This window comes from Pristiophorus japonicus, chromosome 1 (genome assembly GCF_044704955.1).
Source record: "Pristiophorus japonicus isolate sPriJap1 chromosome 1, sPriJap1.hap1, whole genome shotgun sequence".
NCBI lineage: Eukaryota > Metazoa > Chordata > Chondrichthyes > Pristiophoridae > Pristiophorus > Pristiophorus japonicus.
This window is the reverse complement of record NC_091977.1, coordinates 411,979,817-412,123,995: the sequence shown is the minus strand read 5'-3', so window position 1 is coordinate 412,123,995 and position 144,179 is coordinate 411,979,817. Positions and strand designations below refer to the sequence as shown.

The 144,179-nt window shown below is 45.6% G+C and overlaps 1 protein-coding gene across 1 annotated transcript; it reads right to left on the bottom strand.

The window, feature by feature from the left end:
- Positions 1 to 87,654: 87,654 nt before the first annotated feature.
- bpnt2 (3'(2'), 5'-bisphosphate nucleotidase 2) lies at positions 87,655 to 128,634 on the bottom strand. Its single transcript, XM_070892042.1, has 5 exons — positions 128,033 to 128,634; positions 114,051 to 114,213; positions 96,261 to 96,356; positions 95,431 to 95,592; positions 87,655 to 94,732 (listed from the first exon to the last, which is right to left on the bottom strand). Exons 1-5 carry the CDS (start codon positions 128,378 to 128,380, stop codon positions 94,458 to 94,460), a joined length of 1,044 nt encoding a protein of 347 aa, XP_070748143.1. The 5' UTR covers positions 128,381 to 128,634; the 3' UTR covers positions 87,655 to 94,457.
- Between the last annotated feature and the right edge of the window lie 15,545 nt (positions 128,635 to 144,179).

Below are 144,179 nucleotides of genomic sequence, written 5' to 3'. Positions count from 1 at the left end.
ACTGATGTACCATGACACCCAGGTCTCAGTGCACCTCCTCTTTTCCTAATCTGTCACCATTCAGATAATATTATGCCTTCCTGTTTTTGCCACCAAAGTGGATAACCTCACATTTATCCACATTATCTTGCATCTGCCATGCATTTGCTCACTTACCTAACCTGTCCAACTCATGCCTCTTAGCATCCTCTTCACAGCTCACATCGCCACACAGCTTAGTGTCATCTGCAAACTTGGAGATATTACATTCAATTCCTTCATCTAAATCATTAATGTATATTGTAAATAGCTGGGGTCCCAGCAGTGAATGCTGCGGCACCCTACTAGTCACTGCCTGCCATTCTGAAAAGGACCCATTTATTCTGACTCTCTGCTTCCTGTCTGTCAACCGGTTTTCTATCCACGACAATACATTACGCCCAATACCATGTGCTTTAATTTTGCACACCAATCTCTTGTGTGGGACCTTGTCAAAAGCCTTTTGAAAATCCAAATACACCACATCAACTGGTTCGCCCTTGTCCACTTTACTAGTTACATCCTCAAAAAATTCTAGAAGATTTGTCAAGCATGATTTCCCTTTCATAAATCCATGCTGACTTGGACCGATCCTGTTGCTGCTTTCCAAATGCTCTGCTATTTCATCTTCAATAATTGATTCCAACATTTTCCCCACTACTGATGTCAGGCTAACTGGTCTATAATTACCGTTTTCTCTCTCTCTTTTTAAAAAAAGTGGTGTTACATTAGCAACCCTCCAGTCCATAGGAACTGATCCAGAGTCGATAGACTGTTGGAAAAGTATCACCAATGCATCCACTATTTCTAGGGCCACTTCCTTAAGTACTCTGGGATGTAGACTATCAGGCCCCGGGGATTTATCGGCCTTCAATCCCGTCAATTTCCCTAACACAATTTCCCACCTAATAAGGATATCCTTCAGTTCCTCCTTCTCACTAGACCTTCGGACCCCTAGTACATCAGGAAGGTTATTTGTGTCTTTCTTTGTGAAGACAGAACCAAAGTACTTGTTCAATTGGTCTGCCATTTCTTTGTTCCCCATTATAAATTCACCTGAATCCGACTGCAAGGGACCAACATTTGTCTTCACTAATCTTTTTCTCTCCACATATCTTTCGAAGCTTTTGCAGTCAGTTTTTATGTTTCCGGCAAGCTTCCTCACGTACTCTATTTTCCCCTTCTTAATTAAACCCTTTGTCCTCCTCTGCTGTATTCTAAATTTCTCCCAGTCCTCCGGCTTACTACTTTTTCTGACTAATTTGTATGCCTCTTCCTTGGATTTAACACTATCCTTAATTTCCCTTGTTAGCCACGGTTGAGCCAACTTCCCCGTTTTATTTTTACTCCAGACAGGGATGTACAATTGCTGAAGTTCATCCATGTGATCTTTAAAGGTTTGCCATTGCCTATCCACCGTCAACTCTTTAAGTATCACTTACCAGTCTAATCTAGCCAATTCGCGCCTCATACCATCAAAGTTACCTTTCCTTAAGTTCAAGACCCTAGTTTCTGAATTAACTTTGTCACTCTCCATCTTAATAAAGAAATCTACCACATTATGGTCACTCTTCCCCAAGGGGCCTCGCACAACAAGATTGCTAATTAGTCCCCTCTCATTACACATCACCCAGTCTAGGATGGCCAGCTCTCTGGTTGGTTCCTCGACATATTGGTCTAGAAAACCATCCCTAATACACTCCAGGAAATCCTCCTCCACTGCATTGCTACCAGTTAGGTTAACCCAATCAATACGTAGATTAAAGTCGCCCATGATTACTGCTGTACCTTTATTGCACACATCCCTTATTTCTTGTTTGATGCTGTCCCCAACCTCATTACTACTATTTGGTGGCCTGTACACAACTCCCACTAGCAATTTTTGCCCTTTGGTACTCCGTAGCTCCACCCATACCGATTCCACATCATCCAGGCTAATGTGCTTCCTTATAATTGCATTAATTTCCTCTTTAACCAGCAACGCCATCCCGCCTCCTTTTCCTTTCTGTCTATCCTTCCTAAATGCTGAATACCCCTGGATGTTGAGTTCCCAGCCTTTGTCACCCTGGAGCCATGTCTCCGTGATGCTAATCACATCATACCTGTTAACTGCTATCTGCGCAGTTAGTTCATCCACCTTATTCCGAATATTCCTCGCATTGAGGCACAGAGCCTTCAGGCTTGTCTTTTTAACACCCTTTGTCCCTTTAGAATTCTGCTGTAAAGTGGCCCTTTTTGTTTTTTGCCTTGGGTTTCTCTGCCCTCCACTTTTACTATTCTCCTTTCTATCTTTTGTTTCTGTCTCCATGTTATTCCCCTCTGGCTCACTGTATAGGTTCCCATCCCCCTGCCATATTAGTTTAACTCCTCCCAAACAGCACTAGCAAACACTCCTCCTGGGACATTGGTTCCAGTCCTGCCCAGGTGCAGACCGTCCGGTTTGTACTGGTCCCACCTCCCCCAGAACCGGTTCCAATGTCCCAGGAATTTGAATCCCTCCCTACTGCACCACTGCTCAAGCCACATATTCATCTGAGCTATCCTGCAATTTCTACTCTGACTAGCACGTGGCACTGGTAGAAATCCTGAGATTACTACTTTTGAGGTCCTACTTTTTAATTTAACTCCTCACTCCCTAAATTCGTCTCGTAGGACCCTCCTTTTTCAGAATGTCCTGCACCCGCTCCGAGACATCCTTGACCCTTGCACCAGGGAGGCAACATATCATCCTGGAGTCTCAGTTGCGGCCGCAGAAACGCCTATCTATTCCCCTTACAATCGAATCCCCTATCACTATTGCTCTCCCACTCTTTTTTTTCTGCCCTCCTGTGCAGCAGAGCCAGCCACGGTGCCATGAACCTGGCTGCTGCTGTTCTCCCCTGATGAGTCATCCCCCTCAACAGTACCCAAAGCGGTGTATCTGTTTTGCAAGGGGATGACCGCAGGGGACCCCTGAACTACCTTCCTTGCAATGCTCTTCCTGTTGGTCTTCCATTCCCTATCTGGCTGTGGACCCTTTTACCTGCGGTAAGACCAACTCACTATATGTGCTATTCACATCATTCTCAGCATATTCAAGAGGGAGTTAGATATGGCCCTTATGGCTAAAGGGATCGAGGGGTATCGAGAGAAAGCAGGAAAGGGGTACTGAGGTGAATGATCAGCCATGACCTTATTGAATGGTGGTGCAGGCTCGAAGGGCCGAATACCCTACTCCTGCACCTATTTTCATATCTTTCTATGTAAAAACTTGAAGGCAGAGTATTATCTGAAGGGCGGCAGATTAGGAAAACGGGAGTTGCAACAAGACCTGGGTGTCACGGTACATCAGTCATTGAAAGTTGGCATGCAGGTACAGCAGGCGGTGAAGAAGGCAAATGGCATGTTGGCCCTCATAGCTAGGGGATTTGAGTATAAGAGCAGGGAGGTCTTACTGCAGTTGTACAGGGCCTTGGTGAGGCCTCACCTGGAATATTGTGTTCAGTCTCCTAATCTGAGGAAGGACGATCTTACTATTGAGAGAGTGCAGCAAAGGTTCACCAGACTGATTCCTGGGATGGCAGGACTGACATATGAGGAGAGACTGAATCGACTGGGCCTCTATTCACTAGAGTTTAAAAGAATGAGAGAGGATCTCATAGAAACATATAAAATTCTGACGGGACTGGACAGGTTAGATGCAGGAAGAATGTTCCCGATGTTGGGGAAGTCCAGAACCAGGGGTCACAGTCTGAGGATAAGGGGTAAGCCATTTAGGACCGAGATGAGGAGAAACTTCTTCACTCAGATTTGTTAACTTGTGGAATTCTCTACTGCAGAGAGTTGTTGATGCCAGATCGTTGGATATATTCAAGAGGGGGTTAGATATGGCCCTTACGGCTAAAGGGATCAAGGGGTATGGAGAGAAAGCAGGAAAGGAGTACTGAGGTGAATGATCAGCCATGATCTTATTGAATGGTGGTGCAGGCTCGAAGGGCTGAATGGCCTATTCCTGCACCTATTTTCTATGTTTCTATGCTATTACAAATACTCCTTGCATTGAGACACAGAGCCTTCAGGCTTGTCATTTTAACACTCTTTTTCGCTCTCTTTGTCCCTTTAGAATTATGCTGTAATGTGGCCCTTTTTGATTTTTGCCTAGGGCTTCTCTGCCCTCCACTTTTACTTTTCTCCTTTCTATCTTTTGCTTCTGCCCCAATTTTACTTCCATCTGTCTCCCTGCATAGATTCCCACCCCCCTACTATATTAGTTTAACCCCTTCCCAACAGCATGAGCAAACACTTCCCCTCGGACATCGGTTCCGGTCCTGCCCAGGTGCAGACCGTCTGTTTTGTACTGGTCCCACCTTCCCCAAAACTGGTTCCAATGTCCCAGGAATTTGAATCCCTTCCTCTTGCACCATTCCTCAAGCCACGTATTCATCTTTACTATCCTGATATTTCTACTCTGACTAGCACGCGGCACTGGTAGCAATCCTGAGATTACTACCTTTTGAGGTCCTATTTTTTAATTTAACTCCTATCTCCCTAAATTCAGCTTGTAGACCTCATCCTATTTTTTTACCTGTAAGTGTCCCTGATTTCCCACATAGCACTGGAGGAGCATGACATGGGTCTTGGGCTCTCCTGCCATGACTTAACCCTTAAATTAATTTAGTTTGGCAACAATGCCAAAGGTTTCTTACTGATAAGGAAAAGAAAAAGAAAAAGACAAACTACTCGCCAATCACTTACCCCCTTGGCTGTGATGTCACACTTCGATTTCTTTTTACTTCTTTTGTGCCTTCTCTCCCTGCTTCAGCTGCACCAGCTGGCTCCTGCTCGATGCTGCCGCTCCCTCCGACTGCTGGGCCTTTTATGGGCCTCCCCATGATTCACCGCTCCTCCTCGACATGCTGAGAAACATACAAATGTGTTTCAAATGTACTGGTGTCTGAGCAATATCTTGCCGTACACATATGATGCAATTCTTTAATGAGTCCTGACATCACGTCATTTAGCTATGACAAATAAGAGTCAGCAACACAGGACGGGTGCTATTGAATGACAGATAGTTGCAGAACTTGGAGGCCAGACATTATGGCTGGCATTTAAGTGTACATTTTTTTAGGTGCCACATCGCCGAACCCCACCCCTAACATTACATGTTATTCAGTCACATTATACCAGTCGATTTTTTATATATATATATATATATATTTCCATCTTCTGTAGTTGAGCTCATGTTGTTTTCAGGATCACATCCTGCAACCTAAGAGAAACTTACAGGATTTAATTATTGCCTATATACTGTGACATGAGCTCATAATATCTGTAGACTCACATTGTGTCACTCAATCTGTTCTGCCTGCAATCAATGGGGTCAAGACCCTTTTAGCACAAGTCCATGGAGCCTTTATTGTATTTCGCAGCTCATTTCCGCTTTCTATCCCACAACCGCCCTTCAACGCAGTACTTTTCACTTAAATCTGTAAACTCCTGAGCAATTTCACAGAAATCTGTAACCTCCTTCTGAGCAGTTTCAATTTCATCTGTAAAATCTTTCTATGGGTCTAATATTGCTGCAGCATATATATCTGACCCGGGATGTGTAGCACTGGACTGCTCTGCACCATTGTCCCTACCGTCCAATTTACAGCCTGGTAAGACCATCTTTTTCCCAACTGTCTTTCTGGTGGGCCTTAGCAGGATCTTAGAGTATCCTAACCAGCAAACTTGCGTTTTTGGAGACTTCGGCATGGGCAGGCATTATGACTTCCCCGATGAAACTCCCGCCGGGCGGTAGTTGGTCGGTAGATTGGCGGTCCCTGAGGATTTTCCTCAAAAATGTCTTTTTTGGGCGGTACCTCAGTGGCTGCAGGTTGTAGTGGGCGGTATATTGACCAAACTCAGGCCCTGAATTTCTAGCCCATGAGATTCTGAGGAAGGTTGATAGGGTAGATGCTGAGAGGTGGTTTCCCCTGACTGGAGAGTCTAGAACCAGGGGGAATCGTCTCAAGATAAGTTATTGGCCATTTAAGTCTGAGATAAGGAGGAATTTCTTCCCTCAGAGGGTTGTGAATCTTTGGAATTTTCTATCCCAGAGAGCTGTGGATGCTGAGTCGTTGAGTATATTTTGAGATCGTTAGATTTTTGGACTCTAGGAGAATCACGGGATATGGGGATCAAGAGGGAAAGTAGAGTTGAGATCGAAGGTGTGCCATGATCTTATTGAATGGTATGGCCTACTCCTGCTCCTAATTCTTATGTTCTTATGTAAGACACACTGTCCCTTGATTTCACACTCTCAGCCACCAGCTCAGATAATGACACTGCGTGTATCTTAGAGGATAACATTGAAGATGAGACACTGGGCACAAGTGCGCTGCTGCCAGGGCACAAAGCAACAATAGTGCAGGTGCCAGCTTGCAGAGGGCGAGGACAAGAGATCTCCTGCAGAGGACTCAGATGAAGACTTCAATGTGCCAGGCTACAGAAGAAGCCTGATAGGTGTACACAACAAAATGCTTGGTGAATTGGGAAGCCTGCCAGAAAGCCTGCGTTCAATGGCAAGGAGCATGGAGAAGTCCGGCACCAACTTGGCACAGGACTTTGCGCAGAACATGGAGCCCATCCTTTCCAGCATGGAACTGGTGGCCAACTCCATCAACGCGCTTGTGGAACCAATCATGATGCAGCTTCTGATGACTGATGTCTCAGGTTCCATTGCAGCATAAGCAGCATCCACATAAATTCTGAGTTCTGCAATTCTGAGTTCTCAGACTGAAGTCATGCAATCTCAGACTGCTGCAATGCAATCTCAGCTTGCTGCCATGTCTGCTCAGACTGCTGCCATCATGGCTGTGGATGTTTTTTTGACACGAGTGTCCTCGACTCCATCCCGCAACATGCTACCCGCCACCATCTCAGCAAAAACCCAGCCCTGCATGAGGTAGAAAAGGCCATCCATCAGCTCCAGAACAACAAGGCATCAGGAGCAGATGGAATCCCCACTGAGGCACTAAAGTATGGCGGAGAAGCACTACTGGCACGAATGCATGACCTCATCTCTCTTATCTGGAAGGAGGAGAGCATGCCGGGAGATCTGAGATGCCGTATTCATGACCATCTTTAAAAAAGGGACAAGTCCGACTGCGGCAACTACAGAGGAATCTCCCTGCTATCAGCCACTGGGAAAGTCCTTGCTAGAATCCTACTCAACCATCTTCTCCCTGTGGCTGAAGAGCTCCTCCCAGAGTCACAATGCGGATTCCGTCCACTAAGGGGTACAACGGACATGATCTTCACCGCGCAACAACTACAAGAGAAATGCAGGGAACAGCACCAACCCTTGTACATGGCCTTCTTTGATCTCACAAAGGCCTTTGACATTTTCAACCATGAGGGACTATGGAGTGTCCTCCTCCGTTTCGGCTACCCCCAAAAGTTTGTCACCATCCTCCACCTGCTCCATGATGACATGCAAGCCGTGATCCTGACCAACGGATCCACCACAGACCCAATCCACATCTGGACCGGGGTCAAACAGGGCTGTGTCATTGCGCCAACGCTCTTCTCAATCTTGCTCGCTGCAATGCTCCATCTCACTCTCAACAAGCATCCAGCTGGAGTGGAACTAAACTATAGAACCAATGGGAACCTGTTCAACCTTTGTCACCTCCAGGCTATATCCAAGGTCATCCCATCCTCTATCATCGAAATATAGTACGCGGACGACACTTGCGTCTGCGTACATTCAGAAGCAGAACTCCAAGCCATCGTCAACACCTTCACCGAGGCGTACGAAAGCATGGGCCTTACACTAAACATCCGCAAGACAAAGGTCCTCCACCAACCTGACCCCGCCACACATCACTGCCCCCCAGTCATCAAAATTCACAGCGCGGCCTTGGACAACGTGGACCATTTTCCATACCTCAGGAGCATACTATCAGCAAGAGCAGACATCATCGACGATGAGGTCCCAACACCACCTCCAATGCACCAGCGCAGCCTTCGGTCACCTGAGGAAGAGAGTGTTTGAAGACCTGGACCGCAAATGGACTGCTCTATCACATTTCTTGTGGCAGCCTGTCTCTCATTGTATGCATGCTGTACACGTGTGCGTCGGTTACAAACTGGCATCATGAGCCATGTTGTCAGTGGATCGGCCTTGTCACCCAATAGCCGTGCTTTGGTCTACCATGGTGGCTAAATTACAGCTGGCATAGTGGACTGCCACAGAATATATACATCATGACCAATGATCCTTGTAATCTGCCACTAGAGGTCCGTGAATGCCGCTCACCGGCTTTACAATGGTAATAACCGCGCATGCACGGAAAATGTAATGGGTTGGGCAGCCAGTTAAAGGGCCCGCGCACCCAAAATAAAATTACATTGATCAGGATGTCAGTCATTGACCTGCTTGATGTGCTGCCTATGTACACACCAGCTCCACATTGAGGGAGTGGAATCCCTTTCAGTTCAGGTACATGGCAGAGTTGACATGCGGCACACACAAAGCAATGTGCATGCATTCAATGCTACCCTGCATCATGGGGATCCCTGCAATCCTTGCAAACCCTCGTGCTCACTCTGCCTACTTCTTGCTGGCAAGAGGGAATGAAATAAAGTTATCTCCCTTTGAATAGAGAGCCTCAGTGACCACCCTTATGCAGCAGTGCACTACAAACTGCGAGATGTTGCTTATATCTCCAGCACCTGCCTGGAAGAATCCAGGTGCATAAAAGTTCATCGCCACCATGACCTTCACAGTCACTGGCAATATGGTTCTTGCCCTGCCCTGAGGTTGGAGTTGTGTTTGCAGCAGTTAGCAGATTTCAGTGATGACCTCCTTTGTGAAGCGGAGACATCTCAAACATTAGTCAGCACTGAGGTTCAGGTAGGTGAATTGCTCCTGAACATCCTGTGGAGATATGACCTCCTGCTGAGAGCCCTTCTACCCCTCCCTTCTCTCTTCTAGCAGCTTGTCCTGCTCTGCATGGCCTCTGCTCATTTCCTCAGTCATGCTTGATTCCAAAAGGAAGGCATCAAATACAGACAAGGGGAATACAGCTCTGGTCACTACTTGCAGTGATATCATAAATACATCCAAAAAGGTTCAACAAGTTGTTGGAGCATGGACTGCTTTGCCACAGAGAATAGTTGATACAAGGACCACTGCATCTCTTAAGGAAAATTGAATAAATATTTCAAGCAGATGAAGCTACAAGGCTATGGTGAGAGCACAGGGCAGCGGGATAAGTTTTGGATCTCTCTAGCAAAAAGCTGGCAAAGACACAATGGGCTTAATGGCGTCCTTCTGTGCTGTAAAGTTTTATGTTTTTATGCATCTATAAAATGTGCATCCAACATTGTTAGGAGGGAAACAAAAGGTAATTGGCAACTCAGTCACTTGAATGCATAAGTTCAAGTTACAGTTCACTTGTTGCAGCAGATAGCAGTATTCATTTATCTAATTAGCTAAATTAACCATGAATTCTGTGGATTCAAAATACAAAGGTAGGAATTACTATTGGGGCATTCTCATAGAAATGCTCACTGCAATGTTCCAAATTTCTCTTTGTGCTATTCAACATAATTGATAACTAAAGCTGGAAAAAACATACAAGAAGTAAATGAGTAATTTATTACTATTGTCCCCTGACTACAATGAAAATTTGGGGCTCTTTACACTCAAGGATGGCAGATAATTAAAATAAAATAATATAATATAGTATATATTCACATTTATACCACCTCCGAATTTCCCATTCTCGTGTTGTTGGCCTAATTCACACAGACCATGTGGTAAACCCATACTATCTATAATTTATCCTCTCACATGTATTTTCTACAGTATATTTTCTAACTCTGACGTTAAAAAATGCCCTGCGCCATGTCAGGTTGCTCTTACAGTGCGAATGAGAAGACCATACACAATGGGAAACCATAAATGTGACTTAGCAGTTAGATTTGTTTTACCAGTGCTAAATATACAGATATTTAACTGTACATGTGAAATTTAAAAATATGTAGAAGCTATATTAATTTTATAGAAAATAAAACAGCCAGTTCAGATGAATTAATAAGATGTATAAACCTTTGTGGCTTTGGAATGGTATGTCACTATTAATTGGGATGCTTAGCCTCAAAATCAATTCAGGATTATATATTTTGTTAGAACTCTCTCTGACTGGCCATTATTCATTGCAAAATCCCAGAAACCTAAAATGACACAAAGCTATTTAGAAAGCTAATCACTGACCATTTTTCATGCCATGCTTTTGACAGGATAATTTCTGTTATATATGACTTTTAGAGCCCGAAATTCACCATCCCCGAAGGGACGGCTACCACAGAGTTTGGGCAGTCGATCGAAAAAAATCAATCGGCCACTGCAGTCGGGTACTTTTCCCTCCCCGGGCCATATTCAGCTCGGGGAGAATTTGAGCAGTGTTCACTTCCGCCGGAAATGGCAGGGTGAAGCTGCTGTAAAGGTAAGCTTCCAGCAGAGAGGGAAGCCGCATGCAGGCCGCTGTAAAGCCACTAGGACTGCAAAATTCACCGTGGAAAAGTTAGGACTTTTCCCAGTAGTGCCCCCGCGAGGTTTTCGATGCGGTGCTCGAACGCGACACCGCTGGAACCCTTTGGTAGATAAATAGTTTTATTACTTATTAATGTTTTTTTCATTTTCCAGCATCCGCAGTATTTATCTTTTGATATAGTTTTATTAATTATTAGTATTTTTATTTCATTTTCCAGCATCCGCAGTATTTATCTTTCCATATAGTTTTATTAATTATTAGTATTTTTATTTAATTTCCAGCATCCATAGGATTTAGCTTTCCATATAGTTTTATTAATTGTTTTGGGTCCATTAAACCTGCTGAGTGCTGCTCAAAGGTTTGCACATACCACTGTACTTTTGTACAACTTTCCACTCTAACTCTTTAGTGGAGTTCTGTTGGCTACAGAGACCTGCTTGGCAGGGTTCACCGAGGATGGGAGGAGTGTTGGGAGGGCGACACCTGGTACACCTGGTCAGAAGCAGGCTGGCACGCAGGAGAAGGTGTCGACGTCAGCACCGTGCAGAGAGGTAGTGACCAAGGGAGACAGCAACCATGATTCATTCATTCTGCATCAGACTAGTGTGCCCGCTGTCTTCACCGGCCCGAATCAGGATTGCGGTTGGCTGCTTGGGGACAATGGATATCCCCTGCCCACTTGGCTGCGCAGTTCTCTGTGGAACCCCATGACAGCACCAGTGCATGCATACAATGACGCTCATTGTGCCACCAGGTGCATCATCGAGGAGGGCGAGGGCATAGGCATCCTTAAGCAAAGGTTCTGGTGCCTGGACCGCTCTGATGGCACCTTGCAGTACTCTCCTCAATGGGTCGCCATCATCGTCGTGGTCTGCTACATGCTGCACAACCTGGCCATCATGAGGGACAGCCTCTGGAGTTCGAGCCAGCAGTACCACAGGAGGAGGAGGAGGAGGAGGTGCAGGAGGAGGAGCACGATCCCCGTTGCCAAAGAGCTAGGAGGCATCGATCCAATGTCGCCCTGGAAGGGCCGGGTGCAAACTGGCCAGCACCCTCTGGCAGGGTGTGTCCTCAAATATATGTAGGTGCCTGACACCTCCCCTGCAATCTCCCTCCATGCATTATGTACTGTCTGTCTGCCAGGTCTCCCCACATCAGGAAACAGTATTCTTCTTCTGTCTTTCACACCGTCCATCAGTGTTTCCAGCTCCATATCAGTGAACCTGTTGGCTCTCCTTGCACCTCTTGCACCAGACATCCTTCCAACTTCCTTCCAACCTCCTTCCTCCCTCAGGGCCTTGCTGTAAACTGGCTCATTAGAAACCCTTACCTACATGCTGAATTTCTCAGTGGTGATAACGCTCAAATTAAGCCACACCGCTGAAAAATCCACTTTGGAAGGGTTCATTAGCGCTGGAACCCATTTGTTCACTTTTGGAGCTGAATATGGGGTGGCCTAGCCGCGAAAAAATTTTAGCACTAATGGCCACAAAAAGGTTGGGGGAACACCAGCTTTCCAGTGGTACTGAATTTCAGGCCCGTAGGGTTGAGCATTCATTTTACAATTTAAGAGAAAAATTGTGTGTTTTATTTCCTCAGGTTCCTAATCTTATTAAACAGAGTGAGGTTTTAAATGCTACAATTACTCTTTATCTCAAAACTGTTTGCTTGCTTGAAATACTGAATCTATGCCATCTTTGAACTCAAAGAGACTAAAATCACCCCTGTCATCCAGGGGAAAATCAGTTGGAAGCAGTAATGAATACTTTATTGGTTGTATGGTTTTTTTTCCAGCTTGAGCAATCACCTTCTCAAACCTGAAGGCAATTTTCTGGCAATGTGAAGCATGAATATATTCTTGTGACAGTTCAACTAAATGAAATTGTCAGTCTTTATTCACCTCTGACTTTAGTAAATGATGCCCTTTTCCACTTGACTGCCCACTGAGAAGTAGTATAAGAGGCACTTATTTTTAATGGTTCAACCATTCTGTGTCTTTTGCAGACTCTGTGTTGAGACCCAGATTTAGCCGATCAAAAAGCTTTGAAATCGAACAACTTGAATTGAATTTAAGATATATCATCACAATGTTTAGGAGCATACCGTCTCTATTGCACTCTTTTATTTTTGAAAATAGTATTTGATTTCTTCTGATCTTTGTGTTACAAATGAATATTTTTTATGCAGTCATACTTGTATACTTTTTCAGTTATTGATAAATTGTTACTGCAATTCACTTTGGCTTTGATTACTGTTAATTCCTATTAATTACTATTAGTCAACAACATCACAACAGAAATATATAATCAGCAATTAAACCAATAAGTTAAAGGCTGAAAGCACCAAAAAGTGAAATGAATCTTGCCTCAAATTTTGGTGTGCTAAACATGGCTGGTATAAAAGTCCATTTGAACACCCCTCTGCAAGATAAATGTTTAGATATAAACTGTCATATATCTTCTGCTATAAGTGAAGGTAATTTATGGAATTATTTTAATTCAAAATAGAGCAGGTATCCCCGGTATCCTGGCCAATATTTATCCCTCAATCAACATCACTAAAACAGATTCTCTGCTCATTATCACATTGTTGTTTGTGGGAGCTTGTTGTGCGCAGTTGGTGGCCGTGTTTCCTACATTACAACAGTATCTACACTTCAAAATACTTCATTGGCTGAGAAGCTCTTTGGCATGTCCTGAGATTGTGAAAGACATGATATAAAGTCTTTTTCTTTTTTTTTTACTTTGCTATAATAATAGAAATGTTTTAGAATTTGTAAGTGATCTATGATTTTTACATTAAAGAAAAATGGATATGGTAGCCTTAGTTATAATACTAGGCTAGAAGGGCATTAAAGTCACCAAGGTTTAAAAAATAATTTGTAAAAACAGGAAAGGTTTTAAAGAGACATATGTCTAATAATTTTCCACATTAATATGCTGGCTTTAGCTATGGTACATGAAGGATAAAATACAAAAAAAGCTTAATAATTACAGATAGTTCCTTCAATTAATTAATTTGGAGCATCTCTCTGATAAAGATTGATCAATGGAAGTACAGCTTGAATACATAATTTCCCATTGATTGCATGAATAAATCCACCTTATGGTGCTGTGCTAAGCAATACAGACCAGAAAAGTCCCGAATCATATTTACGATCTATAAGAAATAAGATTAGATCATGGTTGATCTGATCATGGACTCAGCTCCACTTCCCTGATCGCTCCCCATATCCCTTTATTTCCTTATCGCTTAAAAATCTGTCGATCTCCACCTTAAATATATTCAATGACCCAGCCTCCACAGCTCTCTGGCACAGAGAATTCCATAGATTTACAACCCTCTGAGAGAAGAAATTCCTCCTCAACTCAGTTTTAAATGGGTGGCCCCTAATTCTGAGACTATGCCCCCCTAGTTCTAGTATGAGTGGAAATATCCTCACTGTATCCACCTTGTCGAGCCACCTCATTATCTTGTATGTTTTGATAAGATCACCTCTCATTCTTCTGAACTCCAATGAGTATAGGCCCAACCTATTCAACCTATCTTCAACCTACAAAAGGCCCAACACGTCGGATAGGTGGGAGTGCGAGCAGCAGGATGTCCGTGGACGTCGGAGGCCTATTAAAGGCCCAACGCGTCGGAAAGGCGGGAGTGTGAGCAGCAGGGAGCCCGGGGACATTGGAGGCCGACAAAAGGCCCAATGCGTCGGAGAGGCGGGAGTGCGAGCAGCAGGGACTCCAGGGATGTTGGAGGCCTACAAAAGGCCCAACGCGTCGGAGAGGCGGGAGTGCTAGCAGCAGGGAGTCCGGGGATGTCGGAGGCGTGCCGGTGCAGCTGCAGCAGGGATGCAAAAAGAAGTAGAAAGAAATCGAAAGGTGACATCACAGACAAGGGGGTAACTGATTGGCTGGTGATTGGTAAGTAGTTTTTCTTTTTCTTTTCTATATCAGTAAGTAACAGTTAGCATTGTTGTTGCCAAATTAAGTTAATCTAAGGGTTAAGACATGGCAGGAGAGCTCGGATACGTGTTATGCTCTTGCTGTACTATGTGGGAAGTCAGGGACGCCTCCGGTGTCCCTGACGGCTACGTGTGTGGGAAGTGTGTCCGCCTCCAGTTCCTGACGGACCGCATTGCGGCACTGGAGCTGCGGGTGGATTCACTCTGGAGCATGCACGATGCTGAGAATGACGTGAATAGCACGTTTAACGAGTTCGCCTCACCGCAGGTAAAGGGTACACAGCCAGATAGTAAATGGGTGACCAACAGGAAGAGCAGTGGAAGGAAGGTAGTGCAGGGGTCCACTGCGGTCATCCCCCTGCAAAACAGATACACCGCTTTGAGCACTGTTGAGGGGATGACTCATCAGGGGAGGGCAGCAACAGCCAAGTTCTTGGCACCGTGGGTGGCTCTGCTGCACAGGAGGGCAGGAAAAAGAGTGCGAGAGCTATTGTAATAGGATATTCGATTGTAAGGGGAATAGATAGGCATTTCTGTGGCCGCAACCGAGACTCCAGGATGGTATGTTGCCTCCCTGGTGCAACGGTCAAGGATGTCTTGGAGCAGGTGCAGGAAATTCTGAAAAGGGAGGGTGAACAGCCAGTTGTCGTGGTACACATAGGTACCAAAGGTATAGGTAAAAAATGGGATGAGGTCCTACAAGACGAATTTAGGGAGCTAAATTAAAAATTAGGACCTTAAAAGTAGTAATCTCAGGATTGCTACCAGTGCCACGTGCTAGTCAGAGTAGGAATCGCAGGATAGCGCAGATGAATATGTGGCTTGAGGAGGGATTCAAATTCCTGGGACATTGGAACCGATTCTGGGGGAGATGGGACCAGTACAAACCGGACGGTCTGCACCTGGGCAGGACCAGAACCAATGTCCTGGGGGGGGGGGTGTTTGCTAGTGCTGTAGGAGAGGAGTTAAACTAACATGGCAGGGGGATAGGAACCTATGGGGGGAGACAGAGGGAAATAAAATGGAGGCAGAAGCAAAAGACAGAAAGGAGAAAAGTAAAAGTGGAGGGCAGAGAAACCCAAGGCAAAAAATATAAAGGGCCACATTACAGAAAAATTCTAAAGGGGCAAAGTGTGTTAAAATGACAAGCCTGAAGGCTCTGTGCCTCAATGCGAGGAGTATTCGGAATAAGGTGGACGAATTAATTGCGCAGATAGCAGTTAACGGATATGATGTAATTGGGAACACGGAGACATGGCTACAGGGTGACCAAGGTTGGGAACTCAACATCCAGGGGTATTCAGCATTTAGGAAGGATAGGCAGAAAGGAAAAGGAGGTGGGGTGGCATTACTGGTTAAAGAGGAAATTAATGCAATACTAAGGAGGGACATTAGCCTGGATGAGGTGGAATCGGTATGGGTGGTGCTGCAGAATACCAAAGGGCAGAAAACACTAGTGGGAGTTCTGTACAGACCACCAAACAGTAGCAGTGAGATTGGGGACAGCATCAAACAAGAAATAAGGGATGTGTGCAATAAAGGTACAGCAGTTATCATGGGCGACTTTAATCTACATATTGATTGGGCTAACCAAACTGGTAGCAATGCGGTGGAGGAGGATTTCCTGGAGTGTATTAGGGATGGTTTTCTAGACCAATATGTCGAGGAACCAACTAGAGAGCTGGCCATCCTAGACTGGGTGATGTGTAATGAGAAAGGACTAATTAGCAATCTTGCTGTGCGAGGCCCCTTGGGGAAGAGTGACCATAATATGGTAGAGTTCTTTATTAAGATGGAGAGTGACACAGCTAATTCGGAAACTAGGGTCCTGAACTTAAGGAAAGGTAACTTCGTTGGTATGAGGCGTGAATTGGCTAGAATAGACTGGCAAAGGATACTTAAAGGATTGACGATGGATAAGCAATGGCAAACATTTAAAGATCACATGGATGAACTTCAGCAATTGTACATCCCTGTCTGGAGTAAAAATAAAACGGGGAAGTTGGCTCAACCATGTCTAACAAGGGAAATTAAGGTTAGTTTTAAAACCAAGGAAGAGGCATATAAATTGGCTAGAAAAAGTAACAAACCTGAGGACTGGGAGAAATTTATAATTCAACAGAGGAGGACTGAGGGTTTAATTAAGAGGGGGGAAATAAAGTACGAGAGGAAGCTTGCAGGGAACATAAAAACTGACTGCAAAAGCTTCTAAAAATATGTGGAGAAAAAGACTAGTGAAGACAAATGTAGGTCCCTTCAGTCAGATTCAGGTGAAGTTATAATGGGGAACAAAGAAATGGCAGATCAATTGAACAAATACTTTGTTTCTGTCATCACGAAGGAAGACACAAATAACCTTCCAGAAATAGTTGGAGACCGAGGGTCTATTGAGAAGGAGGAACTGAAGGGAATCCTTATTAGGCAGGAAATTGTGTTAGGGAAATTGATGGGATTGAAGCCTGATAAATCCCTGGGGCCTGATAGTCTGCATCCCAGAGTACTTAAGGAAGTGGCCCTAGAAATAGTGGATGCATTGGTGGTCAATTTCCAACAGTCTATCGACTCAAGATCAGTTCCTATGGACTGGAGGGTAGCTAATGTAACACCGCTTTTAAAAAAAGGAGGGAGAGAGAAAACGGGTAATTATAGACCGGTTAGCCTGACATCAGTAGTGGGGAAATTGTTGGAATCAATCATTAAAGATAAAATAGCAGTGCATTTGGAAAGCAGTGACAGGATCGGTCCAAGTCAGCATGGATTTATGAAAGGGAAATCATGCTTGATGAATCTTTTTGAATTTTTTGAGGATGTAATTAATAGAGTGGACAAGGGAGAACCAGTGGATGAGGTGTATTTGGACTTTCAAAAGGCTTTTGACAAGGTCCCGCACAAGAAATTGGTGTGCAAAATCAAAGCACATGGTATTGGGGGTAATATACTGACGTGGATAGGGAACTGGTTGGCAGACAGGAAGCAGAGAGTCGGCTAAACAAGTCCTTTTCAGAATGGTAGGCAATGACTAGTGGAGTGCCGCAGGGCTCAGTGTTGGGACCCCAGCTCTTTCCAATGTACATTAACGATTTAGATGAAGGAATAGAGTGTAATATCTCCAAGTTTGCAGATGACACTAAACTGGGTGGCGGTGTGAGCTGTGAGGAGGATGCTAAGAGGCTGCAGGGTGACTTGGACAGGTTAGGTGAGTGGGCAAATGCATGGCAGCTGCAGTATAATGTGGATAAATGTGAGGTTATCCATTTTGGGGGCAAAAACACGAAGGCAGAATATTATCTGAATGGCGGCAGACTAGGAAAAGGGGAGGTGCAATGAGACCTGGGTGTCATGGTTCATCAGTCACTGAAAGTGGGCATGCAGTACAACAGGCGGTAAAGAAGGCAAATGGTATGTTGGCCTTCACAGCTAGGGGATTTGAATATAGAAGCAGGGAAGTCTTAATGCAGTTGTACAGGGCCTTGGTGAGGCCTCACCTGGAATATTGTGTTCAGTTTTGGTGGTCTCATCTCAGGAAGGACGTTCTTGCTATTGAGGGAGTGCAGCGAAGGTTCACCAGACTGATTCCAGGGATGGCTGGGCTGTCATATGAGGAGAGACTGGATCAACTGGGCCTTTATTCACTGGAGTTTAGAAGGATGAGAGGGGATCTCATAGAAACATATAAGATTCTGACGGGACTGGACAGGATAGATGCGGGAAGAATGTTCCCGATGTTGGGGAAGTCCAGAACCAGGGGACATAGTCTTAGGATAAGGGGTAAGCCATTTAGGACTGAGATGAGGAGAAACTTCTTCACTCAGAGTTGTTAACCTGTGGAATTCCCTGCCGCAGAGAGTTGTTGATGCCTGTTCACTGGATATATTCAAGAGGGAGTTAGACATGACCATTATGGTTAAGGGGATCAAGGGGTATGGAGAGAAAGCAGGAAAGGGGTACTGAAGGAATGATCAGCCATGATCTAATTGAATGGTGGTGCAGGCTCGAAGGGCCGAATGACCTACTCCTGCACCTATTTTCTATGTTTTCTCGCTCCCTCCTTTCTTAAAAAAATGGTGTTACATTAGCTACCCTCCAGTCCATAGGAACTGATCCAGAGTCAATAGAATGTTGGAAAATGATCACCCATTCATCCACTATTTCTAGGGCCAGTTTCTTAAGTACTCTGGGATGCAGCCTATCAGGCCCTGGGGATTTATCAGCCTTCAATCCCATCAATTTCCCTAACACAATTTCCTGACTAATAAGGATTTCCTGCAGTTCCTCCTTTTCGCTAGACCCTCGAACCCCTAGTATTTCCGGAAGGTTATTTGTGTCTTCCTTAGTGAAGACAGATCCAAAGTATTTGTTCAATTCGTCTGCCATTTCTTTGTTCCCCATTATAAATTCACCTGATTCTGACTGGAAAGGACCTACGTTGGTCTTCACTAATCTTTTTCTCTTCACATATCTATAGAAGCTTTTGCAGTCAGTTTTTATGTTCCCTGCAAGATTCCTCTCACACTCTATTTTCCCCCTCCGAATTAAACCCTTTGTCCTCCTCTGCTGAATTCTAAATTTCTCCCAGTCCTCAGGGTTTCTGCTTTTTCTGGTCAATTTATATGCCTTTTCCTTGGATTTAACACTATCCCTAGTTTCCCTTGTTAGCCGCGATTGAGCTACCTTCACCGTTTTATTTTTACTCCAGGCAGGGATGTACAATTATCGGTCCTTTCATCCAAGTCATTAATGTAAATTGTAAACAGTTGAGGCCCCAGCACCAATCCGTTGCCAACTGGAAAATGACCCATTTATCCCGACTCTCTGTTTTCTGTTAGTTAGTCAATCCTCTATCCATGCTAATATATTACTCCCAACCTCGTGAACTTTTATCATGAGCAGTAACCTTTTATGTGGCACCTTATCGAATGACTTCTGGAAATCCAAATACACCACATTCACTGGTTCCCCTTTATCCACCTACTCATTACATCCTCAAAGAATTACAGCAAATTTGTCAAACATGATTTTATTGTGTCTGTAAGCACTCTAGTAATGACTCCACGAGGTAAGGTGCTGTACTTAAACTGTTGCGACCTTAGTTCATTTATTGCAGCTCCTGAGTGAGGGTACAGTATGGTGAGCTCCCTTTTATACCTGGTTACCTGTCGTGTACAGGTGACCCCTCGGTCTCCACCAGTTGCACCCTCTGGTGGTACAAGCATAGTGTATAGAGTGTGAAGGTACATCCAGTAGTCTTATGTAACTGTACATTGAGTGTACAGGGGTATACTTATATTATAGATACACAACAAATTTCCCTTTCATAAAAGCATGCTGACTCTGCTTGTTTGAATTATGCTTTTCCAAATGTCCTGCTACTGCTTCTTTAATAATGGACTCCAGCATTTTCCCAACTACAGATGTTAGGCTAACTGGCCTGTAGTTTCCTGCTTTCTGACTGCCTTCTTTTTTAAACAGGGGTGTTACATTTGCTGTTTTCCAATCAGCTGGGATCTCCCCAGAATCCAGGGAATTTTGGTAGATTACAACCAATGCATCCATTATCTCTGCAGCCATTTTTTTTTAAGACCCTAGGATCCAGGGGACTTAACCACCTTTTGTCCCATTATTTTGCTGAGTACTACTTCTTTAATATAGTGATTGTTTTAAGTTCCTCCCTCTATGGCCCCTTGATTATCCACTATTGGGATGTTTTTAGTGTCTTCTACTGTGAAGACCAATACAAAATATTTGTTCAAAGTCTCTGCCATTTCCACGTTCCCCATTATTAATTGCCCCATCTCATCCTCTAAGGGACCTACATTTAATTTAGCCACTCTTTTTTCCTTTTATATACCTGTAGAAACTCTTACAATCAGTTTTTATATTTCGTGCTAGTTTACTTTCATAATCTATCTTCCCTTTCCTTATTTTTTTTTAGTCGTTCTTTGTTGGCTTTTTAAAATGTTCCCAATCTCTGGCCTCCCACTAGTTTTGACCACTTTGTATGCTGTTGTTTTCAATTTGATACCCTCCTTTATTTCCTTAGTTAGACACGGATGGTTATCCCTTCTCTTATCGTCCTTCCTTCTCATTGGAATATATTTTTGTTGAGAGTTATGAAATATCTCCTTAAATGTCCGCCACTGGTTATTAACTGTCCCACACTTTAATCTATTTTCCCAGTCAACTTTAGCCAACTCTGCCTTCATTACTTTGTAGTCTCCTTTATTTAAGCTTAGGACCCTGATTTGAGATCCAACTTTCTCACCCTCCAACTGAATTTGAAATTCAAATTCAACCATGTTATGATTACTCATTCCTAGAGGATCCTTTACTAGGAGATAATTTATTAATCCTGACTACCGCCACTAGTGATTTTTCTCCTTATTAATCCTTATCTCCACCCAAACTGATTCAACATCTTGCTCTTTTGAGCCAATATCATTTCTCATTATTGCACTGACCTTATCCTTTACTAACAGAGCTACCCCACCTCCTTTTCCTTTCTTTCTGTTCTTCCAAATTATCAACTACTCCTGAATATTTAGTTCCCAGTCTTGGTCACCTTGCAGCCACATCTCTGTAATGGCTATCAGATCATACCCATTTGTAACTATTTATGCTGTCAACTCATCTATGTTGTTACAAATGCTGCGTGCATTCAGATAAAGAGCTTTTAAATTTGAGTTTTTGCCATTTTTTCCTGCTTTGACCCCACTTTATGATACACTTTTATGTTTATACATTCTGTCCCTTCCTGTCACACTCTGGTTTTCATTACCCCCAATGCTCTATTGCCTTCTCCTTGTTCTTTGACTTTTTAAATTTTCACTCACCTGAACCCTCCCACCCATTATTTAGTTTAAAGACCCCTCTACAGCCCTAGTTATTCGATTCATCAGGACCCTAGCCCCAGCACGGACTAAGTGAAGCCCGTCCCAACGGAACAGCTCTCTCTTACCCTAGCACTGGTGCCAGTGCCCCATGAACCAAAATCCATTTCTCCCACACCAGTCTTTGAGCTATGTGTTTAACTCTGATCATATTTACCCTATCAAAATTAGCTCGTGGCTCAGGTAGTAATCCAACGATTATTACATTTGTGGTTCTGCTTTTTAATTTGGACCCTAGCTACTCAAAATCCCTAAGGAGAACCTCTTCGTTTGTCCTATCTATGTCGTTGATGCCCACGTGGACCATGACAACCGGATCTTCCCCCTCCCACTCCAAGTTCCTCTCCAGCCCAGAGGAGATGTCCTTAACCGTGGCACTGGGCAGGCAACACAGCCTTCGGAACTCACACGCGTGACTGCAGAGAACCTTATCTATCCCCCGAATGATACTGTCACCTACCACTAGAACATTTCTTTTCACTCCCCTCACTTGAATGACCCCCTGTACCACAGTGTTGTGGTCAGTTTGCTCATCCTCTCTGCAGTCCCTGCTCTCGTCCATACAGGGAGTAAGAGCTTCGAACCTGTTGGACAAGACCAAGAGCTGAGGCTCCTCCATCACTCCATACTGAGTCCCCATACCTTCCTCACTCGTAGTCACACCCTCCTGTCCCTGACCAAATCTGAATTAATTAATCTAATTGGTGTGACTAACTCCTGGAGCACAGTGTGCAGGTAATTTTCCCCCTCCATGATGTATCGCAGTATCAGCAGCTCGGATGGCAGCTCTCCAACGCGGAGCCGAAGTTCCTCGAGCTGCAGTTACTTGCGGCAGATGTGGTCTCCATGGACCTCAATGGGGTCAACCAGCTCCCACATACAACAGCAGTAACACATCTCCTGCCCTGCCATCCTAATGTATTTAATTAATTAAGTTTTCAAGTTTTGTTTTTCGTCTCAGCTCTTAATTCAAACCAATGCCGCAGAAAAGAGAGAAGAACTCACCGACCAATCACTTCCCTTCTTTCCTGTGACGTCTCACATTGATTTTGCTTCTTTCTACTTCTTGTCTTCAGCTGGGTTGGTGTTTGGGCTCTCCCTCTTGCGCTGTTTCTCTTGGTATGCCGCTCGGGTCGGGTCTCGCACTCTTTTGAGGACAGCTGCCGAGCTGCTCCTCTTGCGCTGTTTCTCTTCGTAAGTTAACTGACACAACGTGGGTAGCAGTCATGATGCAGAACTACAATTGACCTTGCATGTTCCAAGGATAAGGAAAGGAAAAATCCACTGGGTTTCAAATTCCAACTGTTGTCTAGCAACCTGTGACCCACGCTACCATATGTGAACATTGTTGTCTAAAAGAGAGACAGAAAGTAGTGCGTTGGTTTTCTTCCTCCTGACATATAAATGATGAATGCAATCCATATGCTTGGTACCTATTCAATTTTCTTTCTGCTACTTGTGGAAACATATGAGTTATTGATTTGATTGAACCTATTGATGGAAAATGTTGAATGCGGGGAATAAATCTGTTGACAAATTGCAGTGCAGTTTGGATGCTATCTTTTGTATATAGCACTGATTCCCTATTTTTGTAAACAGCAAATCACTGCTGCTGTCAATATTTGTACTGGACATCAGTAATGGTGCTGGTTTAAATATACCTCCTCATTCACACCATTAGGTCAGTAAGGTGGTGCCTTTGTTATTTACTCCAAAACTTGTGCTTTCACAAGCCTATACTGTGTCTGTGCATGTGCTGTAGCAGTTTTGGAGAAAACTGGAGATGTAAGTCAACACAGAACAGAGATCAAATGAGGAGATTTATCATCCTGAAATGCTACTCAACCTCTCCAATCCAGAAACGGGACAATTTAAACTGTGGAGTCTCATTCCTAAATTGTTGTTCGAGATTTTTTTTAATATATTTGTTTTTCTTACTTTTCCTTTGTGTCTTTTATCTCTCTTCCTTAATCAACTCGTTCTTTCCTTTTCATTTTTTCTTTTACTGTACCTGACTTGACTCTAATTCACCCTCATTCTCCATTGTTCTGTTTCTTCCTCAATCCTTAAATCTCATTGGTTAAGGAGATAAACTGTTGGTCCCATCCATCACTAAGGTCCCAGATGTCCCATTGCCCTGAGCTCGTACTTCCAACAGCTTACAGGGCAAAACAATTTCAAGCTGAAGGGAGAGAGAAAAGTCTTACGAATGGAGCAAACCACGAGATGCTCCGCACCAGAAAAATCTGGGCCTATGTGTTTGGGGCCAATTCTATGCCATTTTAATTTTATGGCATTAAATCATGCCACTTTTATAATATAATGGCCTGGATTTTGCTGAGAGCGGCGAAGGAATGGCTTTCGCTGTTCACTTTGCATACAGTTGCCCACAGACTTTTAGCAGGCTTGTCAGTGCAGACTTTGAGTAATCTGTTGTCGGCTTGAATTTGCCGCCCTCTACAGGGGATCAGTGGCATCTGTGAGCAGGTGAAGCAACACAAAGGCTTCTTAACCAATCGAATTGAAGAATCCTCACAGAGACACAGGGGAAGTAAAAAACAGGAAATATAACATTCAGCATGTTCAGGGAAGACCAGGATGAGCACACCCATGGCTTTGCCAGTATAGCGGGCTTCCCCAGGATTCAGGGGGCCATTGATTATATGCATGTGGCATTGAGGTCTGCGATCATCATCATCATCATCATCATCGTAGGCAGTTCCTCGGAATCGAGGAAGACTTGCTTCCACTCCTGAAGTGAGTTCTTTGGTGGCTGTATAGTCCAATATGAGAGCCACGGACCCTGTCACAGGTGGGACAGACATTCGTCGAGGGAAGGGATGGGTGGGACTGGTTTGCCGCACGCTCCTTCTGCTGCCAGCGTTTGACCTCTTCACGCTCTCGCTGTTGAGATTCGAAGAGCTCATCGCCCTCCCGGATGCACTTTCTCCACCTAGGGCAGTCTTCGGCCAGGGACTCCCAGATGTCAGTGGTGATGTCGCACTTTATCAGGGAGGCTTTGAGGGTGTCCTTGTAACATTTGCGCTGCCCATCTTTGGCTAATTTTCCATGAAGGAGCTCCACATAGAGCATTTGCTTAGGGAGTCTCGTGTCTGGCATGCGAACTCTGTGGCCTGCCCAGCGAAGCTGATCGAGTGTGGTCAATGTTTCAATACTGGGGATGTTAGCCTGGTCGAGGACACCGATGTTGGTGTGCCTGTCCTCCCAGGGGATTTGCAGGATCTTGCGGAAACATCGTTGGTGATATATCTCCAGCGACTTGAGGTGTCTTCTATACATCGTTCATATCTCTGATCCATATAAGAGGGCAGGTATTACTATAGCCCTGTAGACCATGAGCTTGGAGGTAGATTTGAGGGCCTGGTCTTCGAACACTCTTTCCCTCAGACGGCCGAAGGCTGCACTGGTGCACCGGAGGCGATGTTGAATCTCTGCATCAATGTCTGCTTTTGTTGATAAGAGGCTCCCGAAGTATGGGAAATGGTCCACGTTGTCCAAGGCTGCACTGTGAATCTTGATTACTGGGGGGCAGTGCTGTGCAGCGAGGACAGGCTGGTGGAGGACCTTTATCTTACGGATGTTAAGCGTAAGGCCCATGCTTTCATATGCCTCGGTGAATACATCGACGATATCCTCGAGTTCGGCCTCAGAATATACGCAGACGCGGGCGTCATCCGCGTACTGCGATCACAGGCAGATGATCCTCGCTGTCAATGCCCGCTATTCTGGCAGCTGCCACGATATCTTCATATTGCAGGAGAGCACAGTGTCACAACCGTTCCAATCACCGCATGAAGGCCATGGCTGGCTCCTGGGTGACAGGGATATGGTGTGGCCACCTAGCTGATAACACCCCTCTGCAATCCCACCACCCCTGCCGAGCTGCGCTACAACACCAGCCATACCACAACCTGGGCCATTATCAAGCAAACTATCGGGGTTCTGAAGCAGCGTTTGACTGCTCTGGAGGGGCATTCCAGTACTCACCTGAGAGTCTCCATGTTCACCGTTGTCTGCTGCATGCTGCACAACCTGGCCATTATGAGGGGCCAGCCATTACCACCAGGGATGGATGGTCCACCTCAGGAGGTCGACGACGACGATGATGAGGAAGACAAGGAGCTTCAGCCAAGACTGAGGCAGCCTGACAGTGCTGCGCTGGAAAAGCTAACTAAACACATCGCTACCCACCCTCCGTCTTTAATAATCACTACATAATCATGTGAACAATCAAAACTTGGTTTATTGCAAAGATAAATCATGTGTGCTGAAAACAAGCACAAGACAACAATTTCATCCCCAACACATCAACATACGCACAAAACCCCTTCAACCATCCTCGGACACATTCAAGTGCAACTATTGACATCAGTTCATTTTCTAACAAGGTAGCCATCTCTGGCGACTACCAAACAATTGTTTCATCGTTCATCCAAGTGCAACAATTTGCATTAGCTCACGTTGCAACAAGCTACCCTTCTCTGTTGACTATGAAGCAAATGTTTGGTGGGTCATACAACTGCAACTAGTTATAAAAGCTAATATTTTAACAAGGCCAGCATATGTGACCACCTTCGCACAGGTCCTTACTTTGACTTGAAGAGTGCTTTCCCAGCCATTCCCTTCTGCCCCCTCCCACACATACTGCTCCTCCTCAATGGGGTCTCAGGGCCTTCAGCAAGGCTGGTAGTTGGTTGCTGACTTGGAGCCATAGCCACACATGATGGCCTAACAGGACGACCCCGATCAGCTCGGGCCCTGGAAGACCCGGCTGCAGACTGCATAACCTCAGCATGGGCGACAGCGCTCGGTTGTGGACTGGTTGCAGAGAGTGGCAGCTGTGAAGGCGGAATTATGTTGCGCTGAGAAATGACATCACTTTCCAACTGGCCCAATAGGCTGCTACTCCCCGGGGCAGAGCATCATCATTTGCAGCAATCTGAGTGAGGTCAGATTGCTGTCCTGGTTCAGCAAGGTTAGGTTGCCGTTGAACTGATGGGGCCCCAGATAGGATGTCAGCAGTCAGTGCATCCGTTGAATCTATTTGTATCAAGAGTGACTGCGATTGCTGTACACCAGAGAGCTGATTCAGGACACCATACACTGATGACATTTGCGTATGCAGGCCTACAATAACATTGGCCTGGTGCTCAATGGCCACTGCAACATCAGCCATAGCCTGTGCTACCATGTCTAGGACCCCATGGTCACTGTTTGCATCCAGCATCCATTGGTATCTACCAAGGAAGAGCTCAATGGGCTGTTGAGAGGCATGAGCAACAATTGGGGTGGACTCCTCCATCCTCACAGCTAGTGCATCGAGACTCTGTGGCACCCTTGCTAGTGCACCCAGCAGATTGCTGTGCAATTGCAGGGATTGTCTTGCGACAACCTCCAGGTCGGGCTCATTGTCAGAGTGCTGCTGAGCATCACTCAGGCACGTACTCGCCCTCCGGGGAGTTGGTTTCGGCCTTCCCCTCCCCCATGACATTGTTGGAAGCAACTGGGTCCCAGAGCATCACCCACCTCCACTTCCCCAACCACCCCTTTGCCAACAGCAACAATGTCTGCTCATGCTCTCGGGAATCATCATCAGGCATGTCCACAGACTATTGTTATACCTGTGAAGACCCTGGAAGACAAAAGAAAAGGATATTAATTACAACAACAGCAACAACAACTTGTATTTCTATAAGCACCTTTAAAGTAGTAAAACGTCCCAAACGTTTCACAGGAGTGTTATGAAACAGAATTTGACACAGTGACACACGAGGAGATATTCGGGCAGGTGATCAAAAGCTTAATCAAAGAGGTAGGTTTTTAGGAGTGTCTGAAGGGAGGAGAGTTCCAGAGGCAGAGAGGTTTAGGCAGGGAGTTCCAGAGCTTTGGGCCTAGGCTACAGAAGGCATGTGTTGTGTATGCATGCCTGTTTACTGTGTGATATCCGAAACACCGTTATGCAACACTGAATGTACCCTTACAATGTACACACCTTCTCTGTACACTAGAGGGTGCTGCTGCTGGAGACCGAAGGGTTACCTGCACACTGCAAGTAACTCAGTATAAAAAGGAACTCGCAGCTTGTTGTAGGCACTCAGGAGCTACAAATAAAGGACTACAGGTCTACACAGTTTAAGTACCATACCCTGCTTCGTGGAGTCATTACTAAAAGTGCCTACATACACCACAACTGGCGACGGGAATACGAGGTCACGAACTACACGCTCAACATGTCTAACCTCAGCAACTTTCAGCAATTTACAGAGGGGGAAGATTGGGACGCTTTTGTGGAAAGATTGGAACACTTCTTTATAGCCAACGACCTGGATGGGAATACACCGGCTACACTACCGAACAAACGCAGGGCCATCCTGCTTAGCAGTTGTGGGCCCACCATCTACGGTCTCATCAGGAACTTACTAGCCCCGGAGAAGACAACCACCAAGAGCTATGAGCAACTTGTAACATTCATACGGAAACAACTAAAACCGAAAGAAAGCATCCTCACAGCCAGGCACTGGTTCTACACTTACCGGTGACCTGAGGGCCAAGAAATTGCCAAGTATGCTGCACACTTAAGAAGACTAGCTGCACCGTGTGATTTTGGCGACCACCTTAATGAAGAACTAAGGGACATATTTGTCATCGGAATCGGCCACGAAGGCTTCCTACACAAATTGCTCTCGGCTGACATCATGGTCACCCTGCAGAAAGCAATTCATGTGAGCAGGCCTACATGGTTTCGGCCAGCGACTCCAGGCGAATACTGACCCAGGACTCTAAACTAGCACGTGCAGTGTACTGCATGGATACTTCTAAAGGCAGAAATGCTGCCCCGAGTCCCGCAACCCTGAGTCCGCCACATGAGGCAAACCGGATGGTCCCGTGCTGGCGCTGTGGAGGAAACCACAGGGTCCACCAGTGCCGCTACAAAGACTATGTATGCAAAGGCTGCGAAGAGAAAGGGATCCTTCAGAGAATGTGCAGAAAAGGCTGTACTCACCGCGTCTCTGATGAGCTGGCTGATCACCGGGGCTCCGACACAGATGAAGATGAAGCTACTCAAACCCTGGAAGGAGAGTATGGAATCTTTACCTGCTCCACCAAAAGTTCTCCGTGGACAATGGAAGTGGACATCAATGGGGTCCCAGTCTCCATGGAAATCGACACAGGGGCGAGCCAGTCAGTGATGAAAAAATTTGGATGAATCCTGCCACTCGACCAAAACTGGCTCCTGTCCAGGCAAAGCTGCTCACTTATACCAAAGATAAAATTCAAATCGTTGGCAGTGTAGACGTCCAGGTCTCCCAGGGCAGCGTGTTGAACAAACTCCCCCTGTGGATTGTAGCCAGCGACGGTCCCACGCTGCTGGGCAGGAATTGGATGAACCAGGTCCACATCAGGCGAAGTGACCCTGTGGCAGAAAAGACCACCATAGCCCACCTGCGGGAAATGGCTGCAGCACTAGCAGCACAAGGAGAAACACTTGTCATCAAAATGACCGCCGCCATGCCACCAGTGAGCATGGAGGAGCATCACATGACACCGAGCGGCCAATTGGATTTGAAGGCTCGCTTAAAGAAGACGGGTAACCAAAAAAATTTAAAGGGGAAGTTTCAACTATTTGAGTACATGGACTTTAAAGCTAAAGATGCAATAAAGGGTGCAAGTATGAAAATGTATGCAATGTAACCATGAATTGTGATGCTGGTTTAACTAATGTGACTAATGAGATGAATGCAGGTGTCAGTAAGGTTAAGAACAAATTTATTATGCTTAACAGTAATGATAGAGATTGTGAAATGCTTAATGCAACCATGTCTGTTGAAACCAGGACACCCAAAAGTGATGCAAATGCTAGAATGTATAATGCAGGCTTGACTATGTGTGATCAGAGCCAAGATATCATGTATACCGGTAGGACACTGCCAAAGGACATTGGGTCCTACAGGGGCCATGCTGATGCCAATGGAATTCCCCTGTGGGAGTCCCCCAGGTCCAGCAGGCTACCTGACCATGCAGCCTGGACCTTTGTAATGAATGTGATGCCCCTTGCAGGACACACACACAGGCAGTGGGAGCAAACACACTACAGGGACAGTGGTCAATGGGCAGCCCAGCCACCACCATTGGCAACCTGCACCAGACCAGCCCTACAGCCCCTGGCTACCAGGGCCAACACCAGGAGCATGAGGCCAATACCCTCCAGCTTCCCTGGCAAACCCTGGGATGACCTGACCCTCATTCCAATTGGTGGACAAGGAGCCCACCCAGTCTTGTGCCCATCACCCCACAACTACCCACATCACAGTGTATACACACCACCCGCTGCTGCTTTGGCTACCTCCCCGAGGGATCCCACAACAGTGACACCCACTTAGTTTGTGTGTGAGGGAGGGGAAACGTACAAGGCCAGCCTCAAGCACAGGGTTCACACCTGGCAACCACACAACCCTCACCACAACCTCCCATAGCCCACCACTGATCACCTTCTCTGTCATGACAATCAGGATATGAAAAATGCTATGGGGGGAAGTGTTGTTGTGTATGCATGCCTGTTTACTGTGTGATGTCTGAAACACCATTATGCAACACTGAATGTACCCTTAAACTATACACACCTTCTCTGTACACCAGAGGGTGCTGCTGCTGGAGACCTAAGGATTACCTGCACACTGCGGGTAACCCAGTATAAAAAGGAACTCACAACTTCTTGTAGGCACTTAGGAGCTGCAAATAAAGGACTACAAGACTACACAGTTTAAGTATCGTACCCTGCCTCGTGGAGTCATTACTAAAGGTGCCTACATATACTACACGGACATCAAAGGCTGAGCAATTAAAATCAGGGATGCTCAAGAGGCTAGAATTAGAGGAGTACTTGGATATCTTGGAGGGTTGTGAAGTTGGAGGAGATTACATAGATAGGGAGGGGCAAAACCATGGAGGGATGTGAAAACAAGGATGTGAATTTTTAAAATCGAGGCGTTGCTTAACCGGGGGCCACTGGAGGTCAGTGATCACAGGGGTGATGGGTGAATGGGACTTGGTGTGAGTTAGGACTCTGGCAGTAGAGTTTTGGATAACCTCAAGTTTACAGAGGGTAGAATGTGGGAGGCCGGCCAGGAGTGCATTGGAATAGTCAAGTCTAGAAGTAACAAAGTCATGGAAGAGGCCTTCAACAGCGGATGAGCTGAGGCAAGGGTGGAGTCGGGCGAAGTTCCGGAGATGGAACTAGACGGTCATAGTGATGGCACAGATATGTGGTCAGAAGCTCGTCTTGAGCTTACATATGGCAGAAGGTCTTTTTCTAACTTCTGCCATTACCATCTCAAGTCGGCCCATCATCCCTTTTGTGTCTCAAATCTCTCCTGTCTTCCACCTTATCACAGACTTTTGTTCTTTCCTCCCCTCCCTCTTTCAGTGTTCCTTAAGAATCTGTTCATTTCAAACATTCTCCAGTTCTGATGAAGGATCTCGACCTGAAACGTTTACTCTGCTTCCTCTCCACAGCTGCTGCCTGACCCACTGAGATTTCCAGCATTTTCTGTCTTTATTACAGTTGAGTTACTGGATGGGATAAAAATTGAAAAAGAGGAAGTACTGGAAAGGCTGGCTGTACTTAAAGTAGATAAATCACCAGGAGCGGATGGGATGCATCCTAGGATGCTAAGGGAGATGCGGGTGGAAATTACAGAGGTATTGGTCATAATCGTCCAATTCTCCTTAGATACGGCTGTGGAGAATTGCAAATGTTACACCCTTGTTTAACCTCGCTTAAAGTGGGGAAGCTTTTAGAAATGATAATCCGGGAAAAATTAACAGTCACTTGGATAAGTGTGGATTAATTAAGAAAAGCCAGCATGGATTTGTTAAAGGCAAATTGTGTTTAACTAACTTGATTGAGTTTTTTGATGAGGTTACAGAAAGGATTGTTGAGGGCAATGCAGTTGATGTGGTATATATGGACTTCCAAAATGTGTTTGATAAAGTGTCACATAATAGGCTTGCCAGCAAAGTTGAAGCTCATGGGGAAAAAAGGGACAGTGACAGCCTGGATAAGAGATTGGCTAAGTGACAGGAAACAGAGAGTAGTGGTGAATGGTTGTTTTTCAGACTGGAGGAAATTGTACACTGGTGTTCCCCAGGGTTTGGTACTAGGACCACTGCTTTTCTTGATATATATTAATGACTTGGACTTGGATGTAAACGGCACAATTTCAACATTTCCAGATGACATAAAACTTGGAAGTATAGTGAACAGTGAGGAGGATAGTGATAGACTTCAAGAGGGCATAGACAGGCTGGTGGAATGGGCAAACACGTGGCAGATGAAATTTAATGCAGAAAAGTGCAAAGTGATACATTTTGGTCGGAAGAACAAGGAGAGGCAATATAATCGAAAGGGTACAATTCTAAAGGGGGTGAAAAATAGAAATATCTCGGGGTATATGTGCACAAATCATTGAAGGTGACAGGGCTGGTTGAGAAAGCGATTAAAAATGTATACCGGATCCTGGGCTTCATAAATAGAGGCATAGAGTACAAAAGCAAAGAAGTTATGATCAGCCTTTATAAAACACTGGTTTGTTCTCAACTGAAGTATTGTGCCAAATTCTGGGCACCACACTTTAGGAAGGATGTGAATGCCCTGGAGAGGGTGCAGAAAAGATTTACAAATGGTTCCAGGGATGAGGGACTTCAGTATTATGATTAGACTGGAGAAGTTGGGATTGTTCTCCTTAGAGCAGAGAAGGTAAAGAGGAGATTTAATAGAGGTGTTCAAAATCATGAGGGGTGTGGACAGTGTAGAGAGAAATTGTTCCCATTGGTGGAAAGGTTGAGGACCAGAGGACATAGATTTAAGGAGATTGGAAGAAGAAGCTTTTTATGCAGAGTGGTTAGGATCTGGAATGCATTGCCTGAGAGGGTGGTGGAGGCAGATTTGATTCTAGTTTTCAAAAGGGAATAGGATAAGTACCTGAAGGAAACAAAAATTTAGGGCTACGGGGAAAGGGCCTGGGAGTGGGACTCGCTGAAATGCTTTTGCAGAGAGCCGGCACGGGCTCGGCGGGCCAATAGGCTCCTTCTGTGCTGTAACCATTCTATGGTTCTGTGATTCTATGAAAAAGGGACAAGGGTTATGTTGTGGTGAGGGGAGAGGAGAAAGGAAGAAGTGTGTGCTTACACTATCTGCTGCTTCTCAGTCAGAAGAGATTGCTGGGTAAGGGAGAAGTGGGATGGGAGAAGGAGGAGGATTAGGCATGTTGATACCCTCATCATCAATCACTTCAGCCCCACCGTTGGCCACGGCCTCAGTAATGCCCCTTCCCATGATCACTAGCACTGCCTCCTCCATGGGGGTTAAAACATGCAGTCGTGACTCTCCCCCTCCAGTTAATTCTCGCTGCCTGCTGTTATGCTCCACCTTCTCCTGCAAGAAAGAGGGAAGTGTGTCAGTGAGTGTCGCGCAATAATTTTTGGGTGAAGTGGCTGTCATAGTTGACTAGCTGCTAGTGTTTCTGAGCTGTGCAACAGGGCTATGTGTGTGAGGGTGAGGTAAAGCATATGAATTATAGGATCGAGTCCTGATTCATAGAGATTGTTGATAGATGGGCAGAAAAAATGAAAAAGCAAATTATTATTTAAATGGAGAAACATTACAAAATGCTGCTGTATAGAGGGACCTGGGGGTCCTTGTGCATGAAATGCAAAAAGTTAGTATGCAAGTACAGCAAGTAATCAGGAAGGCAAATGGAATGTTGGCCTTGCAAGGGGGATAGAGTATAAAAGCAGATAAGTCCTGCTACAACTGTATAGGGTATTGGTGAGGCCACACCTAGAGCACTGCATACAGTTTTGGTCTCCTTATTTAAAGAGGAATATACTTGCATTGGAGGCAGTTCAGAGAAGGTTCACTCAGTTGATTCCTAAGATGAAGGGGTTGACTTATGAAGAAAGGTTGGGCCTGTACTCATTTGGAGTTCAGAAGAATGAGAGGTGATCTTATTGAGATATATAAGATAATGAGGGGGCTCGACAAGGTGATGCAGAGAGGATATTTCCACTCATGGGGAAATCTAGAACTAGGGGGCTTAGTTTTAGAATAAGGGGCCACCCATTTAAAACTGAGTTGAGGAGGAATTGCTTCTCTCAAAGGGTTGTAAATGTGTGGAATTCTCTGCCCCAGAGAGCTGTGGAGGCTGGGTCTTTGAATATATTTAAGGCGGAAATAGACAGATTTTTGAGCGCTAAGGGAATAAAGGGTTATGGGGAGTGGACAGGGAAGCGGACCTGAGTCCATGATCAGATCAGCCATGATCATATTAAATGGCAGAGCAGGCTCGAGGAGCCAAATGGCCTACTCCTGCTCCTATTTCTTATGTTCGCATGGGTGAGGCGTGGGTAGTGAATTGAGTAGTGGATGAGGCTAGGAGTACAGTTGGTAGGGTATTGCATTTGAAGATAAACTCATTGACCTTGACAACTCATGTCAGATCATTAAACTTCTTCTTACACTGCATTTAATTTCTTGCAGTTATACTCCTGACATTGACCTTCACCACTATCTCTTCCCACTGCCTCCTGAGCAAGTGTCTGGAGGGTCTCATGCCTCCCTGAGGATACAGGCCATCCCTCCTCCATTCCACCTCTTTCTCCAAGACCTTCAGTGCAGTGTCTGAAAACCTTGGTGCACATTCTCGACCTTGGTCAGCTATTGTTGAATCTTCCACAGTGCACTTTTGAAAGTACTCTCACCACCTCCAGAAGCCACAATGTACCTCCCCTTTACGAGGCACAGGCTAGTTTTAAGTAGCACTAGGCCCTCACTATATTGGGCCCCTGCTGATGTGTGTCACCAATGAAAAGCGCGAGGAGTGCTGGCTGCATGCAGTAATCATTTAAAACAGCAGGCAGAACGAATTTGACATCCTGCCTGCATCACAGTCAAAGACTGCTGGTTAATCGTTTTTTCAGTTTGACCCCTTGCACGTCTCAGTGCTGTTTTTTGCCCAACTCACAGATGCCACATATGGCCTGCAGAAGGCGCCATGCTGGATCAAATGCTGATTAGAGCAAGTCTCCACTCAAAAGCCTGCAAAATCTCTGTGGGCAGCTGTCAGCAAGGTGAATAGCGAGCACCGTTCCTTCGCCACTGACCATAAAATCTGGGCCAATATTGGGGCCAAAATGTTTTCATTTTCTGAAACACTTTTTAAACTACTCTCCTAAGTGTTAAGCATTTAGTTTGACATTTTTTTAGCTTTGGAGTTACATTTCATAGAAAACCATATTTTCTTTTCCAAACTTTTCTCCCCTCTTCTCTTGACTCTCATATTGTTTCCACACTACCAACAGCCTTCCAGTACCCAGCCTAGGCCATTCCTCAGACATGAGCTATTAGCAGGCTGTCTTGTCGTCACACACGTGCTATCCAGCAGGATAGCAAACCTGTAGGTGAAGGTCACTGAGATCATTGTTAGTGTTCCATTGCCGATCCAGCTAACTTAAGGCAGACCTAGTGCTTTCCTTATCACTGTGGCTCAGTACCATCAGGGAGCTCTGAATACAATATTAGTACATAATTAAAAATTTTTCTCATAACGCAATTTGCAAAAGATAATGGGGATTAATTTCCGTCGGTTTTCAGCAATTCTTCCACCCTAATATTGTGCTGCAGAATTAATTATGCTCAGTGACTTGCATTCCATGGAAAGAAGCACATGAAAAGAAATGGCTGCTGTTTAAACAAAGCTTTTACTGCATAAATCCAGTCAACAAGTCTCAAATTAGCTGATATGACTAGCACTGAGTGAAATGGTACATCATCAAATTGAGCAATTTGCAATTTAAACTAATTATCTGTGGCAATTAGGAAAAATCTACGCCGTTACTATGGTATTGGTTCTACACCACGATAGATGATACAACAGATGTATGTTTTGGGAGAAGACTGCCTGAAGATTTGTTTTACTGTTGAAGTGCACTTTCTCATAATGGACACCCAGAGTGTATATACTTTTTCATTAAAAGGGAACTGAACAATAATTATTATTGCAAATGAGCTGAAAGAACACTTACTGCTATGGACATATGTTCTACTCAGCTATGTAAGGTTAATGCTGCCAGAAATTGTAAACAGACTAATTTTGTGATGACTAAAGCAAGTCTGCACTTCTGTTTTCAAATGCAATGGGCTCTCGGGGAAACAACAGCTCTGAAAATCTTTCTTCTCCCAAAAAAGCTGGAGAAAGAAGGCTGTCCAATGACCGAAGTGGATCAATCCTGACTCATGCAGACTAGGTAGATTCCATGCTTGACCCCTGGTTAGTACTGAATTATCTGTAGTTAGAAATTGCATAGCGCCCCGTTTGGGCTGATAACTTCTGCGGGAGCGCAAAAGTATTGCCGGGCGCTACGCAAGTGAAACCGACACGAACTTTCAGTTGAACCCTCCAGGAAGGAACTGGAACGCTAAATCAAGTGCGACCAGTTCTCTTGCAGTGCTAAAGCCGGCAAGAGGGGTGGTAGCGTTACAGCGCTGCACAATGGGTTTTTTGCGCCTCTCGGGAGATCACATGGTTTCAGGTGGAGTGGAGTGTATAAGTTCTGATACACAAGGTATCGCAATTGTGTGGGACAGACTTGATGGACCAGATGGTCTTTACCCATCTGTCATTTTTTGTATGTTTGTATGTTCGTATGTGTGTATATATTTATTTTAATGTTTGGGGGCAAGTGGCCAGAGTGATGATCTGGACTAGTTTCGATCATCCCGATGGGTCGGAGAGGAATTTCCCAGATTTTTTTTTACCAAATTGGCCTGGGTGTTTTATTTAGTTTTTTGCGCCTCTCAGGTGATCACATGGTTTCAGGTGGAGTGGAGTGTATAAGTTGTGATACACAAGGTATCGCAATTGTGTGGGACTGGCTTGATGGACCAGATGGTCTTTACCTGTCCGTCATTTTTTGTAAAGTCCAGTGCAGCACTGCCGCAATCTGAGGCTCCTTCCTTCCCTTAAAGGGAAAAGCCATTTCTGCAGGCTCTGCATTAAGTTGATTACCCGCCTCGCCGACGGCAGCCGCGATCCGCGACGATCAGCCCCAAGCACTCTAACAGAGTGCAGGGCTGATCAATTGTGGCCAAAGAAAAGCAAAAAAAAAATGCACAGAGGGCTCCAGAAACATTTTTCACTTACCACACCGGCGATCCCCTTAAATAACGCTCCCCAAGCGATCGGCCTACCTTACAACGCCTCCTCCAGCTGTCGGTGTTAACGCCCGGCGATGCTGCAGGGAGCGGAACTGAAGTTCCCATCAGGTGCGGTAACGGGGCGCTGCACACCGGGTGACATCACAGTCTCCAGGCCGCAGGAAATCGTGTCATGAAGGGGTTACTGCAAACCTCCATGGCAAGTTCATGGGCATCGGTACTCTCGCATATTCAAGGCTGAGAGCCGGTAGCACTCCATGAAAGAAACATAGAAACATAGAAAATAGGTGCAGGAGTAGGCCATTCGGCCCTTCAACCCTGCACCACCATTCAATAAGATCATGGCTGATCATTCACCTCAGTACCCCTTTCTTGCTTTCTCTCCATACCCCTTGATACCCATTAGCTGTAAGGCCATATCCAACTCCCTCTTGAATATATTTAACGACCTGACATCAACAACTCTCTGCGGAAGAGAATTCCACAGGTTAACAACTCTCTGAGTGAAGAAGTTTCTCCTCAACTCAGTCCTAAATGGCTTACCCCTTATCCTTAGACTGTGACCACTGGTTCTGGACTCCCCCAACATCGGGAACATTCTTCCTGCATTGAACGTGTACAATCCCGTCAGAATTTTATATATTTCTATGAGATCCCCTCTCATCCTTCTAAACTCCAGTGAATACAGGCCCTGTCGATCCAGTCTCTCCTCATATGTCAATCCTGCCATCCCAGGAATCAGTCTGGTGAACCTTCGCTGCACTCCCTCAATAGCAAGAACGTCCTTCCTCAGATTAGGAGACCAAAACTGAACACAATATTCCAGGTGAGGCCTCATCAAGGCCTTGAACAGCTGCAGCAAGACCTCCCAGCTCCTATACTCAAATCTCCTAGCTTTGAAGGCCAACATGCCATTTGCCTTCTTCACAGCCTGCTGCACCTGCATGCCAACCTTCAATGACTGATGTACCATGACACCCAGGTCTCGTTGCACCTCCCCTTTTCCTAATCTTCCGCCATTCAGATAATATTCTGCCTTCATGTTTTTGCCACCAAAGTGGATAACCTCACATTTATCCACATTATACTGCATCTGCCATGCATTTGCCCACTCATCTAACCTGTCCAAGTCACCCTGCATTCTCTTAGCATCCTCCTCACAGCTCAAACTGCCACCCAGCTTAGTGTCATCTTCAAACTTGGAGATATTACTCTCAATTCCTTCATCAAAATCATTGATGTATATTGTAAATAGCTGGGCCCTGCGGCACCCCACTAATCGCTGCCTGCCATTCTGAAAAGGACCCGTTTATCCCGACACTCTGCCTCCTGTCTGCCAACCAGATCGCTATCCACGTTGATACATTACCCTCAATACCATGTGCTTTAATTTTGTACACCAATCTCTTCTGTGGGATCTTGTCAAAAGCCTTTTGAAAGTCCAAATACACCACATCCACTGGTTCTCCCTTGTCCACTCTACTAGTTACATCCTCAAAACATTCTAGATTTGTCAAGCATGATTTCCTTTTCATAAATCCATGCTGACTTGGACCGATCCTGTCACTGCTTTCCAAATGTGCTGCTATTTCATCTTTAATAATTGATTCCAACATTTTCCCCACTACTGATGTCAGGCTAACCAGTCTATAATTCCCCGTTTTCTCTCCCTCCTTTTTTCAGAAGTGGTGTTACATTAGCTACCTTCCAGTCCATAGGAACTGATCCAAAGTCGATACACTGTTGGAAAATGATCACCAATGCATCCACTATTTCTAGGGCCACTTCCTTAAGTACTCTGGGATGCAGACTATCAGGCCCTGGGGATTTATTGGCTTTCAATCCCATCAATTTCCCTAACACAACTTCCAGACTAATAAGGATTTCCTTCAGTTCCTCCTTCTCGCTAGACCCTCAGTCCCCTAGTATTTCCGGAACATTATTTGTGTTTTCCTTCGTGAAGACAGAACCAAAGTATTTGTTCAGTTGGTCTGCCATTTCTTTGTTCCCATTATAAATTCACTTGATTCTGACTGCAAGGGACCTATGTTTGTCTTTATAAGAACATAATAACATAAGAACATAAGAATTAGGAACAGGAGTAGGCCATGTAGCCCCTCGAGCCTGTTCCGCCATTCAACAAGATCATGGCTGATCTGGCCGTGGACTCAGCTCCACTTACCTGCCCGCTCCCCGTAACCCTTAATTCCCTTATTGGTTAAAAATCTATCTATCTGTGATTTGAATACATTCAATGAGCTAGCCTCAACTGCTTCCTTGGGCAGAGAATTCCACAGATTCACAACCCTCTGAGAGAAGAAATTCCTTCTCAACTCGGTTTTAAATTGGCTCCCCCGTATTTTGAGGCTGTGCCCCCTAGTTCTAGTCTCCCCGACCCGTGGAAACAACCTCTTTGCTTCTATCTTGTCCATCCCTTTCATTATTTAAAATGTTTCTATAAGATCACACCTCATCCTTCTGAACTCCAACGAGTAAAGACCCAGTCTACTCAATCTATCATCATAAGGTAACCCCCTCATCTCCGGTATCAGCCTAGTGAATCGTCTCTGTACCCCCTCCAAAACTAGTATATCCTTCCTTAAGTAAGGTGACCAAAACTACACACAGTACTCCAGGTGCGGTCTCGCCAGTACCCTGTACAGTTGCAGCAGGACCTCCCTGCTTTTGTACTCCATCCCTTTCGCAATGAAGGCCAACATTCCATTCGCCTTCCTGATTACCTGCTGCACCTGCAAACTAACTTTTTGGGATTCATGCACAAGGGCCCAGGTCCCTCTGCACCGCAGCATGTTGTAATTTCTCCCCATTCAAATAATATTCCTTTTATTTTTTTTTCCAAGGTGGATGACCTCACATTTTCCGACATTGTATTCCATCTGCCAAACCTTAGCCCATTAGCTTAACCTATCTAAATCTCTTTGCAGCCTCTCTGTGTCCACTACACAACCTGCTTTCCCACTAATCTTTGTGTCATCTGCAAATTTTGTTACACTACACTCGGTCCCCTCTTCCAGGTCATCTATGTATATTGTAAACAGTTGTGGTCCCAGCACTGATCCCTGTGGCACACCACTAACCACCGATTTCCAACCCAAAAAGGACCCATTTATCCCGACTCTCTGCTTTCTGTTAACCAGCAAATTCTCGATCCATGCTGATACATTTCCTCTGACTCCGCATACCTTTATCTTCTGCAGTCACCTTTTGTGTGGCACCTTATCGAATGCCTTTTGGAAATCTAAATACACCACATCCATCGGTACACCTCTATCCACCATGCTCGTTATATCCTCAAAGAATTCCAGTAAATTAGTTAAGCATGATTTCCCCTTCATGAATCTATGTTGCGTCAGCTTGATTGCACTATTCCAATCTAGATGTCCCGCTATTTCTTCCTTAATAGAAACATAGAAACATAGAAAATAGGTGCAGGAGTAGGCCATTCGGCCCTTCTAGCCTGCACCGCCATTCAATGAGTTCATGGCTGAACATGCAACTTCAGTACCCCATTCCTGCTTTCTCACCATACCCCTTGATTCCCCTAGTAGTAAGGACTTCATCTAACTCCTTTTTGAATATATTTAGTGAATTGGCCTCAACAACTTTCTGTGGTAGAGAATTCCACAGGTTCACCACTCTCTGGGTGAAGACATTCCTCCTCATCTCGGTCCTAAATGGCTTCCCCCTTATCCTTAGACTGTGTCCCCTGGTTCTGGACTTCCCCAACATTGGGAACATTCTTCCTGCATCTAACCTGTCTAACTCCGTCAGAATTTTAAACGTTTCTCTGAGGTCCCCTCTCATTCTTCTGAACTCCAGTGAATACAAGCCTAGTTGATCCAGTCTTTCTTGATAGGTCAGTCCCGCCATCCCGGGAATCAGTCTGGTGAACCTTCGCTGCACTCCCTCAATAGCAAGAATGTCCTTCCTCAGGTTAGGAGATCAAAACTGTACACAATACTCCAGGTGTGGCCTCACCAAGGCCCTGTACAATTGTAGCAACACCTCCCTGCCCTTGTACTCAAATCCCCTCGCTATGAAGGCCAACATGCCATTTGCTTTCTTAACCGCCTGCTGTACCTGCATGCCAACCTTCAATGACTGATGTACCATGACACCCAGGTCTCTTTGCACCTGCCCTTTTCCTAATCTGTCACCATTCAGATAATAGTCTGTCTCTCTGTTTTTACCACCAAAGTGGATAACCTCACATTTATCCACATTATACTTCATCTGCCATGCATTTGCCCACTCACCTAACCTATCCAAGTCGCTCTGCAGCCTCATAGAATCCTCCTTGCAGCTCACACTGCCACCCAACTTAGTGTCATCCGCAAATTTGGAGATACTACATTTAATCCCCTCGTCTAAATCATTAATGTACAGTGTAAACAGCTGGGGCCCCAGCACAGAACCTTGCGGTACCCCACTAGTCACTGCCTGCCATTCTGAAAAGTCCCCATTTACTCCTATTCTTTGCTTCCTGTCTGATAGCTTCAAGCATTTTCTTCACTAATCTTTTTCTCTTCACATATCTATAGAAGCTTTTGCAGTCAGTTTTTATGTTCCCAGCAAGCTTCCTTTCCCTCATACTCTATTTTCCCCCTCCTAATTAAACTCTTTGTCCTCCTCTGCTGAATTCTAAATTTCTCCCAGTCCGCAGGTTTGCTGCTTTTTCTGGCCAATTTATATGCCTCTTCCTTGGATTTAACACTATCCCTAATTTCCCTTGTTAGCCACGGTTGAGCCACCTTCCCCATTTTATTTTTACTCCAGACAGGGAAGTACAATTGTTGACGTTCATCCATGTGATCTTTAAATGTTTGCCATTGCCTATCCACCGTCAACCCTTGAAGTATCATTTGCCAGTCTATTCTAGCCAATTTACGTCTCATACCTGCGAAGTTATCTTTCCTTAAACTCAGGACCCTAGTCTCTGAATTAACTGTGTCACTCTCCATCTTAATAAATAATTCTACCATATTATGCTCACTCTCCCTACACATCACCCAGTCTAGGATGGCCAGCCCTCTAGTTGGTTCCTCGACATATTGGTCTCGAAAACCATCCCTAATACACTCCAGGAAATCCTCCTCCATCGTATTGCTACCAGTTTGTTTAGCCCAATCTATATGTAGATTAAAGTCGCCCATGATAACTGCTGTACCTTTATTGCACGCATCCCTAATTTCTTGTTTGATGCTGTCCCCGACCTCATTACTACTGTTTGGTGGTCTGTACACAACTCTCACTAGTGTTTTCTGCCCTTTGGTATTCCGCAGCTCCACCCATACCGATTCCACATCATCGAAGCTATCTCTCCCCTGAGGCACTAACAGGAGGCACATAAGAGGCCAATTTCTGCCCCATGGTATCAATTGAGGCAATAGTGGAATTGCTACAATTGGCACGATCAACGCGGGAAGGAAAACAAATCAACCAACGGTCCAGGGCCTGCTGGCTATCCAATTATTCCTGCTGGCATGTGCACACATGCTGATATTATGTAAAGATAGGATTGGGCTTGCCCCCCAACATTCACAGTCTAAGTTCACGCATGAAGATTAGCCTATCAAGCAATTCAATAAAAAACTTCTGGCACACATGGAATTGTATGGTATGAGTCACATTGTTATGAGAGGAGAGGAGAAATATTAGAAAAGTGGAAAAAGCATAAATAGAGAACCTGAGAAAGGATTCATTACATTCAGAATTTTTTGTTCATAGACAGGTCCTGAGCAAGAAGTTTCCTTTCTACAACCATCACTACTACAAAGAAGCTGATACAGTTTCATATCTTACCTTCAAATAATAAAACCTGTAATATTCTTGAGGTTTCTAACACCAGCAGCCAAGCCAATTTCTGCAGATTGACAGGGTTTCCACAAGTGCAAGGAGCAATTGACAGAATGCATGTGGCAAAGCCCCATTTGACAATCTCCTCAATTTCATGAACAGTAGAGCCTTTCATTCCATTAATGTGGAAATAGTGTGCGATGCCAATCACTTTATTCTGCATGCCCCATACCCAGGAAGCTGCCATAACACTTTCATCATGCAACAATCTACCATGAGGACTCAAAGCCACTCCGGAAGTCATCAATATATTTAGATTTACTAAGAAACTGGCTAGCTTACGCCAATGAAACTAGTAAGTGGTTCAGTATAGTTTTTTAAAGTCATTTTCAGTGATTTAAAATCAGGTTACTCACTGGTGGTGAACTAGACACTCTTATTAAAATGCCTATTTTTTGCAATATATCCATTTTCAACTGTATTAATAAAACTGCATCAAGTTACCACTCTTAAATACATCAATCAATATTTTTCGTACAAGGGAGAAAAAAGAAACAATTGCATTCTGTTACACTGCCCGATTGCACTGGTACATGGAAATTTTTACGTTTGTGATTACGCAAATGATTTTGGATGGACAGCAATTTTGTACGCAATTTGCGCCCAGTTTGCCCATTGCACCCAAGATGTAAACTCTACCTCAGCCTGTCTGTGAGAATTAGATATTTTTCCATAGACTTTGTGCCAACTTAATTAGCAAGCTAGTTAAGTGTATCTAGCTTGCTAATAGGGACAATGTGGCATGCTTCACTATTTTTATGAGGACAATTACAAAATAGATGAGAATTTACTGTAAGCATTACAGTGTTCCTTCACATTATGGGGGAAAATTGCAGTCAGAGGCTTCCTTCATACAAATGCATCCAACCTGAAAAAAATCTACAAAAGTAGCTGGTGGTCCCGGAGGAACATAGGATTCCAGTCGGACGCATAGATTCACTGCGCAGCGCATGGGAAGATATCTTTCAGCTAAGTATGTACATGCTGGAATAACGTGGGCCTGGACCACCAATCACTATGCAGTATTCTCATTTTAAAAATGGGAACTCCGTTTGTACGAGTTCCCATTACTATCAATGAGAATAACCCCTAAAACACCGAAATACAGAATAACAAATAAATATAGCCCCTAATGACGACATTGGCTCGTTCTAGCTCTTAATGGGGAGGTTATAAAAAGCTGCTTATTTTCACCAATACTGCAACTGAACTCGACCTAAGACCAACTGAAAGACATCAATGCTCTGGATGCTCCCAATCCAGATTGAAGAGAGCTTATCGGTTTAATGACACAGCATTGGAGGCATTGGTGGGAGCAGTGGAACAAAGGAGGGAAGCGCTGTTTGGGCAAGAGGATGGAGGCCATTGCCCCAGGTCTTCAGGGCAAGGTGGAGGGAAGTAGCACATGAGGTTTCGGCCAGTGGTCTCGTCGAACACAGCCTTACACAGTGCCGTAAGAAGTTCAACAACCTCAGTCGGGTTGACAGCATTCCTGATTCCACCACTGCCATTGCACGTGTCACTGCCTGTCATCTAGCCAGCTCAGACTGTGCTGCCCTTAGCCTGAGGTGGTGCAGTCCAGGCGCAGAGCTGGACGAGGGTGTCCCGCAAGGCCATCTGTAGCCTCAAGCCCAAGCACTCAGCAGCCTTCCACTAGCCGTGCTGCAGCCACTGGGAGACACTACGTAGGAGTAGAATAGGTAAAGGCAGTATTAAGAAGGAATATAATGTTTTGCGCAAGGGTGTATAGTAAATGTAATCATTGTATATGTTATTATATGTAAATTTGTATTTACTCTGTACAGCCAGCAGAAGGCTCATCCCCTGGAGTCCCAAGGAATTCCCACAATCCCTTGGGAGCAGAGGTATTTAAGGAGGCCTCACAGGTTGAAGAGGCACTCTGGAGACCTGCAATAAAAGACTACGGTCACACTTTACTTTGAACTTACAGTGTTCAGTCTGACTCTTTCTCCATACATAACAACTGGTGACGAGATACAGATAGCGAACACAAAGATGCAGAGAACAGTGGGCATCCTGGAGAAATTCTCGGAGGGAGATGATTGGGAAACTTTTGTGGAGCGACTCAACCAATACTTCATGGCCAATGAGCTAGATGGGGAAGAGAACGCTGCCAAATAAAGGGCGATCCTCCTCACCGTCTATGGGGCACCAACGTATGGCCTCATGAAGAATCTGCTCACTCCAGCGAAACCCACGGAGAAATCATACGATGATTTGTGCACACTGGTCCGAGAGCATTTGAACCCGAAGGAAAGCGTTCTGATGGTGAGGTACCGGTTCTACACCTACAAAAGGTCCGAAGGCCAGGAAGTGGCGAGTTATGTTGCCAAACTAAGACACCTTGCAGGACATTGCGAATTTGAAGGACATTTGGAACACATGCTCAGAGACTTTTTTGTACTTGGCATTGGCCATGAAACCATACTTCACAAACTTATGACTGTAGAGACCCCAACCTTGAGTAAGGCCATAGTGATAGCCCAGGTGTCCATTGCCACCAGTGACAATACAAAGCAAATCTCTCAACACACAAGTGCTGCTACAAGTACTGTGAACAAAGTGATGTTATTTTTGAATCGCAATGTACATGGCAGGTCACACATGCCTGCAGCTGCACATCCGCAGATGTCCACCATCAAGGGTGATGAATGCAAGGCCATTAACACCATGTTGGTGCTGCGGGATGTTATATATGTGAACTTGTATTTACTCTGTACAGCCACCAGAGGGTTCATCCCTTGGAGTCCCAAGGGATCCCATAATCCCTTGCGAGCACAGGTATTTAAGGAGGCTTCACAGGTTGGATAGGCATTCTGGAGACCTGAAATAAAAGACTACGGTCATACTTTACTTTGAGCTCTCAGTGTTCAGTCTGACTCTTTCTCCATACATAACAACTGGCGACGAGATACAGATAACGAACCCAAAGATGCAGAGAACAGTGGGCATCCTGGAGAAATTCTCGGAGGGAGATGATTAGGAAAATTTTGTGGAGCGACTCCACCAATACCTTGTAGCCAACAAGCTAGATGGGGAAAAGAATGCTGCTAAAAGAAGGGCAATCCTCCTCACCATCTGTGGGGCAGCAACATATGGCCTCATGAAGAATCTGTTCACTCCTGTGAAACGCACGGAGAAATCGTACGATGATTTGTGCACACTGGTCCGAAGGAAAGCGTTCTGATGGCGAGGTATCAGTTCTACACCTACAAAAGGTCTGAAGGCCAGGAAGTGGTGAGTTATGACGCCAAGTTAAGAGGCCTTGCAGGACATTGCGAATTTGAAGCACATTTGGAGCACATGCTCAGAGACTTTTTTGTACTTGGCATTGGCCACGGAACCATACTTCGCAAACTTTTGACTGTAGAGACTCCAACCTTGAGTAAGGCCATAGCGATAGCCCAGGCGTTCATTGCCACCAGTGACAATACTAAGCAAATCTCTCAGCACACAAGTGCTGCTACAAGTACTGTGAACAAAGTGATGTTGTTTTCGAATTGTAACGTACAGCGCAGGTCACACATAACTGCAGATGCACGTCCGCAGATATCTCAGAGTCCATCATCAAGGGTGATGATTGCAAGGCCAACAACACCTTGTTGGCGCTGCAGGGGTGATCATTGTTTCCATTCATGCTGATTCAAAGGATACATTTGCAAGGGCTGTGAAACAATGGGACACCTCCGACGAGTGTGCAGGTGAGCTGAAAATCCTGTTAAACCTGCAAACCACCATGTTGCAGAGGAGGACAGATCCATGGAGGATCATGGCGAACCAAAGCCTCAGACTGAGGAGGCAGAGTTATATGGGGTGTACACATTCACCACAAATTGTTCCCTGATAATGCTGATTGTTGAACTAAATGGACTCACGGCGTCAATGGAGCTGGACATGGGCACGAGCCAGTCCATCATGGGCAAAAAGGCTTTCAAAAGATTCTGGTGCAACAAGGCCTCAAGGCCAGTCTTAATTCCAATTCGCATGAAATTAAGAACTTACACAAAAGAACTGATTCCTGTAATTGGCAGTGCTACCGTAAAGATCTCCTACGATGGAGCAGTCCATAAGCTATCACTCTGGATGGTGCTGGGCGATGGTCCCACGCTGCTCGGCAGGAGCTGGCTGGGAAAGATACTCTGGAACTGGGACGACGTCCAAGCGCTATCGCCCGCTGATGACACTTTATATGCCCAGGACTTAAATAAATTTCCTTCGCTGTTCGAACCAGGCATCGTGAAATTCCAAGGAGCAAAAGTGCCGATCCACCTAATTCCGGGGGCGCGACCCATCCATCACAAGGCGAGAGCAATACCGTACATGATGAGAGAAAGGGTAGAGATCGAGCTAGACTGGATGCAAAGAGAGGGCATCATTTCACCGATCGAGTTCAACAAGTGGGCCAGTCCTATCGTTCCTGTCCTCAAGGGACACGGCACCATCAGAATCTGTGGCGATTACAAAGTAAATATCAATCGTTTCTCCCTGCAGAACCAATACCCACTACCAAAGGCCGGCAACATCTTTGTGACGCTGGCGGGAGGAAAGACATTCAAGAAGCTGGATTTGACTTCAGCCTACATAATGCAGAAACTGGAGGAATCATCGAAGGGCCTCACCTGCATCAACACGCACAAAGGGCTCTTTGTTTATAACAGATGCCCGTTTGGAATCCGACCAGCGGCGGCGATATTCAAGAGAAACATGGAAAGTTTACTGAAGTTGGTCCCACACAACGTAATCTTCCAGGACGACATCTTGGTTATAGGTCGGAACATAATCGAGCATCTGCAGAACCTGGAGGAGGTTCTTAGTTGACTCAAACGCATGGGGCTCAGGTTAAAATGCTCGAAGTGCGTTTTCCTGGTGCCTGAAGTGGAGTTCTTGGGAAGGAGGATTGCGGCGGACGGCATCAGGCCCACCAATGCGAAGACGGAGGCAATTGAGAATGCACAGAGGCCACAGAATGTGACAGAGCTGTGGTCGTTTCTGGGACTCCTGAACTACTTTGGTAACTTCTTACCGGGTCTTAGCACACGATTAGAACCATTACATGTCTTACTATGAAAAGGGGATGAATGGGTTTGGGGCAAAAGCCAAGAAAATGCCTTTGTAAAAGCGAGAAAATTGTTATGCTCAAACAAATTGCTTGTGTTGTATGATCCATGTAAGTGTTTGGTACTAGCATGTGATGCATCGTCATATGGCATATGACAAGCTAATGATTCTGGGAAACTGCAACCGGTTGCTTATACATCCAGGAGTCTGTCTAAGGCTGAGAGAGCCTACAGCATGATTGAGAAAGAAGCGTTAGTGTGTGTTTATGGGGTAAAGAAAATGCATCAATACCTGTTTGGGCTAAAATTCGAATTGGAAACTGACTATAAGCAACTCATATCCCCGTTTTCCGAGAGTAAAGAGATAAATACCAACCCATCGGCCCGCATCCAGAGATGGGCATTCACGTTATCCGCATACAACTATGCCATCCGCCACAGGCCAGGCACAGAAAACTGCGCCGATGCTCTCAGTAGGCTACCATTGCCCACAACGGGGGTGGAAATGGTGCAGCCCACACATCTAGCCATGGTTATGGAAGCATTTGAGAGTGAGCAATCACCCATCACTGCCCAGCAGATCAAAACCTGGACAAGCCAGGACCCCTTATTATCTCTAGTCAAAAGCTGTGTGCTTCACGGGAGCTGGTCCCGTGTCCCAGTGAAAAGGCAGGAAGGGATTAAGCTGTTCCAGCGGCGCAAAGATGACATGTCTATACAAGCAGACTGCCGTCTGTGCGGCAAGTGAGTAGTGGTCCCCAAGAAGGGCAGAGAAACCTTCATCAATGACCTACGCAGTACCCATCCAGGCATCGTAATGATGAAAGCGATAGCCAGATCCCATGTGTGGTGGCCCGGTATCGATGCGTACTTAGAATCCTGCGTTCACAGATGTAATACATGGGGGAGTTCGGAGCAGCGCGAGTCTGGGGAGTCAGCGGGGGCTAGCTGGTGCCGCTGCAGCAGGAGCAGAAGGTAAATAAAGAAGTAGAAAGAAATCGAAAGGTGACTATACAGCCAAGGGCTAAGTGATTGGCTGGTGATTGGTGAATAGTTTTTCTTTTCCTTTATCAGTAGGTAACTTTTATCAATGTTGTTGCCAAATTAAGTTAATCGAGGGGTTAAGTCATTGCAGGAGAGCTCGGACATGTGTCATGCTCCTCCTGTGCTATGTGGGAACTCAGGGATGCTACCAGTGTTGCTGACGACGACATGTGCGAGAAGTGTATCCAGCTGCTGCTCCTGACAGACCACATTGCGGCACTGGAGCTGCGGGTGGATTCACTCTGGAGCATCTGTGAAGCTGAGGATGCCGCGAATAGCACGTTTAATGAGTTGGTCTTACCGCAGGTAAAGGTTACACAGACAGATAGGGAATGGGAGACCAACAGGAAGAGCAGCGGAAGGAAGGTAGTGCAGGTGTCCCGTGCTGTCATCCCCCTCCAAAACAGATAAGCCATTTTGGGTACTGCTGGGGGGGATGATTCATAAGGGGAGGGCAGCAGCAGCCAAGTCCATGGCACCATGGGTGGCTCTGTTGCGCAGGAGGGCAGGAAAAAGAGTGGGAGAGCTACAGTGGTAGGGGATTCTATTGTAAGGGAAATAGATAGATGTTTCTGCGGCTGCAATCGAGACTCCAGGATGGTATGTTGCCTCCCTGGTGTAAGGGTCAATGATGTCTCGGAGCAGTTGCAGGACATTTTGGAGGGGGAGGGTGAACAGCCAATTGATGTGGTGCATATAGGGACCAACGATATAGGTAAAAAACAGGATGAGGTCCTACAAGGTGAATTTAGGGAGCTATGAGTTAAATTAAAAAGTAGGGCCTCAAAAGTAGTAATCTCAGGATTGCCACCAGTGCCACGTGCTAGTCAGAGTAGGAATCGCAGGATAGCTCAGATGAATATGTGGCTCGAGGAGTAGTGCAGAAGGGAGAGATTCAAATTCCTGGGACATTGGAACTGGTTCTGGGGGAGGTAGGACCAGTACAAACTGGACGGTCTGCACCAGGGCAGGACCAGAACCAATGTCCTAGGAGGAGTGTTTGCTAATGATGTTGGGGAGGGGTTAAACTAATATGGCAGGGGGATGTGAACCTAAGTAGGGAGACAGAGGGAAGTAGAATGGGGGCAGAAGCAAAAGATAGAAAGAAGAAAAGTAAAAGTGGAGGGCAGAGAAACCCAAGGCAAAAATCAAAAAGGGCCACATTACAGCAAAACTCGTAGGGGCAAAGTGTGTTAAAAAGCTAAGCCCGAAGGCTCTGTGCCTCAATGCAAAGAGTATTCATAATCAGGTGGACGAATTAACTGCACAGGCAGCAATTAATGAATATGATATAATTGGCGTCACAGAGACATGACTCCAGGGTGACCAAGGCTAGGAACTCAACATCCAGGGGTATTCAACATTTAGGAAGGATAGACAGAAAGGAAAAGGAGGTGGGGTAGCGTTGCTGGTTAAAGAGGAAATTAAGGCTATAGTAAGGAAGGACATTAGCTTGGATGATGTGGAATCTGTATGGGTGGAGCTGTGGAATACTAAAGGGCAGAAAACGCTAGTGGGAGTTGTGTACAAACCACCAAACAGTAGTAGTGAGGTTGGGGACAGCATCAAACAAGAAATTAGTGATGCATGCAATAAAGGTACAGCAGTTATCATGGGTGACTTTAATCTACATATAGACTGGGCTAACCAAACTGGTAGCAGTGAGGTGGAGGAGGATTTCCTGGAGTATATTAGGGATGGTTTTCTCGACCAATATGTCGAGGAAGCAACTAGAGGGCTGGCCATCCTAGTCAGGGAGTTGTGTAATGAGAAAGGACTATTTAGCAATCTTGTTGATAGAGGCCTCTTAGGAAAGTGTGACCATAATATGGTAGAATTCTTTATTAAGATGGAGACTGACACAGTTAATTCAGAGTCTAGTGTCCTGCACTTAAGGAAAGGTAACTTCGATGGTACGACACGTGAATTGGCTAGTATAGACTGGCGAATGACACTTAAAGGGTTGACGGCGGATAGGCAATGGTAAACATTTAAAGATCACATGGATGAACTTCAACAAGTGTACATCCCTGTCTGGAGTAAAAATAAAACGGGGAAGGTGGCTCAACTGTGGCTAACAAGGGAAATTAAGGATAGTGTTAAATCCAAGGAAGAGGCAGATAAATTGGCCAGAAAAAGCAGCAAATCTGATGACTGGGAGAAATTTAGAATTCAGCAGAGTAGGACAGAGAGTTTAATTAGGAGGGGAAAATAGAGTATGAGAGAAAGCTTGCTGAGAACATAAAATCTGACCGCAAAAGCTTCTATAGATATGTGAAGAGAAAAAGATTAGTGAAGACAAATGTAGGTCCCTTGCAGTCAGATTCAGATGAATTTATAATGGGGAACAAAGAAATGGCAGACCAGTTGAACAAATACTTTGGATCTGACACAAATAACCTTCCGGAAATAGTAGTAGACTGAGGGTCTAGTGAGAAGGAGGAACTGAAGGGAATCCTTATTAGGCGGGAAATTGTATTCGGGAAATTGATGGGATTGAAGGCCGATAAATCCGCGGGGCCTGATAGTCTGCATCCCAGAGTACTCAAGCAAGTGGCCCGAGAAATAGTGGATGCATTGGCGATCATTTTACAACAGTCTATCGATTCTGGATCAGTTCCTATGGACTGGAGGGTTGCTAATGTAACACCACTTTTTAAAAAAGGAGTGAGAGAGAAAACAGGTAATTAAAGACCTGTTAGCCTGACATCAATAGTGGGGAAAATGTTGGAATCATTTATTAAAGATGAAATAGCAGTACATTTGGAAAGCAGTGACAGGATCGGTCCAAGTCAGCATGGATTTATGAAAGGGAAATCATGCTGTACGAATCTTCGAGAATTTTTTGAGGAAGTAACTAGTAGAGTGGACAAGGAAGAACCAGTGGATGTGGTGTATTTGGACTTTCAAAAGGCTTTTGACCAGGTCCCACACAAGAGATTGGTGTGCAAAATTAAAACACATGGTTCTGGGGGTAATATACTGACGTGGATAGAGAACTGGTTGGCAGACAGGAAGCAGAGAGTCGGGATAAACGGATCCTTTTCAGAATGGCAGGCAGTGACTAGTGGAGTGCCGCAGGGCTCAGTGCTGGGAAACCAGCTACTTACAATATACATTAATGATTTAGATGAAGGAATTGAGTGTAATATCTCCAAGTTTGCAGATGACACTAAGCTGGGTGGCAGTGTGAGATGTGAGGAGGACGCTAAGAGGCTGCAGGGTGACTTCGACAGGTTAGGTGAGTGGGCAAATGCATGGCAGATGCAGTATAATATGGATAAATGTGAGGTTATCCACTTTGAGGGCAAAAGCACGAAGGCAGAATATTATCTGAATGATGGCAGATTAGGAAAAGGGGAGGTGCAACAAGACCTGGGTGTCATGGTACATCAGTGGTTGAAAGTTGGCAGGCATGTACAGCAGGTGGTGAAGAAGGCAAATGGTATGTTGGCCTTCATAGCTAGTGGATTTGAGTATCGGAGCAGGGAGGTCTTATTGCAGTTGTACAGGGCCTTGGTGAGACCTCACCTGGAATATTGTGTTCAGTTTTGGTCTCCTAATCTAAGGAAAGACGTTCTTGCTGTTGAGGGATTGCAGTGAAGGTTCACCAGACTGATTCCCGGGAAGGCAGGACTGACATATGAGGAGAGACTGGATCGACTGGGCCTGTATTCACTGGAGCTTAGAAGGATGAGAGGGGACCTCATAGAAACATATAAAATTCTGACAGGACTGGACAGGTTAGATGCAGGAAGAACATTCCCGATATTGGGGAAGTCCAGAACCAGAGGACACAGTCTAAGGATAAGAGGTAAACCATTTAGGACTGAGATGAGGAGAAACTTCTTCACTCAGAGAGTTGTTAACCTGTGGAATACCCTGCCGCAGAGGGTTGTTGATGCCAGTTCGTTGGATATATTCAAGAGGGAGTTAGATATGGCCCTTACGGCTAAAGGGATCAAGGGGTATGGAGAGAAAGCAGGAAAGGGATACTGAGGTGAATGACCAGCCATGACCTTATTGAATGGTGGTGTGGGCTCGAGGGACCGAATGACCTACACCTGCACCTATTTTCTATGTTTGTATGTTTCTATGGTCGCAGTTAAGCAATGTACCCAGGGAGGCGCCGCTATGTTTATGGTCTTTGCCCTCCAAACCGTGGTCTTGGGTACACGTCAACTATGCAGGCCCGTTCTTGGGTAAATTGTTTCTTGTGGTTGTAGACATGTATTCCAAGTGGATTGAATGTGCGATAATGTCGGCTAGCACGTCCGCTGCCACTACTGAAAGCCTGCGGGCCATGTTTGCCACTCACGGCTTCCCCGAAGTCTTGGTGAGCGACAACAGGCCATGTTTTACCAGTGCTGAGTTCAAAGAATTCATGACCCATAACAGGATCAAACATGTCACATCTGCCCATTTAACCCAGTGTCCAATGGTCAGGTAGAGAGAGCAGTGCAAACCATCAAGCAAGGCTTTAAGAGGGTAACTGAAGGCTCGCTGCAGACTCACCTATCCCGAGTCCTGCTTATCTACTGTACGAGACCCCACTCGCTCACTGGGATCCCACCTGCTGAACTGCTCATGAAAAGGGCACTTAAGACAAGGGTCTCCTTCGTTCACCCTGATCGATGTGAACAGGTAGAGAGCAGGCGGTTTCAACAAAGTGCATACCATGATAGCGCAAATGTGTTACGCAAGATTGAAATCAATGATCCTGTATTTGTATTGAAGTATGGACAAGGTCCCAAGTGGCTTCCCGGCACTGTCATGGCCAAAGAGGGGAGCAGGGTATTTTGGGTCAAACTTTCAAATGGACTCATTCACCGAAAACACGTGGACCAAATCAAACTCAGATTTACGGACTATCCTGAGCAACCCACCTTGGACCCTACCGTTTTTGATTTCCCAACGTACACACCAGTTGTAACCAGCACCACGGTTGACCACGAAGCAGAACCCATCATCCACAGCACCCCAGCAGGACCCAACATACTAGGCAGCCCCGCAAGGCCACCTGCACAGCAGCCCAGCGAGGACCCAACAAATGATTCAACAACACCAACTTTCACACCGTGACGATCATCCAGGGCAAGAAGGGCCCCAGATCGACTCACATTGTAAATAGTGACACTATTGACTTTGGGAAGGGCGGGGGTGGGGAGTGTTGTTATATATGTGAACTTGTATTTACTCTGTACAGCCACCAGACGGCTCATCCCCTGGAGTCCCAATGGATCCCATAATCCCTTGGGAGCACAGGTATTCACGGAGGCCTCACAGGTTGGAGAGGCACTCTCAAGACCTGCAATAAAAGACTGAGGTCACACTTTACTTTGAGCTCACAGTGTTCAGTCTGACTCTTTCTCTATACATAACAGAATATACATGTGGTTAATGTTTTATGATAAAAATGTAATTGGAATATTGCATATTTTTTGCTGTCTCTCGTTTCAGTTTTGGGGCTCTGCTATGGAATGAGAAATTGATGTAATGATGGGGATGTGCAGACCAAATGGGAATTAACGTGGAATTCGTTTTAGAGGTGCTCGTCGACACCCCTTGTAGAAGGCCGGTTGAGTCCTGCCTCCTCCATTGCTGGTACTGCTGCTCCTGTTTCTCCTCCTCCTTGTTCTCCTGTGGAGGTGGGGCTATGCCTGGTGGCAATGGCTGCACCTTCATGATTGCCAAGTTGTACAGCATGCAGCAGACCACGACAAAACGGGACACCCACTCAGCCGAGTATTGGAGGACTCCTCCTAAGCGGTCAAGGCAATGGAACATTGCTTGAGCACTCAGATGGTCTGCCCAATGATGTTCCTGGTGGCACCATAGCACTCATTATATGACTGCTGGGCAGGAGTGTTGGGGTGGTGGAGGGGGAGTCATGAGCCAGGTGGAGAGCAGTTAGCCCTTGTCTCTGAGCAGCCAGCCGTGACTTTGATGTGGTGCCTTGAAGAGAGCTGGCATACTGGTCTGGTGCAGGACGAAGGCATCATGGCTGCAGCTAGGATAGCGGGCATTGACAGTGAGGATTCAGCGTGTGTGGTCGCACACCAACTGCATATTAAATGAGTGGTAACCTTTGTGGTTACGGAATACTTCAGGATTGTCATACGGTGCCCACAAAGTGACGTGTGTGCAGTCAATGACGCTTTGCACCATGGGGAAGCCCACTATCCTGGCAAAGCCATATGCACACTCCTCCTGCTTCTGTCTGGTGATGGGGAAGGAAATGCAGTTCCTCTTCCTTCTGTAGAGAGCACCTGTGACCTCATAGATGCAGCAATGGACGGCAAACTGGGAGTTGTTGGAGATGTCTCCTGTTGCACACTGGAAGGATCCACTGGCATATAAATTGAGCACGTTGGTGACCTTGATTGCCACTGAGAGAGCCGCCTCACCCTGGTCTGAGGCTCGAGGTCTGGTTGCAGCAGATGGCAGAGCTCTGTGACCACGTCCTTGCTGAAGCGCAGCTTTCGAGCACACTGTTCCTCAGTGAACAGTGGAAGGGGGGAGATTGGGGGTGAAAAGGTGTCGGATGGCAACAGATGGCAAGGATAAGGTTGTTTTGGCAGGGGAGCTCCCTAGGGAGCTGCCATCCCGACGGCCATCTTGTCACATCCAGTGCCTGTGGAGAGGCGCTCGGTCACTCAACCAGGAAACACCAGGACTGGTTTGACGAGAATGACCAGGAGATCCAAGAGCTAAGAGATCACAAACGCAGGGCATTTCTGAGCCTAAAACAACAACCCAACTCGGGAGCAGCAAGGCAGCATTACAGATGGCTTAAGGCCGAGGTCCAACAAAAAACCCGAGATCTAAAGAACAGAAGGTGGGTGTTGAAAGCACAGGAGATACAGCAGCTGGCCAACAGCCATGATGTGCGAGGATTCTTCGCCGCAGTCAAGGCCACCTACAGCCCAGGCACCCAAGGCCCTACCCCACTGCTGGCCAAGAATGGGGAGACACTCATCAAGGACACTGAGGCAGTCAGTGCCTGCTGGAAGGAGCACTTTGAAGATCTCCTCAACCGAGACTCTGCCTTTGACTCGAGTGTCCTCAACTCCATCCCACAGCATGTTACCTGCCACCACCTCAGTAAAACCACAGCCCTGCAAGAGGTAGAAAAAGCCATAAGACAGCTTAAGAACAATAAGGCTACAGAGGCGGATGGAATCCCTGCTGAGGCACTGAAGTATGGCGGAGAGACACTGTTGCCATGAATACATAACTTCATCTCTCTCATCTGGAGGGAGGAGAGTATGCCAGGAGATATCAGATTTGCAGCGATCGTGACCACTGCGGCAACTACAGGGGAATCTCCTTGTTATCAGCCACTGGGAAAGTCGACACTAGAATCCTCCTCAAGCTTCTCCCTGTGGCTGAGGAGCTCCTCCTGGAGTCACAGTGCGGATCTCGTCCCCTACGGGGCACAACAGACATGATTTTTACAACGCCACAGCTGCAAGAAAAATGCAGGGAACAGTACAAACCTTTGTACATGGCCGCCTTTGACCTTACAAAGGCCTTTGACACTGTCACCGTGATGGTCTATGGAACGTCCTCTTCCATTTCGGCTGCCCCCAAATGTTCGTCACATTCTTCCGCCTGCTCCACGATGACATGCAAGCTGTAATCCTTACCAACGGATCCACTACAGACCCAATCCATGTCCGGAACGGGGTAAAATATGGCTGCATCATTCCCCAACCCTCTTCTCAATCTTCCTCGCTGCCATGCTCCACTTCACACTCAACAAGCTCCCCGCTGGAGTGGAACTAAACTACAGAACCAGTGGGAACCTGTTCAACCTTCGGCATCTCCAGGCCAGATCCAAGACCGTCCCAACCTCTGTCATCGAGCTACAATACGCGGACGACGCCTGCGTCTGCGCACATTAGAGGTTGAACTCCAAGTCTTAGTCAACATCTTCACTGAGGCGTACGAAAGCATGAGTCTTACACTAAACATCCGTAAGACAAAAGTCCTCCATCAGCCTGTCCCCGCCGCACAGCACTGCCCCTCCAGTCATCAAGATCCACGGCACGGCCCTGGACAACGTGTTACCATTTCCCATACCTCGGGAGCATAGAAACATAGAAACATAGAAAATAGGTGCAGGAGTAGGCCATTCGGCCCTTCTAGCCTGCACCGCCATTCAATGAGTTCATGGCTGAACATGCAACTTCAGTACCCCATTCCTGCTTTCTCACCATACCCCTTGATTCCCCTAGTAGTAAGGACTTCATCTAACTCCTTTTTGAATATATTTAGTGAATTGGCCTCAAAACTTTCTGTGGTAGAGAATTCCACAGGTTCACCACTCTCTGGGTGAAGAAATTCCTCCTCATCTCGGTCCTAAATGGCTTCCCCCTTATCCTTAGACTGTGTCCCCTGGTTCTGGACTTCCCCAACATTGGGAACATTCTTCCTGCATCTAACCTGTCTAACCCCGTCAGAATTTTAAACGTTTCTATGAGGTCCCCTCTCATTCTTCTGAACTCCAGTGAATACAAGCCCAGTTGGTCCAGTCTTTCTTGATAGGTCAGTCCCGCCATCCCGGGAATCAGTCTGGTGAACCTTCGCTGCACTCCCTCAATAGCAAGAATGTCCTTCCTCAGGTTAGGAGACCAAAACTGTACACAATACTCCAGGTGTGGCCTCACCAAGGCCCTGTACAATTGTAGCAACACCTCCCTGCCCTTGTACTCAAATCCCCTCGCTATGAAGGCCAACATGCCATTTGCTTTCTTAACCGCCTGCTGTACCTGCATGCCAACCTTCAATGACTGATGTACCATGACACCCAGGTCTCTTTGCACCTGCCCTTTTCCTAATCTGTCACCATTCAGATAATAGTCTGTCTCTCTGTTTTTACCACCAAAGTGGATAACCTCACATTTATCCACATTATACTTCATCTGCCATGCATTTGCCCACTCACCTAACCTATCCAAGTCGCTCTGCAGCCTCATAGAATCCTCCTTGCAGCTCACACTGCCACCCAACTTAGTGTCATCCGCAAATTTGGAGATACTACATTTAATCCCCTCATCTAAATCATTAATGTACAGTGTAAACAGCTTGGGCCCCAGCACAGAACCTTGCGGTACCCCACTAGTCACTGCCTGCCATTCTGAAAAGTCCCCATTTACTCCTACTCTTTGCTTCCTGTCTGACAACCAGTTCTCAATCCATGTCAGCACACTACCCCCAATCCCATGTGCTTTAACTTTGCACATTAATCTCTTGTGTGGGACCTTGTCGAAAGCCTTCTGAAAGTCCAAATATACCACATCAACTGGTTCTCCCTTGTCCACTCTACTGGAAACATCCTCAAAAAATTCCAGAAGATTTGTCAAGCATGATTTCCCTTTCACACCTCTTATCAACAAGGGCAGACATTGACGACGAGATTCAACACTGCCTCCAGTGCGCCAGTGCGGCCTTCGGCCACCTGAGGAAAAGAGTGTTCACAGATCAGGCCCTCAAATCTGCCACCAAGCTCATGGTCTACAGGGCTGTAGTAATACCCTGGCCAAAGACCGCCCTAAGTGGAGGAAGTGCATCCGGGAGGGCGCTGAGTACCTTAAGTCTCATCGTCGAGAGCATGCAGAAATCAAGCGCAGGCAGCAGAAAGAACGTGCGGCAAACCCGTCCCACCCATCCTTTCCCTCAACGACTGTCTGTCCCACCTGTGTCAGGGACTGTAGTTTTCGTATTGGACTGTAGTTTTCGTATTGGACTGTTCAGTCACCTAAGAACTCATTTTTAGAGTGGAAGCAAGTCTTCCTCGATTCTGAGAGACTGCCTATGATGATAATGATGCTCAATGAAAATGATGTAGGAGAACTGCTCTCGGAATACCGTGGGATGGTAAGGCCTCCTGTTGAGAGCCCTTTGGGGCCTCCTACCTCTGGCCATATTTTGCAGTGTTTCTCTGCCTCAGTTGCCTCCGACAGTGACACTGCAGCGCGAGGACCAGTGCAAGCACAGCCCCCATGAAATGATATAAATGTTGGATTTTCAAACCTGTCCTCAATGAAATTCAGGAATCCTTAAGAGCCAGAACAATTGCAAATCGCTCAAATTTGTCAAAAAACCTGCCTGCCTATGTGAAACTAAGAAGGAAACATTATTGACCAACTAAAAAATCACCGGATTCTGGCGCACCTCCGGCCGACATCCGACTGAAACCCAACTGCTGCAGCTGTCATTTTCAGCGCCAGGCGCTAAACCAGGGGGTAAGGGTCAATTTTTGTTCTGGGGTGCTACCAGCATTGCCGGGCACAGCAGAGTGGGGCACTACATGTTACCGCTGCCACATAACCTTCACTGTTTAAATGGGTGGCGCTGTTCTCGCCACGCCCTTTCACAACCTTACTTAGTGCCTCCAGGGGCGCAAGCGGGAGGTGCAAAGTCGCTCAATTTCTTGCCCTTATTTTTTTTAATTTTAGAAGGCTGTTCCCCTTTAAGGGACCACACTGCTTTGTAAAATGACAGCTTAGTTTTAAGAGAAAGCTGTTCTTGTTGCAATGACGCTATGGTCAAGCTACATTAAGCTCCCTGCTGAAATTACAGCCTGAAAACTGGCCTTGCACAGTGTGTTCAGCACTGCTCTAATGTTTGGTGCTGCCAGTGCTATTAATTTCGACAGCCGTTAACTGCTGCAGGTTTCCAATACTCTCAAAATTCAAACTCAACGAAGGTCCCGCTGAGGATATGTTGCTGAGCTGCTGCAACTTGATTGTGTGCAGAACAATAGTATGCTTCGGTATGTCAGGAATTTGTTACCTGGACGATCACCATTAAAATCTGCAAAGGGCAAGGAAAAAATAAAGTAAAGAACCAAACTGTAGCAATGTGCTCTGATTCTACTGTACCAGACACTGAGGACAATGGGCCAATTTAAAACTGACCTGGAGCACAGGCCTACCTTTTCAAGTCACTTCATAATGCATGTGTACAATGTCTAAGTGCATGCGCAGAAGCATCAGGATGCATTATGGAGTAATTTCAACTGACTCCCAATCAGGTGATTTCTGTTATGAATGCAATAAAGGTTCAAACTGAGTACTGTTTAACCAAGCAAGGTACTACCTTGGCTCTGCTTTATTCAGGCCCAAAGTGCCTCTCAAAATGGCTGGCCTTTTATACCTGAGCAGCACCATGTGCGTGCTGCTCAGTGGCCTCCAACAATGACGCCATCTTGTGGCTACAAACAGCATGTACATACATGACAATATCCCTCTCTGAGATCTTATCACAGTCTTTCACAGGTTGAGACGGTCCGGTGCTTTGCGCTCCCGGGTTGACCGTCTCAGTTCAATTCCAGCCTTGGGTGAGTGTGCTGTGGCTGATGGCTGGATGACTGACTTGTTGCGGGTGGCAGTGGCCATGTCAGAAATTTCAAGTCCATTTTTATTGAACAGGTCCGTGATGGAAATTCCGGGTTCACTGATGAACCTTGAGTCCTCTGAAGACTGCTGGTAGGTTGGTTGGTCGCCGATGGTTTCTTCGTCCGACTGCTCTGGCTCGTCTGTGTGCCTCAGCTTTGTCTCATCCATGTGTTTCCTGCAAGTTTGCCCATTCTTGAGCTTAATAACTAATACTCTGTTGCTCTCCTTGGCCATGACCGTACCAGTGATCCATTTGGGACCGTGACCATAGTTCAACACATATACAGGATCATTAACAGAAATCTCATGTGACACAGTTGCGCGATCGTGGTACCCTTTGTAGGGGGTGCTGGGTCTGTCAGCTTGTCTTCCTGACCAGAGCGGTTTCGAGTCGTCCCCGCTACCTGGTTCTCGACCTTGGATTTATTAATCAGGGTATGATCAAATACAGCAGACAACTGTTTTGTACAAAGAAAGTTTTGGTTTTATTCAAGAAAGCAAATAACACAAATACACTCCAATAAAACTGGAAAATCTTACAAAAAGGTTCTAAACAATGGGGAATACTTTATTACACGTAATAAACACAACAGAAATACCTCCCATCTCCCATTTACTCTCTAACAAGGTCAAACTCTAGGGCTCCTGGGATTTATGCTCACCAGATCCTTCCTTTGACAGCTAGGGCTATTTCACGGTTTCAGAGTTCTTTGGTTATTGCTGGTTTGCCTTGCCATACCCTGGAATTGGTAGAAGACCTCTGCTGCATATTGAAGCCAGTTGGGGTGAGTCTGCTGATACGTTTGGATGCGTTTTGGATTTATCTCTGGTGAGTACCCAATTTTCTTTGTTATCAATAGGGTTTTAAGTTCTTTAGGTAATTTTTACCCATTGGATAGTACCAATTATAGAGTGGGAAAACTTACGTGGACTCCGGTTTTTTTGGTGGTTGATTTTCCTGGTTGGTTTCGTCGGTCGCGGTGGTCCGGTTGATGGCTGTTACCAAGTCAGTTGGTATTGATGGTCCACTGATTGGTTTTTTTGAAGTTCAATGCACCGATGTTGCGATGCTTTTTCCTGTGTTTTCTCGCCGTGTGCTCTCGATCTTTATCTTGTTGTTCAGAAGTGATGGTCAGATAGTTCTTTTTTTTTTATATGATAGGCCCTCTGGCTAGCATCCCGAACAAATCATCAGCCTTCGGTAACGGGTACTGATCTTGTTTCAAAACCCTGTTAATCATAGCCTTGTAGTCTCCACAGGTTTTGACTGTGCCATCACTTTTCAGCACAGGAACAATGGGGCTGGCCCATTCATTAAATTCGACTGGTGATATGATCCCTTCACGCTGGAGTCTGTCCAGTTCAATTTCAACCTTCTCCCTCATCATATACGGCACTGCCCGAGCTTTATGATAGAAATATAGAAACATAGAAACATAGAAAATAGGTACTGGAGTAGGCCATTCGGCTCTTCGAGCTTGTACCACCAATCAATATGATCAAGGCTGATCATGCAACTTCAGTACCCCATTCCTGCTTTCTCTCCATACCCCTTGATCCCTTTAGCCGTGAGGGCCACATCTAACTCCCTTTTGAATATTTCTAACGAAATGGCCTCAACAACTTTCTGTGGTAGAGAATTCCACAGGTTCACAATTCTCTGAGTGAAGAAGTTTCTCCTTCTTAACGGGTCTTGCATCCAAGTCCACATGGATCTGCACCTTGGCTCCCTTGAAGTTGCTGATGCCTGGTTCGAACAGCGAGGGGAACTTGTTCAATACTTGGGCACATGTATCTTCCTCCGATGACAACGCCTTTATGTCGTTCCAGTCTCATCTGATTTTCTCCAACCAGCTCCTGCCGAGCAGCGTTGGGCCATTGCCTGGAACAATCCACAGCGGTAACTCGTGAACCGCACCGTTATATGACACATTAATTTGTGCACTGCCAATCAACCATATCAGTTCTTTGGTGTATGTGCGCAGCTTGGCATTAACAGGGCTCAGCCTGGGCCTCACAGTCTTAGTATCCCACAGCTTATTAAATGCCCTCTTGGTCATGATCAGTTGACTCGCCCCCATGTCCAGTTCCATCGATATTGGTATCCCGTTAAACTTTACATTAATTAAAATGAGTTTACTCTTGGTTATGAAGGAGTACAGTCCATACGCTTCCTCCTCTGGCATCTCAGATTGCATATCCGGATCCGCGCTAGTCTGATTCTCATCCTCCACGTGGTGTGTCGCAGCTCGCTTGCTCATCTGCGGACACTTGCACTGGAGATGCCCCACTCTCAGACAGCCTTTGCAACTATATTGCTTAAATCAGCACTGCTGGTGCCAATGATTTCCCCACAACGCCAACACAGAGAAGTTGGATACTTTCCCGCTGGCGGACTTTGGGCAGCCACAGATTTCGCGAATGCAGCCGGATAGGCTCTGCCGAACGCCGAATCAATCACATTTACAGTACTTGCCGAGGTTCGGTTCTTCACCACTATTTGCTTTTAGACTCCTGTGGCTGCCCAAAGTCCACCAGCGAGAATGTATCTGACTTCTCCGTGTTGGCGTTGTAGGGGAAATCATCGGCACCAGCAGTGCCGATTTAAGCAATATTGTTGCAAAGGCTGTCTGAGAGTGGGGCATCTCCAGTGAAGTGTCCGCAGATGAGCAAGCGAACTGCGACACACCATGTGGAGGATGAGAGTCAGACTAACGCGGATCCGGATATGCAATCTGTCGCCATACATGATTGAGCGATCTGGATAGCCCTTTTAAAATCCAACTCCTCCACCGCCAGAAGTTTGCGCAGGATCACCTTGTGGTTGATATCGATAACAAAGAAGTCCCTCAGCATGGCTGCCAACACCGTCCCGAACTTGCACAGTCCCGCTAGACGTCTCAGGTCAGCAACGAATTCCGCCGCGCTCTGGCCCTCCGATCGAATGTGTGTATAAAACCGTATCTCGAGATGATGATGCCGTCGTCTGGCTCGAGGTGCTCCCGTACCAATGTACACAACTCCTCGTACGTTTTCTCTGTTATATCACTAGGCATGAGTAGATTCTTTATCAGACCGTAGGTCTTTGAACCGCACACAGTGAGGAACACGACCCGGCGCCGATCTGCATCGTCGACCCCCCTTCATTTTGTTGGCCATGAAGTACTGGTTAAAATGGCTCACAAAGTCTGCCCAATCTTCTCCCTCCACAAATCGCTCTAAAAATCCAAACGTGTTCATTTTGCAAACAAAGGTTCTTGTATTCTCGTCACCAAATGTTATGTATGCAATAAAGGTTCAAACTGAGTACTGTTTAACTAAGCAAGGTACAACCTTGGCTCAGCTTTATTCAGGCCCAAAGTGCCTGACTCTCAAAATGGCTGGTCTTTTATACCTGAGCAGCAGCATGTGCGTGCTGCTCATTGGCCTCCAACAATGACGCCATCTGGTGGCTACAAACAGAATTTACATACATGACAGTTTCCCAGCCCTTGTGCCAACACCATGAATAGGGGCAAGAGAAGCTAGTCGACTGCATGAAAAATAGACAGTGGCAACTGTGTATTTTGACTGTTCCTTTATTATATGCTCAAGAAGTATTTTTCTATGTTTCACCGTAATCATTTAATGTTAAAAGTTCATATGAATAGGAATGAAGAAGGGATGAAAGATAATGTTGTAATGGTAGGGGACAGTATCATTAGGCGGATAGATACGGTTCTCTGCAGCCAAAAGCGTGAGAGCTGAAGGCTGTGTTGCCTGCCCGGTGCCAGGGTTAAGGACATCTCCTCAGGGCTGGAGAGCAAATTGGAGTGGGAGGGGAGAGATCCAGTTGCCGGGGTCCTCGTGGGTACCAATGACATAGGTAGGAAAAAGAAAGAGGTTCTGCTGAGGGAGAATGAGCATCTAGGGGCCAAATTAAAAAACAGAACCACCAAGGTAATAATCTCTGGATTACTACCTGAGCCACGAGCAAATTTGCATAGGGTAAATATCAGAGAGTTATATACGTGGCTCAAACACTGGTGTGGAAGAAATGGGTTTTGGTTCATAGGACACTGGTACCAGTACTGGGGTAAGAGGGAGCTGTCCAGTTCGGATGGACTCCATTTAGACCATGCTAGGGTTAGGGTCCTGGCAAAACAAATAACCAGGGTTGTAGAGAGGGCTTTAAACTAATTAGTGGGGGGAGAGGATTCAGGTGAGCGAAAATTCAAAAAGTCAAAGAATAAGGAGAAGGCAATAGAGCAGGGTAGTACTGAGGGAAATGGAAACCAGAGCATGCCCAGAATGTATAAACATAACGGCGAATCACAAAGTGGGGTCAAAGCAGGGAAAAATGTAAAAAAACAAATTTAACAGCTCTTTATCTGAATGCATGTAGCATTCGTAACAAAATACATGAGTTGACGGCACAAATAGATGCAAATAGGTATGATCTGACAGCCATTACATGGACGTGATTGCAAGGTGACCTCGACTGGGAACTAAATATTCAGGGGTATTTGACAATTCGGAAGGACAGACAGAAAGAAAAAGGAGGTGGGGTAGCACTGTTAATAAAGGATGAGATCAGTGCATTCGTGAGAAATGATATTGGCTCAGAAGATCAAGATGTTGAATCAGTTTGGGTGAAAATAAGGAATAATAAGGGGGAAAAGTCACTGGTGGGTGTAGTCGAAAGGCCCCATAACAGTAGCTACACTGTTGGATGGAGTATAAATCAAGAAATAATGGAGGCTTGTAAAAAAGGAACGGCAATCATCGGCGATTTTAACCTTCATATTGATTGGACAAAGCAAATTGGCCAGGGTAGCCTTGAGGAAGAGTTCATAGAGTGTATCTGGGATAGTTTCCTTGAACAGTACGTTGTGGAACCAACTAGGGAGCAGGCAACCTTAAATCTAGTACTGTGTAATGAGATAGGATTAATAAATGATCTCCTAGTAAAGGAATGAGTGACCATAACATGGTTGAATTTCAAATTCAGTTGGAGGGTGAGAAACCTGGATCTCAAAAAAGCTTAAATAAAGGAGACTACAAAGGTATGAAGACAGAGTTGGCTAAAGTGGACTAAGAAAATAGATTAAAGAATGGAGCGGTTGATGAGCAGTGGCAGACAATTAAGGAGATATTACATAACTCGCAACAAAAATATATCCCAATGAGAAGTAAAAACTGTAAGAGAAGGGATAACCATCCGTGGCTAACTAAGGAAATAAGGGATGGTATCAAATTGAAAACAAGGACATACAATGCGGCCAAGACTAGTTGGAGGCCAGAGGATTGGAAAACTTTTAAATGCCAGCAAAGAACGACTAAAAAAATGAAAAAGAGTGGGAACATAGATTATGAAAGTAAACTAGCACGAAATATAAAAACAAGTAGTAAGAGTTTCATAGAAACATAGAAACATAGAAAATAGGTGTAGGAGTAGGCCATTCGGTCCTTCGAGCCTGCACCACCATTCAATAAGATCATGGCTAATCATTCACCTCAGTACCCATTTCCTGCTTTCTCTCCATACCCCTTGATCCCTTTAACTGTCAGGGCCAGATCTAACTCCCTCTTGAATATATCTAACGAACTGGCATCAACAACTTTCTGCGGTCGAGAATTCCACAGGTTAACAACTCTGAGTGAAGAAGTTTCTCCTCATCTCGGTCCTAGATGGCTTACCCTTTATCCTTAGACTGTGACCCCTGGTTCTGGACTTCCCCAACATCGGGAACATTCTTCCTGCATCTAACCTGTCCAATCCCGTTAGAATTTTATATGTTTCTATTCTCATTCTTCTAAGCTCCAGTGAATACAGGCCAGTCGATCCAGTCTCTCCTCATATGTCAGTCCTGCCATCCCGGGAATCAGTCTGGTGAACCTTCGCTGCACTCCCTCAATAGCAAGAACGTCCTTCCTCAGATAGGAGACCAAAACTGAAAACAATATTCCAGGTGAGGCCTCACCAAAGCCCTGTACAACTGCATTAAGACCTCCCTGCTCTTATACTCAAATCCCCTAGCTATGAAGGTCAACATGCCATTTGCCTTCTTCACTGCCTGCTGTACCTGCATGCCAACTTTCAATGCCTGATGTACCATGACACCCAGGTCTCGTTGCACCTCCTCTTTTCCTAATCTTCCGCCATTCAGATAATATTCTGCCTTCATGTTTTTGCCACCAAAGTGGATAACCTCACACTCATTCACATTATACTGCATCTGCCATGCATTTGCCCACTCACCTAACCTGTCCAAGTCACCCTGCAGCCTCTTAGCATCCTCTTCACAGCTCACACCACCACCCAGCTTCGTGTCGTCTGCAAACTTGGAGATATTACACTCAATTCCTTCATCTAAATCATTGATGTATATTGTAAATAGTTGGGGTCCCAGCAGTGAGCCCTGCGGCACCTCACTAGTCACTGCCTACCATTCTGAGAAGAACCCGTTTATCCTTACTCTCTGCTTCCTGTCTGCCAACCAGTTCTCTATCCACATCAATACATTACCCCCAATACCATGTGCTTTAATTTTGCACACTAATCTCTTGTGTAGGATCTTGTCAAAAGCCTTTTGAAAGTCCAAATACACCACATCCACTGGTTCTCCCTTGTCCACTCTACTAGTTACATCCTCAAAAAATTCGAGAAGATTTGTCAAGCATGATTTCCTTCTCATAAATCCATGCTGACTTGGACCGATCCTGTCACTGCTTTCCAAATGCGCTGCTATTTCATCTTTAATAATTGATTCCAACATTTTCCCCACTACTGATGTCAGGCTAACCAGCCTATAATTAACATTTTCTCTCTCCCTCCTTTTTTAAAAAGTGGTGTTACATTAGCTACCCTCCAGTCCATAGCAACTGATCCTGAGTGAAAATGATCACCAATGCATCCACTATTTCTAGGGCCACTTCCTTAAGTATTCTGGGATGCAGACTATCAGGCCCCAGGGATTTATCGGCCTTCAATCCCATCAATTTTCCTAACACAATTTCCTGACTAATAAGGATTTCCTTCAGTTCCTCCTTCTCATGAGACCTTCGGTCCCCTAGTATTTCCGGAAGGTTATATGTATCTTCCTTCGTGAAGACAGAACCAAAGTATTTGTTCAATTGGTCTGCCATTTCTTTGTTCCCCATTATAAATTCACCTGATTCTGACTGCAAGGGACCTACGTTTGTCTTCACTAATCTTTTTCTCTTCACATATCTATAGAAGCTTTTGCAGTCAGTTTTTATGTTCCCAGCAAGCTTCCTCTCATGCTCTATTTCCATCCCCCCTAATTAAACCCTTTGTCGTCCTCTGCTGAATTCTAAATTTCTCCCAGTCCTCAGGTTTGCTGCTTTTTCTGGCCAATTTATGCCTCTTCCTTGGATTTAACACTATCCCTAATTTCCCTTGTTAGCCACGGTTGAGCCACCTTCCCCATTTTGTTTCTACTCCAGACAGGGATGTACAATTGTTGAAGTACATCCATGTGATCTATAAATGTTTGCCATTGCCTATCCACTGTCAACCCTTGAAGTATCATGCGCCAGTCTATTCTAGCCAATTCACGTCTCATACCATCGAAGTTACCTTTCCTTAAGTTCAGGACCCTAGTCTCTGAATTAACTGTGTCACTCTCCATCTTAATAAAGAATTCTACCATATTAGGGTCACTCTTCCCCAAGGGGCATCGCACAACAAGATTGCTAATAAGTCCTTTCTCGTTACACATCACCCAGTCTAGGATGGCCAGCCCTCGAGTTGGTTCCTCGACATATTGGTCTCGAAAACCATTCCTAATACACTCCAGGAAATCCTCCTCCACCGTATTGCTACCAGTTTGGTTAGCCCAATCTATATGCAGATTAAAGTTGCCCATGATAACTGCTGTACCTTTATTGCACGCATCCCTAATTTCTTGTTTGATGCTGTCCCAACTTCACTACGACGGTTTGGTGGTTTGTACACAACTCCCGCTAGCATAACAGAGAGTCGGTATAAACAGTTCTGTTTCAGGTTTGCAGGCTGTAACTAGTGGGGTGCCGCAAGGATGAGTGCTGGGGTCTCAGCTATTTACAATCTATATTAATGACTTAGATGAAGGGACTGAATGTAATGTATCCAAGTTTGCTGATGATACAAAGCTAGATGAGACAGTAAGCTGTGAGGAGATCACCAAGGGCCCAAAATTTCCTCTCTCCTTAAGGCCTGTTACCACCGCAAATCGGCTGCCACGCTGCGGAGTGGAGTGACCGCCGACTTTTCATGGAATGGCCGCTGATAGCCCAATTGCCCTTCCGAGGTTACCCGGTGGTGTCCTGATCCCCCCCCACCGCTCCGCTGCTGCTGATCCGTGTTACGTGCACCATGCGCACTGCCGATCTACACCCCTGAAGGCAAAAATTCCACTCTGAAATCTTCAGCCCACCCGGCGGTGCCAAAGGCTGTTTTTTTCCGGTGGCCCAATGAGGCTGTGGCCTTCTGCAATTGTTGGTGTGGCTTCCCCTAAAGGGGAGGACGCACTGCCGCTGCCGCACGTTTGTTTTTGTTGGCCGACTGCCATGTCGGCCAGACCTATGCCCCAGGTTTGGCCGGGCCACCAAGAGGCAGCCTGGCAACCCTCCCTGGTGGCCCAGTGGACCAAAGTTTTTAAATCACCAAGGTTCTCACCTTTAAGTGAAGGGGAGAGCCATGGCGATGCGGTACCGTGATGATGTAATCGCGGTGCTCACTTCGCACCCCCCCCCAAACTTCCGCTCCTCAGGTGTTGCCACCGCCACATAACCTCCCCTCTCGTGTAGTCACCATCCCCATTAAGAGCGACTACTGGATCTGAATTGTTAAAAACAACAAAGAGCGGAATTTCGCTCAAGAGGTGACCTCAACCACAGTTAAAACCATTGAAACGGGGTGCGTGCGGTGGGGAAATTTTGGCCGCAAAATGAGTGCAAAGGGATATCGATAGAGTAAGTGAGTGGGCAATAAGGTGGCAGATTGAGTATAAGGTAGGAAAATATGAGGTTATTCACTTTGGTGGGAAGAATAGAAAAACAGAATATTTTTTAAATGGTGAGAAACTTTTAAATGTTGGTGGTCAGAGAGATTTGGGTGTCCTTGTGCAAGAAACACAGAAAACTAGCATGCAGGTACAGCAGGCAATAAGGAAGGCAAATGGCATGTTGTCCTTTATTGCGAGGATGTTGGAATATAAAAGTAATGCATTCTTGCTACAATTGTACAGTGCCTTGGTGAGACCACACCTGGAGTACTGTGCACAGTTTTGGGCTCCTTATCTAAGGGCTTGCCTTGGAGGAAGTGCAACGGAGGTTCACTAGATTGATTCCTGGGATGAGAGGACTGTGCTTTGATCAGAGATTGTGTAGAATGGTCCTATACTCTCTGGAGTTTAGAAGAATGAAAGATGATGTCATTGAAACATACAAGATTCTGAAGGGGATTGACAGGGTAGATGCTGCGAGATTGATTCCCCTGGCTGGAGTGTCTAGAACTAGGGGACACATTCTCAGGATAAGGGGAAGGCCATTTAAGACAGAGAGGGCTGTGGATGCTGAGTCTGAATATATTCAAGGCTGAGATAGATAGATTTTTGGAGTCTAGGGGAATCAAGGGATAGGAGATCAGGTGGGAAAGTGGAGTTGAGGCTGATCATCAGCCATGATATTGAATGGGGGAGCAGGCTTGAGGGGCCGTATGGCCTACTCCTGCTCCTATTTCTTATGTTCTTATGAATGATCTGAAGCTTAAAGAAGGTGGAGAATGGGAGGCCGGCCAGGAGAGCATTGGAATAGTTGAATCTGGGGGTGACAAAGGATTAGATGAGAGTTTCAGTAGAAGATGAGATGTAATTGAAGCAGATGAAGGAAGTGTTAGAGGGGGGAATAAGCAGTATTTTTGAAGGAAATAATATAGGGTGAGATGCTCAATCAAGGATCAAATAGGATGCTGAGGTTGCAAACAGTCTGGCTCAGCCTGAGACATTGGCTGGGGAGGGGGTTGGATTTTGAAGTGGAAGCCAAAAATGATGGTTTTGGTCTTCTCAATATTTGGTTGGATGACTGTGCAGCTCATCCAAGACTGGATGTGCAACAACCACTTTAACAGTACAGATGCAGTGGATAGCTGAAAAAGGGGGTGATCAGGTGATGAGTGTTATCAGCGTATATGCAAAATTGCACTAATAAAGGAATTAAGCAACATTCTTCAGCATGGTATTCTTTGAATTCTTAACTTCTAGTGTAACAGTTGACCAGTTTTGTCTTTCACTTCAGTTGACACATGAGAGAACATTTGATTTTATCTTTCAAGGACAGGCAGTAGCTAGTTTATGCTTGTGTGAGTGGCTTGTTACGGTTGTCAATGCAATTATACTCATGCTGTATTTTCCACTCAGTAAATGATCACTGACTTCAAAAAAATTGTTTTGAATTCTTTTATGATACTCATTATTGTTGTCAGTTAAGCAACATAATTTTTCAAAATTAAACACATTTAATCATCTCAAAAATACATGCAATCAACAGAAATCTGTTTATTAAAAATAATTTTATGAATTTAATGCATTCTGTTTTACTATCCCAGAAACTAGATCCTTCTTTTTTCCCATTCCTTCAAAATAAAATTGAAGACTAAATAGTGTAGGATTGTTTAAAAGCAGGGCTACTTGACAAACTTCCTCTCGGGCACTGCTTTATGAAAGCTTACTGCCTCTCTGTGGCTTTATTTGGAACTACAGCAGGGAGAAATGCAGCTCAAAACATTTTTAGGAATAGGAAAATATCACTAAACCCAGGAACCAATGTAGGTCAGCGAGCACAGGGTTGATGGGTGAACGGATGTGAGATATGATATGAGCAGCAGAGTTTTGGATGGCCTTAAATTTGTGGAAGATGGCAGATGGGAGGCCAGCCAGGAATGTGTTGGAATAGTCTAGAGGTAACAAAGGCAAGGATGAGAGTTTCAGCAGCAGTTGAGCTGAGGTAGGGTAGAGTCGGACTATGTTATGGAGGTGGAAAAAGGTGGTTTTAGTGATGGTACAGATACGTGGTTGGAAGCTCATCTCGGGGTCAAATACGTCATAAATTTGTGAACAGTCTGGTTCAGCCTCAGACAGCTGCCAGGGATAGGGATGGAGTCACTTGCTAAGGAGTAGAGTTTTTGCCGGGGACCGAAGCCAATGGCTTTGCTCTTCCCAATATTTAGTTGGAAGAAATTTCTGCTCATCCAGTACTGGATTTCGGACAAGCAATCAGACAATCTAGCGACAGTGGAGAGGTCAAGAGAAGCGGTGGTGAGGTAGAGCTGTTTCGTCAGTGTACATAAACATCCCCATCCTTAATGATGGAGGAGCCCAGCACATGATGTAAAAGCTAAGGTTGAAGCATTCGCAACCATCTTCAGCCAGAGTTGCTGAGTGGATCAACCCTCCCAGTCTCCTCCTGAGGTCCCCACCATCACAGAAGCCAGTCTTCAGCCAATTCAATTCACATCATGTGATATCAAAAAACAGCTGAGGACACTGGATACAGCAAAGGCTATGGGCCCCGACAACATCCCCGCTGTCGTGCTGAAGACTTGTGCTCCATACCTAAATATGGGCTCAATTTTGGTCACTAGAGATTTCTGGCGTACTTACCAGCGGTGCGCCAGTTTTCCACGCGTGGAAGTGCGCCAAATATCTTTGGACCGACTTTGGCCGCTGTCCCGGGTCTTCTAGCTACTTGCATGGCGTAGTGACTGGGTCTGTGGATGGAGCCAGTGTCCTGCACTGGAAACAGTGCCAGGACGCTGGACATGCGCAGTCGGATCGGGATTGCCGTGATCACGCATGTGTAGTAGAATCGGGTCAATGGATGAGTGAGAGAGCTGCAGTTTCAACTGCGCAGTAGAATCGGGCTGCCGTTAGTGGAAAAGTTAGGAAAATCAATAAGCACAACAACAATCGCTGCCCACTCCCCCCCCCCCCCCCAAACAGAATCAAAAAGCAACATTGCAGCTTATTGTTTATCAGATCCAGCGGATCTTCTGTTTTGTATTAGAGAATTGAGTCATCCCCCCTTCAGCCTCCCGATACTTTGCCGCGTTTCTGACGAGCCCAGCCCACCCAGCCCAGCCTCTCCCCACCCCCTTCCCTTCAACCTCCCGATGCGACTTTTCCAGGCCTAATGGCCTCCTGTACAGGCCGGCCCACTGCCTTACCCAGCCGAGTTCAATTCAAGGTAGGATTTACTACAATTATTTGTTTGTTATTCAATTGTTTAACTGAGTTCTTTGTTTTTATTGAGTTATTTCAACTTTTATTTGCAATGTTTGGTGCTTGGTGCTTGAATGCAGGTTCTTACTTACTTACCTGCGCCGATTTCTTAACTGCACGCAAGGTTTTTCAGAGCTGGCCACATACGCTGACCTAAGTGGATTTGGAGTAACTTTTAGCTGGCTAGAATTGCCTAAATGGCCAAAGCTGGCGTAAGTGGCTGGGAACGCCCCTCTTTGAAAAAAAAACCTGAACTAAAAAAAATCGTACCTGATTTAGTCTGGAGCAAGTTGATTGGGGAAGATGGCGTTTTTTAACTTAAGCCAGAAAAATCAACATACTCCAAAAAAATTGGAGCAAGTCATGGCCAAAATTGAGCCCTATGCCTTTCACCGAGCTGTTCCACTACAGCTACAATACTGGCATCTACCCAACAATGTAGAAAACTGCCCAGGTATGTCCTGTCCACAAAAAGCATACAAATCCAATCTGGTCCATTACTGCCCCATCGGTCTATTCTCAATCATCAATAATATGCTCTTACTATACAGTATAAATGCACACGAGGCCCATACTTGAGAGAAGGTCACTCTGTGACCAGTAATCTTTATTTGCCAGCACTGAAGTGATGAAGGTGGGTGGAACTTCCCCTTTTATACCTGAAAGTCCAGATTAGGAGTGTCTCCCACAAGTTCACCACCTAGTGGTCAGTGTTCTCACAGTGTACAACTTAGGTCAGTTTATACATGGAATACAATGACAGTATTATCAGCAAATTTGGCTACAATACAGTCGGTCCCTTCATCTAAGTCATTAATATAGATTGTAAATAGTTGAAGCTCCAGTACTGAACTCTGTGGCACCCCACTTGTTACAGTTCACCAAACTCTGTTTTCTGTTAGTTAGCCAATTCTCTATCCATCATGCAAGTAAATGCTTGCTTTTCTGGCAGCTGCTAAAATTTCTTCATTTTAAACCAATTCTCTGCGCCAGTTCTCATTCACCCAAACAGGAAAGACTCAGAATGGATGCTATCAGATCAAAGCTACCCTCTACAGCCATGGCTGATGACACCAGTGCACTTTCCCTGGACAGCAGATGAACATCACATAAACCACTATCATAGACCACAACATCGCAATTCTGAAGGCATGCTTCCAGTGCCTGCAATGGTCTGGGTAGGCTCTACAATATAACGTTGTGAGGATCATGATGTGCTGCATGCTCTACAACTTTGCCTTGCAAAGAGGCCTCTGAGGAGAAAGATATCCATGGGCAGTAGAGGGATCAGCCAGTGGAGCAGCAGTCACCTGAAGAGGATGTGGAGGACAACTGCTAACCTCTAACAGGAGGTGAACTTAGCCCCTTATGTGGGATATAAGATAAATTGGAATTTAAAAGTAAGTCAAATCAGTATCAAACAAATAACATTTAAAGGGCACCAAATTCATGAAAAATTAACAAATATTGTTGCCTTTGTTGATAAACATAATGACAAAACAGGTCAAATATACATCAGTGTCACTTGCACATCATGGCATGTTGATCACAAGATAGAGTTAGATAAGAAAGGCCATTCAGCCTATCTTAGCTCATCCATGCAGAAATACTCTACAGTACTGCCATTACAGCATCTAAGGCCCCAGTATTTACCTGGGCGTGGTTTCTGAGCTTTAACACCACGGCTGGTGATTTTTTTCCCCCCCCCGAGGTTTCCCGCCCAGAAGCCTCCCTGATTGACAGGCTTGGCGGCCTGTCAGGTGAGGACGACTTGGGAAATAGGCGCAGCCTAGGAGCAGGTAAGTTTAGTGGTGTTGGGGGATGGGTAAAGTGTAGTTGGCGAGCATCGGGAATGTTCGCAGCGGGGGTCGGGTGATCGCAGAGGTTGTCAATAAAGAACATAAGAACACAAGAAATAGGATAAGGCCCCTCGAGCCTGCTCCACCATTCAATAAGATCATGGCTTATCTGATCATGGACTCAGCTCCACTTCCCTGCCCGCCCCCCATAACCCCTTATCCCCTTATCGCTTAAGAAACTGTCTATTTCTGTCTTAAATTTATTGAATGTCCCAGCTTCCACAGCTCTCTGAGGCAGCGAATTCCACAGATTCACAACCCTCTGAGGGAAGAAATTTCTCCTCATCTCAGTTCTAAATGGACGGCCCCTTATCCTAAGATCATGCCCTCTAGTCCTAGTCTCCCCCATCAGTGGAAACATCCTCCCTGCATCCACCTTGTCAAGTCCCCTCATCATCTTATACGTTTCTATAAGATCACCTCTCATTCTTTTGAATTCCAATGAGTAGAGGCCCAACCTACTCAACCTTTCTTCATAAGTCAACCCACTCATCCCCGGGATCAACCTAGTGAATTTTCTCTGAACTGCCTCCACAGCAAGTATATCCTTTCGTAAATATGGAAACCAAAACTGCATGCAGTATTCTAGGTGTGGCCTCACTAATACCCTGTACAGCTATAACAAGACTTCCCTGCTTTTATACTCCATGCTCTTTGCAATAAAGGCCAAGATTCCATTCCAAGCCTGGGAGATAGAGAGAGAGAGAGCCTGGGGTGGGGGGGAGAGAGGGAGAGAGCCTGGGGGTGGGGGGAGAATAGAGAAAGCCTGGGGGGCGGGGTATAGAGAGAGCCTGGAGGGGTGGGGGGGGGGAATAGAGATAGAGAGCCTGGGGGTGGGGGGGAGAAGAGAGGAGCCTGGGGGGGGGGGCGCGAAGAGAGGGAGCGAGAGAGAGAGAGGTTGGGTGGGTAGGTAGATAGAGAGGGGGAGCCTGGGGAGTGAGAGAGTCTGGGGTGAGGGAGAGAGAGAGCTGGGGGAGGCTGGGGTAGAGAGGGAGAGAGTGTGGGCGGGGGGGGGGGAAGAGAGAGAGAGAGCGTGGGGGGGCAAAGAGAGAGTGACTGGGGGGGATGGAAGAGATAAAGCCGGGGGGGGGGGGGGGTCGGGGAACAGTCTGGGAGGGGGGGGGGAAGAGAGCGAGCCTGAGGGAGGGAGGGGTGGGAAGATAGGGAGCCTGGGGGGGAGGAAGGGAGAGAGAGCCTGGGCAGGTGAGGGGGGGGCGGGATAGAGAGAGAAAGAGCCTGGGGGGGGGGAGCCACGGGGGGTGTAGAGAAGGAGGGAGACTGGGGGAGGGGAGAGAGAGCATGGCGGGGGCGGGGGGTGTAGAGAAGGAGAGAGACTGGGGGGGTGGGGGGGGAAAGAGAGCAAGGGGGAGGGGGGAGAGAAGAGTCTGGGGTGTGGGGGGAGGGATGAAGAGATGGAGCCAGGGGGGAAGAGAGGGAACCTGGGGCGGGGGTTGGGGGAAGGGCGGAAAGAGAACCTGTGGGGGGGGCGCGGGGGTGGTGGAGAGACAGCCTGGTGGGGTTCGAGAGAGAGAGCCTGGTGAGGTAGAGAGTGACAGAGCCTGGGGGGGGAGGTGGGCGGGGAGAAGAGAGCCTGGTGAGGGGGAGGTAGAGAGGGAGAGACTGGGCGGGGGGAGAGCGTGGGGTGGGGACGGGGGCGAGAAGTGTCTGGGGGTGGGGGAATAAGAGAGGGAGCCTAGGGTGGAAGGGAGGGAGGGATAGAGGGAGAGTTAGAGCGCCTGGGGTGTGAGAGAGAGACTGGGGGGAGGGAGAGAGAGAGCATGGGGTGGGGTGGGGGGGGTGGCAGAGAGTGAGAGCATGTCGGGAGGGGGAGAAAGAGTGAGCCTGGGGATGGGGGGTCTAGAAAGAGAGAGAGAGACTGGGAGGGGGGGTCAGGGGGGGTGGGCGAAAGCGTAGTGGGGGCGGGGAGAAAGAGTATGGAGGTGGGGGAGGAAGAGAGGGAGCCTGGGGGTGAAGACAGGGAGCCTGGGGTGGAAGGGAGCGAGGGATGGATGGAGAGTTAGAGTGCCTGGGGGGGGGGGGGGTAGAGAGAGAGCCTGGGTGAGCGTAAAAGAGAGAGAGAGCCTGCGGGGTAGAGAGAGAGCCTGGAGCGTGAGAGGGAGACCCTCGGGGGTGAGAGAGAGAGCCTGCCGGGGGGAGAGAGACTGGGGGGGGAGAGAGAGAGAGCATGGGGAGGCAGGGAGGGTCTGGCGGTGGGGGAGTGTGGGGGAGGAGAGGGAGCCTCGGGGGGGAAGCGAAGGAGCCTGGGGAGGGAGAGAGAACCTGCGGGGGGGGGGTAAGAGGGAGAAAGCCTGGGTGGGAGGAAGTGAGAGTCTGGGGCGGGGCGGGGGGGGGGAAGAGAGAGAGCCTGGGGGGGAGGGTGGTGTGAGTGGGGGACTGGGGTGGGAGAGAGCGTCTTGCGGGGAGGGGCGGGGTAGTGATAGAGAGACAACCTGGGGTGGAGGGGGATGGGGTGTGGTGGTGAGAGAGGGCCTGGAGGGGTAGAGAGAGAGAGCCTTGGAGGGTGGGAGAGCCTGGGGGAGAGAGAGCGTGGGGGGCGGTGAAGTGTGTCGGGGAGGGGAAGAGAGGGAGCTGGGAAGGGTGGAAAAGAGAGGGAGCCTGGGGTTGGAGGGAGGGAGAGAGCGTGGTCGGGGGGTGGGGGGAGGAGGAGAGTGTCGGGGGGGGCAGTGGAGAGAACCTGCGAGGGGGGGGTGGGAGAAAGCCTTTGTGGAAGGGAGGGAGAGTCTGGGTGGGGGCGGGGGGGAGTGAGAGCCTGGTTGCGGGGGGGGGGGGGTGGGTGGAGTGTGGAGAGAGAGAGCCTGGGGGAGGGGAGAGAAAGAGAAACTGGGGGAAGGAGAGGCATGGGTGGGGGGGGGGATCGGAGGGGAGAGAGGGAACTCAAGAAAGACAGATCACATTGTTACAACCCCCTACAAGAGACATCGTTGGAGCGGATGATATCCAGAAGTCACGACATTGTCACTATTCACTTCATACCCAATAAACCTGTTAACAATCCATACACAATGGTGGGGGTGGGGGGGCGCGGTGGGGTGTAAGTTCATGCATTTGTGCTCGTCTAAGTACAGACTTTGGCTGGGGGAGACAGCACTTGCGCTGGGGTACAGGACCTCAGCTATGGGAGGCAGCATTTGTGCTGAGGGCAAGCGCTTTGGCTGGGGGAGGGATGCACGTGCACTGGGGTAAGGGTCTTTGGCTGGCACTTGGTGGTTTCTGGGGAAATGTATCCTCTGTGACTTCTGGAAGTCAAAGTGGATCGAGTTACACTTTGTGAAGTCAGTGAGAACTTGGAATGGGCGATTCCGGTTACACATTCCAGAGAAACATCAGGGTGTGGCTTATCTTCCAAGTGAACCAATCAGAGACAAAGAACGGCCATTTTTACAGTAAAATTAAACGCGTCCTGTACTATATGCCTGATTTTGTCCAACAAGTCTCTTGTGAGACACCTCATTGAGCACCTTCTGGAAATCCATATAAACTACATCAACTATATTCCCTACATTTGGCTAGTTACTGCTTCAGATAAATTCCATCAAGTTAGTCAAACGTGATTTACCTTTAACACAGATGTCGGACATCTTTTATTAACCCACATATCACATTGAGCATCCGCTGCCACCCCGCCTCCCCCCCCTAGGTTTTGGAGAAAAAAATGATTGGCCCTGAAATCCCGGTTGGAGGCAGCCCGTGGGTGTTCACGTGATAAGAGAAAAGATGTGCACTTACCTTTAGCTCGGGCGTCCACCAGCAATTGCGGTTTTAGGCCTAAGAGGCATGCACATCAGAGCACGTGCACGTCTGAACGGATGTAGAGCTGGAGCCGGAGTCACGTGGGCCTGGATACCCAATCAAAGTAAAATATTTTCTCATTCATAATAATGGGAACCCCTTAAGTAGGAGTTCTCATTATTATGAATGAGAAACCCGCCCCCCAAACACCTAAACACAAAAAAACACCCCACATATTTAAATTAAAATTATTAAATTAAAATTAATAAATCAATAAAAAAATATATTTTTCCTAATTTTTTTAAGTTTTGTAATTATGGTTTAAAATAAACTTACCTTAGGTGGGCAGGGTTTTTAACAAGTGTTTTTAAATGTTATTTTTATATGTGTTTTATATGTTTTAAAACTCTTACGCTGGTAAACGTAGGCTATGCGCCTGCTTTTACCAGGCACAAGAGTTTTAAGGACATTCGCTGGGCAAATACTGCAATCTTGCCCATGTGAATGTCCTGGCTGTTGAGATGCGTTGGATCTGTCAAGCCAGAACTTGACAGATTGGAAAAGCCGGTTTTCAGCGCATGCGCTTTTGCGACGCCTTCCCGGGTTCGTACACACTCCGTTTCAATATAAAAAAAGACTTGCATTTATATAGCGCCTTTCACGACCACCGGACGTCTCAAAGCACTTTACAGCCAATGAAGTACTTTTGGAGTGTAGTCACAGTTATAATGTGGGAAAAGCAGCAGCCAATTTGCGCACAAGAAAGCTCCTGCAAACAGCAATGTGATAATGACCAGATAATCTGTTTTTGTTATATTGATTGAGGGATAAATATTGGCCACAACACCAGGGATAACTCCCCTGCTCTTCTTCAAAATAGTGCCATGGGATCTTTTATCTCCACCTGAGAGGGTAGACGGGACCTCGGTTTAACGTCTCATCCAAAAGGTGGCACCTCCAACAGTGCAACGCTCCCTCAACACTACACTGGAGTGTCAGCCTGGATTTATGTGCTCAGGTTCCTGGAGTGGGACTTGAACCCACAACCTTCTGATTCAGGAGCAAGTGTATTACCAACTGAGCCACAGCTGACACTTAAAAACATCATTTATGCCGTTTTCCAGAGATTTCATGGCTCTTCAAAGCACGAGAACCCTGCAGAAATTTACCACCTAAGTACTTAAGATGCTAATGAGCTAGCTTGGATTTTGTTTCCCCACAGGCAGTTAAGCAATTGAGTAGTCTATCTTAGAAGGGAAGTGAGAAAGGCAAGATCCAGCAGGTGTGCTTTTCCAGCACTGCTTGTGGGCTAGGAGGGCACCACCTTACCGTCCGGAGGAGGCGGGGGTCCCCGCTGGAGGGCACTCTACGCGGGAGTCCTCCCACTATTTATCGGGGACTTGGCCTGGAGGGTGGTGCACGGAGCAGTCCCGTGCAACAAATTTTTAAGCTGATTCACGGGCTCCCAGGCCGCCTGCAATTTCTGCGTCTGGAAGAGTCCGTGTTCCACGTTTTTATTGAATGTGCGAGGTTGCAGCCCCTGTTCCAATATTTAAAGGGGCTGCTCCTGAAATTCTGGCTGCACTTCAGTCCCACACTCCTGATCTTTGGGCACCCTGTGCGGAGGGGAGTGGGTGGATCCGAGGGCCTCCTCGTAGGACTGCTCCTGGGCACGGCCAAGGGTGCCATCAGCCGGTCCAGGCAGCGGGCGGTCGAGGGGGTCGTTCAGCCTGACTGCCTGCCTCTCTTCCGTGCGTACATCCGCGCCAGGGTGTCCTTAGAGATGGAGCACGCGGTGTCTACCGGTACGCTCGCGGCCTTCCGCGAGAGGTGGGCGCCAGAGGGACTGGAGTGCATCATCACCCCCGGCAACCAAATTTTAATTTGATTTTATATGTTTTAAAGTTTAATTTGTTTTAACTGCCGGTTTTAGTGTCCCCCTCCTCTTTTATAGGGGGCACTTGTAATAATTTATGCTTTTAAAGCCCAAAAAAACCCCACAAAAAAAACCAAACAACAAAAAAAAAGGAAAAAAGGACAGTCGAAAAGTGTTTGGAGCGTCCCCCAGATCGGGGGGCACTAGAATTGATGTTTATTTTGTTTACTCCGAAAGAGTTGTGGGCTAGGAGGGCACCATCTTACTGTCCGGAAGAGGCGGGGGTCCCCAATGGAGTGCACTCTACACAGGAGTCCTCTCTCTATTTATTGGGGACTTGGCTTGGAGGGTGGTGCACGGAGCAGTCCCATACAATAAGTTTTTAAGTTGGTTCACAGGCTCCCAGGCCGCCTGCAATTTCTGCGGTCTGGAGGAGTCCGTGTTCCATGTTTTTATGGAATGTGCGAGGTTGCAGCCCCTATTTCAATATCTGAAGGGGCTGCTCTTCAAATTCTGGTTGCACTCCAGTTCCACACTCCTGATCTTTGGGCACCCTGTGCGGAGGGGAGCGGGTAGGTTGGAAGGCCACCTCATAGGACGGCTCCTGGGCATGGCCAAGGGGGCCATCAGCTGGCCCAGGCAGCGGGCGGTCGAGGGGGTCGTTCAGCCTGACTGCCTGCCTCTCTTCCGCAGTTACATCCGAGCCAGGGTGTCCCTGGAGATGGAGCACGCGGTGTCCACCAGTATGCTCGTGGCCTTCCGCGAGAGATGGGGGCTGGAGGGACTGGAGTGCATCATCACCCCCGGCAACAAAATTTTAATTTCATTTTATATGTTTTAAAATTTAATTTGTTTTCATGCTGGATTTTAGTGTCCCGCTCAGTCAGGGGCACTTGTAAAATTTGCCTCTTGTTGCCCTAAAAAACCCCACAAAAAAACCCCCAAAAAGAGCACTTGAAAAGTGTTTGGAGTGTCTCTCCCCTTTAATAAGAGGGCACTTGAGTTAATGTTTATTTTGTTTCAGCAAAAGAGTTGTAGAGCTGTTGGAAAAGGGCACTTGAAAAATGTTTGGAGTGTCCCCCCCCCCCCCCCTCACTGTAATAAGGGGGCATTTGGATTAATTGTTTCTTGTTTTTGCAACAAAAGAGTTGTGGGCTAGGCGGGCACCATCTTGCCGTCTGGAGGAGGCGGGGGTCCCCAATGGAGTGCACTCTATGCGGAAGTCCTCCCTCTATTTATTGGGGACTTGGAATGGAGGGTGTTGCACGGAGTAATCCCGTGCAATATGTTTTTAAGTCGGTTCATGGGCTCCCGGGCTGCCTGCAATTTCTGCGGTCTGGAGATGACCGTGTTCCATGTTTTTATGGAAGTTGCAAGGTTGCAGCCCCTGTTCAATTATTTGAAAGAGCTGCTCCTCAAATTCTGGTTGCACTTCAGTCCCACACTACTGATTTTTGGCACCCTATGCAGAGGCAAGCAGGCAGGTCCAAGGGCCCCCTCGTAGGACTGCTCCTGGGCACAGCCAAGGGTGCCATCAGCCGGTCCAGGCTGCGGGCAGTCGAGGGGGTCATTCAGCCCGACTGCCTGCTTCTTTCCGCGCTTACATGTGAGCCAGGGTGTCCCTGGAGATGGAGCACACAGTGTCCACCGGTACGCTCGCGACCTTCTGCTAGAGGTGGACGCTGGAGGGACTGGAGTGCATCATCACCCCCGGCAACAAAATTTTAATTTGACCATTTAAGTTTAATGTTTAATTTGCCGGTTTTATTGCCTCCTCTCCACCCCCTGCTTTTAGCCAGAGGGGAACGTACAATTTGTGTGTTGGTGCCCTCTTTAAAAAAAAAAAGAGGGTCACTGGAAAAAAATTATTTTGGAGTGTGACCCCCCCTTGTAGGGGGCATTTGTTTAAAGTGCACAACTAAAATAGTTGAACTGGTAATATGTAGTGTGCTTGTTAAACCTTTGCTGATACAGCTACAACTAAAGTGAGAGTGAGAGTGAACCCAGCAGCCTGTTAGAGGAGGAGGAAGAAAAGCTGCAGGCTAGGAGGACATGCAGCTCCTGTTTGTGAGCCTGCGGGGCCTGCCTGTCTTTTACCAGGAACTCATCAGGGTCTGGAACAGAGTCGTCACCAAGCGCAGCTATACCCCCCGGCTGGCGTGGCGGCTGTCCTGCAGGAGCCGCTGTTCAGGAATCTGTACGTCCACAACCGCGGTTTTAGGTGGCAGGCAGACGAGGGAGCTGTGGCTGGCAAGGTGACCAGGGTCAGGGACCTGTTCGATGGCAGAGGAGTGGGCTGGATGGCGCCAGACGTGCTGGCATGGCGCCTACATTGGACCGACATTCGGCGGCGGCCAATGCCATCAAGTCGCTAAAAACAGCACTGGGCCCTGACTCCGTTAGGTGTGTCGAGGAGGCTCAAGCACGTGGAGAGATCCCGTCCGAACTGACCCCTGTCCAGACGTAATTCCTCATCGGCGCCAAGGCCCGAAACCTCCCTTGGGAGGCGACGCCTCACAACTTGAGCCTCCTCAGGGAAATCCCCTCCGTGATTTTCAGTTCTGCGCGGAGGGGTTTCCTGTACGGGCTGCTCTTGCACACTCTCCACCTTGCCATCCTCGTCTGCCATCTGGACACGCCATGGCGTCCACCGGTGGAGGCGGGGGTCCCCAATGGAGTGCACGCTACGCAGGAATCCTCTCTCTATTTATTGGGGACTTGGCTTGGAGGGTGGCGCACGGAGCAGTCCCGTGCAATAACTTTTTAAGTCGGTTCACGGCCTGCAATTTCTGCGGTCTGGAGGAGTCCGTGTTCCATGTTTTCATGGAATGTGCGAGGTTGCAGCCCCTGTTCCATTATTTGAAAGGGCTGCTCCTCAAATTCTGGTTGCACTTCAGTCCCACACCTGATGTTTGGGCATCCTGTGCGGAGGGGAGCGGGTAGGTCCGAGGGCCTCCTCGTAGGACGGCTCCTGGGCATGGCCAAGGGGGCCATCAGCCAGCCCAGGCAGCGGGCGGTCGAGGGGGTCGTTCAGTCCAACTGCCTGCCTCTCTTCCGCGGTTACATCCGAGCCAGGGTGTCCCTGGAGATGGAGCACGCAATGTCCACCGGTACGCTCGTGGCGTTCCGCGAGAGGTGGGCGTCGGAGGGACTGGAGTGCATCACCCCCGGCAACCAAATTTTAATTTGATTTTATGTTTAAATGTTAATTTGTTTAATTTGCCGGTTTTATTGCCCCCCCTCCCCTTTCAACCCAGGGACACTTGTAAAATTTGTGTTTCAGTGCCCTCAAAAATAACAAGCAAAAAAAAAACAAGGGGACATTTGAAAAGTTTTTGGAGTGTGCCCCTCCCTTTAATCAGGGGGCACTTGTTTATTTGTGTCTACCAAAATCGTCGTGGGCTAGGAGAACATGCAGTTCATGTTTGTGAGCCTGGGGGGGGCATCAGGACCGCCATGTGGGGGCTGCCTGTCTTTTACCAGGAACTCATCAGGGTCTGGAACAGAGTCGCCACCAAGCACAGTTCTCCCCCGTCTGGAGTGGCGGCTGTCCTGCAGGAGCCACTGCTCAGGAATCTGTACCTCCACGACCGCGGATTTAGGTAGCAGGCAGACGAGAGAGCTGTGACTGGCGAGGTGACCAGGATCAGGGACCTGCTCGATGGCGGAGGAGCGGGCTGGATGGCGGCAGACGTGCTGGCCCCGCACCTAAACTGGGCCGATGTTCGGCGTGGGGCCAATGCCATCGAGTCGCTAAAAACAGCACTGGGCCCTGACTCCGTTAAATGTGTCGAGGAGGCTCAAGCACGTGGGGAGATCTCATCCGAACTGACCCCTGCCTCGATGGAATGCCTCATCAGCGCCAAGCCCCGAAACCTCCCTTTGGAGCCGGCGCCTCACAATTTGAGACTCCTCAGGGAAATCCCCTCCATGCCTTTCACTTCTGCGCGGAGGGGTTTCCTGTACGGGCTGCTCTTGCACCCTCTTCACGTTGCCATCCTCATCTGCCATCCGGACACGCCATGGCGCTCCATCCTGCCGTCCGAAAGAGGCGGGCGTCACCACTGGGGTGCACTCTACGTGGGAGTCCCCCCTCTATTTATTGGGGACTTGGCCTGGAGGGTGTTGCACGGAGCAGTCCCGTGCAATAAATTTTTAAGTCAGTTCACGGGCTCCCAGGCTGCCTGCAATTTTTGCAGTCTGGAAGAGTCCGTGATCCATGTTTTTATTGAATGTGTGAGGTTGCAGCCCCTATTCCATTATTTGAAAGAGCTGCTCCTCAAATTCTGGTTGCACTTCAGTCCCACACTCCTGATCTTTGGGCACCCTGTGCGGAGGGGAGCGGGCAGGTCGGAAGACCTCCTCGTAGGACTGCTCCTGGGCACAGCCAAGGTGGCCATCAGTCGGTCCAGGCAGTGGGCAGTCGAGGGGGTCGTTCAGCATGACTGCCTGCCTCTCTTCCACAGTTACATCTGAGCCAGGGTGGTGCTGGAGATGGAGCATGCGGTGTCCACCGGTACGCTCGCGGCGTTCCGAGAGGTGAGCGCGGGAGGGACTGGAGTGCATCATCACTCCCGGCTACCAAATTTTAATCTGATGTTTATTTGTCTAAAGTTTAATTTGTTTATTGTGCCGGTTTTAGTGACCCCCCCACCCTTTTAGTCAGGGGGCACTTGTATAATTTGTGTCTTAGTGCCCTCAAAAAAAAACATGGGGTCACCTGAAATGTTTTTGGAGTGTCCCTCCCCCTTTAATCAGGGGGCACTTAATTACTAATCACAACTTAAAATAGTTGTGGGCCAGGGGGACTCGCAGCTCCTGTTTGTGAGCATGGGGGAGGGGGGGGGGGGCGGTGGGCGTCAGGACCGCCATGTGGGGGCTGCCTGTCTTTTACCAGGAACTCATCAGGGTCTGGAACGGAGTCGCCACCAAACGCAACTCTCCCCCGTCTGGAGTGGCGACTGTCCTGCAGCAGCCGCTGCTTAGGAATCCGTACCTTCACGACCGCGGTTTTAGGTGGCAGGCGGACGAGAGGGCTGTGGCTGGCAAAGTGACCAGGGTCAGGGACCTGCTCGATGGTGGAGGAGCGAGCTGGATGGCGCCAGACGTGCTGGCACGCGCCTATCCTGGGCCGAAGTCTGGCGCGCGGCCAATGCCATCAAGTTGCTAAAAACAGCACTGGGCCCTGACTCAGTTAGGTGTGTCGAAGAGGCTCAAGCACGTGGGGAGATCCCGTCCGAACTGAACCCCGTCCAGACAGAATTCCTCATCGGCGCCAAGCCCCAAAACCTCACTCGGGAGCCGACACTCCACAACTTGAGCCTCCTCGGGGAAATCCCCTCAGTGCCTTCCAGTTCTGCACAGAGGGGTTTCCTGTATGGGCTGCTCTTGCACACTCCCCACTTTGCCATCATCGTCTGCCGACCGGACACACCATGTTGCACCATCTTGCCATCCGGAGGAGGCGGGGGTCCCCAATGGAGTGCACGCTACGCAGGAGTCCTCCCTGTATTTATTGGGGACTTGGCCTGGAAGGTGTTGCACGGAGCAGCCCCGTGCAATAAGTTTTAAAGTCGGTTCATGGGGTCCCAGGCCGCCTGCAATTTCTGCGGTCTGGAAGAGTCCGTGTTCCACGTTTTTATTGAATATGCGAGGCTGCAGCCTCTCTTCCATTATTTGAAGGGGCTGCTCCTCAAATTCTGGTTGCACTTCAGTCCCACACTCCTGATGTTTGTGCTCTCTGTGCAGAGGGGAGCGGGTAGGTTGGAAGGCCTCCTCATAGGACTGCTCCTGGGCACGGCCAAGGGAGCCATCAGCCGACCCAGGTAGTGGGCAGTCGAGGGGGTCGTTCAGCCCGACTGCCTGCCTCTCTTCCGCGGTTACATCCAAGCCAGGGTGTCCCTGGAGATGGAGCACGAGATGTTCAGCGGTACGCTCACGGCCTTCCGCGAGAGGTGGGCGCTAAAGGGACTGAAGTGCATCACCACCCCCAACAACCAAATTTTAATTTGAACCATGTCCAAAGTTTAATTTGTTTAAGTTTGTCGGTTTTAGTGCCCCCCCCCCCCCCTTCAGCCAGGGAGCACTTGTATAATTTGTGTTTTATTGCCCCCCCCCGAAAAAAACACAAGGAGCCACTTGTAAAGTTTTGGAGTGTGCCCCCCCACCCCTTTAATCAGGGGGGCACTTGATCTTCCCGCGTGATAGCCAGCCAGCCACCTTCTCAATGTGACTTGATGCAAGCCAGGAAATGGAGATTTAAAAAAAAATGTCCTGCCGTTAAATTTGACAGCTCTCGGTTACCTGTATTTCCTGGCTGCTATGACCGCCACCCCGCCCCCCCCCCACCCCCAGTAAATATCGGGGCCATAGTGTACAGCCCCACCAAAAATTCTGTATCCTTGCAACTAATACTATCCTAGCCACTATCTCAGGTTGAGTTAGACTGTTTGCAACCTTTGTACCTGTTCAACCGAGCTGAGCTTCTAATCTCATATATATACTCTACCGCAAAGTCCATTTACTCCCATCTCTTTAACATCACTCCACTGCTATCCTACTTCAGCTCACCTGCTGCTAAAACCCTTGTTCACACATTTGGCACCTCCAAACTTGATTATTCCATGGCTTTCCTGGATGGAATTCATAAACTCCAGGTCATCCAAAACTCTGCATCCCGTATCCTATCCCACATCATCACAATCGCTAATGACACCTGTCCTCACTGACCTACTTTGGCTCCCAATACCTCAAATTTAAATTCTCATCCTGGTGTTTAAAATCCCTCCATCATCTCATTCTCCCTTTTTCTGTAACCTCCTCTAGCCCTACAATTCCACTCCTCCATTCTTTCTATTCCTCAAGTATCCCACTCTCCCTTCACCCATCAATGGAGTGTATGCCTTCAGCTGCCTAGGCACAGCTCTCGGAATTCCTCGCTGAACCCATCCACCTTCTTCCTTTTTAAGATTCACCTTAAAACCAACCTATTTGGCCAAACTTTTGGTCATCACTTCTAAGGATTGGTATGAGGCATTAAAGGCACCATATAAATACACGTTGTTTTTGATTTGATAATGTGTTACATAATACAGCAATGTCAATGTTGCAGGACTTTTTTTGTAATGTACTTGGCCACCACATTGAATACATAAAATATCAAAATCCAGCTAAAATGTAATTTTCTTCAGACCACTTCCTTTCAAAAAGTGCAGCACAAATGTAAAACTTTAAATTGCTGTTTAAATAATCTATATAGGCTCTTTTTATTAAAAAATTGTTGCAAAAACATTGAATATACTATTTCCAGAGGTTGCATGTGTCATTTATGGCAACAAACTGCACCTAAAATTTGATTTTGTTGATTCTGCACAGTTGCAAGCAGTATATCCATTCACAGTGAATTCTAAATCTTTAATTATGGACTATTGAGCTAGCTTGCAAATGTCTTAAGAGATAAAAATAAAAAATACAGTTTAAAAATGCAACATCTAGCCTATAAGATATTTATAGCAACTCTGACTTCATACATTTGGGTAAATAATTAGTAATTTTTTTTAAAGTTTAATTGATGAAAATTTGTGAGGCAAAATTTTGTTATTTATTGTAAAATGATAAATTATAATAGTGATTGGGGCAATATCTATAATAATAGCACCTAACTACGCCATTCTGTTCTGAATGCAGTAAGAAATATTTCTATATAACTTCTGAGGCAACATTTTTCCATGTTCCTAAAAATGTTTCAAAACACATATACTTCACAAATAAAATCTTATTCTAATGCGTAAAGTCATGTTCATAATCCTTCATAACAGTTAGGATACAAGATTTCTCCCCACTCTACTTAACAGCAATACGCAACAGAACACAGCAATTTCAAAACATAGTTTAATGTAGTTATTAAAATGGCAGAGAAAATTAAACCCACTAAACCTGCTGAGTTTGTACAGTTCCCATCCTACTTGTTGTGAGCCTAGATTCAACTTTATTTCTCAAGATGCATTTTTGTCATTATGCTTAGATTCTATATAATTACAAAAATCCAGCTGTTAACTGACCCAGGTTATACTCTCTACATAGATGGATATTGAATAAGTATTGATTTTGTTCTTCATTAAGACTATTCAGCACCAATAGTGGGGCCGAAATTGGTGAAAACCGATGGTCCACCCATTTCTCGGCTATATGACGATGGCTCATTGAATGGTGGTGCAGGCTCGAAGGGCCGAATGGTCTACTCCTGCACCTATTTTCTATGTATGTCATTTCATACCGCCGGGTACTGCTGGGCAGAGTGCGTGCGATTTTCGTCACTTTTTTCTCAACAGTATGCCGAGCAGAGTGCAGCCGACGAGTCCTTTTCACTCGGGAATCTTTGGATCCCGAGTTCTGTGCATGCGCATGCTACTGCGAAGCTCCGCCCCCCGAGAGGCACCGACCAGAATCGACAGAGACTGCCGGCCTGAGAGCGCTGTGCAGGTATGGGGGGGGGGGGTAAATGATTACTTGGGAGGGAGATGGCTATTGGGAGGCAGATGGCTACTGGGAGATCGTTGTTGGGGGGGGGGGGGGGGAAAGAGAGACTGGGGGGGGTGAGAGATTTTTAAAAATTCACAGGTAAAGATGCATACCGCTGACTGAAGATCGACTTAAAACCACCTTTTCCAGGGTGGTCTGCGGTATGTCGCTGATGAATTTCCTGCCGGGCGATATGTAGGTATTTTTTGATCAATTTCACGATTTTGGGTGGTATGTTAGTACTATGCGGCGGTATGTCCACCAATTTCGTCCCCATAGTATGTTGTGTGTGCAATGTATGGGTTCTATTATATTCATGCAACAATAGATCTAATTACCTTTTTTCTATGGCAAGGAAGAACTGAAAAACTGTTGAATACATGCTAATCAGATTGTTATTATAGCAGTTAGGATTTTTGTCAGATTGTAATAAGTATAAATGTATTATACACAAGTTATAATTATCAGGAGAGGGGTTTATGCCAATACACATTTCATAAAGGCTTGGTTGCAAAATCAATCTCGAAGTATGAAAAGCATCACAGTGAAATACAGACGTAATCCATATAATGGTGAAAGCCAAATTCTATCAATGTCTCTTTTAAACATACATTAAAAAACCTTAATTGCACAGTACTAATAGGACTGCTTATGCTCCTGCATATTTCCATGAGCAAAGTGACTTAACACAGGATTACAGCATTTGTATAATTACATATAGGACATTTTAGTAGTAGCTTCCTCATCCTGATTTTAAAATAATGCAAGGATTCAAATAATAATTAGGGCAATATCTATAAGAATTACAGCTGAATAATAATTCATATAGATTTGAAAAGTTGACTAGCTACTGCAGAGTGCACAATAATACAGTACTCTAAAGTGCAATATGCAATGTTTCTGATCTAAAAGGTTCTTATTTCAAATCACTTTGCTGAAACAAAATCTAGAAAATTCAGCCACTTTTGTCATAAATGATCTATTAACAATATTTTTGAATGTCAGATGCTGATCCTTACTTCGAACTGAATCCTAAAACACAAAAACTCTTGAAAGGTGGCAAGAGAGGGGACCTTATAGGAGGTATGCAAGATACTAACCGGAATAGAAAAGGTAAATCATGACCGCAGGACATTGGGGAATAAGTATAAATGAGTAAAGGCAAGTGCAGGACTGATGTGAGGAAGCACTTCTTCATGCAAAGAGTGATTAAAACCTGGAATGGTTCTATGGCTAGATTGTGGAGGAAAGATTCTGGAGTCATTCAACAGGCTGTGATTGGAAAGTGGAATCATAGGTTTCCATGGAAGGTTGGCCTTGTTCATCTGTACCTATCAGTGCGATAAATCTCTCATGCATTTCCAATGTTTCCAACATGTTTCAAGTATTTTCTTCAACAAAGCAATGTTTTGATTATTTAAAGAAACTTTTTCATTTCATTAATATTGAATTAAGATTCCTTTTAAGATTGAAAGCTAACATTAGCAGCAACAGATATTTGTTATCTTTATATAAACACAACTAATATGTTCATTCAAAAAAAGGAAACCTGTGCACCTTCAGCAAGGGGATCCAGACTGCTTGCTACTTCCCCTATTTTTGATGGAAACTATACTTCAAGTGCTTTGACTGTCAGATAGTTAACAAGTATTTAATCCATGTTTGCAGAGATGATGGGATTTTGGAAAGGATTTTGCAATCGCAAATTGATGCATCAAGTCACTGCTAGTGGTAAAAACTGTTACAGTCTGAGTACCTTGAGCAGTCCCTATGTTCCTGGGGGATAGGACAATGCATCCGAGGGGACCTCAGTGTTAGTTATTGTCTTTGTGGTATCCTGGATTGCTGGCCAGAGTTGTTGTATCTGAGGCCCGATCAAATGATGTGTAGGAGTGTGCCAGCTTGGCAGCATCCTTTCCAGCATTCACCAGACAGCGAGGTAAAGTTAATGAAGCTAATGAACAGAATGATGGTGTACGACTTTGGGTTAGTCCTCACACATTTTACTGCAAGTGGTGGTTGGGTTTGTTCCCAAATGTTCCTCCTTTCTTGCAAATGGGGGCTGTACAAGTGACCAAATGCAATAATGCCCCAAAAATGATAGGATAGCTCTTGTGCCCACCTATTATCCCCTATGTAGCTGCCAAAACCCTTAAATGTGTAAAACTACTGTATAAATATGTACAACTGTGCAACATCTCATAAAAGCCATGTTAAGAAAATATACTACACAAATAGGTAAACCAGTATACAATCTTTACCTTTGTGTCCAGTTTGACAGTTAAATGTTTTTTTGTGCTTGGAATTGCAGTGGTTAGTTTCATGAGATAAAATGTATTTAACAACCTGGGTCTCTGATCACTTTTTCAAGCACTAAACCACTAAATGAGGCTAAAGGTGGTGACATTTTAAAGAGTTGTTTGAAAGTTATTAGTTACATCTAAGTTTTATTACAATCATTAGTTCATTAATTCATACCTTCTGTAACGTGCTGAGATTTTAAACGGTCTTTGTTTCCATTTCAAATATTGACGTTAAACATCAATATGGTACACAAGACCTAAAATAAACATTATAGCACGGAACAATAAACTGCATTTTGTGTCTTAATTACTTTGGTAGATAACAGTGATGCATTTCAGGTTTTTGATGAGTTAACCTTCAAGATACTGCTATTAAGTTTAGCTCCCACAACAAACAGCTTCTGGGAATGCAGACTAGATTCAGACAAGGCATGTGTCCACAATGATGCTTTCTGCACAGAACATCAGCTTGAGTCATGGATATTTGTTAAAACCATTCCAGTAAATATTCTCACATGGTGTATCGGAATTACTTTCTTCAAAGTAGCTCAGCAGAGGTTGCTTCCGGAGCTTAGGCCTAGGAGGGAGACAGCAGGTTTAACTGGCAGCTTGACTAGCCCAATGTTAAACACAAAGAGCTGGAGGAAAGTCAGAGATCAAGCCTTTGGCTTCCTGTCCAGTCTGTATCAACTAGTTTTAGAGACATATCTGGTCAGCAAAGTGTATTTAGTCCATCTAGCAGGGATATAGGTTTGCACACTTTGTCAGATTCTAAGTTATGCGGAGCATTTAAAAAAAAATTAAATTCACTGTTATCATTGTTCTCTTTGCTCACCTATTATGTGCAAAATAAATTAGCCGGTTTGTTTGTAATAGGCATTATCTCACTCGATTGTATCAGTACATCTTCAGGAGGATAGAAACGCATCGGGCATCATGTGTGGTCACAGTATCTAGTTCACATAATGAGGGTTTTTAGTGTTGCGATTCCCTGGGTCATACTATCATATGACTAGATATTGAGCAATAAAAGTAAACTCCTGAATATAGGGAACTCAGTGTCTGTATTCGGGACAGACTGGTGATACTGAATCCATTAGAATATCTAATACAGATCCAAAATTTTGAACAAGTGTACAGACACTTAACATGTTTGCTCAAAATCCTTTGCATATATGTATACATGCACATATACATATGGCAGCTTAGTTGAAGAAATGCAAGTGATACCCTTTCAAAAATTGACATATGTATTGATGAAATTGTAAGGTGTTTCCTGTAGCTCCCAATACCTAAAAGGAAACAACATCTATATTTACAATAGACCTATTAGGGTTGAGCAAACTCAACCAAACAATTTTAATTATGCACTCACCAGAACTGAGAAAAAAATACAAGTCTGCATTGGTGAAATATTCCTATTAAAGCCAATAGTCATTAATAGTTCCAGAGTCACTAATCATTTAACTTTTTCCACTTAAGTCAGGAAATTGCCTTTTAGACATGGAGAACAATTTCCATCTCCAAATTCACTACCCTTTTTTTCTCCCCCGATTATCACCCTGGTGTTGAGTTCTTCTTGGGATACAGTTTCACAATACCTTACTAAAATGACTTATTCATGTGAGCCTTGATAAAGTGTCCACATGCTATTCTACCACTGGTACATAATAGCAGAGTCTGATGATGTCCCCACGAGTGATACACATGCACACTTCCAGAAGGGGGCACTGGACGGTGATAGGGAGTGTGAAACTAAACTATGTCCCCTCCCTAACACAGAGCCACTAAGGCCCCCACCACTGGTCTCGCTGAAATCAGGTAATTCAGTACAACAGGGGAACAAACCTGGGACCCTCTGTTCTAGATATCTCTGAATGAGTTTTGAGTTACCCAAAAGGCTTAGAGGTGAACAACTTTTATCAATGACATACTCAAAACTAAAAATATTGTCTGTTTATATAATCTGGACAAGCAGTGTTATTTTGAAAATATTGAGAACTTGTAAAGTTATTAATAAAAATCAGTCTGACAATGCAACCATTGTAAACAGGTAAGCAGCAAATTGAAGCACTTTCTACTTGAGTTCTTAGCTGTGCAAGTACACAAAGTTAGAGCTCTTTAAGAACAAGAACAAATGATAACAAATATTTTATGTAAGAGACCTTAAAAAGAATAGCTTGAGCTCAATTAACAGTTATATTATACAGCAATAGCACACAAACTGAAAGCATTACTCTTAATGTTACAAATACCTCCATCTACATAGAAGAACTAGACCAGTGAATAATTTCCAGCTTCTGCAGTATTTTGCTTTTGTATCAGTGAATAATTGTGTAGCTATGCCTGAAAACACAAACACTATACAGACAGGATAACAAACAGAGTAAGAATACAACCAAAGCAGTAACAAAGTAAAAAAACAAGATTTGCTGCATTAAGCTAGACGTTTACATTATTATAAGTAGAAGAATAGCAATGTTCAGATCAGTTATTATAGATCTTCAAAATTCCCAATACACACAATCAGAACCTTTTGATTCCAATTCTTCCATCTGTGCACCTGTTTTTGCAGTTGTTCCTTCAATGCTTATTTTCAACAACTATTCTAAGATTTAAAAATTGTGCTTGAACTGCAAGGTGCATCTATATTGGAGCTTTTAAATAAAAAAAACAATTACCATGGGTCTCAGTTTTTAAATCTTGATTTAAAACAATCCCTGGTGAGTGCCCTTGATGGCTTAGTGAGTAATGCACCACCTAAAATGGTACTGAGCCATATGTATGTAGCATGAGGTATAAGGTTCCATCCCCAGTCTGCTGAGTTGGCTGATTTCAGTTCAGGCAGTGGTAGGGGTTCTACAGCTGGTTTCAAAGTTCAGGTAGGATTCCTGCTCCTATTCACTACCCAGTGACCGCTGCTGAAAGTGTTAAGTAGTCTGTCACTCACTATCAAGGCACACCCACAAAGACTGGCCATTTGTCCAAGGTACCCAAGGGTTGTCAATGCTTGTGGAATCACTCATAAAACACCACAAGGCAGTGCCTTCAGGGGAAGGAAGGGGGGGGGAGAAACACACAGAAAAATCCCCAGTATCGTTAAAAGCATCCTATCCAATGTGCTCACATGACTAATCATTCATGACTGCCTAGCTATAACTTGTTAAATGTTCAATAATCTTTTAAATCAAGCAGTAGTGCTATAATATATATGGCAGGTTCAATTCAAATATGACTATTCACAATTTTATGCTAGAATTTAGAAATTGAAAGAAAAAATACATTAGTTAACAGTTCATTAACGGAAGCCTGAATGAACGTTTACTCATTTACACAAAGCTGTGGGGCATGTGTTGTAGTGCCATAAGAAACCTTAATGGTTACTTTCAATTCCTGCTTTTGGAAAGAGGTCATTAAAAAATATTCCAGTTTTTATTTCAACAGTACACCTCATCCTACATCTGAGTTAGACAGATAAAAAAAATCTAGTTCTTAAACAGCAGCTTAGACTATCAGCTGAATGTAATGGAACCTGGAATTATAGGTTCCATAATTGTGCGGCCATAAGTTATTAACTTAAACATTTTATAAACATTCACATTAATACATTACATTTGTCTAAAGTTCATACAAAACAAATAATACTGCTTACCGGCCCAAACCTGCAATTTTGAAATCAGGATTGATCCTACTGAAACCTAGTTTCTTGCAATACAATGCCATCCACACCTGAACTCGTCTTCACTCACATAAATCAGCATAATGATTCCAACCAAATGAGGATAAAGGTTAATTCATACCAATTATGGACACTTTTTTTGCTTTTATATTGAAACAATGAGTTGGGAATCTCTACTGGGTTTTAATGGATTTCAAATCTGGCAGCTTCTCAAGCAAAGTTTTGTGAGCAACACCAATACTAGCAACAATTCCACCTTCATTCAACTCAGTATCAGTATAATCAATAGCCTTTCCTTGGAGAGTTGTCATTTGACCACCGAGTGCTTCCAAAAGGGCATTGCCAGCACAGATGTCCCACTTCTTGATATTAGTTACATGAAGGTACACATCAGCATGGTCAGGCTGTTTATCATCAGGTATATTCAGCAGGGACAGCACTTTATAACCTACAAAAAATACAATATGTTGGTAAATTTTCTTTAGCAAAAAATGTAAATGAACTCAAGAAATTCAAGGAGATGTAATAAAAAGGCCCCAGTTCTCAATGGTTTGTATTTTGTTACATTTTTCTCAGACGAGTAGTTTTGAAGATTTGCCCAGTATGATGTCCATATCTCCAAGTTATGGATCATATACCTCAATACTACATCTCAACTATATTAGTACTGTATTTGCACAGTTTTCATATTACAATTCTTAAGTATTATACAAAACAGTATTCAAAAGCCACCAGCAAGGCTCCCAAAAAAGAAAAAATGAATAGGATGTTGAGCGATGAAGCAGGAACGTACTTCAAATGTAGTGTTTACACTTGGCTATCAGAGTTTCCAGAGACCACTGCCAACTAACAGCGTGATCACGTTGAACCTTTCATGCCTGTAGGGTTTGTTCAGATTTGTGGTGCTAACAAAGGATCTGATCACTATTATCCTCTTTGAACAATGCAACTATAAGAACAAAACCACTAATCTACTGTTGTTTTCATGACTAACTTTCCATTAAATGAATTATCACTCAATAAGAGTGAATACGAGATAAATTTTTAATAATATTTTAAGTCCCAGACTATTTTAAAGAATTACAATAAACTGTGCAAAATAAAGACTTTGGAGAAAAAAAATCTGTATTTTCCACCTAATCTTACCTGCTCCTCCGGCTTCTCTAATGTCACTTTCATTTCCAAATGCCTTTCGCGCAAATGCTTTCCCTGTGCCTGTATGTGACCGTGAAATTATAATTTTGGGATTCTTCTCGTCATATGATTTACGCATGCTCACATTTGATCCACCATGTACCATTGCCCATGCTGTCAGACAGAGAAAGAATTACCATTAAGACAATCATACAATTGTACTTCATATTTTATTGCATAATGGCTTTTTAAATATTTATAAATTTAAAAATAAATTGTTGCCTTAATTGCACATATATGCCCACCTCCTGGACATTTTATTAAGTTGCTGGCATGCTTAAAATATTAAATTTACCCACTGAGGGCAAAGTTCTGAGCATGTTTGTAATCTGGGAATGATACCTACAATTCTACAAATACAGAGGGATAAAATGAATTGAAAAATTAAAAATTGAAACAAAGTACGAAGTAAATTGAGCGAGAGAGAGAGAGAGAGAGAAAGCAAGAGAGAAAAAGAAGTTTCAAGTGTAACTCCACATCAGTGCGAATGATTGTTTGATTAAGGTCACATCTGAAACCTTAACTCAATTTATTCTCCCAGATGCTGATCAACCTTTCGTGATTTCAAACGTTTTATTTTTATAATGTAAGGGAAGGGAGCTGCGAGAGGAGCCAATAAATAGGCGAACAAAGAATATATAAACAAGACTATTTAAGAAATTATGACAGCAAAAGCAAGAAAAATAAGAAAAAATGAATAATAGTTAAACAAAAAAGGATGTTAAACTAACAAGCAATGAACTCTTCTAGACTGATTTTTGAGATAGAATTGCTTTCCATACCTGTAAAATCAGCAAATGGCTTATGTATTACTCCAATCACTGGTTTTCCATTCACTGCTACACACACCATAGTGGTGACGTAATGTAAAAGCTTTTCTGCACAAGAGACAAAAAAAAAACATTTCAATTTTGAATTCCAATTTTGTTCTGCTGCCTGTTAATTTTCCACTTTCTTTTAAAGACAATATTCAAATTAGGTCTCAAGAAAAAAAAACATTTCATGGTTTACAAATGTAGCATAGGATTCCAGAAAAATCCGATAAAGCTCATTTGAGATTCATGAGAACTGGAGCTCATACCTGCCTAAAAATGTTTCCATGTAAGGCAATCAAACTCTCTGAACCTTACACAAATTCATACTCAACTTTCTCAGTCCTATAAAAACTTTACTCGGACTGTTGTAACATGGAAAGCAGTACTATTCAAGTAGCAGTAGATTGAAAACCTTATATAATTAATGCATTTGATTAGGTGGATGTAGGGTTCCATTTGATTATGAACTGTTCTAAAGCCTATGATAGATATACTGTTTCAGTCAGGCAATGGAACCTCTGGTGTTCTGCAGAACAGAAGCTACTGTGACATTATAAAAATAAGTCCAATTTCAGAAATTACACTTGTAATACATACTGGATATGTTACTGTAATATGTAGAACTTAGTGGCTCCTACCTTCTTTCCACATTTGTCATACTGTTTTTGCTTTGATTTTGCTCGTGGTGTGCATTGCATTGAAGACTGTGATAGATAATTAATTAAACCGGAGGTGATTAGATGCGAGTTTGGATTGGGAATTATTTCAATGCTTGATATGGTTTCTGCATATCACTGTGCAAATAAGTATTTCAGAGGTGTGTCTTTATTATAGCTTTCAGCATGTTGGAGCTGGTCCCATGTTGACAAATGACATCACTAAGGTGTGGTATCTACATAGGAAGGAATCAAGGATGGAACCTTGACACGTGGTGGAGGTGACTGCAAGTAAGGAAAAATAAACCATTGCAGGGCAATGCCATGAAAGTCAAACAGAGAACAGGTGGTGCAGACGAATGGTGTGATCTACCATGTTGAAGCTGCAGAGAGCTGGAGGAAGACCAGGAAGGATACATGCCATGGTCAGTCATGTAGAACATGACTGACTTTCACCAGGATGATCAGATTAACTTACAATAGTCAGATACCAAAACATGTAACCATGTACCATTTGATGCCCAAATCATGTTGTACTGTCATTTCTGACATTTTACCAAAGGGTTTTCTACAGCAAGAACTGTCATGACAGCTCTCACTTCATCCCTCAGCTAAACCCCTACACCCTGGCTCAAAATCTTGTATTTCTGTGAGAGACCCATCCAACCCCCTCAGAAAATGGCAACACAGGCCATACAGATTAACAAGTTCCCCCTCCCCCCATTCACCTTGGAAATAAGCACTTCAGGTAAAAACTGGAACTTTATTCTGATAAAAAGACTTGCATTTATATAGCGCCTTTCACGACCACTGAACAGCTCAAAGCGCTTTACAGCCAATGAGGTACTTTTGGAGTGTAGCCAGTTGTAATGTGGGAAAGGGTGGAATAGTGGGAGAACTGATTATAATGCTCAATGTATATGTCCACAACATGAACTGTCCTACAGCAGAGCATTCCTCTCCTTCACACAGTCAAGGCCACCGTGATGAAAGGAGACCCAACTGTATCCACCACCCTCAACCAATCTGGCTTTCAGTGGATACGAGCTGTTTGAGGCAAACAGCCATAACAATCAAAGAACAACGGCCTGGAAATTCCTGGGGTTCCACTCCACTGACTACAGCAGAGCGGAGCCCTCACCCAAGGCTGGAGATCCCCATCCCAACCTCCGGGGATAGGATTAATTACATCGCCATGCTGTAAGGGATCATCAGCGGTGACTGATTTGCCGCTCCAACGCAGAGTTCTCCACGGGCCCAAAGATTTTTTTTTTAATTCTTTGACTCCCATTGGAGCCACTCTGACGAGAGAAGGTAATCAGTTCTCTCCAGGAATGATTTGTCTTATTTGAGTAAAGATTTGGGGCCTTTAAAAAGGTTCAAAAGGACTTGCACTATGTTTCCATTGGCATGTGTTCTGCTGCCAATGAATACCATATTCATGGGGGAGGAACAGTGAGAGATCGTGGTGGAGGTGCGGTGAATGTTTGTGGCGGAGGAGCGTCGAGAGATCGTGGCGGAGGAACGGTGAGAGATCGTGGCGGAGGAGCGGCGAATGTTTGTGGCAGAGGAGCGGTGAGAGATCTGGCGGAGGAACGGTGAGAGATCGTGGCGGAGGAGCGGTGAGAGATCATGGCGGAGGTGCGGCGAATATTTGTGGCGGTGGAGCGGTGAGAGATTGTGGCGGAGGTACGACAAATGAGGGTTTGGGACCCAGAAGAGCCGAGGGCCCAGGGGCAGCATGGGCCAGCCCGCACTGTGATATGTGTATGCACTAGGTCCGTGCAGCAGAGCAGGTCTCCAGTCGTCCTGGTTAATCCTTGACACTGGATAAAGGCCTAGCTCTGTCCAGCCCGTGTGGTGGCTGATGTGCAACGGTCACCACACGTTAAAAAAAATCCATGCACAGGCATCTTCCACCCCTTTAATTGGAGTTCAGGACTGGAATATCGGGTCCTTCATTGAAACATCTGTGAACCAATGTGGAAGCAAGTCATCCTCGTTCGAGAGACCGCCTATGATGATGATGAAAGAAAGGAATTTCCAGGAATGATCTGCTCATGACTCCCCTGACCGGAATTTCAAGGTTTGATCAAAATGTGGCAGTCACAATCTGGCCTCTTTTCTGGTGTCATTCAACCCCCGCCTCCTCCGAACATAACTAATATTTACGCCCTCTCTATTCGCATGCATTTTGGGGGGGGCAATGTAACAACATCTGCATCTGTTAAGACAATTGGGAAGGGAATCACTTTTTTATCAAACCTGCATAAAGCATACTCGAGAACGGATTATCCTCTGGAAGCGATCACACCTACCCCAAGCACATAACTGTTAAATAGGGCCCATTGCCATCTATAACTGTGCCTCAGTCGATCTCCAACTCGCCCTCACTGACCCACCACCCAACCCTGACATTGGCCATTAAACTCAAAGTTCATATTCTCCCTGTTGTCCACTGTATATCAGAGACCATGGGATGAATTTTAATGGGGAAGGCGGTTAGGGGCGGGGACTCCGAGGCGGTTGGGAATCCTGAGAGAATGGGATCCCGTAGGCCCTGTTGAATTTAATGGCAGGGCATGATTTGAATGGGAATCCTCTGTTTCCCACTCTGAGCCAGCCAGATTGAGAGACTGGCTGGCTCTAGGCGGGTAGGCCTGCGGCACTAGGCCGCAAATGGAGGGAGGAAGGGGTCACATGGGGTGGGGCCAGGGTCAGGCGGAGGTGGGGGTCTGAAAAGATCGGAGGCGGCCTGGAGGAGCAAGGGTGGGAAAATCGGGACAGCCTGGAGGAACAGAAGGGCGGAGGCAGGGAAATAGTGAAAAGATTGGGGTCAACAGGAGGGGTATTGTGAAATGATTGAAAACAGCCGGGGGGGGGGGGGGGAAACGCAGAAATATCATCCCGGAGGAGCAGGGGTGGATTGCGAAAACAATGGGGCTGGCTTGTCGGAGCAGGCGGAGAGGGGGGAGAAACCAGAGGCCGGGGATGGTTATCCGGAGGCCCGGGGAGAAGCTAGGGAGAGATAGAAAATCGGAGGCCAGGAGGGGGGATGAAGATCGGAGAAAGCTGTCAATCAGAGAGCAACTAAAAAGCCTACAGTCAATAGGTGAAAATCTCTGATGCAACAGAACGATATTTACCAGAATGAGCAGGGTGATGAGCCAGGAAAGCTCCAAGTATACATCCTGCAAAACCAAGCAGACAACAGTACAGCAAGGGAAAAGTGGAGGGCCAGCTCGTCTCTGAACTCACCAAAATCCTTCTACACTTCCATCCCCCACCAGGACAGCCTGCGAGCGCTCCACTTCTTCCTTGAGCAGAGGCCCACCAGTCTCCATCCACCACCACCCTCCTCTGCCTGGCTGAACTTGTTCTCACATTGAACAACTTCTCCTTTGACTCCTCTCACTTCCTCCAAATTAAAGGTGTTGCTAAGGGAACTCACATGGGTCCTAGCTATGCCTGCCTTTCATGGGATATGTGGATCATTCTTTGTTCCAGTTCTACTCAGGTCCCCTCCCTCACCTCTTTTTCTGATACATTGATAACTCTCGCCCTGAACTAGAAAATTTCATTTATTTTGCTTCCAATTTCCACCCTTCGCTCACCTTCACATGGTCCATCGCCAACTCTTCCCTTCCCTTCCTCGACTTTTTTGTCTCCATTTCTGGAGATAGGCTATTGACAAAACATTCATTATAAGCTCACTGACTCCCACAGCTATCTGGACTACATTTCCTTTCACCCCGCTTCCTGTAAGGACTCCATTCCATTCTCCCAGTTTCTCTGTCTCCATTGCATCTGTTCTGATGATGCCACCTTCCATACTAGTGCTTCCAATATGTCTTCCTTTTTCCTCAATCGAGGATTCTCCTCCACCATGATTAACATGGCCCTCGACCGTGTCCGTTCTATTTCCTGCACTTCTGCTCTCACCCCTTCCCCTGCCTCCCAGAAACACGGTAGGGTTCCCCTTGTCCTCACCTTGCACCCTACTCGCCTCCATGTTTAATGGATCATCCTCCACCATTTCCGCCACCTCCGCGTGATCCCACCACCAAACACATCTTCTCCTCCCCTCCCCTTTCAGCATTCCGAAGGGACCGTTCCCTCCGCGACAACCTGGTCCACTCCTCAATCACCCCTAGTACCCCCTCTTCTTCCCACGGCAAGCGCAGGAGATGCAACACCTGCCCTTTTACCTCCTCCCTTCCCATTATCCAGGGCCCCAAAAGCTCCTTCCAGGTGAAACAGCGATTTACTTGTACTTCTTTCAATTTAGTATACTGTATCGCTGCTCACAAAGTGGTCTCCTGTACATTGGGGAGACCAAACGCAGATTGGGTGACTGCTTTGCAGAACACTTCCGTTCAGTCCGTAAGTGTGATCCTGAGCTTCGGATTGCCTGAGACTTAAATTCCCCGCTCCACTCCCACTCTGATTTCTCTGTCCTCAGCCTCTTACACGGTTCCAATGAAGCTCAACGTAAGTTCGAGGAACATTACCTCATCTTTCGTTTAGACACTTTACAGCCTTCTGGACTCAACATCGAGTTCAACAATTTCGGACCGTAACCCCTGCCACTATTTTTTTCTCTTTTTTACTGTTTTTTCTTTCTCTCTTTCCCATGGCAGTCGTTGATGATTCTGCCAGTTCCATTTACACCCTATCTAGACTGATCTTTTGTTCCTTAACTTGGCCCATTAACATCTCCTTTTCCTTTGCACCATCATCCCTTTGTCTCTTAATCTCTTCTGCCTTCCACCCTATCACAGACCTTCCTGTTTGTTCTTTCCTCCCCTCCCCACTTTCCCTGCCCCTACACTTCTTAAAATCAGTTACATCTCTAACTTTTTTCAGTTCTGATGAAGGGTCATCGCCCTGAAATGGTAACTCTGTGTCTCTCTCCACAGATGCTGCCTGACCTGCTGAGTATTTCCAGCATTTTCTGTTTTATTTGATTTCCAGCATCCACAGCATTTTGCTTGTTTGAGATCAACAGACTTTTTTGCCAAACTGTACACCTCACTGCACAGGAAATATACCAGCTTACCAAGCTTTCCTTCAGTCAAGCAGCAATATCAAAGCCCCCAATTTGACAAGGTCCTCTTGATGCTTACTCAACCATTGGGGAATTCTACTCTTTGAGGTGACACTCCTCTTGCTGAAATTATTTAATCACATTGAAGTACCAAGTTGCTCTTTCAAGACTGCAACATTAATACACAAAAGGGACAAAGATCCCATCATCTACTCATCTTGGATTCATATCCCTGCTCGAATGGACTATAAAATATTGGCCAAGGTCGTAGTCACTAGACTGGAAGTATCACCCCAAATAGGATTCCTATGGTGCTAGCACTCAGGAGACAATATCTGACACCCAGTCATGTATTGCACTACTGCAACTGCACTAATACCCTTCCTTGCCTTAATACTCTCACTAAATAGTGAGAGCATTAAAACAAGGGAGTTGGAATTCTTGTGAATTACATTTAGATGAATGAGTTTTAGGTTTAGGTCAGGAAGTAAATGAAAATTCTACACTCGAGCCCCACTTTACGATAGAGGACACTGACAATATTCCGACAGTGGATAGTCGAGGGGCTATAGGGGAGGAGGAACTTAATACAATCACAATCACTAAGGAGATGGTACTCAGTAAGATAATGGGACTAAAGGAAGATAAATCCCCTGGACCTGATGGCTTGCATCCTAGGGTCTTAAGAGAAGTAGCGGCAGGGATTGTGGATGCATTGGTTGTAATTTACCAAAATTCCCTGGATTCTGGGGAGGTCCCAGTAGATTGGAACACTGCAAATGTAACACCCCTATTTAAAAAAGGAGGTCGACAAAAAGCAGGAAACTATAGACCAGTTAAGCCTAACATCTGTGGTTGGGTAAATGTTGTAGAGTCCATTATTAAAGAAGCAGTAGCAGGACATTTGGAAAAGCAAAGTTCGGTCAGGCAGAGTCAGCATGGATTTATGAAGGGGAAGTCAGGTTTGCCAAATTTGCTGGAATTCTTTGAGGATGTAATGAACGGGGTGGATAAAGGGGAACCAGTGGATGTGGTGTATTTGGACTTCCAGAAGGCATTTGACAAGGTGCCACATAAAATGTTACTGCACAAGATAAAAGTTCACGGGGTTGGGGGTAATATATTAGCATGGATAGAGGATTGGCTAACTAACAGAAAACAGAGAGTCGGGATAAATGGTTCATTCTCTGGTTGGCAACCAGTAACTAGTGGGGTGCCACAGGGATCAGTGCTGGGACCCCAACTATTTACAATCTATATAAATGACTTGGAAGAAGGGACCAAGTGTAACAGCCAAATTTGCTGACGATACAAAGGTGGGAGGAAAAGCAATGTGTGAGGAGGACACAAAATATTTGCAAAAGGACATAGACAGGCTAAGTGAGTGGGCAAAAATTTGGCGGATGGAGTATAATGTTCGAAAGTGTGAGGTCATGCACTTTGGCAGAAAAAAAATCAAAGAGCAAATTATTATTTAAATGGAGAAAGATTGCAAAGTGCCGCAGTACAGCGGGACCTGGGGGTACTTGTGCATGAAACACAAAAGGATAGTATGCAGATACAGCAAGTGATCAGGAAGGCCAATGGTATCTTGGCCTTTATTGCAAAGAGGAAGGAGTATAAAAGCAGGGAAGTCTTGCTACAACTATATAAGGTATTGGTGAGGCCACACCTGGAATACTGCGTGCAGTTTTGGTTTCCATATTTACGAAAGGATATACTTGCTTTGGAGGCAGTTCAGAGAAGGTTCACTAGGTTGATTCCGGAGATGAGGGGGTTGACTTATGAAGAAAGGTTCAGTAGGTTAGGCCTTTACTCATTGGAATACAGAAGAATGAGGGGTGATCTTATCGAAACGTATAAGATTATTGGGTGGGCTTGACAAGTGGATGCAGAGATGATGTTTCCACTGATGGGGGAGACTAGAACTAGAGGGCATGATCTTAGAATAAGGAGTCGCCCATTTAAAACAGAGATGAGGAGAAATTTATTTTCTCAGAGGGTTGTTAATCTGTGGAATGCGCTGCCTCAAAGAGCTGTGGAATCTGGGATATTGAATAAATTTAAGACACAAATAGACAGTTTCTTAAACGATAAGGGGTTATGGGGAGCAGGCGGGGAAGTGGAGCTGAGTCCATGATCAGATCAGCCATGATCTTATTAAAGAGCAGAGTAGGCTTGAGGGGCCGTATGGCCTACTCTTGTTCCTGTTTCTTATGTTCTTAACTGCTGTATGCACCAACGCTCCCAGATCTCCAGCATTTTCCTTCCACCAGAGAATAGACACAGATGTTTCTCATCTCCCATTCTCTTGGCTTTAATATAAGAAATAGGAGTCAGCCTTATGGCCCCTCAAACCTGCTCAGCCATTCAGTAAGATAGTGGTGGATCTTCAAAGTCAACTCCACTTTCCTGCCCGATCCCCATATCCTTTGACTCTCAAGAGTCCAAAAATCTATTGATCTCAACCTTGAATATACACAAAAACTGAGTATCCACAGCCCTCTGAGGTTGAGAATTCCAAAGATTCATAACCCTCTCAATGAAGACATTTCTCCTCATCTCAGTCCTAAGTGGCCAATCTCTTATCCTAAGACAATGCCCCCAAGTTCCAGCCAGGGAAACAGCCTCTCTGCATCTATCCTGTCAAGCCCTCTCAGAATCTTTTCCATTTCAATCAGATCACCTCTCATTCTCCTAAACTCCAGAGTATCGGCCCATTCTACTCATTCTCTCCTCATAATCTTCTTCTGTCCTCAACCCTGCTTTTAGTCTCATTATTCCAATTTAATAAAATATAATCTTTTCCTGACCCCCAGCCCCACTTTTCTCCCTCATACCCTGCAGAACGCAAGTGCTTGTTCACTGGTGAAGATGGCAGATAGTGTGTAGTGGAAGAACATGATCACAGCATGAACCACAAGCATGATAGCAAGCTGGGGCTGGCAAATTACACGCAGCAGAACTCTGTCCAATACTGGGCGAGTTTAGCAAGCTGCCAAATATACAGGGGAAATACATTTTATTTTACATTCTGTGCAGGCAGTAAGTGGCAGAGAGCAACCTCTCTCTCTTTTTAATCGTACTAGTTCTGCTTTTTCTTTATTTTCCCTAAGCTTTCTTTCATTTACTAATAATTTTTCCATCAGCTTGTTTCAAGCCCATTCTGTGCTTTTTTTCTTTCCCTACTCTTTTTTAAAAAAAACATTCTGCTTCATAAGACTTTTACCAAGCTGAAATGAATTTTTAAAAGAACAATTCTCAAAATCCTATTCCTTTAAAACAGTGGGGTCAAGTTTCGGGCCGCGCCTAGAACGGGCGCAGTCCCGCGAGCCACACCTGATTTCTGCGCTCAAAACGGCGCCTAAAACGTACCTCGGTATTCTCCCCCCTGCTGGAAAGTTCCAGGCCCTTGGCGCAGCGCAGCACAAGCTGTGGGGGGCGGAGCCAGGTCCCAGCGCTGAAAACAGTGCCGCGACCTCTGCACAAGCCCGCTGGAGTGTGCGTGCATGTGCAGTAGCTCCAGGCGCCCGAGGCTGTGTGGGGGGGGGCTCCCCCACCTCCCAGCTCTCTCCCACAACCCCTCCCCCCTTCAGCTCCCGCTCCGCTCCGGCTCTCTCCCCTCCCTCCACGTCTTCGGCAGGGCCCGCCCACCCGGCATCTTGCTGGGGGCGGGTCCCGCCCAAAGTCTTCGGCCTGGCTTCCTCTCGGCGGCCGGAACTGTTCAGCCTCCCTCCCTCCCTCTCCTCCGCTCTGCCCCACACCCTCCCGCCTCCTCTCCCCCCCACTCCTGCCTCCTCTTCCCCCCCCTTCCCCCCACCCTTCAGACAGACAGAGAGAGAGAGACACTGACAGACAGAGAGGCACTGACAGAGACAGAGAGAGACACACATTGGGGGAAGGGCCATCCCAGCATGCTGTTGGAGGGCTCCTGGTGCTGCAGTCGGTGAGTAGAAACTTAATTTTTTATTTATTGATTTAATTTATTTTTTATTTTTTTAATTTTTGTTTGATTTATTGGTTGATTTATTGATTTATTTATCATTTATTATTGATAATGGCTCGTTATTTGTAAAAATGTTTCATGTTTGTAAACTTCCCTTCCCCCACCCCCCCATCCTGCTGTCACAATTTTTGGCAAAAGATTGCAATGTAACAATTGTATGTCAACATTTATAATGGTAATTTTTCTTGTGAACTAATCTCTGTCACAATGCAGTTCCAGTCTCTGGCCACCAGATGACGTGGAGGCTTTAGTCTCCCAACGGTGACCTAGAATTTCCACAGGGGTTCTCCTGATCATCTTCTGTAACTACGGTGGAAGATCAGCAGGAACCCAGAGAAATGACCATTGTTTCTCTGGAAGTTTCCCCTGAGGTTTGACAGATGACCATGAGAACTCCTTTGCAAATTCTACCCTTGTATTTCCAAGTAGTTCTGAAAGCCACTTTTCTTTTCACAGGAATGTTATTGCTTTAAATTTTATCCCTTTCTATTTTACTTTCACAAATGTATTTTGATTTATTCCTGCTCTCATCCTCTTTGCCCCCCTCCTGATGTGTGCAGCCATCTTCCCTCTTCCAGTTCCTCTTTACCCCACTGGTCTCCCCCATGCCACGGTCAAGGTCTCTAACATTCCCAGTACTTGGCCTCCTCTTTTCTTCACTGTTTTGCTGTTCAGCATACGCCTCTGCCGCAAGTCGTCTTATCTCTCTCCTGGTTGCTGCACAATATCACTCCCATGTATCCCTTTTCATCCTTGCCACCAAGCCTGCAGCTGTGCAAACTGCTTTCTTCACTTGAGTTGAGACCAATACTAATCCTAGACCTCATTTCCTCTTTCTTCCTTCCCAGCACAATGCCAACACGCAGTAACCCATTTCAAAGGACCCATGGCACTATCATTTTTTTTCTATTCGTTCCGGGATGTGGGCGTCGCTGGCAAGGCCACCATTATTTGCCCATCGTAATTGCCCTTGAGAAGGTGGTGGTGAGCCGACTTCTTGAACTGCTGCAGTCCTCGTAGTGAAGGAACTCCCACAGTGCAGTTAGGGAAGGAATTCCCGGATTTTGACCCAGTGACGATGAAGGAACGGCAATATATTTCCAAGTCAGAATGGTGTGTAACTTGGGAGGGAACTTGCAGGTGATGGTGATCCCATGTTCCTGCTGCCTTTGTCCTTCTAGGTGATAGAGGTCACGGGTTTGGGGGGTGCTGCAAAGAAGCCTTGGTGAATTGCTGCAATGCATCTTGTAGATGGTACACACTGCAGCCACGATGCGGCGGTGGTGGAGGGAATGAATGTTTTTTTAGGGTGGTGGATGGGTTGCCAATCAAGTAGGCTGCTTTGTCCTGGATGGTGTCGAGCTTCTTGAGTGTTGTTGGAGCTGCGCTCATCCAGGCAAGTGGAGAATATTCCATCACACTCCTGACTTGTGCCTTGAAGATGGTGGAAAGGCTCTAGGGAGTCAGGAGATGAGACACTCACCGCAGAATACCCAGCCTTGACTTGCTCTTGTTGCCACAGTATTTATGTGGCTAGTCCAGTTAAGTTTCTAGTCAATGGTGACCCCCAGGATGTTGATGGTGGGGGATTCAGTGATGGTAATGCCGTTGACTATCAAGGGGAGATAGTTAGGCTCTCGCTTGTTGGAGATGATCATTGCCTGGCACTTGTGTGGCGCATATGTTACTTGCCACTTATCAGCCCAAGCCGGAATGTCTTCCAGGTCTTGCTGCATGGACTCCTACATTTTCTGAGGAGTTGCAAATGGAACTGAACACTGCAATCATCAGCGAACATCTCCACTTCTGACATGATGGAGGGAAGGTCATTGATGAAGCAGCTGAAGATGGTTGGGCCTAGGAAACTGCCCTGAGGAACTCCTGCAGTGATATCCTGGGGCTGAAGTGATTGAGCTCCAACAACTACAACCATCTTCCTTTGTGCCAGGTATGACTCCAGCTAGTGGAGAGTTTTTCCCCTGATTCCCATTGACTTCAATTTTACTAGGGCTCCTTGATGCCACACTCGGACAAATACTTCCTTGAGGTCAAGGGAAGTCACTCTCACCTCATCTCTGGAATTCAGCTCTTTTGTCCACATCTGGACCAAGGCCATAATGAAGTCTGGAGCCGAGTGGTTCTGGCGGAACCGAAACTGAGCATCAGTGGGCAGGTTATTGCTGAGTAAATGCCGCTTGATAGCACAGTCAACGACACCATCCATCACTTTGCTGATCATTGTGAGTAGGCTGATGGGGTGGTAATTGGCTGGGTTGGATTTGTCCTGCTTTTTGTGGGCAGGACATAGCTGGGCAGTTTTCCACTTTATCAGGTTGATGCAAGTGTTATAACTGTACTGGAACAGCTTGGGTAGAGGTGTGGTTAGTTCTGGATCACAAGTCTTCAGCATGACAGCCAAGTTGCTGTCGGGGCCCATAGTCTTTGTGTATCCAATGCGCACATCCACTTCTTGATATAGAAACATAGAAAATAGGTGCAGGAGTAGGCCATTCTGGCCTATATCACCATTCAATATGATCATCGCTGATTATGCAACTTCTGTACCCCATTCCTGCTTTCTCTCCATACCCCTTGATCCCTTTAGCCATAAGGGCCACATCTAACTCTCTTTTGAATATATCTAACGAACTGGCCTCAACAACTTTCTGTGGTAGAGAATTCCACAGGTTCACAACTCTGAGTGAAGAAGTTTCTCCTCATCTCGGTCCTAAATGGCTTGCCCCTTATCCTTAGACTGTGACCCCTGGTTCTCGACTTCCCCAACATCGGGAACATTCTTCCTGCACCTAACCTGTCCAATCCCGTCAGAATTTTATATGTTTCTATGAGATCCCCTCTCATTCTTCTAAACTCCAGTGAATATAAGCCTAGTCGATCCAGTCTGTCTTCATAGGTCAGTCCTGCCATCCCAGGAATCAGTCTGGTGAACCTTCGCTGCACTCCCTCAATAGCAAGAATGTCCTTCCTCAGATTAGGAGACCAAAACTGTACACAATATTCAAGGTGTGGCCTCACCAAGGCCCTGCACAACTGCAGTAAGACCTCCTTGCTCCTATACTCAAATCCTCTCACTATGAAGGCCAACATGCCATTTGCTGCCTTCTTCACTGCCTGCTGTACCCACATGCCAACTTTCAATGGCTGATGTACCATGACACCCAGGGTCTCATTGCACCTCCCTTTTCCCTAATCTGTCACCATTCAGATAATATTCTGCCTTCCTGTTTTTGCCACCAAAGTGGATAACCTCACATTTATCTACATTATACTGCATCTGCCATGCTTTTACCCACTCACCTAACCTGTCCAAGTCACCCTGCAGCTTCCTAGCATCCTCTTCACAGCTCACACTACCACTCAGCTTAGTGTCATCTGCAAACTTGGAGATATTACATTCAATTCTTTCGTCCTAATCATTAATGTACATTGTAAATAGCTGGGGTCCCAGCACTGAACCTTGCGATACCCCACTAGTCACTGCCTGCCATTCTGAAAAGGACCAGTTTATTCCTACTCTTTTCTTCCTGTCTGCCGACCAGTCCTCTATCCACGTCAATACATTACCTCCAATACCATGTGCTCTAATTTTGCACACTAATCTCTTGTGTGGGACCTTGTCAAAAGCCTTTTGAAAGTCCAAATACACCACATACACTGGTTCTCCCTTGTCTGCTCTACGAGTTACATCCTCAAAAATTTCTAAAAGATTTATCAAGCATGATTTCCCTTTTATAAATCTATGCTGACTTGGACCGATCCTGTCTCTGCTTTCCAAATGCGCTGCTATTACATCTTTAATAATTGATTCCAACATTTTTCCCACTACCGATGTCAGGCTAACCAGTCTATAATTCCGTGTTTTCTCTCTCCCTCCTTTTTTAAAAAGTGGTGTTACATTAGCTACCCTCCAATCCATAGGAACTGATCCAGAGTCTATAGAATGTTGGAAAATGACCACCAATGCGTCAACTATTTCTAGGGCTACTTCCTTAAGTACTCTGGGATGCAGACTATCAGGCCCTGGGGATTTATCGGCCTTCAATCCCATCAATTTCCATAACACAATTTCCTGACTAATAAGGATTTCCTTCAGTTCCTCCTTCTTGCTAGACCCTCGGTCCCCTAATATTTCCGGAAGGTTATTTGTGTCTTCCTTAGTGAAGACAGGACTAAAGTATTTGTTCAATTGGTCTGCCATTTCTTTGTTCCCCATTATAAATTCACCTGATTCTGACTGCAAGGGACCTACGTTTGTCTTCACTAATCGTTTTCTCTTCACATATCTATAGAAGCTTTTGCAGTCAATTTTTATGTTCTCTGCAAGCTGCCTCTCATACTTTATTTTGCCCCTCCTAATTAAACCCTTTGTCCTCCTCTGCTGAATTCTAAATTTCTCACAGTCCTCAGGTTTGCTGCTTTTTCTGGCCAATTTATATGCCTCTTCCTCGGATTTAACACTATCCCTAATTTCCCTTGTTAGCCACAGTTGAGCCACCTTCTCGGTTTTATTTTTACGCCAGGCAGGGATGTACAATTGTTGAAGTTCATCTATGTGATCTTTAAATGTCTGCCATTGCCTATCCACCGTCAACCCTTTAAGTATCATTCACCAGTCTATCTTAGCCAATTCACATCTCATACCATCAAAGTTACCTTTCTTTAAATTCAGGACCCTAGTCTTTGAGTTAACTGTGTCACTCTCCATCTTAATAAAGAATTCTACCATATTATAGTCACTCTTCCCCAAGGGGCCTCGCACATCAAGATTGCTAATTAATCCTCTCTCATTGCACAACACCCAGTCTAGGATGGCCAGTTCTCTAGTTGGTTCATTGACATATTGGTCTAGAAAACCATCCCTAATACACTCCAGGAAATCCTCCTCCACCGTATTACTACCAGTTTGGTTAGCCCAATCTATATGTGGATTAAAGTCACCCATGATAACTGCTGTACCTTTATTGCACGCATCCCTAATTTCCTGTTTGATGCCATCCCCAACCTCACTACTACTGTTTGATGGTCTGTACACAACTCCCACGAGCGTTTTCTGCCCTTTGGTGTTCCGCAGCTCTACCCATACAGATTCCACATCATCCAAGCTAATGTTCTTCCTTACTATTGCGTTAATCTCCTCTTTAACCAGCAACGCTACTCCACCTCCTTTTCCTTTCTGTGTATCCTTCCTGAATATTGAATACCCCTGGATGTTGAGTTCCCAGCCTTGGTCACCCTGGAGCCATGTCTCCATAATCCCAATTACATCATATCCATTAACAGCTATCTGTGCAGTTAATTCATCCACCTTATTACGAATGTTCCTCGCATTCAGAGTCTTCAGGCTTGTTTTTTTAACACTCTTTGTCCTTTTAGAATTATGTTGTACTGTGGCTCTTTTTGATTTTTGCCTTTGATTTCTCTGCCCTCCACTTTTCCTTATCTCCTTTCTACCTTTTGTTTCTGCCCCCATTTTACTTCCCTCTGTCTCCCTGCCTAAATTCCCATGTCCCTGCCCCATGGAGTGAATCGAATTGGCTGAACACTGGCTTCTGTGATGGTGGGGACCTCAGGAGGAGGCCAATATGGATCATCCACTCAGCACTTCTGGCTGAAGATGGTTGCAAACGCTTCAGCCTTGTCTTTTGCACTCACGTGCTGGGCTCTGCCATCATCGTGGATAGGGATATTCATGGAGCCCCCTCCTCCCGTTAGTTGTTTAATGGTCCATCACCATTCACGACTGGATGTAGCAGGACTGCAAAGCTTTGATCTGATCCATTGATTGTGGGATTGCTTAGCCCTGTCTATGGCATGCTGTTTCCGCTTTTTAGCATGCATGTAGTCCTGTGTTGCAGCTTCCCCAGGTTGGCACCTCATTTTTAGGTATGCCTGGTGCTGCTCCAGGCATGCTCTTCTATACTCCTCATTGACCAGGGTTGGTCACCTGGCTTGGTACAGTGAGGGATATGCCAGGCCATGACGTTACAGATTGTGGTGGAATACAATTCTGCTGCTGCTGATGGCCCACATGCCTCATGGATGCCCAGTTTTGAGCTGCTAGATCTGTTCAGAGTCTATCCCATTTAGCATGGTGGTAGTGCCACAGAACACTATGGAGGGTGTCCTCAGTGTGAAGATGGGACTTTGTCTCTACAATGATTGTGCGGTGATCAGTGCTGCCAATACTGTCATGGACAGATGCATCTGTGATAGGTAGATTGGTGAGGACGAGGTCAAGTAGATTTTTCCCTCGTGTTGGTTCTCTCACCACCTGCCGCAGGCCGAGTCTGGCAGATATATCCTTCAGGACTTGGGCAGCTCGATCAGTAGTGGTGCTACTGAGCCACTCTTGAAGTCCCCTACCCAGAGTACATTCTGTGCCCTTGCTGCCCTCAGTGCTTCTTCCAAGTGGTCAACATGAAGGAGTACTGATTCCTTAGCTGAGGGAGGGCAGTAGGTGCTAATCAGCAGGAGGTTTCCTTGCCCATGCTTGACCTAAAGCCATGAGACTTCATGGGGTCTGGAGTCAATATTGAGAATTCCCAGGGCCACTCCCTCCCGACTATATACCACTGTGCATTATCCCTGATGGGCCTGTCCTGCCGGTGGGAAGGTGATGGAGACGTCTGGGACATTGGCTGAAAGGTATGATTCTATGATTATGACTATGTCAGGCTGTTGCTTGACTAGACTGTGGGACAGCTCTCCCAATTTTGGCACAAGTCCCCAAATGTTGGTGAGGAGGACTTTGCAGGGTCGCCTGTGCTGGGGGTGCTGGTGCCAAGGTCGATGCCAAGTGTTCCGTCCATTTTTATTCTTCTTATTGTTTCTCGTAGCGATTTTGTTACAACTGAGTGGCTTGCTAGAGGGTAGTTAATATATAGGCCAGACCAGGTAAGCACTGCAGATTTCCTTCCCTAAAGGACATTTATGAACCAGATGGATTTTTTACGACAATCTGATAATTTCATGGTCACCATTATTGATACTAGCTTTTTATTCCAGATTTAATTAACTGAATTTAAATTCCCCAGCTGCCATGGTGGGATTTGAACTCATGTCTCTGGATCATTAGTCCAGGCCTTTGGAGTACTAGTCCAGTAACATTACCACTATGCTACCATTCCCGATAGAACAACAAATTGCTGCTTCCTAGCTTAGTACCAGGAATCAACTTCAAAAACATGCTATGAATGGAATGAATACAAGTCTCTGCCCCAACCTCAATCCATCCCACAACTTTCTTCAGCTCAGATTCTAGCCCATCATCGCCCTCAGCCTCTGCTGTCATCTTGGCTCAGACCCAACCCTACTCCTCTTATTTCCCAACACTAAGCTCACCAATTCCCACCCCACACACCCAACCTAAGCCATTTCCTTATCCCTCATACCATGCAATACTTACCAATTCTCAATATAACTGCCCATTTATTCGCGCCTCGAGCAGTATCTATTTCCAACCAGCATTCCACATACTTCACCAGAAAATTCATACTATGCCCACAATCGCTCCAAACAATAGCAACCTGCAGCCCAAAAGACAGCCTACCAGCTCTCGCCACTATCAAGATCCTAGCCCATCTAATGCCCTACAACTCAAAATACTTCCTTTCCTGACACAAACCCAATATCTCCCACCTTAAAAAGACAGAAAGACAACCAAAAGATAACATGGAATAAACAGACAGGTGGAGAGCGATGAGAAGACAAACACATAGAAGGTGAGGGGGAGAGGAAGAGAGAGACATACACACGTACAAACAGAAGCAGACATGAGAGGGACGAGATAGAGTGCATCCTCTGACTTACCATGAGCAATGCCACAGATAATCCACCAGTTAAAAAAATAAATGTAAAACCAAAATCACACACTACTAGGATCTGATTTTCATACATGCAGTCCAGAATACTACAGTGGCCTTAAATAATTATGATTAACAATTACTACTTTATTAGTGTACATCACTGCACTTAATTTCCATGCAAAATATTACCAGACACACCAAATTCAATAATAGATATCATACCTGTATATTCCTGGGTGGCATCTAGCGGATCAATCCAGATTGTAATGCTTTCAGAAGAGACTTCTTCCGTCATGGTCGCCTTGTCCAGGATTTCCTTTGGAATTGCATGATCCCATGAAGCAATCTCTGGTGTGGTACCAATATCCCGTTCTTCGGAGAACACCTAATGCAAAACTCACAGTAATTTCCATCAGATTGATATAGCTGTCAATTTCCAATGCTATGCAAGGTGTGCTATTCCATTACAGCATGTAACAAAGTAGAACCTAATATTATCACATCTCATATCTATTAAGTTCAAGTCCCATTATTCAAATGCAGGGGATGTTATTAAAAGGTAAACAAAGTTCCCCTATGTCTGAATGGGTAAATTACTTTTTTTATTTGTTCCTGGGATGTGGGGATCACTGGCTAGGCCAGCATTTATTGCCCATCCCTAACTGCCCTTGAGAAGGTAGTGGTGAGCCACCTTCTTGGAACCACTGCAGTCGGTGTGGTGAAGGTACTCCCTCAGTGCTGTTAGGGAGGGAGTTCCATGATTTTGAACCAGCAACAATGAAGGAATGGCGATATATTTCCAAGTCAGGATGGCGTGTAACTTGGAGGGGAACTTGCAGGTGAAGGCGTTCCCATATGCCTGCTGCCCTTGTCCTTCTAGGTGGTAAAGGTCATGGATTTGGGAGGTGCTGTGGAAGAAGCCTGTGGAAGTGCTGTAGTTCATCTTGTAGATGGTACACACTGCAGCCACAGTGCATCGGTGGTGGAGGAAGTGAATGTTTTTTAAGGTGGTGGATGGAATACCAATCAAGCGGGCTGCTTTGTCCTGGATGGTGTCGAGCTTCTTGAGTGGTGTTGGAGCTGCACTCATCCAGGCAAGCGGAGAGTATTCCATCACACTCCTGACTTGTGCCTTGTAGATGGTGGAAAGGTTTTGAGGAGTCAGGAGGTGAGACACTTGTTGCAGAATACCAAGCCTCTGACCTGCTCTTGTTGCCACAATATTTATGTGGCTGGTCCAGTTAAGTTTCTGGTCAATGATGACCCCCAGGATGTTGATGATGGGGGTTTTGGCAATGGTAATGCCATTGAATGTCAAAGGACGATGGTTAGACTCTCGATTGTTGGAGATAGTCATTGCCTGGCACTCGTGTGGCACAAATGCTACTTGCCATTTATCAGCCCAAACCTGAATGTCATCAAGGTCTTGTTGCATGCGGGCATGGACTGCTCCATTGTCTGAGGAATGCGAATGATACTGAACACTGTGCAATCATCAGCGAACATCCCCACTTCTGACCTTAGGAAGGAGGGAAGGTCATTGATGAAGCAGCTGAAGATGGTTAGGTTTAGGACACTGCCCTGTGGAACTCCTGAAGCTATGTCCTGGGGGTGAGATGAGTGACCTCCAACAACCACAACCATCCTCATTTGTGCTAGGTCTGACTCCAGCCTGTGGAGAGTCCCCCCCACCCCCTCGCTCATCGACCACAATTTTACTAGGGCTACTTGATACCACACTTGGTCAAATGCTGCCTTGATGTCAAGGGCAGTCATCCTCACCTCACCTCTGGAATTCAGCTCTTTTGCCCATGTTTGGACCAATGCTGAGTGACACAGTAGGAAGATCGCGATTTAATCTCTGGTTTGTCACTCAGTGTAGTAATGAAGAGCATTACAATTAGTCTCAGTACTTCTGGGCTGGTTGAGGTGGGTTAGAGAAATCAGCCAGACTTGCCTCTCCTGATCACTATCCTGTGATCCCTGCTGGAAGTAAGCAATCTTGAACTATGAGATGCTCCTGGAGTGAGAGGCCAAAAGAATTTGGACTTTAGCCTCAGCAGGAGTTTAACATTCAGATATAGTTGGACAGGATTCTTTTTCTATAATTGACTGTGATGGAACTGAATCAGGCGCTGTGTATAACAGGTGGCCGATCCGATTCCGTCCGTTTTGTGCAACTGTCTGAGACAAATTTCTACCCCACAGTATTGAACTGTTGTGAGACAGAGAGCGACAGAAACTCACAGGGTTGTGGTCCTGAGCAACATAATAGCACAGTGGCGACTACCCAGGGGGTGAGAAGCAAGTAGACTACGATAATACGATAATAGGAGAGTGGAAACAGTAGAAGATTCTCTAGTCAAAGGAATACATTTTTTTTTGCAGTCAAGACTCAATAAACATGCTACCTTCTTGGTGTCAAGGAAGTACATCATGGAATGGGTGGAAAATTTCTAGAAAGGGCATGAGAGCAGCCAAAAATGGTAGTGCACATTGGAACCAATGATATATATGGAAATATATTTGTGGTTTTGCACAGGGAGTTTATGGAGTTAGGCACTAGATTGTAAAAAACAAGATCTCAAGGATGGTAATCTCTACATTGCTTCCTGTCCCACACAGTGACTGGTTTAAGAAGTTTAAGCAGATTATGTAGTTTCAGGGCTGTTGCAGAAGTGAAGTGTTCACATTTTTGGGGACAACCAGAACCAAAATGACACCAATGTCTTGAGGGAGAGAGTAAATAGAGCAGTGGGGAAGCATTTGAACTAATACAGCAGAGGGTAAGTGGGGAAAACAGGGTTAACAAAGCTTACTGCACAAGATAAGAGCTCACGGGATTGGGGGGTAATATATTGGCGTGGATAGAGGATTGGCTAACAGAAAACAGAGAGTCGGGATAAATGGGTCATTTTCAGGTTGGCAAACTGTAACCAGTGGGGTGCCACAGGGATCAGTGCTGGGGCCTCAACTATTAACAATTTATATTAATGACTTAGATGAAGGGACTGAGTGTAACGTAGACAAATTTGCTGATGATACAAAGATAGGTGGGAAAGCAAGTTGTGAGGAGGACGTAAAGAATCTACAAAGGGATATAGATAGGCTCGGTGAGTTGGCAAAGATTTAGCAGATGGAGTATAATGTGGGAAAATGTTGGTAGGAAAAATAAAACAGCAAATTACTATTCAAATGGGGAAGATTACAAAATGCTGTAGTACAGAGGGATCTGGGGGTTCTTGTACATGAAACACAAAAAGTTAGCATGCAGGTACAACAAATAATCAGGAAGGCAAATGGAATGTTGGCCTTTATTGCAAGGGGGATGGAGTATAAAAGCAGGGAAATCCTGCTCCAACTGTATAGGGCATTGGTAAGACCACACCTGGAGTACTGCATACAGTTTTGGTCTCCTTATTTAAGGAAGGATAAACTTGCATTGGAGGCAGTTTTTCTGCCAAAGTGCATGACCTCACACTTTCCAACATTATACTCCATCTGCCAAATTGTCCTTTTACAGATTTTTTTGTGTCCTCCTCACACATTGCTTTTTCTCCCATCTTTGTATCGTCAGCAAACTTGGCTATGTTACACTCGATCCCTTCTTCCAAGTCGTTAATATAGATTGTAAATAGTTGGGGTCCCAGCACTGATCCCTGCGGCACCCCACTAGTTATTGATTGCCAACCAGAGAATGAATCATTTATCCCGACTCTCTGTTTTCTGTTAGTTAGCCAATCCTCTATCCATGCTAATATATTACCCCCAACCCCGTGAACTTTTATCTTGTGCAGTAACCTTTTATGTGGCACCTTGTCAAATGCCTTCTGGAATTCCAAATACACCACATCCACTGGTTCCCCTTTATCCACCCCGTTCATTACATCCTCAAAAAATTCCAGCAAATTTGTCAAACATGACTTCCCCCTCATAAATCAATACTGACTCTGCCTGACCGAATTTTGCTTTTCCAAATGTCCTGCTACTGCTTCTTTAACAATGGACTCCAGCATTTTCCCAACTACAGATGTTAGGCTAACTGGTCGATAGTTTCATGCTTTTTGTCTGCCTCCTTTTTTTAAATAGGGGTGTTACATTTGCAGTTTTCCAATCTGCTGGGACCATCCCAGAATCCAAGGAATTTTGGTAAATTACAACCAATGCATCCACAATCCCTGCCGCTACTTCTCTTAAGACCCTCGGATGCTATCCCCCTTGCAATAAAGGCCAACATTCCATTTACCTTCCTGATTACTTGCTGTACCTGCATACTAACTTTTTGTTATTCATCTATTAGTTACAGGAAAACTTTTAGAAACCATAATTTGAAATAAAATAAGTGAGCATTTAGAAATACATGGGTTAATCATGGACAGCCATGACAGCTTTGGATTTTACAAAGTAAGAAATTGCTTTTATATAGCACCTTTCACTACCTCAGGACGTCCCAAAGCACTTCATGGCGAATTAAGTATTTTTGAAGTGTAGTCACTGTTGAAATGGAGGGAAATACAATCAATCAATTTGCACACAGCTAGGTCATAAATAATTATAAATGACCAGATAATCTGTTTTAGTGAAGTTGGTTGATGGCTAAATATTGGCCAGTACACCAGAAGAACTCCCCTGCTGTTCTTTGAATAGTGCCATTGGATCTTTTACATCAACCCAAGAGGGCTGAAGGGACCTTGATTCAACATTTCATCCAGAAAATGGCACCTTCAATAATGCAGTATCCCTTAGTACTGCTCTGAAGTGTCAGCCTGGATTATGTACTCAAGTCCTGGAGTCGAGCTTGAACGCATGACTTTCTGTCTCAGAGGTGAGACTGCTACCACTGAGAGAAAGCTGGCGCATAAAGTGCATAGTAAAGCAGCAATGATAAATTTGTTCAAAAATTGGCTAGACCACAGTTAGAGTATGTGTGTCATTACAGAAAGGACAAAGCCATGGAGAATGTGCTATGGGCATTTATCACGATAATGCAAGGATGGGAAACTAGTGTTATGAGACGAGATATTGGGACTATTTCCCTGGAATAGATAAGGATAAAACTTAAACAAGTTTTTTTTTTTTTAAGTATGAAGGGTTTCAATAGTAAATATGAAAAAGGGATTTCCTGTTGGGGAATCAGTGACACGTCAATTTAAACTGATCACTACACGTCAGAGGAGTTAGGAGATATTAATTTAGAGAGGGTTGCTATGGCAGATAATGTTTTGCCGCAGGGAACGGTTGGGGCAGAAACCACTGCATATATTTAAGTGAAAATTAGATAAATATTGCAGCAGAGAAAAATACAGTGCAATGGTCAGAAAGCTTGGCAATACGATTAGTATTGGAAGGCTCTAGCAACGAACCTGCAGACACAATGGGCTGAATCTTAACTCACAAAAATGAGCGAGTTTGGATCGGGTGAGATGTTAAAACTTTAAAAATCTCAAACTCGGCCCCAACTTTCCCACTTCCGAGTTTAACAAAGGCAGGACTAGCGTTAGCTGCCAACCCACTCCCAGGAAGCGGGTTGCCAACCTCAGATTTTAAGTGCTTTATAGGTTTCCCAAGGCTGGCAGCTGAAGGGACGCGAGGATAGCTTCAGGGAGAAGGCAGGTGCATTTACAGCACTGCTTGTGGGATTGCTTTGCCCTGGCACCCAAGCTCTTCGCTCCAAACAAAGACTGCTTGGGATTAGACACCCCCCCCCACCCCCGCCACCATTACGCTTCCAGTAGCAGCTGCAGGTACCTAACCATCTTGCAGCCATGTCTCAGTAATGGCCATCATGTCATACCTTGAAAGTTGAATTTGCACCTGCAATTCATTCAATTTATTCCTTGTACTCCGGGCAGTGATAAGGGTATCAGTGGCAGAGAGGCTCAGAGAGGGGTGAAGATGAGCAATATTGTAGAGTTGGTAAAAATGCACTGGAGAGAATATGGGATTTGAAGCTCCACTCTGGGTCAGTCAAGATGCCAAAGTTGTGCACACATGTTGAGTGAGAAACCAGGGAGGAGAATGGCAAGATAGGGGAGTTTGTGGTGCACCAAAAACCATGGCTTTGGTCTTCCCAATGTTGAGCTGAAAGCTGTAAGTCATTTAAGATTTGCTGTCAGGCAGTCTTGCCCAACACACATTGATGTTTGTGGATTCCGTGCACAAAATGTCTGCCACATTTAACCAAATCATTGAAATTTACAGTACAGAAAGAGGCCATTCGGCCCATCATGTCTGCATCAGCTGTAAGAAAGCTATCTAGCCTAATCCCACTTTCCAGCTCTTGGTCTGTAGCCTTGCAGTTTACGGCACATCAAGTGCATGTCCAAGTACTTTTTAAATGTGATGAGCCTTTCTGCCTCTACCAACCTTTCAGGCAGTGAGTTCCAGACCCCCACCACCCTCTGGAAAAACATTATCCTTAACTCCGCTCTATTCCTTCTACCCATTACTTTAATTCTATGCCCCTGGTTATTGACCCCTATGCTAGGGAAATTAGGTCCTTCCTATCCACTTTATCTAGGCCCCTCATAATTTTATACACTTCAATCGACTCTCCCCTCAGTCTCCTCTGTTCTAAAGAAAACAGCCCCAGCCTATCCAACCTTTCCTCATAGCTAAAATTCTCCAGTCCTGGCAATATTTTTGTAAATCTTCTCCATACCCTCTCCAGTGCAATCACATCTTTCTTGTAATGTGGTGACCAGAACTGCACGCAGTACTCTAGCTGTGGACTAACTAGTGTTTTGCACAGTTCAAGTATAACCTCCATGCTCTTATATTCTATACCTCAGCTAATAAAGGAAAGTATCCCACATGCCTTCTTAACCACCTTATCTACCTATCTTGCTACCTTCAGGGAGACAGAGGGAAACAAAAAGGAGGCAAAAGCAAAAGACAGAAAGGAGATGAGGAAAAGTGGAGGGCAGAGAAACCCAAGACAAAGAACAAAAAGGGCCACTGTACAGCAAAATTCTAAAAGGTCAAAGGGTGTTAAAAAAAACAAGCCTGAAGGCTTTGTGTCTTAATGCAAGGAGTATCCACAATAAGGTGGATGAATTAACTGTGCAAATAGATGTTAACAAATATGATGTGATTGGGATTACGGAGACGTGGCTCCAGGATGATCAGGGCTGGGAACTCAACATCCAGGGGTATTCAACATTCAGGAAAGATAGAATAAAAGGAAAATGAGGTGGGGTAGCATTGCTGGTTAAGGAGCAAATTAAGGCAATAGTTCGGAAGGACATTAGCTTGGATGATGTGGAATCTATATGGGTAGAGCTGCAGAATACCAAAGGGCAAAAAACATTAGTGGGAGTTGTGTACAGACCTCCAAACAGTAGTAGTGATGTTGGGCAGGGCATCAAACATGAAATTAGGGGTGCGTGCAATAAAGGTGCAGCAGTTATAATGGGTGACTTTAATATGCACATAGATTGGGTTAACCAAACTGGAAGCAATACGGTGGAGGAGGATTTCCTGGAGTACATAAGGGATGGTTTTTTTAGACCAATATGTCGAGGAACCAACTAGGGGGGAGGCCATCTTAGACTGAGTGTTGTGTAATGAGAGAGGATTAATTAGCAATCTCGTTGTGCGAGGCCCCTTGGGGAAGAGTGACCATAATATGGTGGAATTCTGCATTAGGATGGAGAATGAAACAGTTAATTCAGAGACCATGGTCCAGAACTTAAAGAAGGCTAACTTTGAAGGTATGAGGCGTGAATTGGCTAGGATAGATTGGCGAATGATACTGAAGGGGTTGACTGTGGATGGGCAATGGCAGACATTTAGAGACCGCATGGATGAACTACAACAATTGTACATTCCTGTCTGGCGTAAAAATAAAAAAGGGAAGGTGGCTCAACCGTGGCTATCAAGGGAAATCAGGGATAGCATTAAAGCCAAGGAAGTGGCATACAAATTGGCCAGAAATAGCAGCGAACCCGGAGACTGGGAGGAATTTAGAACTCAGCAGAGGAGGACAAAGGGTTTGATTAGGGCAGGGAAAATGGAGTACGAGAAGAAGCTTGCAGGGAACATTAAGACGGATTGCAAAAGTTTCTATAGATATGTAAAGAGAAAAAGGTTAGTAAAGACAAACGTAGGTCCCCTGCAGTCAGAATCAGGGGAAGTCATAACGGGGAACAAAGAAATGGCGGACCAATTGAACAAGTACTTTGGTTCGGTATTCACTGAGGAGGACACAAACAACCTTCCGGATATAAAAGGGGTCGGAGGGTCTAGTTAGGAGGAGGAACTGAGGGAAATCCTTATTAGTCGGGAAATTGTGTTGGGGAAATTGATGGGATTGAAGGCCGATAAATCCCCAGGGCCTGATGGACTGCATCCCAGAGTACTTAAGGAGGTGGCCTTGGAAATAGTGGATGCATTGACAGTCATTTTCCAACATTCCATTGACTCTGGATCAGTTCCTATGGAGTGGAGGGTAGCCAATGTAACCCCACTTTTTAAAAAAGGAGGGAGAGAAAACAGGGAATTATAGACCGGTCAGCCTGACATCGGTAGTGGGTAAAATGATGGAATCAATTATTAAGGATGTCATAGCAGTGCATTTGGAAAGAGGTGACATGATAGATCCAAGTCAGCATGGATTTGTGAAAGGGAAATCATGCTTGACAAATCTTCTGGAATTATTTTGAGGATGTTTCCAATAGAGTGGACAAGGGAGAACCAGTTGATGTGGTATATTTGGACTTTCAGAAGGCTTTCGACAAGGTCCCACACAAGAGATTAATGTGCAAAGTTACAGCACATGGGATTGGGGGTAGTGTGCTGACATGGATTGAGAACTGGTTGTCAGACAGGAAGCAAAGAGTAGGAGTAAATGGGGACTTTTCAGAATGGCAGGCAGTGACTAGTGGGGTACCGCAAGGTTCTGTGCTGGGGCCCCAGCTGTTTACACTGTACATTAATGATTTAGACGAGGGGAGTAAATGTAGTATCTCCAAATTTGCGGATGACACTAAGTTGGGTGGCAGTGTGAGCTGCGAGGAGGATGCTATGAGGCTGCAGAGCGACATGGATAGGTTAGGTGAGTGGGCAAATGCATGGCAGATGAAGTATAATGTGGATAAATGTGAGGTTATCCACTTTGGTGGTAAAAACAGAGACAGACTATTATCTGAATGGTGACAGATTAGGAAAAGGGGAGGTGCAAAGAGACCTGGGTGTCATGGTACATCAGTCATTGAAGGTTGGCATGCAGGTACAGCAGGCGGTTAAGAAAGCAAATGGCATGTTGGCCTTCATAGCGAGGGGATTTCAGTACAGGGGCAGGGAGGTGTTGCTACAGTTGTACAGGACCTTGGTGAGGCCACACCTGGAGTATTGTGTACAGTTTTGGTCTCCTAACCTGAGGAAGGACATTCTTGCTATTGAGGGAGTGCAGCGAAGGTTCACCAGATTGATTCCCAGGATGGCGGGACTGACCTATCAAGAAAGACTGGATCAACTGGGCTTGTATTCACTGGAGTTCAGAAGAATGAGAGGGGACCTCATAGAAACATTTCAAATTCTGACAGGGTTAGACAGGTTAGATGGAGGAAGAATGTTCCCAATGTTGGGGAAGTCCAGAACCAGGGGACACAGTCTAAGGATAAGGGGGAAGCCATTTAGGATCGAGATGAGGAGGAACTTCTTCACCCAGAGAGTGGTGAACCTGTGGAATTCTCTACCACAGAAAGTTGTTGAGGCCAATTCACTAAATATATTCAAAAAGGAGTTAGATGAAGTCCTTACTACTAGGGGGATCAAGGGGTATGGCGAGAAAGCAGGAATGGGGTACTGAAGTTGCATGTTCAGCCATGAACTCATTGAATGACGGTGCAGGCTAGAAGGGCCGAATGGCCTACTCCTGCATCTATTTTCTATGTTTCTATGCCTCTTGACATCCAGGAGGCTCTAGATGTGTTAGTCCCACCCTTTTTCTTTAAGGGAACATACTTGCTCTGAACCCTCACTATGTCTTCCTTGAATGCCTCCCACTGCTCTGACACTGATTTACGTTCAACTAGCTGTTTCCAGTCCACTTTTGCTAAATCACATCTCTGCTTAGTAAAATTGGCCTTTCCCCAATCGAGAACGTTTATTCCTGATCTATCTTTGTCCTTTTCCATAAATATGCTAAATCTAACTGAATTATGATCACTACCACCAAAATGCTGTCCCACTGATATCCGTTCCACCTGCTCCATTTCATTCCCTAAAACGAAGTCCAGAACTGCCCCCTCTCTTGTTGGGCTTGCTAAGAACTGGCTAAAAAAGTCATCCTGAATGCATTTTAAAAATTCTGTGCCCGCTTTCCCTTTTACACTGATTCGATCCCTGTTACTGTTAGGTTATTTGAAGTCCCGACTATTACTGCCCTATTGTTTTTGAACTTCAGAAATTTGCTTACATTTTTGCTGTTCTATCTCCCTCTGACTATTTGGGGTTATATAGTACACACCCAGCAGTGTGATTGCTCCTTTTTTCTTCTTCAGTTCAACCCATATGGCCTAATTTGATAATCCTTCTAACATATCATCCCTCCTCACAGCTGCAATTGTTTCTTTAGCCAATATTGTGACCCCCCTCCTTTTTTAATCCCCCTCTCTTATCTCGTCAGAAAACCTTGTAACCAGGAATGTTGAGCTGCCATTCCTGCCCTTCTTTCAGCCTATAAGAGCAGCCACTGCACTTCAAAGTAATTTATTGTGTGAAGTGCTTTGAGGCATTTCAGAGATGTGATAATGTGCTATATAAATGCAAGTTTTCTTTTTTATCCCGTTAATAAATATGGAATAAGTTATCAGGGAAAATAACTTGAACAAATAGCACAAATTGGTTCAAAAGACAACTAGATGTGGGGGACAATGGTACGAGCATGGAGGCTGTGAGAAAGCAGGATTTAGTTCAATTAAAACAAGGGTCTGGCTTGTTGGCCAAAAATGGCAGTTTCTTTCTCCGAAGTTCCTCACTCATCACTCTCTCCGTAAGGTTGGCAGAAACTTTTTGCAGATGATTCGTAAGTTGTTTTTGGTTTGCTCTCAATAAAGTGCCACTATCAAATGCAATTCAGATACATTTTCTGCTAAAAATTCAAAGTTTGAGAAACATTTTTTTTAATGTACTTGAAATTTCCATTCATGCATCGATTATCTGTCTACTTGGTGCACACACATCTTGAAGTGATTACAGAAATTATGCTGCATTTGAACCAGTATCTGCGGCAAGGTGCATCTTCAGTATCCTTATGAAGATCATATATGCAATGAACAGGTTCAATGTAACTTTACTAAATAAATACTTCAAAAATAATTAGTCCTTAAAATCACCACCAGCCAACAGGATTGCAGGAATAGCAGTGTGACTGGAGCAGGCTCGAACATAAGAACATAAGAAATAGCAGGAGTAGGCCATTTGGCCCCTCGAGCCTGCTCTGCCATTCAATGAGATCATGTCTGATCTTTTACCTCAACTCCATTTTCCTGCACTATCCCTATATCCCTCGATTCCCTTAATATCCAAAAATTTATCGATCTCTGTCTTGAACATATTCAACGATTGAGCTTCCACAGCCCTATGGGGTAGAGAATTCCAAAGATTCAATACCCTCTGAGTGAAGAAATGTCTCCTCATCTTAGTCCTACATGGCTGACCCTTTATTCTGAGACTGTGACCCCTAGTTCTAGACTGCCCAGCCAGGGGAAACATCCTCCCTGCATCTACACTGTCAAGCACTGTAAGAATTTTGCATGTTTCAATGAGATCACCTCTCATTCTTCTAAACTCTAGAGAATATAGGCCTAATCTACTCAATCTCTCCTCATAGGACAATACCCCAATCCCAGGAATCAATCTGGTAAACCTCCGTTGCATTCCATCAATGGCAAGTATATCCTTCCTTAGGTAAGGAGACCAAAACTGTACACAATACTCCAGGTGTGGTCTCACCAGGGCCCTAGATAATTGCAGTAAGACATCTTTACTCTTACACGCAAATCCTCTAGTGGAGCAGGCTCGAAGGGCCGTATGGTCTAGTCCTGCTCCTAATTCTTATCTTTTGTACCTTGTTCAAATTAGACATTCCATCTAAAGCAATCAGAAAAAGATAATAGATGGCACAAAGACTGGACAGATTACAATGAACCACCTGATGAAAGTTAATATTCATGACCTTGATCCTGGTCCAGTTCACATTGCAGTTTAGCACAATGAGGAGGGGTAGCTACTGTAAATCTACAATGTGCGATTGCTTCTGTTCAATTGTCCATTTACTGTTTTAAGTGTATAGCCCAAGCTACAGACTAGTAAAGTGTTTATGCTCCTGCCCTCTGAGGACACATAATATAACCAATAAACCAATGATGAATCCAAGAGAAGAATTTAAAGCAAAACCCCCCCAAAAACACCAATCTGCAATTTGATATTAATCATGGTCAATGTTAATTCTTACACCTGGATTACTGTAACTCAGTGTGGCAGAAAGGAATAGTCTCCCCATTTCTGTTCACAAACTGTAGCCAAGCTGTTTAAATGACAAGAGTACTGGAAAAGCCCTAACAGAACAATAAGAACTTTTAAAACTGAAAATATAGTAAACAGCCCCTATATGTCATTAGTGGTTTCGAAAATGAAAATTTAAAAAAAATAGAAAGAAATCAGCATTGGTTCAGTGGTAGCACTTTCACCTCCGATTCAGAAGGTAGTAGGTTCAGATATTAAGCATATAATCCAGAATGACACTTCAGTGCAGTACTGGGGGAACACTGCACTGTCGAAGGTGCTATCTTTCAGATGAAACGTTAAACCTGTCTGCCTTCTCAGGTGGACATAAAAGATCCCATGGCACTATTCGAAGAAGAGCAAGTGAGTTATCCTGGTGTTCTGGCCAATTTTTATCCCTCAATCAATATCCCTAAAACAGATTATCTGATCGTGATTTCATTGCTGTTTGGAGGAACGTGTGCGCAAATTGGCTACCTACATTACAACAGTGACTACACTTCAAAAGTATTTAATTGGCTGTAAAGCATTTTGAGACTCTGATATTGTAAAAGGTGCTATATAAAATGCAAGCTTTTTCTAACTCTATTGTTTTTAAATTTAGAAGTTAGATATTAAGTAGAATATAGTTTTCATTTCTGTTTTCAAAACCTTAGGTTTATAAAAGATCACCACTGGTAAAGGATTAGAATCCAGTCTAATAGTTTAAAAAAACTGAAGGAATTTTGCACGTGAATTAAGATGTATTTTACAATAACCTGGTAATGTAAGGATACATTCATGCTTAACATTGACAGGAGCAATTTCCAGAAAAAAAAAATCTATCCCACTTGTTTGGGCCCCAACTCTGATTTACAGTAGCAAACTTTACCATCTGTGTGAAGAGACCCATTTACACCTTAGGAGAACTTGCATCCTAATAGCATCTTATGTTTTCTGGATATGTTTAAGCACTTTATACTTCAAAAGTATTTCATTGATTGAAGTCACAGACAAACTCAGCAGACAATTTTCACACAAAAATTCTCAAATTTAGTAAATGAGATGAATGACCAGTTACGCTGTTTTTAAGTGGCAATGGGTGAGAAATGAATGTTCACCAGGACACCAAAGAAAAACCCTTCTCTTCGAATTGTGCCATGGCACCAGTTACGTTCATCTGAACAGGCATTATTTTGGTTTAGCATCTTATTCAAAACACTGCACCTCTACCAATGAAGTGGGAGATACAGGGACATGACCAGTGATGTATGGAAGCTGTATACAAGCCAAAAAGCAAACTATGGAGCACTAATAAAAATGGCCAACAGCGACTATCTTCACTGTTAATTTTAGAGCATTCCTCTTCAGAACTATCCAATTTGTTCAGGGCGACTCTATTTTAAACTAGAAAGGTACGTTGTTTAAAATCACAGGGTTATAAAACCTTTTGAAAACACATCCGTGATTAGTTGTTACCATTACTAGCGGCAACAGCTTAAATGTTTTAAGTTGCTCCCACCATAATTACTCATCTCAAGGAAGTAGAATGCTCTCACTGCTACCATCAAAACAATGAAAGCCTCATTGCACCGAAAGATCTCAAAAAGCCCATACAACCAAATGATTAGACCCCCCCCCCCCCCGCCCCCCGCGGATTTCGTTGTTTCTGCCGCATTGGCTTTCACGATCGTCTTTGGTGCTCCTTAGCTTACCTGTATGGTCGGGAATGTATTTTTAATTAAATGATACATCTTCTGATGGGACAACAAGTCTCCAGTGGTGAGCATCTCATCTGCTCCTTCCTTAGTTTTCCCTTTGCTTTTCCCGTTGAGCTCTCCTCCTTCCATCACTCGCTTCACCTCCTCCCCTCCCCGTACGGCGGCTTCTACCGACAGCGCTAGCAGTTCTCTCAGGTCGATCCTGTCGGAGCCGGGCAGTTTTCTGAACATGGCGATCCTACCGGCCAGAAAACCCGAATAGAAATGGTAGAGGACTCCAACAGCAAGCAAGGCAAACACGGCTACGCCGAGCGGGGACAACCGTATGCCCATAGGAGCCATGGCCGCTGCCGTGTAAACCGAGCACAGCAGCCCGCTGGCTGTAGCTGCTCACTGCTAAGTGATGGGGCTCGCGGCAGCAATTGTGGGGGATCCCGGAGCTCGCGGCCCTGCGGGTCCCGGGCGGGATTCTGATCCCGGAGCTCGCGGCCCTGCAGATCCCGGCTCCGATTGTTCACCGTGTTGGCACGTTCCGACAGTGGTTACATCCCAAGTGTCAATCATCAACGCTGCTGCTGCACTCTGCAGCCGCCGTTCGTGGCCACGTCCTCGGTAGGTCACAGGGTAAAGGTAACCCAACTGTTTCTGGGTCAGTCGAAACTTGCTTTACTTGGGAATGCAAGATGTAGTTCACAACTGTGGAAAATTGTGTTTAAATGGGTTTTGGTCTGACTTTTTACTTTGTAGTTAGTAAGTTCATGTTTGGTGTGTAGGGAGCTGGTTACTTGCGGTAGGTGGTATTTCTTGTAATGCTAAATAAATGAACATAAGAAATAGGAACAGGAGTAGGCCACACAGCCCCTCGAAATCTGCTCCGCCACTCAATAAGATCATGGCTGATCTGATCGTGGACTCAGCTCCACTTCCCCGCTCGCTCCCCATAACCCCTTATCATTTAAGAAACTGTCTATTTCTGTCTTAAATTTATTCAATGCCCCAGCTTCCACAGCTCTCTGAGGCAGCCAATTCCACAGATTCACAACCCTCTGAGAGAAGAAATTTCTCCTCAACTCTGTTTTAAACAGGCAGCCCCTTATTCTAAGATCATGCCCTCTAGTTCCAGTCTCCCCCATCAGTGAAAACATACTTTCTGCATCCACCTTTTCAAGCCCCCTCATAATCTGATACGTTTCGATAAGATTGTAAAGTTCCTTACACAATACCACAAAGCCACACGAGGCACATTCTATGGGCAAGGTCACTTTGTGACCTGTACCTTTATTCACAGGACCAAGAAGTGATGACCCTGCGTGGGACCTCCATTTAGATACCTGGATGACCAGGTGAGGAGTGTCTCCCACAAGTTCGCCCACTGGTCAATGTGTGCATTTCTCAAGTATATACAGTATTGCAGTGTTGTTACATGAAGGTTACATTCATGACATCATCCCCCCCCCCCAAAACATGTTATTGGGATCACAGGTTAAGTCTTTCGGGTGGTCTGCGCTTCCTCGTAGAGCGCCGCAGTTGGGGCTCTGGCTGTTGAGCCTTGGCCTGCATGTCTGTCCCCTGTGGTGATTCCGGCCTGTCCGGGCTGACCACAGGGACTGTGCATGCTGCTGAATGTTCCTGTTACTCGTTCAACTGGCGGTGGTGTGAATACCATCTCATGATCTTCCTCAGGTTCCTCAGAGTCCATGCTGAACCTTTTTTTTTCTTGGTCCAGATGCTTGTGGCATATCTGCCCATTGTTAAGTTTAACCACATAAGAACATAAGAATTAGGAACAGGAGTCGGCCATCTAGCCCCTCGAGCCTGCTCCGCCATTCAACAAGATCATGGCTGATCTGGCCTTGGACTCAGCTCCACTTACCCGCCCGCTCCCGATAACCCTTAATTCCCTTATTGGTTAAAAATCTATCTATCTGTGATTTGAATATCACAGATAGATAGCTAGCCTCAGCTGCTTCCTTGGGCAGAGAATTCCACAGATTCACAACCCTCTGGGAGAAGAAATTCCTTTTAAATTGGCTCCCCTGTATTTTGAGGCTGTGCCCCTTACTTCTAGTCTCCCCGACCCGTGGAAACAGCCTCTCTGTCTCTATCTTGTCTATCCCTTTCATTATTTTAAATGTTTCTATAAGATCACCCCTCATCCTCTGAACTCCAACAAGTAAAGACCCAGTCTACTCAATCTATCATCATAAGGTAACCCCCTCATCTCCGGAATCAGCCTAGTGAATCGTCTCTGTACCCCCTCCAAAGCTAGTATATCCTTCCTTAAGTAAGGTGACCAAAACTGCACACAGTACTCCAGGTGCGGCCTCACCAGTACCCTGTACAGTTGCAGCAGGACCTCCCTGTTTTTGTACTCCAACATGAAGGCCAACATTCCATTCGCCTTCCTGATTACCTGCTGCACCTGCAAACTAACTTTTTGGGATTCATGCACAAGGAAAAATTGTGATTTTAGTGCCCAAAAAAAAAACCAAAAAAGAAAAACACAAAAAAAAACAAAAAAAAAAGGGGGGGGAAAAAAAAAGGGCCTTGTAAATGTCTGGAGTGTCACCCAGGTCGGGTGGCACCGTTTAATGTTTTTATGTTTTGCAGGTAAACTCAAAAGAGTTTCATGCACAAGGAGGGGTCGTTCAGCCGGACTGCCTGCCTCTCTTCCGCGCATACATCCGGTCCAGGGTGTCCTTGGAGATGGAGCACGCGGTGTCTACCGGTACGCTCGCGGCCTTCCGCGAGAGGTGGGCATCGGAGCGACTGGAGTGCATCATTAGGCCCGGCAACCAAATTTTAATTTGATTTTATGTTTTTAAGTTAATTTGTTTTAATTGCCGGTGCTGTTAGTGTCCCCCTCCCCTTTTATAGGGGGCACTTGGAGAAAAAATATGTTTTTGTGCCCAAAAAAACCCCCCAAAAATACCACAAAAAAATAAAAGGGCCTGTAAATGTTTGGTGTTTCCCCCAGATCGGGGGGCACGATTTAATGTTTTTTGTTTGCTCCAAAAAGAGTTTCATGCACAAGGACCCCCAGGTCCCTCTGCACCTCAGCATGTTGTAATTTCTCCCCATTCAAATAATATTCCCTTTTACTGTTTTTTTTTCCAAGGTAGATGACCTCATATTTTCCGACATTGTAATCCATCTGCCAAACCTTAGCCCATTCGCTTAACCTATCTAAATCTCTTTGCAGCCTCTCTGTGTCCTCTACACAACCCGCTTTCCCACTAATCTTTGTGTCATCTGCAAATTTTGTTACACTACACTCTGTCCCCTCTTCCAGGTCATCTATGTATATTGTAAACAGTTGTGGTCCCAGCACCGATCCCTGTGGCACACCACTAACCACCGATTTCCAACCCGAAAAGGACCCATTTATCCCGACTCTCTGCTTTTTGTTAGCCAGCCAATTCTTGATCCATGCTAATACATTTCCTCTGACTCCGCATACCTTTATCTTCTGCAGTAACCTTTTGTGTGGCACCTTATCGAATGCCTTTTGGAAATCTAAATACACCACATCCATCGGTACACCTCTATCCACCATGCTCGTTATATCCTCAAAGAATTCCAGTAAATTAGTTAAACATGATTTCCCCTTCATGAATCCATGTTGCGTCTGCTTGATTGCACTATTCCTATCTCGATGTCCCGCTATTTCTTCCATAATGATAGCTTCAAGCATTTTCCCCACTACAGATGTTAAACTAACCGGCCTATAGTTACCTGCCTTTTGTCTGCCCCCTTTTTTAAACAGAGGCATTACATTAGCTGCTTTCCAGTTTGCTGGTACCTCCCCAGAGTCCAGAGAATTTTGGTAGATTATAACGAATGCATCTGCTATAACTTCCGCCATCTCTTTTAATACCCTGGGATGCATTTCATCCGGACCAGGAGATTTGACTACCTTGATTCCCATTAGCCTGTCCAGCACTATTCCCCTAGTGAATATGATTATCTCAAGGTCCTCCCTTCCCACATTCCCATTACCAGCAATTTTTGGCATGGTTTTTGTGTCTTCCACTGTGAAGACCGAAGCAAAATAATTGTTTAAGGTCTCAGCCATTTCCACATTTCCCATTATTAAATCCCCCTTCTCATCTTCTAAGGGACCAACATTTACTTTTCCGTTTTATATATCGGTAAAAGCTTTTACTATCTGTTTTTATTTTTTGCGCAAGTTTACTTTCGTAATCTATCTTTCCTTTCTTTATTGCTTTCTTAGTCATTCTTTGCTGTCGTTTAAAATTTTCCCAATCTTCTCGTTTCCCACTAAGCTTGGCCACCTTCTATGCATTGGTTTTTAATTTGATACTCTCCTTTATTTCTTTGTTTATCCACGGCTGGTTATCCCTTCTCTTACCGTCCTTTTTCACTGGAATATATTTTTGTTGAGCACAATGAAAGAGCTCCTTAAAAGTCCTCCACTGTTCCTCAATTGTGCCACCGTTTAGTCTGTGATTCCAGTCTACTTTCGCCAACTCTGCCCTCATCCCACTGTAGTCCCCTTTGTTTAAGCATAGTATGCTCGTTTGAGACACTATTTCCTCACCCTCAATCTGTATTACAAATTCAACCATACTGTGATCACTCATTCCGAGGATCTTTTACTAGGAGATCGTTTATTATTCCTGTCTCATTACACAGGACCAGATCTAAGATAGCTTGCTCCCTTGTAGGTTCTGTAACATACTGTTCTAAGAAACAATCCCGTATGCATTCTATGATTTCCTCCTCAAGGCTACCCCGTGGGATTTGATTTGACCAATCGATATGTAGGTTAAAATCACCCATGATTATTGCCGTTCCTTTTTCACATGCCTCCATTATTCCCTTGATTATTATCCGCCCCACCGTGAAGTTATTATTTGGGGGCCTATAAACTACACCCACCAGTGACTTTTTCCCCTTACTATCTCTAATCTCCACCCACAATGATTCAACATTTTGTTCATTCGAGCCAATATCGTCTCTCACAACTGCCCTGATATCATCCTTTATTAACAGAGCTAGCCCACCTCCTATCCCTTCTTGTCTATCTTTCTGAATTGTCAGATACCCCTGTATGTTTAATTCCCAGTCTTGGCCACCTTGCAACCACGTTTCTGTAATGGCCACCAAATCATACCCACTTGTAATGATTTGTGCCGTCAACTCATTTACTTTATTTCAAATGCTGCGTGCGTTTAGGTAGAGTGTTTTAATACTAGTTTTTAAACCATGATTTTTAGTCGTGACCCCTCCTGCAGCCCCTTTATATTCATACATATTGTCCCTTCCTATCACCTTGTGGTTTATACTTACCCCAGTGCTACTCTGCTCTGTTGCCTCCTGCCTTTTGCATTCTTTCTTGGGGTCTTGTTCATCTGAGCTCTCACCCACTCTAACTAGCTCAGAGCCCTCTTCTGGGTTCCGAATACTCCTCGCATTGAGGCGCCGAGCTTTCATGCTTGCCTTTTTATTACACTTTGACCCTTTTAGAATTTTGCTGTACAGTGGCCCTTTTTGTTCTTTGTCTTGGGATTCTCTGCCCTCCACTTTTACTCATCTCCTTTCTGTCTTTTGCTTTTGTCTCCTTTTTGTTTCCCTCTGTCTCCCTGCATTGGTTCCCATCTCCCTGCCATATTAGTTTAACTCCTCCCCAACAGCACTAGCAAACATTCCCCCCAGGACATTGGTTCCGGTCCTGCCCAGGTGCAGACCGTCCGGTTTGTACTGGTCCCACCTCCCCCAGAACCGGTTCCAATGCCCCAGGAATTTGAATCCCTCCCTGCTGCAACACTGCTCAAGCCACATATTCATCTGAGCTATCCTGCGATTCCAACTCTGACTAGCACGTGGCACTGGTAGCAATCCCGAGACCCTATTCCCCTCTTTGTCTATTAGAGTACCTTCAAGGCATTTGGGCCCCAAAGCATGATTGAGAACAAGTACGGGGTCACCAATTTCTATACATCTCCCCCTTGAATTACGGTCATGGTACTCATTTTGGGACTGGCGCTTGCCTTCAACAATGTTGGACAAGACAGGATGAATGAGGGACAGCCGAGTTTTGAGTGTACGTTTCACAAGGAGCTCCGCGGGCGGGACCCCCGTGAGCGAGTGCGGTCGGGACCTATAAGCCAGCAGGAGGTGCGATAGGCGGCATTGAAGGGAGGGACCTTGAATCCTGAGCATGCCTTGCTTTATGATTTGGTCCGCACGTTCCGCCTGGCCATTGGAGACTGGCTTGAACGGTGCTGTCCTGACATGGTTGATGCCATTACCCGACATGAACTCCCGGAATTCATAGCACGTGAAATATGGGCCATTATCGCTAACAAGGATGTCCGACAAAGCGTGGGTCGCAAAGACCGCACGTAGACTCTCCACAGTGGTGGATGTCATGCACGAATTCAAAATGATGCACTCGATTCATTTTGAGTACGCATCAACCATGATGAGAAACATTTTACCCATGAACAGACCCGCGTAGCCTACGTGAATGCGTGGCCATGGCCTGGTGGGCCAGGGCCACGGGCTGAGCGGGGCCTCCCTGGGGGCATTTCTCAGCTGAGCACACGTCGTGCACCTGCGGACACAGTGTTCCAGGTCAGAATCAATTCCCGGCCACCAAACGTGTGACCGGGCAATGACCTTCATCAGCACGATGCCTGGGTGCTCACTGTGGAGTTCTCTGATGAAAGCTTCCCTGCCCCTCTGGGGCATGACTACCCGGCTGCCCCATAGTAGGCAGTCGGCTTGGATGGAGAGCTCATCCATCCGCCTGTGAAACGGTCTGACCTCCTCAGGGCATGCTCTGTGTGCGGGCGCCCAATCCCCAGTCAGGACACATTTCTTAATCAAAGATACGAGGGGATCTCTGTTGGTCCAGATTTTGATCTGGCGGGCTGTGATGGGGGAGCCTGCACTGTCAAAGGCATCAACGGCCATGACCATCTCAGCGCTTTGCTCCGCTGTCCACTCAGTAGTGGCCAGTGGAAGCCTGCTGAGCGCGTCAGCGCAATTTTCAGTGCCCGGCCCGTGCCGGATGGTGTAGTCATACGCAGCCAGCGTGAGAGGCCATTGCCGGAAGCGAGCAGACACATTGGCATTGACAGCCTTGCTGTCTGACAACAGGGATGTTAACGGCTTGTGGTCCATTTCTAATTCGAACCTCCTGCCAAAAAGGTATGGTGCATCTTTTTCACCCCATAGACACGAGAGTGCTTCCTTTTCAACCATCCCATATCCCCGTTCAGCTTGACCGCGCGACCTGGAGACATAAGCCACAGGTTGGAGTTGCCCCTCAGCATTGTACTGCTGCAACACGCACCCAACCTCATAGGACGATGCATCATATGTCAGAACCAATTTCTTACAGGGGTTGTAAAGGCTCAACAACTTATTTGAACAGAGTAGGTTATGCGCCCGATTGAAAGCCCGTTCTCGACAGTCCCCCCAAAACCAATCGCAACCCTTACGCAGGAGCACATGTAGCGGCTCCAACAATGTGCTTAAGTTCGGCAGAAAGTTCCCGAAATAGTTCAAGAGTCCCAGAAAAGAACGCAACTCAGATGTGTTGCAGGGCCTGGGCGCTCGTCGAAACGCCTCTGTTTTGGATTCAGTAGGCCGAATCCCGTCTGCAGCAACCCTCCTGCCCAGAAACTCGACTTCAGGAGCCAAAAACACACACTTAGGTTTCTTGAGTCGCAGGCCTACCTGGTCCAGTCGACGTAGCACCTCTTCCAGGTTGTGGAGGTGTTCCGACCCGTGATGAGGATATCGTCCTGGAATACGATCATTCCAGGAATGGATTTGAGCAGGCTTTCCATGTTTCTTTGAAAGATCGCGGCCGCTGATCAAATGCCAAACGGGCACCTGTTGTAAACAAACAGTCCCTTGTGCGTGGTGATTGTGGTCAGTAGTTTGGATTCGTCGGCCAGTTCGTGGGTCATGTAGGCTGAAGTGAGGTCCAACTTGGTGAACAGCTTGCCGCCTGCCAGTGTGGCAAAAAGATCCTACGCTCTCGGAAGCGGGTATTGGTCTTGCAGGGACACCTGGTTGATAGTGGCCTTGTAGTCGCCACAGATCCTGACCGAGCCATCCACTTTTAGGATGGGAACAATGGGGCTCGCCCAGTCGCTGAATTCAATGGGCGAGATGATGCCTTCGCTCAGCAAACAGTCCAATTCGCTTTCAATTTTCTCCCGCATCACATACGGCACAGCTCTGACTTTGTTGTGCACTGGTCTGGCGTCCGGGGTGATGCGAATCACTACTTTGGTACTTTTGAACGTCCCGACGCCAGGTTGGAATAGCGACTCAAATTGCTGTAGGACCTGTGAGCATGAACTTCGCTCCACAGATGATACTTCGTGCACATCCCCCCATTTCCAGTTCATCTCAGCTAACCAGCTCCTCCCCAACAGTGCGGGACCATTGCCCGGGACAATCCAGAGCGGCAGCCGGTTCACCGATCCATTGTGTGTGACAGCTAACGTTGCACTGCCTAGCACTGGAATGATTTCTTTGGTGTACGTCCGTAATTGAGTCTCAATGCGTTCTAGTTTGGGTCTGTTGGCTTTGAGTGGCCATAGCTTTTTGAATTGTTGAACGCTCATGAGTGACTGGCTGGCCCCCGTTCCCATCTCCATGCGTACCGGGATGCCGTTTAATAGGACCTTCATCATCATAGGTGGCGTTTTGGTATATGAGCTGTGAATGTTTGCCACATGAACCACATGAACCCGCTGAACTTCAGCGTCCATGGATTTGCCCCATGCGTCATCCTGCCTCGCAGACCCCTCTTCTGGTCCATCCACCTCGTAAATTAGCCTGGTCGCAGGCTTCCTGCACATTCTGGCCAAATGGCCAGTGAGGTTACACTTTCTGCAGGCGAACTGTTGAAACCTGCAAGTCCGAGCAGCATGTCTGCCCCCACACCTCAAGCATGAACTGAAATTCCCATTGTTGTGAACAAAAGAGCTGTTCCCACGCATTCCTCGCTGATTGTCCCTTTGACTGCTCTTGAGCACCCTGTTAGTGGGTGTCAATGGCCCCATCCCAGAACACATTGTCCACTGGGATGGCGTAAATGTCCGTTCAGCCTGTGTTGAAAACCTGTTCTGGGGTCTATTGCTGCCTGGGTTGTGTCGAACTGCCGTTGCCTGCCTGCTGGGCTCCGAGTCGCGTTTATGATATTGATCCCCTGATTCATCGCTACGTTGGAGTCAGAGTTGCGCGCGTATATTATCTTGGTTTCCTCCTCCCCCGCCATAAAAGTCTGAGCCAGCAACGCCGCCGCTTCCAAGGTAAAGTCCTTGGTCTCGATTAACTTTCGGAAAATCCCGGCATGACAGATGCCCTCAATAAAGAAATCCCTCAGCATCTCCCCGCTGCAGGCGTCCGCAACAAAGCCCGGTATGCGCTGCCCTTCCCGACGTCGGTGGGTATAAAATCTGTGTCGGGCCATGTGTATGCTGCTCGCCGATTTGAGGTGCTCACTGATTAGCTTGCTGAGCTCTTCAAAGGTTTTGTCCGCCGGCTTCTCGGGTGCTAGCAGGTCTTTCATGAGCGCGTAAGTCTTAGATCCACAGCTGGTCAGTAGATGATCCCTTAGCTTGTCGGCCGCTGCATCTCCCAGCCAGTCCTTCGTGACAAAGCTCTGCTGAAGCCTCTCAATGAAATCGTCCCAGTCCTCACCAACACAGTACCATTCCTCTGTGTTACCGGTGGCCATTCTCGTGCGTCGTTGATTCCCATTTCTCGTCACCACTGTAAAGTCCTTACACAATGCCACAAATCCACACGAGCACATTCTATGGACACAGTCACCCTGTGACCTGCACCTTTATTCACAGGACCAAGAAATGATGACCCTACGTGGGACCTCCATTTATATACCTGGATGACCAGGTGAGGAGTGTCTCCCACAAGTTCACCCCTTGTGGTCAATGTGTGCATTTCTCATGTATATACAGTATTGCAGTGTTGTTACATGAAGGTTACATACATGACAAAGATCACCTCTCATTCTTCTGAATTCCAATGAGTAGAGGCCCAACCTACTCAGCCTTTCCTCATGTCAACCCCCTCATCCCCGGAATCAACCTAGTGAACCTTCTCTGAACTGCCTCCAAAGCAAGTATATTCTTTCGTAAATATGGAAACCAAAACTGCACGCAGTATTCCAGGTGTGGCCTCACCAATACCTTGTATAGCTGTAGCAAGACTTCCTTGCTTTTATACTCCATCCCCTTTGCAATAAAGGCCAAGATTCCATTGGCTTTCCTGATCACTTGCTGTACCTGCACACTATCCTTTTGTGTTTCATGCACAAGTACCCCCAGGTTCCACTGTACTGCAGCACGTTGCAATCTTTCTCCATTTAAATAATAACTTGCTCTTTGACTTTTTCTGCCAAAGTGCATGACCTCACACTTTCCAACATTATTCTCCTTCTGCCAAATTTTTGCCCACTCACTTAGCCTGTCTATGTCCTTTTGCAGATTTGTTGTGTCCTTCTCACACATTGCTTTTCCTCCCATCTTTGTATTGTCAGCAAACTTGGCTACGTTACACTCAGGTCCCTTCTTCCAAGTCGTTAAAATAGATTGTAAATAGTTGGGGTTCCAGCACTGATCCCTGCGGCACCCCACTAGTTACTGGTTGCCAACCAGAGAATGAACCATTTATCCCGACTCTCTGTTCTCTGTCAGCCAATCCTCTATCCATGCGAATATATTACCCCGAATTTATTTTTTAAGTGAGAGGCATATTTGTGCTAAAATATAAATTATTTTTATGGCAATGAAAGGCATTTGTGTTTACGTACATACTTTTGCCTGCATTATTCCAATTGGGGTTTGGAAGTATTATCTGAGATGTAAATTTTTAATGACTGGATCTTGTATGAAGTAGCACAAAGGATGACGAGAACCGCACTAGTTTAAAACCTCTCTATAAAGACGTAATTCTTTAAATCAACCGAGAATTAAAGCTCCATCTACAGCAAGTAAATAGTACGAAAATAACATGTATAACTTTTATTACAAGTTGTGCTTTTGTTTTGCATCATATAACCTCAGCAGGAACTCACTAAAGAGACAAACCAACAAGTGCCAGATGTGGTACCAGCCATTTGCCACAACTGATGTTTACACCAGTCATTTCCCCTATTAAAAACACGTGCCACAGTGATGTACTGTTCAGTCACTTTCACATCTCCATTCATCCTGAAAATCAGAATCTCACTAATTCATCAGCATTTATTTAAAATCAAACATGTCAGATCAAATGCAAAGGAAAATACTCAAACTAAAAAGGAACTAAAATTGACAAAGATAAATGCAGTGGTTTATATATGTGGAAAATTGAAAATGTCAAATCTCATTGGCCCAGATTTTGCGGTCAGTGGCGAACAAACGTGGCTAGCCGTTCATTACACCTATGCTTGCCTGCGCTAAATGGGATGGATTCAGAATAGATCTAGTAGCTCAAAACTGGCCATCCATGAGGCACTGTCGGCCATCAACAGCAGCAGAACTGTATTCCACCACACTCTAACTCGGCATCTCCCTCACTCGAATGGAATAACTACATTCGAGCTGAGGAACATAACTTTAATCACCAATCTCCTTGATATTATTAGAGCCTTGGTCAAACGTGGACAAAAGAGCTGAATTCCAGACATGAGGTGAGAGTAACTGCCCTTGACATCAAGGCAACATTTGACCGAGGAGCCGAAGTAAAATTGAAGTCAATGGGAATTGGGGGGGAAAACTCTCCACTGTCTGCAGTTGTATCTACAACAACAAGTATTAATGTAGTGAAACATCGCAAGACGCTTCACAGGAGTATTATGAGATAAAACAATTTGACACCAAGCCGCATAAGTTTAAATTAGCGCAGCTGACCAAATGTTTGGTCAAAGAGGTAGGTTTTAAGGAGCGTCTTGAAGGAGGCAAGAGAGGCGGAGAGGTTTAGGCAGGGAATTCCAGAGCTTGGGGCCCAGGCAACAGAAGGCATGGCCACTAATGGTTGAGAGATTATAATCAGGGCGGGGGCGGGGGGGGCGTCGGCTCTGGGACTGGAGGAGATAACAGAGATAGGGAGGGGTGAGGCCATGGAGGGATTTGAAAACAAGGATATGAATTTTGAAATCGAAGCGTTGCTTAACCGGAAGCCAATGTAGGTCACCGAGCACAGGGGTGATGGGTGCGCAGGACTTGGTGTGAGTTAGGACATGGGCAGCCGAGTTTTGGATCACCTCTAGTTTACGTAGGGTAAAATGTGGGAGGCCAGCCAGGAGTGCTTTGGAATAGTCAAGTCTAGAGGTAACAAAGGCATGGGTGAGGGTTTCAGCGGCAGATAAACTGAGGCAAAGGCGGAGACGGATGATGTTATGGAGATGGAAATAGGCGGTCTTAGTTATGCTGTGGATGTGTGGTCAAAAGCTCATTTCAGGGTCAAATGTGACACCAAGGTTGCGAACAGCCTGGTTAAGCCTCAGACAGAAGTTGGGGAGAGGGATGGAGTCCGTAGCTAGGGAACAGAGTTTGTGGCGAGGACCGAAAACAATGGCTTCAGTCTTCCCAATATTCAATTGTAGAAAATTTCTGCTCATCCAGACTGGATGTCGGACAAGCAGTCTGACAATTTAGAGACCGTGGAGGGGTCGAGTGAAGTGGTAGTGAGGTACATGTGGAAACTGTTGCTGTGTTTTCGGATGATGTCTCCCAAGGGGCAACCTGTATTTAAGAAATAGGAGGGGTCCAAGGTTAGATCCTTGGGAGAAACTAGAGGTAACGATGCGGGGGCAGGAAGCAAAGCCGTTGCAGGTGATTCTCTGGCTACGGTTAAATAGGGAAGAATGGAACCAGACGAGTGCAGTTCCACCCAATTGGACAATGGTGGAAAGGCGTTGGAGAAGGATAGAGTGGTCAACCGTGTCAAAGACTGCAGACAAGCCAAGAAGGACGAGGAGGGATAGTTTGCCTTTGTCACAGTCACAAAGGATATCATTTGTGACTTTGATGAGAGCCGTTTCGGTACTGTGGCAGGTGCGGAATCCAGATTGGAGGGATTCAAATATGGAATTGCAGAAAAGATGGGCACGAATCTGGGAAGCGACAAAACGTTGAGGACTTTGGAGAGAAAAAGGAGGTTGGAGATGGGGCAGTAGTTAGCAAGGACGGAGGGGTCGAGGGTTGGTTTTTTTGAGGAGAGGGTGATGACAACAGATTTGAGGGAGAGAGGGACAGTACCTGAGGGGAGAGAACCGCCAACAATGTCAGCTAACAAGGGAGCCAGAAAAGGAAGTTGGGTGGTCAATAGTTTGGAGAGTGTGGATGGAGAGTGACTCAGTTAATTCAAAAACTAGGGTCCTGAACTTAAGGAAAGGTAACTTCGATGGTTTGAGGCGTGAATTGGCTAGAGTAAACTGGCAAATGATACTTAAAGGGTTGACGGTAGATAGGCAATGGCAAACATTTAAAGATCACATGGATGAACTTCAGCAATTGTACATCCCTGCCTGGAGTAAAAATAAAATGGGGAAGGTGGCTCAACCGTGGCTAACAAGGGAAATTAAGGATAGTGTTGAATCGAAGGAAGAGGCATATAAATTGGCCAGAAAAAGCAGCAAACCTGAGGACTGGGAGAAATTTAGAATTCAGCAGAGGAGGACAAAGGGTTTAATTAAGAGGGGGAAAATAGAGTACGAGAAGAAGTTTGCCAGGAACATAAAAACTGACTGCAAAAGCTTCTATAAATATGTGAAGAGAAAAAGATTAGTGAAGACAAACGTAGGTCCCTTGCAGTCGGATTCAGGTGAATTTATAATGGGGAACAAAGAAATGGCAGACCAATTGAACAAATACTTTGGTTCAGTCTTCACGAAGGAAGACACAAATAATCTTCCGAAAGTACTAGGGGACCGAGGGTCTAGTGAGAAGGAGGAACTGAAGGATATCCTTATTAGGCGGGAAATTGATGGGATTGAAGGCCGATAAATCCCCGGGGCCTGATAGTCTAAATCCCAGAGCACTATGGCCCTAGAAATAGTGGATGCATTGGTGATCATTTTCCAACAGTCTATCGACTCGGGATCAGTTCCTATGGACTGGAGGGTAGCTAATGAAACACCACTTTTTAAAAAGGGAGGGAGAGAGAAAGTGGGTAATTATAGACCAGTTAGCCTGACATCAGTGGTGGGGAAAATGTTGGAATCAATTATTAAGGATGAAATAGCAGTGCATTTGGAAAGCAGTGACAGGATCGGTCCAAGTCAGCATGGATTTATGAAGGAGAAATCATGCTTGACAAATCTTCTGGAATTTTTTGAGGATGTAACTAGTAGAGTGAACAAGGGAGAACCAGTGGATGTGGTGTATTTGGACTTTCAAAAGGCTTTTGACAAGGTCCCACACAAGAGATTGGTGTGCAAAATCAAAGCACATGATATTGGGGGTAATATACTGACGTGGATAGAGAACTGGTTGGCAGACGGGAAGCAGAGAGTCGGGGTTAACGGATCCTCTTCAGAATGGCAGGCAATGATTAGTGGAGTACCGCAGGGCTCAGTGTTGGGACTCCAGCTCTTTACAATATACATCAATGATTTGGATGAAGGAATTGAGTGTAATATCTCCAAGTTTGCAGATGACACTAAACTGGGTGGCGGTGTGAGCTGTGAGGGGGATGCTAAGAGGCTGCAGGGTGACTTAGACAGGTTAGGTGAGTGGGCAGATGTAGTATAATGTGGATAAATGTGAGGTTATCCATTTTGGTGGCAAAAACGCGAAGACAGAATATTATCTGAATGTTGGCAGATTAGGAAAAGGGGAGGTGCAACAAGACCTGGGTGTCATGGTTCATCAGTCATTGAAAGTTGGCATACAGGTGCAGCAGGCGGTAAAGGCGGCAAATGGTATGTTGGCCTTCATAGCTAGGGGATTTGATATAGGAGCAGGGAGGTCTTACTGCAGTCGTACAGGACCTTGGTGAAGCCTCATCTGGAATATTGTATTCAATTTTGGTCTCCTAATCTGAGGAAGGACGTTCTTACTATTGAGGGAGTGCAACGAAGGTTCACCAGACTGATTCCCGGGATGGTCGGACTGACATATGAGGAGAGACTGGATCAACTGGGCCTTTATACATTGGAGTTTAGAAGGATGAGAGGGGATCTCATAGAGACATACAAGATTCTGACGGGACGGGCCAGGATAGATGCGGGTAGATTGTTCCCGATGTTGGGGAAGTCCAGAACCAGGGGACACAGTCTTAGGATAAGGGGTAGGCCATTTAGGACTGAGATGAGGAGAAACTTCACTCAGAGAGTTGTTAACCTGTGGAATTCCCTGCCGCAGAGAGTTGTTGATGCCATTCCATTGGATATATTCAAGAGGGAGTTAGATATGGCCCTTGCGGCTAAAGGGATCAAGGGGTATGGAGAGAAAGCAGGAAAGGGGTAATGAGGGAATGATCAGCCATGATCTTATCGAATAGTGGTGCAGGCTCGAAGGGTCAAATGGCCTACTCCTGCACCTATTTTCTATGTGAGAGCAAGAAGTGGGTCTCATGGTCAGCATGAGCTCGGAATGGTCATGAGGGGAGATCAGAGAGAAGCTGGAGAAAGATGGGAGGTCAGAGCTAGGGCAGGGGGGATCCTTAGAGAAAGTTTGGCCCGTGAGCTAGGGGAAGGAAGGGAAGAGGCAAAGGTGGCCGAACGGATGGTCTCAATCTTCGAGACAAAGAAGTCCATGAGCTTCTCACACTTACTATCGGAGTGAGGGTGGAGACTGGGGACAGAGGTTTAAAATGGCGGTTTGCAGTGGAGAATAGAAACCGGGGTTTATCTTTACATTCCAGAATAATTCTGGAATAGTGAGCGATTTTGGCAGATGAGAGCAGGACCTGATGGTGCTTTATGTGGTCCAGCCATATCTGGCAGTGAATGACTAAGCCAGTTGTCCGCCATATCCGTTCAAATCTACATCCCTTGGTCTTAAGGGAGTGAAGGTCACGGCTGTACCTGGGGGTACGGCCAGGGTGAGAGAGAGTAATTGTTTTAACAGAGACTAGGGCATCAAAGGTGGTGGTGAGGGTATGATTGAGCAGATTGGCGGTAGCTGTAGAAATGTCATGG

Bases quoted from the DNA above. Each gene is read 5' to 3' on its own strand.
- bpnt2 (XM_070892042.1), bottom strand. From the start codon at position 128,380: ATGGCTCCTATGGGCATACGGTTGTCCCCGCTCGGCGTAGCCGTGTTT. The intron at 114,214-128,032 runs GTAAGCTAAGGA...GTTTTGCATTAG, and splicing joins ATACATTCCCGACCATACAG to GTGTTCTCCGAAGAACGGGA. The intron at 96,357-114,050 runs GTATGATATCTA...TCTCTTGTGCAG, and splicing joins TGCCACCCAGGAATATACAG to AAAAGCTTTTACATTACGTC.